The 142,736-nt window shown below is 39.9% G+C and overlaps 3 protein-coding genes and 1 long non-coding RNA gene across 4 annotated transcripts; 1 reads left to right on the plus strand and 3 right to left on the minus strand.

The window, feature by feature from the left end:
• The first annotated feature begins 3,400 nt into the window (after nt 1-3,400).
• On the plus strand, nt 3,401-19,417 carry LOC124270271. The gene is made up of 3 exons (XR_006896711.1): nt 3,401-3,508; nt 9,703-9,710; nt 19,407-19,417. It is a non-coding gene; the product is annotated as an uncharacterized LOC124270271 (long non-coding RNA).
• On the minus strand, nt 8,912-69,105 carry LOC124270268 (choline transporter-like protein 2). Its single transcript, XM_046705303.1, has 22 exons — nt 68,931-69,105; nt 54,795-54,843; nt 46,635-46,708; nt 39,338-39,416; nt 36,745-36,829; nt 34,747-34,878; nt 33,181-33,244; nt 32,380-32,515; nt 30,705-30,788; nt 25,737-25,849; nt 23,985-24,116; nt 22,533-22,725; nt 21,296-21,422; nt 20,035-20,087; nt 17,051-17,227; nt 15,818-15,946; nt 15,136-15,205; nt 14,548-14,621; nt 13,551-13,621; nt 12,965-13,053; nt 10,706-10,790; nt 8,912-9,278 (listed from the first exon to the last, which is right to left on the minus strand). The coding sequence occupies exons 1-22, from the start codon at nt 69,007-69,009 to the stop codon at nt 9,133-9,135; spliced, it is 2,241 nt and encodes a 746-aa protein (XP_046561259.1). The 5' UTR covers nt 69,010-69,105; the 3' UTR covers nt 8,912-9,132.
• A 7,088-nt stretch (nt 69,106-76,193) lies between these two features.
• LOC124270239 (uncharacterized protein C10orf62 homolog) lies at nt 76,194-76,685 on the minus strand. The gene has a single exon (XM_046705276.1). It carries the CDS (start codon nt 76,683-76,685, stop codon nt 76,194-76,196), a length of 492 nt encoding a protein of 163 aa, XP_046561232.1.
• A 45,296-nt stretch (nt 76,686-121,981) lies between these two features.
• LOC124270249 lies at nt 121,982-135,556 on the minus strand. The gene is made up of 7 exons (XM_046705286.1): nt 135,461-135,556; nt 133,695-133,731; nt 133,465-133,567; nt 125,603-125,715; nt 123,410-123,503; nt 122,656-122,774; nt 121,982-122,102 (listed from the first exon to the last, which is right to left on the minus strand). The coding sequence occupies exons 1-7, from the start codon at nt 135,515-135,517 to the stop codon at nt 122,098-122,100; spliced, it is 528 nt and encodes a 175-aa protein (XP_046561242.1). The 5' UTR covers nt 135,518-135,556; the 3' UTR covers nt 121,982-122,097.
• Between the last annotated feature and the right edge of the window lie 7,180 nt (nt 135,557-142,736).

The following is a 142,736-nucleotide window of genomic DNA, read 5'->3' on the forward strand; positions in this document are numbered from 1 at the left end:
CGAGCTTGCGAGGTCGATATTGTTTTTCTCAGGTCAATAAAAACCGATATCGACCTCTACAAGAGTCTATAATTGTTTTATTATATAATGAAAGAGAAACGGGTTTTAACATAAACTTTTAATGCACACACCGTGCCATCTATCCGAGTGATCTGATTGGCTGAAAAGCGGGGGAAGCCCTTCGTACGGGATTCCTTGTCTATTTTTAGTAACCCAAGTCAATATCGTAATTTATCAGAAAACTCAAGTCAATATCGTGTTTTGTAGTCAATCATGTGATGGTATTTTGACCAATCGTGGTACAGGAAAAAATACTACCTATATAATAATACAGCATAACAGGCCTTCCAGCATGACACAATGACATTACAGCATGACAAGACCTTCCAGCAAGAGAAAATGATATTACAGCATGACACGACATTCACGGGTCATGACATGATGACATTCCTGAATGACACAATGGCATTACAGCATGACACGATGACATTACAGCTTGACACGACCTTCCAGCATGACACAATGACATTCCAGCATGACACGATGACATTCCAGCATAAGAAAATGATATTACAGCATGACATGACCTTACAGCATGACACGACATTGTAGCATGAGACAATGACATTCAGCATGACATAATGACATTCCAGCATGACACGATGACATTCCAGCATGAGACAATGACATTACAGCATGACATGACATTCCTGCATGAGACAATGACATTACAGCATGAGACAATGACATTATACCATGACATCCAGCATGACACAACTGCATTCCGACATGACACAGTGGCATTCCAGCTTGTAAAACGGCATTCCTGCATGACACAACATTCCAACAGGACACGATGGCATTCCAGTGTGACACGACATTCCAGCATGACATAATGACATCCCAGCACAGGAGCTAAGAAAAATAACACAACATGAAACTAGACAAAGAATATTTTATTATAGAAATGTAATACTCAATATCATTCACATGGAATATAGATATGGTAACAAGATAATAACCAGTACAAACATCTAGAAAAAGTTAAAATATGATCATGTATATGTTACAAAGATCTCTAATGACAGGCAGCTTGAAGCAATACGCAGTTGACTAGTGTGTAAGCTATACTGGCTAACGAAGGTTTAATGAAATACCATCCTGCACATGTGGAACATGAGTCTATATGCTTTAGCTGGAAATTAATGAAAACATGCCAATTACAATTTCAGGAAAAAACCTGACACATCAATCCTATGTAACAGAAAAACAGATCCTTCAGGATAAAGACCCTTCAGCTAGTTACCAAGAACATGCTCAATGCACATCAAAAGATGTTAAGCACACCGAATTCACTACAGTAATAGTGAAGGATAGAATTATCGTTAACTTATTTTGAGTAGTATAAGACAGGAGGAGACATTTTCAGAATCAATTTCAACCTCTGTATTTTTCTTGAGACAAAATGGACATTAAACTATTAACTATTAAAGGAATCTCCAAAAGGGGAAAGAATATCTGTTTCAAGTTAATTTTGGTCTGGATTATTGTGGAAATCCCCCATTACTTAAGGAGACTGTCACGTCAATTGTGAATATTCTCTGATGTGCACACCTTCATATGTGAGCTTCAGGACAATGATAATTTCAATAATAAACAGTATATGAACAATAAACACTTAACTAAACAAAAATTATCAACACACGTACAGTGAAACCCTGTTAATGGGGATCCTGTTAATCTGGAATTGCTCTTCCGGGCACTTCTGTTATGAACATTCGCAAATGTACAATTTAAAATGTACAATGATCTGTACGGATCCAAGGAGAGTATGACAGGGTTACATTGTACCTGATGACGCTCACCATAACTGGACATAGACATAGTCATCGTAATCATTGCAACTGAATATATATGTATTGTAATAGGTTGCTTGAAACTAGGGGTATCACGATACGCACCTCAGTATCGATACACAAAATATGTTACTTATAGTATGATACATATCACGATACTTGCACTGTTTTATAACAGGGCTAGAAGATTTAGCATTTAGCAAAGCAAAGCTTGATTATTGCAAAATATTGTAAACAAACCTTATTGAAAATCGATTGAAAATTTAAACATGAATTAGAACAAGGATATGGTTTATTGTGTGTCAAATCTTTGGGAGAAATTTATAGATATATCAGTGAATCGTGACCCCCTTAGATCAAACTGAGTATTGCAGGCTATCACATGAAGCACCACTGACGTTAGAACTGGAACCGATCATGGGATTCCGCTGACAATAAGTGAAAACAACAATCAACTGCCATGTTAATAGCTGAAATGTTTAGTTAAAATATCAAAATTGAGCAAGAACTGATAATTAGTGATCAATGAGTTAGTTGTGCAGTTGTTTTGGCAAGATATCTTATGACTTATCAGAAATAAATATCTCACCAAAGCCAGATAATAATTAGTCTTGATAATATGTCAAAATATATTTCATAAGGGCAAAGGCAAAGTAGATGCAAAAGGTCTATAAATGGGTAACTGTAAATCATTAAGGACACCAGTGGTTCGCTAAAAGGGAACACCATGTGTTGTCAGACAGAAAATGTATAATTGTAATACAATATTTATGTTAACTGATTTTGGTGTGTTTATTATTCTGCTATATCTTCAAAAAGTCTGTTGTGAAGTTTTTCATAAGTGGTTCTTCATTTCACGTTCACGGAACAAAAAAAGTCACTTTAATGTTTCATGCATCAGCTGTAATAAATTAGTGTTTGAATCCAATAGATACCTACCCTCATATGAATTGAGTAAGTAATAATAATGATCATTATAACTAGTTCAATTTGCCAAATTACATACAACTGATTAATCATGATAATAGAATAAGGGGCAAGAGTGCAATTTTTAACTACAAACAGTGGATCCTGCCTCAACAAAGGGATGCAACTCTCTATGACTTGTGCTGCCTCAGAAACGAGCCACAAGCGACAAATTATATTGTGATATTTTTCTGCTTCTACATAACAATTTACAACTTGAACATAAACGTGATGAAAAGAGTATAATGAGATTTCTCTAAAAAAATCTGGCTATGAACAGAAGGACTAGTGTAAAATCCTATCAGTTCGTAACTAACTTAAGCCAGCACTCAAGTCTACACAATTACTGTGATTGGAGATTTGATATCTTTGTTCCCAAATCAAGTTGGAATGTTGTATAAAAATATATCTCATTTTAAAAATGTACTTTTTGACAAGTGTCATATCATCTCTTAAACCTACTAAAACAATTTCAATAGATCACAAACTATTTGCACGAAATAACCTACATCTAATACTAACAAAATTGAACAGACCCAACAGCGAGATAAGTGAACAAAAATCATTCATATTTAACGCTAATCACTGAATATTTAACGAAATGTTGAATTTGAGACATTTCACAAAAACATTACAAAATATGCATATTCCACACAAAGCCAACAGCATCAAAACACCTACTGACAGTGTTTTAACGTTCAGTCCAGGCCTGTGAGAAACACTGTACTCAAAAAAAAAAAAAAAAATTAAAAAAAAAAATACTGTACTCATCTCTCCTCCATCTTCTCTTTGTTTACCATATCTGCCGTATTAAATGCCCTGCTTGGTCTGCTCCAATAAGAGCCCCCAGGTCAAATTCAAGTAATCATTATAGCACAGGGTCTTGTAACGCTAGAAACTGCCATCAAGGTATGTACTGTCACTAACGGGGTCTATTCACTATATAAAAGGAAAGGGATGTAACACCCTGTGCATTATAGGCACTCACTACTAAGACTGAGAATTACATAATCAATATTTTCTTGTGGATATTCCAGACTCTTATAAAGAAAACAAAAGTGCAGGATAGGTATATAAATATCTTAGGAGTAATTCTGAAATAGTTTTAGTACAATCAACCTTTGAGCCAAGTTTGTTCCACTCTCAAAATAAGGTTCCAATTTGTCAATTTTCTAAGCACCAGCAGCCCTTATTAAAGCAGATATGGTACAACCTCCATATACAAATAACAAAATTAAATATGTATATAAAAGATTTTCTTCACTCCAATGTTGTAGTGTTTACAATCCACCGAAAAATAGGTTAAGTTTTTATAAAAGCTTTTTCTTCTATTTTGATAGATTCATCTCTTTAAAAAAATAATTTCACCCAGAAATAGCTTCCTTAAAACCACTTTGATCAAAGATGTCTTGTTATTGTATAAGCACTTATATTGCTTACAAAATTACAACAGACTACAGATCAAATTAAAAGACCCAGTTAAAACATCATTGAGAATTACTTTCTAAGCTACAAATTTGCCCAATACCGAAAAACTACAAGCACCACTAGAAACCGACTAGCCACGTACAATACACAGCTCTACTCTACACTATATAACAAATGATCATGGCACTTTCGAGTTAGTTTGTTAAAGAGTTATCTCTTAGTGCCAAGATCGTTCTGCGGAACAACAACCAGGGCAAGAAACGCACTACATTTATACATTTGGTGTAAATTAATTGCAATGTCGTTGCAAATTACAAATGTTGCATAATCATGGCATCAATAATCGCACTTGAATTTTTGCACAATACCTGAAATATTGCAATCAAAATAGAAGTAATCAAAACACATGGTCAGCAAAACAGTTATTATCAGACATGTTGAAATGAATTTAAATGTGTTCTGAAAACACCTATTAAAGGCATTGATACAGTCAAGGCAATTCAAAGGATTGTCATTGATCAAAGACCTATTACAAGGAACCTTATCCTTATGGCCTTTTGCAGGAGTGTTTTATTTAAGGTCTTTTGAACATTTTAGTTAAGAAACTTGTATACATCTTCACAACCAAGTCCCCACGTTATGTACACAGGTGCAGAAAAATTAAAGGTAAAACATGGGAGCGTGTTTTAATTTTGTTGAAAACATCACCAAACAATTCAGTTGTAGTGTTTTGATGTTCACAGGTGGGATATGCATCAAAATTGGGAGGTCTGTGGCCCCTTTAACTATCTACATATAGTATGTCCACATTAAACATTTAGTTACGACGATACTTCATCTAGCATGTCACTGAGCCAAACCATCTGATCCATTTGCTTGTTTGTCCGGACCGTGAAGATCTGCGTTAGGTCTTCAGCAACCCTTGCTTGTCGTAAGAGGTGACCAACAGGATCAGTCAGGCTCGCTGACTTGGTTGACACATGTCATCATACCCCAATTGCGTAGATCAATGCTTGTGTCAGTCACTGAGTTGTCTGGTCCATACTCACATAATTACAGACCGTTGCTATATAGCTGGAATATTGCTGAGTGCAGCGTTAAACATCAAACGAAAACGCCCAATTCTGCTTGCTCTTATCATTGAAGATAACATGACATATCTCTCACCTATATATCATACTATATCACCTTATCCCTCTACGATGACACGGTTTAACATGAATACCCCATTCTGATACTGTATAAACACATGCAAGGGCAAGACAATTGTTCAAAATTAAACAAACCTGTTGAAAGTAACACAAACATTCTTTCATCTGATTTTCAGACAGTTTTAAGCTACCATAATATGATTAGTTACTATTTGTTTCCAGCACACACTGACTATATTATCTAATGGCTTGACTTATGGTATGAAGCATGTTAACCATGTTATCCAGAGAAGCATTCAAACAAGTCCACAAAAGCATGTTTGCTGATCAAGCCATGCATGCTTTCTGGGAATAAACATGTTTAAACCGTATCTGTCAAATGTAGCTATTACAGAAGAGACGACGCTTCCACAGTGAGTGAGTGAGTACGGTTTTATGCTGCTTTTAGCAATATTCCAGCATTATCATGGCAGGGGACACTAGAAATGGGCTTCACACACTGTACCCATGAGAGGAAATGAACCTGGGTGGTCGGTGTGACAAGCGGACATTTTAACCACTGGGCAACCCCACCGCCCCCTCTTCCACAGACACTCATAGAGAGGCACCAGCTTGGTGCAGAGGATCCAAAAGTAAGTAATGGAGATCATCTTAAACACATCAGTCGGTGCTGAATGACAAAACCTGAAGATCAAAACTCTGGATTTGGGAGTAAAGAGAATGGATAAGGAGGATAAGGATAAGGATAAGGATACGCTGATCTGGGTTATACTGCACCCTCACATGACGAGAAAACACATTCTAACTGGTGTAACAGACATACCATCAATAATGGGCTTCACACATTCTAACTGGTGTAACAGACACACCATCAATAATGGGCTTCACACATTCTAACTGGTGTAACAGACATACATACCATCAATAATGGGCTTCACACATTCTAACTGGTGTAACAGACATACCATCAATAACGGGCTTCACACATTCTACCCATGTGGGGAATCGAACCCGAATCTGCAGCATGACAAGCAAACACTTTAACCACTGGGCTAATTTCAAACGAACCCAAAGCTGAAAAATCGTGAAAAGTTTTTTGTTTAAAAAAAGAAGGTATTTTCTGATAATCATTTGATTCAGGGGTATGTTAATATTTTATTAAAATCAAACACGTAAAACTTAATATTCAAAGCTCTTATTAGTTGGCAATGTTATTAGTGAAATGCAAATCACCTTCACAAAGACATGGCTTTAGTTACTGTGATAATGTTACATGGCAAATTTTTAAATCCAATTGGGCAATGTTTTGACATTTGCTTTAAACTTGAGGACGAGTACCGGCTTCTGATCAGGTGTAGACATGTCACCGTCATTTGTCGATGTGTTTGTTTACTTAATGACGATAAAATGTATGTGGTCCTATCAAACAACAATGTTGAATGTCAATCACACATCAACAGATGTCTTGAACAGTATTTGAAAAATATATTTATAAAGTAAACAGAAATTCTAATGCCTCATATTTTTACACATATAGATGAAAAACTTAAAAATCAATTGATTGAGCCCTACCATTCATACTTTCTAACAGACACAGCTTGGTTTGAAAGACATAGTTTTTATGTGTATAAGATAATAATTATAAGCAATTAGTATAGTGTTATGTTATCAAAACATTCATTAACACTTATATCTAATCATAAAATTGTTTCATAAAATTTCTTGAAATATCGAGAGAATAAAGACAATTAAATCAGAATATTTCGAGGTAATCATGTGTAAAATAACACGGACATACATGTTAACAATTATAATGAGATTAAAGTAGACATTTCTCAACCCTGCATTTTTTATAAGAAATATTTCATACACCGAAAAAGATTTGGAAGACAATTCCTTTCAATTGAAATATCTAAACTATGAAAACAAGTAAGAAAATATTATCAATAATGCTAAATTCAATCACAACCCTCATGAATACAAATTATATCAAATTATTAATTTATTGCTCTCAAAAAACAAAGTTGATTTTGAGAGAACAAAATAGAATATTAGGTACTCTCTTACTACTCTACTTCTTTCAACTTGTGCCAAACAAAGGAAGGTTAATTATTTTAATAAGAAAATGTACTGGTCTGGCATCTTGTATGCATCACCAAATTCTAGTCATTTTAAACTTAGTGTCATTTCAGTCATATCATACCAGCTATAAATACCTAGGCCTGGTAAACCAAGGCTTGATATTATGAGCCTCATGGCACATCATCTTGGTACAATTACACACGACACCTACAAAGATATGAAGTCCAACTGATCTAGTTTAACATATGTCAAATTTAGGATTACATTTTCTGAGTTGAAGTACAGATCCAAATACTGATTGGGTTGAGTCCTATCTGGAGACAGATGTACGAGATGATTTGTTAATTATCTGGCAACATGACATAAACAGGGCGAGGCTACATGTCAACGCAGACATGACAAATCCTGATTGGTTATACAGATCACCCTGTTTCACTGTTGGAACACATATTGATTGGTCGGGTGGTGGTAGAGTTAATCTGTCTAATGCGGGAGGAAACTGCTACTTGAAACAGGTCGAGTTCACATTTCTTAAAACTAATGAACACATGGTGATGACAAATCATAAAACAATCAGGGTGCATGTGAGATTTGGACAAATGATCATAAATTCCTGGCACACATAAGGGACATAACTCTGCATAGAGAACAGAAACCACACCCACTGGGAAAATCAGAGCCAGGAGACAGTAGCACACCTGAATATATTTTGACGATAGTGGATACATTATAACATGTGAGATTTGAACACATGATCATAGAATCCTGGCACACGTAAGGGACACAACTCTGTATAGAGAACAGAAATCTCATCCACTGGATAAGTCAGAGCCAGGAGACAGTAGCACACCTGAATATATTTTGACGATAGTGGATACATTATAACATGAAATGATAATTATCAGTACCAAAGATTCAGACGAGATACTAAAAAATGAATAATCTTTTGCTGTTGAAAGACATGTACATCATATTATATCCCCGAAGAGCAAGACAACTATTTTGACCCGAAACACACCGGGTTGTCGTCTCATTGTAGGAATCGAGGAAAAGGCACCTGTCCACTGACTCGCTAAATATTGCTTCCGCTCTACACTGGTCTGTCTGCACATCATATTCAGTTATCTCCAGGAGTCAGGGGGGCTAAGTTTGGTTTTATACCATTTTGAACAACATTTCAGTTATATGACTGCATGATGATGGAGAAAACGTCCAAAGTGGTGCCTGGTCCTGGATGTTTACCATCTCGGAATTAGTGATAGGGCAATTCAACAGTTGAATCCAAAGAAACAACCTTCCCCTTCTTGAAAAGTAATCAGAGAAAATATTGATTATACAGTAAGTCCTGATTTACTTAGATTAAGCCATGATGAAACAAAACCATATCACTTTTCAATTAAAACTAATGAATGATATGATCTGTCATCATTTGGAAGTCAATTGAGGAAAGTCTGTCCTGATACCCTGATATTCTGATTACACTTCTCTTAAATATAAGAAATGGGTTTTTTCATCATCATCAAAAGTCTTCCACCATCATAGCAAGCCACTTGGGGAAAATCTGTCCAAAACTTCTGATATTTCAGGACTATTCTAATTATACTTGAAAGATATGACATGGGTTTATTTCTTCAGAAATAACCATTTTATCATGTCCAGGAGCTTCCTCTTCCAATCTGACAAAGCCTATGGTCTACTTTGGCTTTTTTGTTGGTCTTCTTCAGGATCTTCTTCAGGCCAGTGCTCATGAAATACGGTTTGTCTGGTGAGCCATCGTTCCTCTCCAAGTCCTCCACTGAAACAATTCAAAGGGTGAGTGAGTTGTGTTTTACACCACTTTTAGCAATATTTCAGCAATATCACGGCGAAATGGGCATGACACATTGTACCCATATGAGGAATGGAACCTCTCGCGTGATGGGCAAACAGTTTATCATTAGGATACTCCACCCCCCACAGAAACAAGGAAGGTTACATCGTACAAAGTGGCGCAATATAGAGTGGAGGTTATGTAAGAAATCGATAACTGTCCTCGTAACTTTCCAATACTTTTCCAGTCCAAGTTCTTCAAAACCACAGACATGGAATTTACAACAAGAGCATTTATTCTGTGGTTCACATATTTCCATTTCCAAACATGAATACATCAAAATGCTCCGTGAAACACCATGGGGCACAATTTATCCTTCCACATCAAACTACCGCCTCCGTGGATATAGTGGTTAGAGTGTCCACCCGGAGAGCGGAAGGTCGCGGTTCGATCCCATACCAAAAGACGTTAAAATATGGTACTTGTTGGTCCCTGCCTGGCGCTCGGCATTAATGGGTACAACAAGGACTGGTCGGCTCGGAGTCAGTATAATGTGTCTGAGTGGGGTATTCATGCTTCACTGCGGCATGGTATCTCAGTTGGCTAGCACTATAAAACAAGCTGGGCTAGTACAAGCAGCTGCACATACACATACACACGCATGCACGTCGTCATATGAGCGAAATATTCTCAAGCACGCCGTTAAACACAATTTCACCTCACCTCACCTTCCACATTATCAAAAGACATTACCTCAACAAGAACAATGGACGGACTGCCTACAAGGAGAGTAACTCTGCACAGGTATCATTTTAAAGAATACCACTAAAACATTTCCAACAGTTACCAATACTATATGGTTTAGGAATCATATGTTGTAGGTTAGATGATTAGTAGGCATGTAGAATTAATACAAAGTTAGTGCAATTTTGAGTGAGTGATCGAGTTTAATTTTACGCCGCCTTTAGCAATGTTCCAGCAATATCACAGCGGGGGACACCACAAATGGGCTTCACACATTGTACCCATGTGGGAAATTGAACCCGGGTCTTCAGCGTGACAAGCAAACGCTTTAACCACAAGGCTACCACACGGCCCCTGTAATTTTGAAATGGCAAAGCGATTGCAAGACTTGTATTAAGGGCACAGTGAACTTCAAGGGAGAGTCACATTTTTAGTCACATCTGCAGTATTTCAGCCATATCGTGACAAACTTCAAGGGAATAGAATGAGATCAACTGTAACTTTCTCTCTTTCACAAATGTCATGATTAAACAATTTTAAATTCCCTTTCTTTTGGCACATAAGATGATCTGTTAAAATGTTGAAATAATTGATTCCAGATTTCCAAAAATTATGACAAGTTGTGGCCTGAACCAGCAAACACAAGATGTGACAAATATCTAACTTACAGAAACACAGGAACAGGGTGTCTACTGCCATGCTGTACACGTTGAAGAAAGACGTCGCAACCAGGAAGGTGCCGATCACTAGAATCTGCAAAAACAAAACAGTAACTGAATTCTTTGTCTAAAATACGAGAATATTTCCTCTGGGCTTGCTCAACGATATCACTGCTAGAAATGATGACAGTTTTACAACCACCTAAAAATCTAGACATTATGACAGTGTTATGCCTACCCCACAGCAGAGACACCATGATAGTGTTTTACCCATCCCAACAGCTAGACATTATGACAGTGTTATACGCATCCGGGCAACAGCTAGACATCATGACAGTGTTATACCCACCCCAAAAGCAAGATATTATGACAGTGTTATACCCACCCAACAGCTAGACATTATGACAGTGTTATGCCTACCCCACAGCAGAGACACCATGATAGTGTTTTACCCATCCCAACAGCAAGACATTATGACAGTGTTATACCCACCCAACAGCAAGACATTAAGACAGTGTTACACCACTCCCAACAGCAAGACATTAAGACAGTGTTATACCCACCCAACAGCAAGACATTATGACAGTGTTATACCACTCCCAACAGCAAGACTTATTAAGACAGTGTTATACCACTCCCAACAGCAAGACATTATGACAGTGTTATACCCACCCAACAGCAAGACATTATGACAGTGTTATACCACTCCCAACAGCAAGACATTATGACAGTGTTATACCCACCCAACAGCAAGACATTAAGACAGTGTTATACCACTCCCAACAGCAAGACATTAAGACAGTGTTATACCATCCCAACAGCAAGACATTAGGACAGTGTTATACCCACCCAACAGCAAGACATTAAGACAGTGTTACACCACTCCCAACAGCAAGACATTAAGACAGTGTTATACCCACCCAACAGCAAGACATTATGACAGTGTTATACCACTCCCAACAGCAAGACATTAAGACAGTGTTATACCACTCCCAACAGCAAGACATTATGACAGTGTTATACCCACCCAACAGCAAGACATTATGACAGTGTTATACCACTCCCAACAGCAAGACATTATGACAGTGTTATACCCACCCAACAGCAAGACATTATGACAGTGTTATATCTACCTCAACAGCAAGACATTATGACAGTGTTATACCACTCCCAACAGCAAGACATTAAGACAGTGTTATACCACTCCCAACAGCAAGACATTAAGACAGTGTTATACCCACCCAACAGCAAGACATTAGGACAGTGTTATATCTACCTCAACAGCAAGACATTAAGACAGTGTTATACCACTCCCAAAAGCAAGACATTAAAACAGTGTTATACCCACCCAACAGCAAGACATTATGACAGTGTTATACCCACCCAACAGCAAGACATTAAGACAGTGTTATACCACTCCCAACAGCAAGACATTAAGACAGTGTTATACCCACCAACAGACATTATGACAGTGTTATACCCTCCCAACAGAAGACATTATGACAGTGTTATACCCACCCAACAGCAAGACATTATGACAGTGTTATACCACCCCAACAGCAAGACATTATGACAGTGTTATGACCCCAACAGCAAGACATTAAGACAGTGTTATACCACTCCCAACACCAAGACATTATGACAGTTTATACCCACCCAACAGCAAGACATTATGACAGTGTTATACCCACCCAACAGCAAGACATTAAGACAGTGTTATACCACTCCCAACAGCAAGACATTATGACAGTGTTATACCCAAACAGCAAGACATTATGACAGTGTTATACCCCAACAGCAAGACATTAAGACAGTGTTATACCACCCAACAGCAAGACAGTAAGACAGTGTTAACCACTCCCAACAGCAAGACATTAAGACTCCCAGTGTTATTAAGACAGTGTTATGCCCACCCAACAGCAGACATTATGACAGTTTATATACCACTCCCAACAGCAAGACATTAAGACAGTGTTATACCACTCCCAACAGCAAGACATTATGACAGTGTTATACCCACCCAACAGCAAGACATTATGACAGTGTTATACCACTCCCAGCACCAAGACATTATGACAGTTTATACCCACCCAACAGCAAGACATTATGACAGTATTATACCACTCCCAACAGCAAGACATTATGACAGTATTATACCACTCCCAACACCAAGACATTATGACAGTATTATACCCACCCAACAGCAAGACATTATGACAGTGTTATACCACTCCCAACAGCAAGACATTAAGACAGTGTTATACCTACCACAACAGGCACAAGTGAGTAGTTGAGGTCGGGGACAAAGTTGGGGAGGATGCTGGTGTTGCCGTTGAACCAAAAGTATGCAGCAACTCCTGTGCAGAATAGAGAATATTTGTAACAGCAGTATTGGAAGAATATATTTAAGTTTACATTTGGAACACAGGTGAGAAATGACATTTTTCCACCTTGTGCACATGCATTGATATGGTTTGCTTCACAACTAATAGATATTTGACAGTTAATTTCAGAGGATTTACATTGACAAATCTGACAAGTTTATGGTGTGAAAACAGCCAAAATAAAAGTTTCCAAATGCTGAATCAAATGACAGTTTTATAAGCCCTCTCCTCTGAAAATTAAATCTGAAGGTAGATAAACAGGTCATGTAACCATTGACAATTACAAAATGCTTTATTCTTTCATCTATTTTTCTCATTTAAAGATAAATTTAAGCTTAACATTTTATTATTTGTTCTTCATATTTCAAAAACCTTTTATCTGGAAACAAACCGGAACATGAAATAATTCGATGTCTGAAAATGTTTAAGTGAATATAGTTAATTGTCAACCAAAACTGCTTTGTACTGACCAATTGCTCCAGTGACCATCAGCTTGCTGATAAACATGATGAAATCAGCCACTTTGTCCAGTACAAAAGTACTGAAAACACAACACATCACTGTTATAATCATGAAAACAATATTGGATTTAAAAGGCTAGACAACAATATATGAATCTTTATCAAATTTTATTTCATGAAGTTATCAATTTGAAAAGAACAATTTAAAGACAAAGTTTTCAGAGTGCATTGTGCACTTCTAGTGCTGGTTATCGCTCCAATTACTGTTGCATTATTGGTTGAAATCTCACAATTGATGATTGGTTCATTACCAACATGCAAACAATCAAAACAAATTGTTTAGCGACATTTTTCAGATTTTCCAATTCAAATTGGTATTGCAGATAAGTATAACATGATGCAACTTGTTACTTAAAGTGATGACGAAATTCCATGTACATAAACTTCCTGGTGTCTTCAAGAAATATTCAGTCATGACTGTGAGTTTTCTGAGAATAAAAAAAGTTTTCCGGCCCTGACAACTTCTAAGATATGTTCCATTGTCAAGTGTTTCAAAGACATAAACAGTAGTTCCAAAATCGTTTGTGTTCGATTATGAGAAAATGTGATCGATTGCTTGGTCATTTGGTCAGTGTGACCAATGTTTGATTATTTCAATTAATCGGAACACCACTAGCGCCAATATACAGATTGATAATCAGAGGTCCATAATCGATTGTTATCCACAACCATAATAACATGACAGAATCATTACACTGTGCAAATGAACCAGTTGCCAGTTAATACCACGATCAAGAATACTTCCTGCTGAGACATGTACACGAGTTGTACATCGCAGTTTTACAAGTCAGGAAACTGAAATATGCAGTTTGTATATGTTCCAGTCTGGGCCAGACAATCTATCACGGACACTGATGACCACAACTAGGATACGATGACACGCATCAACCATTTCAACAAGCCAGGGTTGCTGTGTCCATTACAGAAACTCTCAACTTCCACCTACCGCACAATGTTTCTCATGATCAAGAAAAATCCATCTTTTGCAGCAGAGCAGAAGTTTCTTCCATAGATGGCAGTCTACAAAGAGAAAGAATTTAATTTAATTGTATGTTTTGCTAGAAGAATTATGTGAAATTCTTTCTGCAGAGTTATCTCCCTTCTGTTCCACTATGTCAAGCTCCACACAGTGATAACCCATAAACAGAGCTCTCCACACTGCCACCAGTTACAGCTCCCCACTATGCAATGCTATCACAACAATGCAGTGAGTTTAACATGCAACAGACTGATCTTTGTGTTCACCAAAAAGTGATCGCTATCATGACAATTAATACTTTTCCCTTGAACAATTTTTTCTGTTTATGCCAATTAGTCCTATCCCAGTATCACTAAGAATGAGTGAGTGAGTTTAGTTTTACGCTGCTTTTAGCAATATTCCAGCAACATCACGGCAGGGAACACCAGAAATGGGCTTCACACATTGTACCCATGTGGGGAATCGAACCTGGCATGATGAGCGAATGCTTTAACCACTAGGCTCCCACACGGCCCTGTATCACTAAGATGTTGATGTCAATATGTAGACACGTACCATGATGTAGGCATTCTTGTTGATGAACTTGAGGATTTTCTCCAGGCACCAGAAACAGCAGCTTAAACACCTGTACAGAAAAAGAACAATGGACCTTTATGGTAAAATGTTCCATGACTTGGACTGTTGTTGCTTGGCACTAGGCAACTGTCCAGTAATACGATGGTGCACTGTATTCCAATCTGGTCCAGACAATCCAGTGAGTGAGTTGTGTTTTACGCCGCTGTTAGCAATATTCCAGCAATATGGTGGGGACACCAGAAATGGGCTTCACACAGTGTACCCATGTGGGGAAGTGAACCCGGGTCTTTGGCGTGACGAGTAAACACTTTCACCACTAGGCTACCCCACCGCCCCCAGACAATCCAGTGATTTCAATAATTAACATTGGGGATACAATGGCATGCATAAACCAAGTCCGCATGCCTGGAAACCTGTTCCCGTTAGTCACCCCTTACAACATGCATGAGTTGCTGCAGACCAATACTGTCCAATAGTGACCTGCGTCTTCTTGAGTCCCAACAATATTGGACTGTTAAGTGATCTCACCAAGAATTTAGTTTTTGATCAGTTAGTGAATGTTATTTTCATGGATATTTTGTCATTATATACAGGACAACCAAGCACAACATTGACTTATCTTTAAATTGTAGGAACTGAGTATATAACAACTGAGCCTTACTTGACAATGAATCTTGCCACCTTGTTCTCCGAGCCCTTCAGTTTCCGACTCAGGTATTCCAGTACAGACCGGATCAGCTGAACAACAGCGATGAGGACGGAACCAAATGCAAGTGTACCCAGGTGATACCTTGGAACAGAAACAGGAAGCGTCATTGATGTGGCTCCTTGTACAGTTTGTAGTTCCCACCCACCCACACAAATTAACATGGACACCCACCCAGACATATTTATCACAGACTCAGACAAATTCATAGAATAGAGTCCTGAAACAGGAAGTCCCTGTTTTATCATGTCTTTCCCCTTCATGCTTAGCACCACTGCGTCAGTGTTTGAAATGTGCAGCTGGTCCGGAGGTAATTGAAATTTGAAAGCATTCTAAAACCCCCAAGATTGTTTGGACCTGTTAATATTTGAGCAAAACAATTAACAAATATAATAAAGTTATAAAATGTTTATAAACTTTTTTAAATATCCCTTCAGAAAACGATATGAATGTCTGTCTTGCATATCAGCAGAATTCATATTTATGTTATTCATGAGATAAATTAAAAACCAAAAACTGACAAAAACTTCATTTATGCATTACGGAAAAATATATTTACACCCTTATCAGTGGCCGCTGAATTTCTTCATAATACTTATGCAATATATTTGTCTTTGACTGGCATTTAGAAGTGATACACATAAGGAAGAGAGTTTTTATGGATGTCGACTTCTTTATTATGAGGAACACAATGTTTCGGGTATATCCTTACTCCTTCATTCACCTGATGAAGGAGTAAGGATATACTCAGAAACATTGTGTTCCTCATAATAAACAAGTTGACATCCATAAAAACATATTTGTGTTGAGTATAAGAATATGCCATCTTTATACTGATATCGTTTTTACTGTTATGAAGTTATGAATATTGACAGGGCCAGCTGACACTTGCTAGGATCAGCAGAGTTACTGGTTCTGTGAAACAGTCGGCGGAAAAGTTATCTTCTTTTTTTCTAGCTTTCAATTGTTAGGGCTAGAGGATTTGAAAAGTTAATGTCCCGTAGAACAGTGGGCAGAAAAGTCAGTTTCTTACACTGCACAGGGTAACAACAAGTACCATACTTTAAACATCTTTCAGTAAGATGCAGCCTGGAACGGAACCAACCTTCGTCAATGCTATGTGAGTCCCACTACTTTCAAGACTGTATTCTGTCTAATGTAAGCTGACATAGTCCAAGACACACTCACCGTATCGCCCTGTAGAAGGAGGACGCAAGAGGGGCAGAAGGGATATCCTTGGATTTGTCAAAAGCCCAGTAGTAAGAAGCAAATGCTCCCGCCAAGGTCATCTGTCCCAGAGCGATGACGAAGTTCATCATCCAGAAGAACATGAAGAGCATGTAGAATTGCAGGTACACTGTGTATCTGAAGCAGAAGACATGGTGTCCACAAGATGGCAAGGAGGGAAGCCTGAACAAATTCAAGGTCTTTCACAGATATTTTATGGCACTTATAGTTTTGTTTGTTTGCATGTTTGTTGTTAAATGTCGGACTCTGAAATATTCCAGCTATATGGTGGCTGTCAGTTAATAATAGAGTCGGGACCAAACAATTCAGTGATCAACATTTGAGTATTGATCTACACAATTGGGATATGAAGACGTGTAACCGAGTCACCTGATCCCGTTAGTCGCCTCTTATGACAAGTAAGGGTTGCTGAACACCAATTTTAACCCAGATCTTCACTGCCCACTTTTAGTCAAATATGAAGCAAACAAATAGCACAAACATGATGTGAATATTCACAGGCATGCCGTAATATAAAGGGAAGTAACTCATCCTGCATTACAACTGCATTTGTTCAGTAGGACGCTCACAATTCAAGAATTCATCACGCAAATCAGTTACTAAGATGCAAAATTAGCTATAACTTTAAAATGCATGTAATGATACAGTAATAATGATTACATTAAAATGTTCGTATTTTGTCTATGGACATAAGGGGCGGTGGGGTAGCCTAGTGGTTAAAGTGTTGGCTCGTCATGCCGAAGACCCGGGTTCGATTCCCCACATGGGTACAATGTGTGAATCCCATTTCTGGTGTTCCCCGCCGTGATATTGCTGGAATATTGCTAAAAGCGGCATATAACCAAACTCGCTTACTCTATGGACATAAATAGTGAAAAGTATTATCTGTAGTTATGTTCAGTCATAACCAGTGATGAGGACAAGTGTAACTGGAGTGTGTGTTTGAGGTTAGTTTTACGCTGCTTTCAACAATATTCCAGCAATATTGTGATGGCCATCACGAATAGTTAGATATTATTCCTGCATATTAATTGCAAAATTCTTAGTTATAAAAGCTTGTAAATGATTAGGCATTATGACATATCCCTTAGGTATTTCCCATCTGTAATTTTGATAGTTTATGGCAGTGCAGAAATTATTATTATAATTATCGTGTAATTAGTTTTGCAGCTATATTCGAGTATTATTGGCAACCTCGTTTTCACGTAATTCAGTGTTTTGAAATGTGTTGTGGTAAGAAATCTAGCAAAAAATCGTAGCATATTGTTTTGAGCATTATAAGATATTGCCATTCGTAAGACATCATAAGCTAGTGCCATCACATTACTCTATTTGTTTAGAACAGTTGTACTTTGTAAGAGTCAATGTCAACAATGTCGCCCATCAGAACGGTTTTGTTTACCTTTTCAAGAGTTTTTGAATTGACTGTAACTTTTTGACATTTCCTCGCTCTAAGCGTCAAGTTAAGAAAACTAGCTATCAGATATGGATTAATCTTACCTTGTCCTTCGACAAACTGATCATAATCCCTTGACACTCGTTAATTATCCATTCTTTGGTGAATTTGTGATCAGGGCCGAACTACATGTTTTGGTGACGCCCGACATTTTAACTTTGTGACAGCCAGTCTATTTCGCAACGGGGTTACCGCTACTTTTGACTCAGATTAGTGTTTTGCATTGTAAAGTTTATGTAATCTTGTGAATTACGTACAGAGGAACCCAGAATTGTATTTGGTGATGTACCAGGTCATGTTTCAAAGCCGATGTTAATTCTGACAACGGGAACTATGTGATTCTCACTGTTGTATTCATACGCGATGTTCAGCATCATTATTTATGAACGTGTTTTTTCACAAATATGACTTCCAGTGCCACTGTCAAATTGTATAAGGGGCTGAGCCATGTTTTTAAACATCTTATGTGTGAGATAAACTCCAATTGCCTCCTGACATCTGTAATCTTCCTCTTTGAATTGTCCATCATAATTCCCAGCCGATGCTGCTTGTTGTTATTACGTCCCCTTAGCAGGCAGCAAGGACGTAGCAAGACGCAGAGCGACGCAATTGTTGATCTTATGATATTGGAAGGCATTTAATGAATTAATTAGCCATAATTAACCGGTTGGTAGAAATAGTCATTTTCCAACCTGATTACCTCCTGAGATATTTCAGTGGTGTCATGTTGTGAAAGTAGATTCTCCAAAGAATAAGGACGTAACGGGACGTAATATCTCGTAATTTGATTGGTCTAGAACTGACATGTGACCATTTTCTCACACCTATAAATACGGTGAGATCCATGTTGGGTCATTCTGACTTTGGCAGTCTACAGGTCAGTCTCAAACCAAGGGCAGATAACTCAGCCCAAAAGTTCCCCTTGTCCTTACATAAATATAATAGCTGATGCTATACATAGACTGCACTTTTTGTACACAGACACAAATTATTATCTTAGTAACTATCGAGTTATTGAGATTACCCAGATAATTAAGCCATCACTATATCTATATAACAGTAAAGTCATAGGTCATACTTATATTGCCCTAACACTGGTCCATGCACATAAACCTTAAGTTTGAGAGGGATCTACTTATTAAAAAGAGCATTGTGCTGAAGTACATTTATACCCATGAATAAAAAGCTATTTATTCATTGAAAAGAAGTGTTTGACTCTTCCTGAAAAGAAGACAGACAAGGTTTATTAGAAGTTTGAGTCCCGGCCGCCACAATATCACAGCGGGGGACACCAGAAATGGGAAATGGGCGTCACACACTGTACCCACCTGGGGAACCAAACCCGTGTTTGTTTGGCGTGGCAGGCGAACGCCCTAATTTAACGTGGAACTCCCTGAGGAACAAGATAGTAATCTGCTATGTCTAAAAAATCTACTGACACCTGAGTTGTGAACTAAACAGTACATACCTGTTCCCTCCGTACTTGACGAACTCGCACACCTTTGCTGCTGTGTCTTGAGTCTGTAAACAGACATGTTATCAGTAAACTTATATAGAGTTGAATCCACCACTAATATGCTCAAAGTGCTACACTCGTCAATGGAGCACGGTGCTCTCAAGTGCCATTATCAGCTCACTGGGGAATGATCAACCTGAACTGCCTTTAAGGTGCAGTTTACAGTCACATTAGAATCTCATCCTACCGGGTACCCATCAGCAGACAAAGCCACTTGCCAAAGGAGGCACCACATCACATTTGTTTCAATAAGAGGAAGAAACTGTTAGTGGTCAAGAATAGTCACTCATCCACCTGATTTCAACATCAACGGTGCTAAAACTGCCTGATTTCTGTATGTCCATTCCCAGAGAATGACCCTGCCACTCCATCTATTCACCTATTACAAACAGCGATAGAGTGCAGGGAACTAACAGGACTGGGGAACACTTTTAATCCATTGTTCTAACAGTATCTGCAAACCGCACATACTGAGTAATGTTTACATGAAATGAAATATATTAACACATGTAACACTGCCACTATCATAACACAATATTGAAATCTATTATTCCTCATTTAAAATTAGTTTCAGATACAATTTATTCCAGCCATTTGTCAAACTTCTTTGTATTATTGTCTATTTTAACTGAGTGACTGGTAGATTGGGAGGAAACGTGGGCAGCTAATGCTATTTCTTGTTTAGGTTTATCTCATACTTCACATTTATAGTTTGTCATCTCCTGTTCCTTCCCATGAACTTGCTGATGGGAAACGATGCAGTTTCTGATGGCATAATACACAAATAATCTCACACAATTTTCAAAAAAGGGTTGCTGTTTCTTTATTATCTGTAGAATTTTGGTAGTGTTTTCTTAATTTGTTTGTTTTGTGCTGCACACAGCTATATTCCAGCTATGACCACCCGTTCTAGCTAGTTGCCTCTTATGACAAGTATGGGTTACAGGCCCTGATCCACAAAACGTTCGTAGCGCTACGACATTCGTAAGTCTATGATAAACTATAGAGTTACGACAGGTCGTAACGTTACGAACGCTTTGTGGATCAAGACCCTAAAGACTAATTCTAACGATAGATAACGGGCCCAATTTTGGCAGCGAAGGCAAATGATTAGGACATCCATTTAACCAAACAATATTTGATATAATGCAAGTGTCCACACAAGCGAGGTTCTATGCAGATTTGGGCAGAATGGCAGACTACAATGTCTTACCCCTGGAGAACATGGTATTCTCTCCACGACTGACTGGACGACTTCATTGGATTTGACGGCAGTGTTGATTGTTTCATTGGTCGTCGTGTTGGTGTAGTACTCTGCCTCTCCTGTTGAAGCTAGGTAACTTGTGATGGTCAAGGTCAACATGGAGGAAGCACTGGTTGAGCGAGTAGAAGGTGAGGTGAGGTGAAATGGGGTTTAACGTCGACGTGCATGCGTGTGAGTGTGTGGCTGCTTGTACTAGCCCAGACTGAAGCTGGTTTTATAGTGCTAGCTCACTGAGATACCATACCCCAGTTAAGCATGAATAACCCTCTCACACACATTATACTGACTCCGAGCCGACCAGTTCTTGTTTTACCCATTAATGCCAAGCGCCAGGCAGGGAACAACAAGTACCATATTTTAACGACTTTTGGTATGACGCGGCCAGGGATCGATCCTGCGACCTTCCACGCGAGTAGAAGGTAAGCCAATGATCGAGTGGCTGGATGAGCAAGAAGTTGTGTGAACAGCTGAGTAAGTTGTGGAGAGAGTGGTTAGGTTATATGTGCTGGAAGTTGTTGAGTGACAAGAATGAGTGATTGAATGGGTGGTTGGTGGATTGTTGAGAGAGGAGTTTAACAAGGTGGATAGTTCTATGGATATCAAGCAAATGTTAGCATCTACACCAAAATGTTGCATATATCGTAGCAAGATTGAAGTTTATATCCATAGAACTATCCCCCTTGTTCATCACACCAATGTTTAAATTCCGATCAAAGAGAGAGTTGTATGTATGGTTGGTTGAGTAAATGGTTGAGTTGTGTGACGAGTTGAGTAGAGTGAGTGGCTGTGTGAGAAGTTGAGTGGTTGACTGAGGAATTCAAATCATGGGCTTTGTATGGAAGGAATGCCCAAAACAAAGCAGTTCTTTAACATTTACAACGTAAGCCCACAAGCATGGATATGCTGATGAAAAAGCTTTGAATATAAAATCAGCTATATTTCTGGAACACCAAAGGGATTCAAATCATCACAGCAAATTCAACATCAGGCAAAAGTTCCTAAAGGTAGGGCCCTGTTACACAAACAATCTTAGATCTACGAGAATCATAAGCTGATATTAAAGCATAACCTTTGTGGTCAACTAAGCTCTAAAATGCAACTAGGCCCTTATGAATACAATTCTAGCAGGAGACACACACATCCATCAAAAGATGGTCGTTACACATGAGGCCAAGGTGAAGGATACATGGCGGTGGATCCCCAGTAGATGACCACCAGCACTTGCAGGACGAATGGAACAATCGGCCATAACAGCGTGTAGGACATGGAGCCAATAGCTCTGCTGCCCTCCTTGATGAGTTGAATGGCGATACAGATACGGGGGATGAGGAAGAGCAGGACGATCACGAAGATGATCAGGAGGGTTGCCGACGTGCAGCCTGCGAACACAACACAATCACTCCACCGGTAAATATGACTGATGCACTTAGCCACTTCAGCAATTAGTGCAAAGTGAGAATCTAGTAAATCAGGTAAATTTAGCAAATCATACCCCACATGATAACACTAAAATGTGCTAACATGATATTAAAAGCAACACTGGAACAAGTCAAGTCCAAATTTTGGGCACAGTTCTTGCAAGAAATGACCCCTTTTCTAATCCCTATTCACAATTAATTCTCCATGTAATCACGCTAAAATGACACAAAAATGACTGAAACAGTTTTAAATCTCGTTTCACATTTACAATTCACAACAAGGCCAGACCAATTTTATTTCTTGTTTTACTGATCCGCCGGTCGCCTTTTTTCATGAATAAGAAAAAATAAATAAATTAATTTTCCCTGCTCAAAAAATAAATCCTAATGTTTTTATTGGCCAAAAATGTAAACTTACAAGAAAAAGTTTTTTTGATTGTTTTTGGCCCCATATACACATTATAAATTGCCAGAAGTAAAATTCTTTTAATATATAGAAGAAATATTACTTTGACACGTGATTTTATTTTTATTCTTTTTCCCTCCTGCCTTTAGGTTTTCTGAGGACAAAAGTCCGTAAAACAAGAAATAAAATTGGTCCGGCCTATACGAAACATATGAAAATACATGTATAGACATATATGTCACTAATCATGTTAAAAATGTATGTGGAATGACATACTGTTTGATGATCAGCAGTGTATCGTCATGTCGCCCCACTTATGTGTGATATTGTCACACAGACTAGGGATGGTTATCAGTTTTTGGCTTATTTCATACACTGTTATCAGTATAGATCATGGAGATCGCTAATCGTTAACTGAGTCTCATTCGATTATTGGTATATATCGGAGATGTAACTTTGAGCAAAAAAGCCAAAAATATCGAAAAGAAATGAATATATTTGACATCACTGGTGAGTTGTGACATGTATTTCCATGGATTATTAACAAAACGGCATCCTGAACATATGTTAGGAGCAGACCATAAATTAAGTCCTAAATTTGTATATTGTGTGAGAAAAATTCTATCACAAAAATTAATGTACAATATTATCGTTAACACAATTTCCATATTGATAATCATGAATATTTTTTCCTATTGATGATATTTCCGATTATTGATCATTTTATCCAGCTCTAATACAGACACCCCACCTAAAATATGGTATCACATAATGATAATTCCATCCCATATCTCATGGTGGCAGGGCAACTCACCAAAGGCCAGCCACGTCTCTTTGAGGGACAGGTAGTATCGGAAGTTGAAAGTGAAGGATAGGGGCAGGCCAAACTCTTTCTCCGTGTTCATGTCCTTCAACTTGTAGTACTGGTTGTAGCAGTAGTAAGTCCCTGAAACACAAGTCAATCATACACATGATGTCAAGTCCTGTGAAGATGTGGGTTAGAACAGGTCTTCAGCAACCCATTCAGCTTGTCACTTATATCTACAGACCGCCATCACTTAGCTGGAATATTGCCGTATGCAGCAATAAAATCAATCAAACCGACGAACGAACAACATGTCAACATGGTTGATAACAGAATCTCTATTTGAATAGACATACAGACTCATAAATGTCTCAGTTGTCTTATACCAATGAAGATCCAGGTTAGAACTGGTCTTCAGTAACCCATGCTTGTCGTGCGAGGTGACTAACAGGATCTGTGGTCAGGCTTGCTGACTTGCTTGACGTCATCGTATCCCAACTGCGCAGATTGATGCCCATGCAGTTCATCACTGGATTGCCTGGCCCAGACTTAATTATTTACAAACAGTCGTCATATAGCTGGAATATTGCTGAGAGCAGCATTAAAATGAATAAAACCAACAAACAACATAGCAATATAGTCGATAACACTATCTCCCTTTGAGTAGACATACAGACTTATAGCTGTCTCAGTTGTCTAGGTTCCACTACACTAAATCAGAATGCTCCCTGAGCGAGCACCGTTTGAAGAGATAGAGACATGTGACAGCTATGATTGGATGAAATAGTGTCAGATTTTTATGTTTTTTAAAAGCTCATCCATCCAGTAATTAAAACTGACCACAATTTTAAGTATTTAGTGCTGTCATTTTTAGCACCATGATTTATGCTTATTGTGTGTACAGATATTTTAAAGATGGTGAACTCGGGTTGATGTGTTCAGCTTCCTGTGCTGGGAAAATTAGCCAGATAAGTTAGCCGGAATTTGTGTTTTTATTGTGGTTTAAGGGCCGGAATGTACCCATGTGTATGTACATGGAATGGCTGTTGACAGCCTGGATGATTTTAAAAACAATATAACATTACTATAGAAGTCTATGGGAAAACATTTGGTGACCTCTAAGGAACTACAAATTGCTGTGCAGTTACTTCCCTTTGGTGCAGGGTTGCATCCCTTTCATTTCTGTTAGCACCACACCAATGCTTGTGGGTTTCATCAAGTGGCAAACATCTAAGACCTGAATTTGGGGCTTTCGTGATATACCGGGGTAACGTAAATTCTCTTCAAACCTGTGTAAAAACCCAACTGACTCACTTATTCACTTGGCAGGTCTAAAGTGAAAGTTGGAGAAGTCTTGACCCATCGTCATAGAGAACATGTGTCAAACTATAATACAAATTGGGAGAGACGAACTAGTGTTGGCAGAAGACCTTGAGTGAGTGAGTGAGTGAGTGAGTGAGTGAGTGAGTGAGTGAGTGTGAGTGAGTGAGTGAGTGAGTGAGTGAGTGAGTGAGTGAGTGAGTGAGTGAGTGAGTGAGTGAGTGAGTGAGTGAGTGAGTGAGTGTGAGTGAGGAGTGAGTGAGTGAGTGAGTGAGTGAGTGAGTTTTACCAGCAATATTCCAGCAATATCACGGCGAGTGACACCAGAAATGGTCCTCACACACTGTACTCATGTGTTCAACCCGGGTCTTTGGCATGACCAGCAAAATCTTTCACCACTAGGCTACCCCATCGTCCCAGATGGAAGGATGTGCTGCTTACCAAAGCTGAAGAGTCCGACAAAGAGAACAAGGGTGAACCAGACCATGACTCCCACCAGCCACCTCATCAGGATGATCCACACCAGGGATATCAACATGGCAACACACAGGCCCCTGTAACAAGGGTATCAACATGGCAATTAGCAGGAACATACATAGACTAACGCTCAGTCCCTGAATATATATAATTTTGATAGTAACATATAAACCCATTCAAATTGAAAAGAAGCCTCAGGGAGACCAGAGATTCAGAACCTAAGGGAATCTAGACTTGCTTCATGTAGGGCTTTAGCAGAGGGAAAATAATGTGGTTCAGGGACTGTGAGACAGACTACATTGAAGGGAGGGCTAGGCAGAGGGAAAATAATGTGGTTCAGGGACTGTGAGACAGACTACATCGCAGGGAGGGCTAGGCAGAGGGACTACATCGCAGGGAGGGCTAGGCAGAGGGAAAATAATGTGGTTCAGGGACTGTGAGACAGACCAGAACAGACACTGCAACAGACAGTGATCAACATCATGTGGTCTTGGGTGTCATGCTCACAGATGCATGTTGGCATGATACAGTTCTATTCACTGACCTCATAGTAGTGCAGTGGCTTAGGTCCGATTTTGAGGTTGATCGTTACATGCCGGACTAAAGCATGAAACTTTGCATAGTGCTGGGGAATATCATTGTAAAACATATTTTTGGGGGGTGCCCGATTTTTGGGGCACATTTTCCGAAAAATTCAAGATGGCGTCCAAGATGGCCGCCAAAAATCAAGGATTTCCAATGTTAACACTATATAACTTTCCCCCGCTGGTTTTATAGCAGAAAACCTTGCACGGTGCTTGGGAACATAATGATGAAACATATTTTTTGGATGTGCCCGGTTTTATGGGCCCATTTTCCAAAAAATCCAAGATGGCGTCCAAGATGGCCCCCTAAAAGCAAGGATTTCCAATTCTAGCACTATTGTGACTTTACCCACTGGATTAAAGCAGAAAACCTTACGCAGTGCTAGGAAACATCGTGATGAAGCATATTTTTTGGGTGTGCTCGAATGTTTGGGCCTATTTTCCCCAAATCCAAGATGGCCGCCAAAAATCAAAGAGTGCTGAAGTCCACCCAGAATGGTCGCCGACTATAAAAAATATTCATTTGTTGCAGTATGTGAGATATATTCGCCGTTCAAAGGGCTATTTTTAATACTTTCAAGAAATATAACAAACAGGATTTATCTTTAGTAGTAAAAGATATTATTCATCATCCAATTAATGAAAAAGTTATTGTTTTGATCAGTCACGTGACATCAATTTGTCAAACATCGATCTCTGTGATTCTGAAGTCTCCTTTAACAGTTCCTATTGTAGCCAAATTTTGAACAACTTCGTGAAGCTTCTGGCAGTGTCATCCACACCGGCAGCCATGGGTTGTTGTCCTTTGTCCAACCAAATAAATCTGGCTGTGATGCTTTCTTTCTGAGAAGTAAACAAGTAAGCCATATGCTGGCCTGGTACAAGCTCCTTTGTGTGTGCTGTAGCAGAGCATCCTGAGTTGGAGGAAGGTTCTGCATCAAACTTGATCTTGCGGCTTTGGCAGAACATCTCTTGTCGCAGTTCGTTGGCTATGTTCACTGATGTAGTTTTGTCAGACAAGATGCATGTGAATCGCTCAACTTATGAAAACACTTCTGAGTCTTTGTCCACAGGTTGGAATGGATGCTGTGCAGGAAAAGGAAATCTCTCAGTCACATCCTCATAGGATATCCATGTCTTCAAAGCAGTTGCCTTTTTCCACTAAACTGTGATGTTGTGTCAGAACCAGTGAATGCGTGGAAAAAGGGAAGCGCCACTCATCTTCGACAGCCAAGATCTTGGAATATTCTGTTTATGTGATAACATCTGACGTTTTTCCCGTTTTCTAATGACCCCCACAGCTGAACAGCAGACTTTAGTTCAACCAGTTTGGACAACAACATTTGTGTCGACAGTGCTAAACCATGATGTTTGTAGCACCTTTTTGCAAAGCATCTTTGACATGAAGGCAGATTCTGATATCCGCTTCTTCCTGATCAGTGCACTGCATATCCTCTTCACTTCCTACTGTAACCACTGACTCCACAGCTGTTATGAACACAACCTTTCATGGTTTGTAAGAGCTGCTAGCCACATCATCTGTTATGAATGCAAATAGTTCTTCTTTGTCCTTTGACTCTCTTAGAAAGGCAGCAAAGATCGCTGGTAGTCTAGTATGACGGGAAGCTTTTCTTCTACTGCCTTTCTTCGCTTTTCTCGTGTTGTCTCGAGCAAAGTCATACCCAGGTGATGCAAGACAATCTAAGAGCTCTGATTTGCAGTTTGGTAAATGAAGTTTTCCATGAATTGATATGGATGGTGGCCACGGGTGGTTTTCATGAGAAAAGAATTGGTTTTTATTAGGTTGACGTACCTGACAATCAATGAGCATCTGACTGAAGAGACTATAGCCATTTTTCAGGTCATTCGTTTGCTGTTTGATTTCGACTGAGGGTTTGTTTGTGGTGGCTTTAAAAAAGGTGATTTTTCTTAATGGGATCTGTCCTTTACAAACTTCTCATATTTGTCTTTTCCTGTCTTCTCCATTGATTTCATAGATGCTACGACAGCTTCACCAACACATTGATGATCATCAAGGGTCATCGGTTCAGGAGACTCTGCCAGGAAGGGATTCCCATCGAAGCAAGTTGTTGACTTGAGTCTTAAATGTCTGCTGTGTAGCAAAATCTTGTTCATTGCTTCAAGTATCCACCTTGTCATCTTGCTTCTCAAACTCTTGCAGAATTTTTGCTTGTTCTGGTCCAAATATCATCCATCTAGTGAAGGCAACATCCTCTATTAATGCAACTGCACCACCTGAGTGTTTTACAACTTTGCTGTTTTGCTCATGAGTTTGATCCAAAAGCATGGCAGCAAATGTGTTTGATAGTGCATAGTTGGTGTGATCAAGAGCAAAGAACCAAGGGACAAGCTGTTCCATTACCTGGATGTACAGAGACATGTTTCTTTCGCGATGGGACCTCACACAGATTGGTATCATTGTCTCCAGATGAAGAATCAAACCCCAGTATTTGAATGTTGGAATGTTTTCTGACATCCAATTTTTCCAGCCAGTCTTCAAATGATTGTTGAACATGCGATTCCAGTGAGAACATGTAAGCATCGCTTTGAAGACATGCTATTTGATACGGCAGCTATTTGATTAGCATGTCTTTGTAACATGAGACGCTGAAATGAAAGATTCAGTTCCACTTGGTCAATACCCGCTTCTGTTGGTGCTGAAGTCCATCCAGAATCTTCCAACAAGTCTCCAACCATTTTCCATAAGGCTATTTCAATGTGAAGACCTCCAAGCTTGATAGTGTACACATCTTCACCAAACACATTAGGCCATATCCATCGAACATATTTTGCTAGCGCAAAATGTGGTTGGGCTATATCCATGACTGGGAGTTGTCCTGGATTGCAATGTTCTGTGACTGTCTTGATAATAGACATGCCATGCCTAACCAGGGCAAGACTTGCGGCTTTGTCCTTAAAGAAGAGGAAGAAGAAAAACTTATTCCTGCTGCAACCTGTTCCTGGGATTGACGAGAAGCATGAAATGCACCAGGCAACTCATCCTTTCCAAATGTTCTTCAGCGAGAAGGCCAATGTAGTGCTTGATCCAAGATTCTTCTTAGCTTTGGTGATCTTGGTTTCGACTTGATTATGAGTTATAGGCACATTAACTCTCTCCACATTGCAGGCTACTGCAGGAACTATACAACGTCCTGGAAGTGTGGGTTTGGAAGAGCTTGAAATAATGTCTATTGAAATAGGTTTTTCGCTGGTACCATTATCAACAACATTATCAAATGTGGCTGCAAGTCTCAAAATCTATGCTCAAAGAAGTGCATTTGTAAATCTTCTCCACTTCTGTGCACATCGCTCTGTAACTTCAATGGGAAATGTTAAAGGAGACTTCAGAATCACAGAGATCGATGTTTGACAAATTGATGTCAAGTGACTGATCAAAACAGTAACTTTTTCATTAATTGGATGATGAATAATATGTTTTACTACTACACATAAATCCTGTTTGTTATATTTCTTGAAAGTATTAGAAATAGCCCTTTGAACGGCGAATATATCTCACATACTGCAACAAATGAATATTTTTTTATAGTCGGCGACCATTCTGGGTGGACTTCAGCACTCTTTGATTTTTGGCGGCCATCCTGGATTTGGGGAAAATAGGCCCAAACATTCGAGCACACCCAAAAAATATGCTTTATCACGATGTTCCCTAGCACTGCGCAAGGTTTTCTGCTTTAATACAGCGGGTAAAGTCACAATAGTGCTAGAATTGGAAATCCTTGCTTTTAGGGGGCCATCTTGGACGCCATCTTGGATTTTTTGGAAAATGGGCCCATAAAACCGGGCACACCCAAAAATATGTTTCATCATTATGTTCCCAAGCATTGTGCAAGGGTTTCTGCTATAATCCAGCGGGGGGAAAGTCATATAGTGTTAACATTGGAAATCCTTGATTTTTGACGGCCATCTTGGACGCCATCTTGAATTTTTCGGAAAATGTGCCCCCAAAATCGGGCACCCCCCCAAAATATGTTTTATCATGATATTCCCCAGCACTATGCAAAGTTTCATGCTTTAGTCCGCCAAGTATCTATTTTCACCCTAAGCCACTGCAGGTCCTCTGGGCAAAGGTTATTGGTATCATTCAAAAATAATTTCAATACTGTATTCTATGTACTTTTCTCTTCATATTACGAATATGTACCATGAAGAGTGCCCCTTTCCCCTCCAAAATCATAAAAGTTCTTGTTACAGGTATACATACGATAATTTTTGTCTTGAGCAAATTGGTGTTTACAACTCATAGCGATACTAGTTTATTGAGTGTGTTTCAGAGTTTCAGAACAGTTCTGATCAGATCAGTACTTACAACAAGATGAAATACCACGAAGACGACACATCCCTGAATATGAGCTCTCCATATTCCTTAAACTTGTAGAATTCTGCCAGAAACCTGAAAACAAACACAAAGTACACCATAATAGAACATGATGCAAACATCATCACTATCATCTAACACTCATCATCACCACCACCACTACCATCACTACCATCACCACCATCATCATCATCACCACCACTACCATCACCACCAACATCATCATCACCACCAACATCATCACCACCACCACCACCATCATCATCATCATCACCACCACCACCATCACCACCAACATCATCATCACCACCACCACCATCACCACCACCACCAACATCATCACCACCACCAACATCATCACCACCACTACCATCACCAGAATCATCATCATCACCATCACCATCATCATCATCACCATCACTACCATCACGACCAACATCATCATCACCACCAACATCATCATCATCATCACCACCACCACCATCATCATCACCACCACTACCAACATCATCATCATCACCACCACTACCATCACCACCAACATCATCATCATCACCACCACTACCATCACCACCACCACTACCATCACCACCACCACTACCATCACCACCAACATCATCATCACCACCACCATCATCATCATCATCACCACTACCATCATCATCATCACCACCACCATCATCATCACCACCACTACCATCATCACCACCACCGTCATCACCACCACCAACATCATCATCACCACCACCATCATCACCACTACCATCATCATCATCACCACCAACATCATCACCACCAACATCATCATCACCACCAACATCATCACCACCAACATCATCATCTACACCAACATCATCATCACCACCATCATCATCATCATCACCACCACCACACCAACATCATCATCTCCATCATCATCATCACCACCATCATCTCCACCATCACCATTACCATCATCACCATCATCATCACCACCATCATGATCATCATCACCACCATCATGATCATCATCATCACCACCATCACAATCATCATCACCACCACCATGATCATCATGATCATCAACATCATCATCATCACCACCACCACACCAACATCATCATCATCCATCATCATCATCATCACCACCATCATCTCCACCATCACCACTACCACCACCATCATCATCATCACCACCACCATGATCATGATCATCATCACCACTACCACCACCATCATCATCATCACCACCACCATGATCATCATCATCACCACCATCATATCCACCATCACCATCACCACCACCATCATCATCACCACCACCATGATCATCATCATCATCACCACCATCACCATCACCACCACCACCACCATCATCATCATCATCACCACCATCATCATCATCACCACCATCATCTCCACCATCACCACTACCACCACCATCATCATCATCACCACCACCATGATCATGATCATCATCACCACTACCACCACCATCATCATCATCACCACCACCATGATCATCATCATCACCACCATCATATCCACCATCCATCATATCCACCATCACCATCACCACGCACCATCATCATCACCACCACCATGATCATCATCATCATCACCACCATCACCATCACCACTACCACCACCATCATCATCATCACCACCACCATCACCATCATCTTACCTAGTCCCATTTCCAAGCATATTTCCTGTGACACTCTCATTCAGTGCGTTGACTACAGGGGTACCATCACTTGTGTTCAAGTTAGAACCCATGTCAAGAATGTCACTGAAAATACTCGGAACACAACGTCCAAGAACTGAAAGAAAACCAGGAAGCAAAATATAATACCTACGACCAGTTCAGTTCTTACTGATTCTTTTCACGACTCTGCTTATCAGAATATCAGTCTGTATACTGGTATAGTGACCTCAAAATAATAACATTTTGTCTCAAGACAGTTTACATGTAAGGTTTGATCTTCACAGCCACCTTGGCTGACAGAGAATTAACATCAACACATTCATTATAAAAACTACAGGTAGTTTAATATTTTTTCAAGCATTCTGTACATGCATAGTATTACACTTTCCTAATAAAGTACAATTGCTTGTACTTCTGAATCCAGTACATCTAGTACACATACTTTGTGTACCCCTCTGACAAGTGAAAGTTGCCACAGCTCCTATGGCCTAAATACATGGCCTAATGCCTTTTCGTAAGTGGTCAAATGTAAAAGATGTTGAAAACAACATGTACTAGAATTTGTACTTCACTGAGAATGTTTTTTACGCGATCAAGCTTTTATTTATTGTCTAGCATTACATAACATTGTTTTGAATTTTATTTTTGGTGGTAACCACTCTTTTGCAGTTTTTGCAAAATTGCAGTTTTTTTCATCTCTCTCCATTTTTAATATTTGTTAGCCATTCTTACAGATGGCAAGTCAGTAAACCATATTTGAAAACGCAATTGCTGTTGTACCTGGCGATGATGGTACGTAGTAAGCGGCACAATCCTCTTTCTTCACCAGCTCCGTCACGTCACCCTGGAAACATCACATACATAGGGGAGATAACTCAGATTAATAGTGTGCACTTGTGTTGGTTTGTTGTTTAACGTTGCACTCAGCAAGATTCCAGATATATGACGGCAATCTGTAAATAATCAAATCTGGACCAGACAATCCAGTGATCAACACTGCAGTGTTCACGAATGGTGTTTCAAAGTAACAGGAAACTGGGTCCTGTAAGTTTCAAATGTCTGTCTGACCCATTGAAACTTCACAGGGCCCATAGAATAAAATTAACACACATTTCAGATTTAACATTTCTTATAATTGGCATTGAAATTATTAACAAACATAAGATTTAGAAACAGCAAACAAGTGTCACATGTCACATATAACACCTTCAGTCAAGTCAATGTGAAATATACAGTCAAACACTGGGGCCGGCGGGTTGCAGACTTCTATCAGACCTTTGGCGAATCTGCCAGATTTGTCAGAGGGTCAGATGCTATTCGTGAACACTGCAAAAGCATGAGCATCGATCTACACAACTGGGACATGATGACATGTGTCAACCAAGTCAGCGAGCCTGACCACCCGATCCTGCTAGTTTCCCTTTACGACAAGCATGGCTTACTGAAGGCCAATTCTAACCCGGATCTTAACTGGTCTGTGCACTTGAATATGAAAGGATACCATCTGTATCTTGAAATAATGTGTGCTGCAATGATATCTGCATGGATACCAACATATACCTTTAATCAGTTTTGGATAAATGGGTATGGAATTGAAGGATTATAAATTGTTTTTATTTTTGTGATGTCTATAACTGCTATTGTTAGTGAAGTGTGGCTTCAATGAGAGCTGTTGATATTTGATACTGATAAGTTGCAATCAACGTATTGGCAGTCAGCAATATATAATTGCCATATATCAACAGCGCGATCTACCCTAATGTCAACCTAATTAGCCAGAGGCTGATATGTATTTATTAGACTACGACTTTTGATGTCAACTGACGCCACAATTGTCACAGCATATGCGTTTTCTGAGCATGTGGTGAACACGATGTATGAGTACTGCACAACTTTTAACAGCGAGTGAGTTTAGTTTTACGCTGCACTCAATAATATTGCAGCTATATGGCAGCGGTCTAAATAATGGAGTCTGGATAAGACAATCCAGTGATCAACAGCATGAACATCAATCTACACAAATGGGATACGATGACATGTGTCAACCAAGTCAGCGAGATTGACCACCCGATCCCGTTAGCCGCCTCTTACGACAAGCATGGGTTACTGAAGATCAATTCTAACCCGGACCTTCATGGGTATAACTTTTATCATCATGTCAACTGTGTTGGAAGAAAATGGATGGATATAGATTATACGTGTAACAAATTTCAGATGCTTTTCAAAGTCATCAATTTACAGAAGTTGACCACCGGAACGAAACCAGTGAACATGGTTACGACAAACCAAGGATGATAAGCAAACCAAACCAGGATTCAAACCCAGTATCAGCCGAGTTCCACTCACCCCGTCGGAAGCGTTAACGTTGTATTTGCAGATCATCCTGGCCCTCTCCATCTTGTTGATGCCATGAACCTTTTCCTTGGCCAAGGTTTGTAAGAACACGTAGCTGGAATTGGGACACAGTTCCACACACACCTGCAAGCAGATTCCCACATTAACTGAGGCACGAATAGGGGAAGTCATAACATGTTTACCATCTCGGCCCCAGGCAGAATAGTAACACAATAGCCTTGCTTGTTGTACAAGTGTCAAATGAGAATCATGTGGTCACAATATGGTGTATATTGCAGTGTTACAGAAACAAGGGAATCTTCACATATAGGGAAACTTCTGAATGAGTGAGTGTAGTTTTAAGCTGCTTTTAGCAATTTTCCAGCATTATCACATCAGGGGACACCAGAAATTGGTTTCACACATTGTACCCATGTGGGGAATTGAACCCGGTTTACTACTTTGGTGAGTTTTACACGTTCAACGAACGTGTTAATTCTTCAGGAACAGTTTTGGTTGTCTTATGTTTTTCAGGGACTAAAACCAAGACTGTGGACTTCAAACGTGGTAAAAAGTCACAACATATTGCTTAAGATTTAATTTTTTCCACAGCCAATATCTTACTCTTGTTAAGTTTGCCGAAACTGTTTATGTTGCTGAACTGTTTAATTGCTCTTCCAAGCCATCAGGTAAAAACAGGGCATCAATACGGCAGTAAGCCTTATCACTCTTTGATGGCCTGAAGACTTCTTACACAGAGTTAGTAACTCAGTCAGTCTAACTCATGGGTCCTCAATGTGGAGGGGGACAGATTATAGAGAATAAAACTGAGAAGCTTTTCACATTGGATGGATCATTTCAAGTGAAATTGAAAAGACATCATTTTTAGATGTAAATCGTAATTCAATCATTAAAACGTTACTTTTCAAAACACGAAAAGTGTTCTGAGCTGATTTGTACATTGGGTTATGTCCCGCACCTATCAATGACACGAGCATTATTTGTGTTGACAAAGGACAGCATATTGAAGTTCTTGTGAACTACCACACTTTAAATGTAGGGAACAATTGTAAAACCTTGCCTTTTTCATTTGCATTTCCTGTCCCTGTTAGGGTTATTTGAAAGCTTGAAGAGAATATAGCGAATGCTGACTGTTATTTATCATGTCACGATGACACTGTGTAAGTTCATACTGACATGATGAGTTGATTCTATATACAGAAGTGGCAGTAGTAGTGAGTGAGTGAGTGAGTTTAGTTTTACGCCGCACTCAGCAATATTCCAGCTATATGGTGGTGGTCTGTAAATAATCGAGTCTGAACCAGACAATCCAGTGATCAACAGCATAAGAATTAATCTACGTAATTGGGAAGCGATGACATGTGTCAACCAAGCCAGCGAGCCTGACCACCCGATCCCGTTAGTCGCCTCTTACGACAAGCATAGTAGTAGTAATAGTGGGTGGAGGAGTTGCAGGGGGACAAGTAATAGTAGTGGTAGTATCAGTAGTACTAGTAGTTGTAGTAGTAGTAGTTGCAGCAGCAGTAGTCATAGTTTAGACATTACCTAGTGGCAATTATTGTTGTGTAGTGGTATTAGTATTGGTAATGTCAGTTAAAAAACAGGAAATTAAAGAGTTCCTAGAATTCAAATATTGACTGCAACAAACCTCAAGCAAATTATTTAGAAGTAAACAGTTTTAATAGAGACCTGCGGGGTTTGCCCTGATGAAGAATTCTTGCTTTTTTTGAGGCAATCTGAATATAAATTATGGGTATGATTGACTATTAATTGCTTTGGAATCAATAACATTTTCTACAATAAATTCTATTTCTTTAAAAAACGAAGCACCCCCTCATGGCATGCATATGACTCCATTGAAGACAGAGAGGGAGTAAAGATGGCTCTTATAGTCATGAGCCAAGGTCAGTCCCTTGGACTTGGCCTTCAAAAAGTAGAAGTTCAGATTTACACAACTCTGTACACATATGATTCTGTACTGGAACCTACCTGTGGTGTTGGGCAGCCATTGATGATGTTGGGGCCCATCCTTGCACACTCGAGCAGGTCGAAGAAGAACAAATACGGTTTGTCCCTAAAAGCAAATTTGGAAACATCATTACTGGAGCATATGGTAATAGTATTCAAAACTCACACCATATAGTGCCTTAAATCTTCATCACATTTCACAAAGAAATTGAAGCACTTTGACAGTCGTAAGTCTATGTTAAACTACAGGATTTACGACAATCATAGTGTTAAGATTGTTTTGTGAAGCAAGGCAGGGAGTCCATAGAAATTACTGGAATAATTTACATACCTGATATCAGATAAAAACAAATATGACTTTCAAATGCTTACATATCAGCAATCACTACCAATCACCTACTTGGCCCTTGACACGACTCATGGTAAGGCCAGACCAATTTTATTTCTTGTTTTATGGATTTTTGTCCGCAGAAAACCTAAAGGCAGGAGGGGAAAAAAAATAAAAATAAAATCACCAAGGTAATATTTCTTCTAAATACTCAAATTATGGTACTTTTGGCAATTTCTGAAATGTATATGGGGCAAAAACAATCTAAAAACATTTTTTTGTGTATGTTTACATTTTTGGCCAATAAAAACATTACGATTTTATTTTTTGAGCGGGGAAAAAAAAATATACGACAGGCGGATCCGTAAAACAAGAAATAAAATTGGTCTGGCCTAATGACTAAACAAAACTTTTGCAAGATGTTAAAAATATGACATTTCTCAGATGTCCAACTGGTTTGATATGGTAACAGCAGTCAACTTAGACAAAGGATCCCAATTTACATATTTGGCTTAATAATCAAATCAGATATGTACCAAGAGCTATTTATGCATTGTTTTTTAATCCAGCTAGGCTAATAATGTAAGTAAAAGAATGTAACCCAAAACATGAGGCTTTGCCTTAACAGTTTGTGTTCTGCTTGATCATAGAGAGGGACACTAATCACGCTGAAGGGGTCGTTGTCGGCACGGATACTACAGAAATGTACCATAAACAAAGCAAAAATTTAGAAATGTACGAGGTACCCTTAACTTCGGACGAGGCCATATTCAGCAACCTAAAACTGAAATTTGACGTAGTTGTTCCCATTCAACTGATTGCAAGTGGTACTGTATATCACGAAATATTTGTTTCTGTGTTAGCTCGTTTCTAATATAATGCAATCAAATGCATCTAATACAACAGTATGACACTTCAGATCAAGTGTGAGTGAGTGAGTGACTTTAGTTTTACATTGCTTTTAGCAATATTCCAGCAATATCACAGCAGGGGACACCAGAAATGGGCTTCACACATTGTGCCCATGTGGGGAATCGAACCTGGGTCTTCAGCGTGACAAGCGAACGCTTTAACCACTAGGCTACCCCACTGCCCCTTCAGATCAAGAAAAAGGCACAATGCGGAATGGACTCGTCCTGGGTATGTTTCTGTATTCTGATTTTGGTTACTGCACATCTGTAGTGCCCGTGCTGACAACCCATTCGGAACTAAGGACTGCATGTCAACCAAAAAACTAAACCTGCTTATTTCAGGGCTCGATTTAAGCATTTAGAACTTGCACTGGTGCGACCTGAAACTGTTAAATGCGACCTCTTATGTGTATCAACTTGCACCCAGTGCATGTTGATATTTTGTGTTCCAAGAACACAGACTTCAGCTGGAAAACAGAATGATGAGGAACTGACTTGGGAAAGTGACTCTGATTATTGTAGGAACACAGGACTTGCTGTTCATGAAAGTTTGGGAAATAAGATAACTACAGATTTCTTTTGTTATAATACTGTTCTAAAGTGTCATAACCAAAACTCAAGCATTATATAAGATTTAATATTAAACGGTAGGTGCAACCTGTTTTTGTTTGGTGCAACAAGGTGATTGCCTTAGGTTGCACTGGATGCAAGTAGGCTTCATTTCCTTTAATCGACTCGTTATTTGCATGAGTTATCTTTAATTCCCTTCTTCAAAGACCGCCTCTGTGGTGTAGTGGTTAGAGCGTCCGCCCGGGAGAGCGGAAGGTCGCGGGTTCGATCCCCGACCGCGTCATACCAAAAGACGTTAAAACATGGTACTTGTTGGTCCCTGCCTGGCGCTCGGCAATAATGGGTACAACAAGGACTGGTCGGCTCGGAGTCAGAATAATGTGTCTGAGTGGGGTATTCATGCTTCACTGCGGCATGGTATCTCAGTGGGCTAGCACTATAAAACCAGCTTAAGTCTGGGTTAGTACAAGCAGCCGCACATACACAAACACACGCATGCACGTCGTCATATGAGCGAAATATTCTCAAGCACGATGTTAAACCCAATTTCACTTCACCTCACCCTTCTTTAAAAGAAATTGAAGAGATTCCTTTGCTGGATGTCAACAAAACAACATCTTGATTAATCTTTCTAACAGAACAACCAATTACTTGACTGAACATTGTATCATTTCTGATTTTTTTCTTAAAACAAGCCTCCCCAAAACCAGCACTGAAATGGCCACTCAATAACTTGCTCAAAGAACAGATAAAACTACAGTTATGTTCACAGAGATCAATAATCTTGTGTCTATTGTGTAATTACTTGAGTTCTCCAATGCCGCATATTTTTCCACTGGAGTCCGTTGGGTGGATCAGTCGCATAGGGTCGCCACGAGAATAGCCTGGGGGAGACAAGTGATAAATGTAATTAGCATGTGTGGTTGGTTGGCCTTTGTGGGGCATGATGCAGTGAGACACATATATGTAAAACAATTCTGGTGAGAATTGGAGACGAAAATGTCAATTATTCTGAAGTGTTAACTCAGAGGTTAATTTGTTAGTGTCAATGCTAACAGTCTTCAAGACTTGTTTCCACGATGCTGCTTATTCGGGAAACAGATGATGATTGGTATAAACCTGACAAACGTGGAACTGTGTTACAGGCCAATTCTTCCAACGGGGAAGTAATAGCCTATGCCAGTTCTTCACCAATATTGCACATTTTCCTATGTGAGGACTCACAACTAGTGTTGGGAATCGGAAACCAAATCCACTATCGATTATTGGAGGATTGTGGTGAACGATTATAGATTATAATAGAAATATATACATTTTTAATGTAATCACCAATTTTAAGGGGTTTTCCCCAGTTTTTTTCTTATTAATGTTTTTTTTATAACTAATGCTGCCATGCAATGAAATGTACGCATGCAAGAAAGACAGTGGAATTGTAACTAAACAATAAAAGTGGTTAAAATTTTACAATGTGTATAGCTTTACGCTGTTGAGTGCATGTTTGTTCGTGAATATTCGTAAAATTTGATGGTTAGTTTACTTCATTCAAGGGTGTTCTACGAAAACAACAAAATTCTGATTAATCGAAAATATGTTTTTTACAATCGATAATCATTTTTAATCCTTCTTTCGATAGATTTTTTGATTATTTTCGATCATCGGAACATCACTACTCACTGACTGACTGAGTATGGTTTTACGCCGCTTTTAGCAATATTCCAGCAACATCACGGCGGGGGACACCAGAAATGGGCTTCACACATTGTACCCATGTGGGGATTCAAACCCGGGGTCTTCGGTGTGACGAGCCAATGCTTTAACCTCACAACTCTCAACCCAGCCCCCTCCCCCGACAACACTTAGACAGTTGGTACCCATTTTGGGCACTATTGATGGGACCAGGCCCCTCATCAGAAAAACATCCAAAATGATCCCGGATTTAAAAATGACTTGTAAAAGAACGTCATAACCATGTGTGTTTCCCAATTATAAATACACTTAACAAAAAAAATAATCTATGAATAATCCTTGCATAATTCAGAATATACTTAGAATTATAATATATATCTATGGTATAGAAACACTTTTGCCACATGGTATCTATTTCCCTTTTACATAACCGTATCACTTTCTGAATATCAATGCACATGCTCTTATGACAATCAGCTGAGGGAGTACAGATAACCATACCCCTCACCCCTCACCAAACTTTTCTATGCATTCATGTAGACGATGGAAATTACTAATATTTGATAGCTTTCCTTAAACTTGCATATGTCTCTTTGGTAATAGTTTAAATTACATTTCTCGATTCTATAAATAATAATAATAAGTTGTCCTTATAATAGACTGTCTTCAAGTCTTTAGTTCTTGACAAAACCAGAAGGCAATTCCTGGGTTCTGTATTGGAGACCGCCATATAGCTGGAATATTGCTGAGTGCAGCGTAAAACTAAACTCACCCACTCAACTATATTGCATCCTCGATAATCTCCAGGGTATACGTTACGATAACTCTCCACTATACCCTGGATGCATCTACAGCTCAGCCCCATGATTTTATAACCTCCCTTTGCTGGCTCCGCATTCTCACAGTAGCCAATCAGATACAACCGCTTGCCAGTGTCAACAAAATTGCGGTCGCAGCCGCCAAAGTTTGTTCGCAGAGCGACTCAGATTTGGGGTGAAAACATACAGACAAATTGACAGGTCTGAAACCTTAAAAAAATATATGCAAGAACTCCTTCTTTCAGAGTATCTGCAAAGCTATAGTATTGTGTTGACAAGTTTAATCAGTTAGATAATTTAAAAAGCGAAAGTGAGTTGTGATTGGCAGCTGAACTTCCCAGCGTAGACACCTGACTGGATAAACAGCCAACCGAGGGAGCTAATAAAATCATCGGCTCAAGCCGTAGATGCATCCAGGGAATAGTGGAGAGGTATCGTAACATATACCCTGGAGATTATCGGGGATGACTATATTGGAGACTCTGCAATTTCCATCCAGTCTGAGGCACACAACCTGGCATGGTCTTCGACTTAGACAACTTCATCCAGAGCATATTATCACATCCATAGTATCAGCATGGACATCTCCAATCCAGGTCCCATCATCAGCTACGATGTTATGGACCTATTTACTAATGTACCTAGAGAAGAAGCGCTCCAAGCCTTACGCAACAAAATTGACAAACTTCCACAACCCCTCAATACCAGCCTCTCAACCGACTCCATCAGTCTCACACAGCCTGCATCAACTCCACTTATTTCACCTGGGGGGACGGGATCTTCGAACAAATTCATGGACTTCCCATGGGCTCCCCCTTATCCCCCCATCCTAACCGAAATTTACATGACGGACCTGGAAGATAAAGCACTAGATACTGCACCCTTCAAACCTACGTGTTGGTATCGCAAAATGGATGATACCTTTGTCATCCTCCAACCTCAGCAAGATCCCACTGAGCTTCTCACCCATCTCAACAACCAACATCCCCGCATCAAGTTTACCATGGAAACCGAGCAGAACCAGCAAGTACCTTTCCTTGACGTCCTTGTGTCCCGCACCTCCTGCAACCAACTCCAGACCACTGTATATAGAAAACCTACCCATACAGATCAGTACATCCACTACAACTCCAATCATCCACCTAAAGTTAAGACCGGCATCATCTCCACATTAACCAGAAGGGCCAAGAACATCTGTTCAAATAAACTACAAGATGAAATCGAACACCTCAAGAAAGACTTCGTAGAACTTAACCACTTTCCATCCTAAATAGTCAACAGAACCATTGCTGCAACCCTGTCACCTCCTACCAAAAGACCCAAACCAGATTCAGCCCCCATCAAGATATCCATCCTCTACATTGGCAAACCGTCACATCAAATCAGCCGTCTCCTAAAACAACAAGCTGGCATAGATACCACCTTCTCCGCGTCCTCCAGCCTTAACAACATTCTCCATGCCAATGGAAGAAAACCAGCACCGTCAAGAACAACAACCCAAAATGTGTCATCTACAAAATAAACTGTGATTGTGGGCAGACTAGCTACATAGACGAAACCGAAGCCATCCACATCAAACGCCAAAAGCCCACCATCAACCGAGAGCATGGATACTTCATTCCGTCCGCTTATGATGCACTCATCCACCAAGCCCAATCTACAGTATAAACTCTCTGCTGTATAAACATGTCATTATTATTTGTACATCATTGGCTTCTACGCCTGTCCTTTGTCTACTCTCTGGCTTCAGCAGCTTAATGCCTAGCCAATTATGTTAATTATGTTGTTTTCTTTGTTACATTGTTACATCCAGTATATATATATACTTCCCCCTTCTTCATGTTCCATAAATGCTTGACAACGGTACAAGAATCTGTATCGAAACATCACACTCACGAATAAAAAGAAGTTGTTATCCATAAAGTTTGTTCTATATTGTACTTCTCAAAAACTAAAATGCCACTCAAAGAAGTATCAGCATGGTCAGAAGATATCTTGGTTGCAACTAATCATGGCTGATCATCACTTATATATACTACAAACAAAAAGTATGGGAACCCCCTAAAATTTGATAGTCATATATAAACTGAAACGTGGTGAGGTCATTTACACTCTAAGGTAAATGCAACTTTGTGTGAGCTTAATAGGCACTTTAAACGACATGTTGGAACATGCAGTGAAGCAACTGATTCAATATTCGTTGAGTTTGAGTGAAATGGAACATTGTCAAAAAAAGCGAAAACAAGGGTGCTGAAACACACCAACACCATGTTTGATTCAAACGCCCAAACACAACACACCGAAAAAATTAATGTCTATTTTCCCATGGAGCAAGGGATACAACATGTCACCATCTATAAAGTGATCCCTACCTAAAGCTACCTCCAAAAAATATTCCCAATCTAAGCTAAATTGGGAACATTTCTTCATCTAAGAAGCGACCCCTACCTCTTAAGCTACCTCCAAGGAATGTTCCCAATCAACACTATATTATAACCTCATCTATGAAGCAATCACGATTGTAGCACCAGCACAACAACAATCTGTTCATTTGAAAATATACATTTTTGTCGTGACTTCTGTTGTGTCTATATGATGCTTGGTTGTGTAGAACTCCTGCATTATGTGACAGTGCCATCTAATGTGTTGAAAGCTGAAGGACCAAATTGGTGACCACAAAACAGCTTGTTGAATTTAAGAACAAAAATAAGAGAGGAAATCATCCTGAAGTCTACAGACATCTGAAAGTGGTCTGAAGAAGAAATAATAAGTAATCATGTTGACAAACTGACTCAGGCTATGAATAAAACATGCTGAAACCCAGGCAGAGGCCTGGTGAATCTGCTTCTTTCCATTCTTCAAGAGCTTTTTACTCATAAAGTTTGACTGCATTAATGTATAAGCTCTCAAACTCCATCCCAATACCCATCTCCCTGGACAGCGTACAGGTCTCATAACAATCTCCTCCTACCGGGTACCCACCATCTGCTAGGTGAACAGGTAAGGAGAGTAATCTTAAAGAGCTAACAGACCACATTCCACTTAAACTAACAGATCAGGCTCCACATACATGAACATACCACATTCCACTTAAACTAGCAGACCCGATTCCATATAAGCCAAAAGGTCAGATTTCTCTAACTGGCCACATAAAAGCTAATAGACCTGATTCCACAAAAGCCAACCAAGACACCAAGCCATGAATACAAACAAGGACATAATGAATGGTCTCTTACACCGAACCTCAAACATTATTCCGCATGAAATATACCTTTGATAATTCCAAAATACTTCTGTTTCAAAACAAATATGATGATAATCTCTTGGCTCCTTTCTGTTATATGTTTACATCAAATTATCAACAAAATATTTGTTGACAGTATCAGGGCAGTTGAATGGTGATGAGTCCTAGCCTAGCCAAATGGTGGTGTTTGGTCCATTTCTAACAAAGAAACATCTAGACATGTAAGACAGCTGGAATATAAGCATGAAATGAGATCCATTATTTAACACAATATCTATAATGATTCACCGAGGTGGACACTTCCATTACTGACACAGCATATTCTGTACAAAGACAACAATTTCAGGAACCAGACAGAATTGACAGCTGTTACACCAAGCATCGTGATCAACATGCATAAGATACAAAACCAAAAAAAACAAAGCTGTTGACAGGAAATAATTCTGGTAGGCTGCAATAAATAAATTCACAGATTTTCATCCCTGCAAGAAAACAGCTATCTTATTATTTAATTGTCTCTCAGTATGCAGAGTACTGACAAAGTACAAACTGTGTTCCCTTATTCCTTGTGTGAGGTAATACGCTTGACATTCAAAACTGCTTCCACGTCTACCCGTGAAGGTCCGGTCTAGAATTGATCTTCAGTAGCCTTGTGGTCCAAGCGTTCACTCATTACGCTGAAGACACGGTTTTCATTCCTCATGTGTGTACAATGTGTAAAGCCCATTTCTGGTGTCCCCCGCTGTGATATTACTGGAATATTGCTGGAAGCGACATAAAACTAAACTCACAGCATGTCACAAGAAATGGGAATCACACATGTACCCATGTGGGAATCGGACCCAGATCTATCTATGTGACAAGTGAACACTTTAAACACTAATTTACCTCATCGCCCTTCAAAACTGCTCTGCATGTTGATATGTTTGACATGAGAAGACATGCAGGTGAGATTCTGAGACAATATCTACACAGGCCTTTTAAACTCTCATGCTGTGAAATGATTTTGAATCAAGCCATTAGAGTGAGTGAGTTTAATTTTACGCCACACTCAACAATATTCCAGCTATATGGCGTCGGTCTGTCAATAATAGAGTCTGGACCAGACAATCCAGTGATCAACAGCATGAACACCGATCTATGCAATTGGGATGCGATGACATGTGTCAACCAGGCAAGCCATTAGATAGTTACTGTTTACGATGAATATGTTTGTCATGTTAACAGGTTAGCTACTGAGAAATATACATAAAAATGTGACCAACCTCACATTTTGGACAATTTAGGAAGATCTAAAAAATATATCTACTGTGGCCTATCTGGAATATTATCAACCAATCTCACTGGAAATCTGCCTCCAATGCAAATGACCACAGCTAATTAACTTTAATGTCCTGCCAGTATCTCAAGAGGAATGGACTGATTCCACCAGACTGGCTGCAAGTGGCCCAGAGTCACAGAGGGACTGATATATACGACCATGTACTCTTGTCTATTTCATCAGAGAGGTAATCCATTTCACATGAGTTAGGCGTGTTAATGTTGTCTCCAGATGATACAACTGTTCAGGAAAATTGATTTTCTGATTTCTGAGCATATTGTGTTATGTGTTATCAGAGAACTGCATAGAAACAGTTGGTCAGACGGCACAAGTGAGGTCAAGGTCACACTTGATGACATCTAGGGAGAGAAGAAATGACCGACTTGACGCGAAAAATCTGAGTCTATAGCTACTAACAAAGTTCTGTGAATCTGATCATCACAAGTCAATTTTTGTAGAAATTGAATCTGAATAAATGTTGCTGTGACTTCTCTTAGAAAATTTGGTGATAGAAAAATACATTACATAAAACACCCAGATAAGCTGTGTGCATTTAAGAAGTGTATCTTCAGCTCTGATATGATGTATATTTTGCACAAGAAACATTATTTCACGAAATTAATTCATCATGACCCAATTAATTTTGAGTAGTTTTCTTTCTTTTAGTTTTCAGGATCTGTTGTATCCACAGAGTGTTTAGTTTTACGCCGCACTCAGCAATTTTCCAGCTATATGGTGGCAGTCTGTAAATAAACGTGTCTGGACCAGACAATCCAGTGATCAACAGCATGAGCATTGATCTACGTAATGTTTCAACCAAGTCAGCGAGCCAAACCACCCTGTCCGTTAGTTGCCTCTTACGACAAACATTGGTTCTGAAGATCAACTGTAATCCGGATCTGCACTCAAAGCCAATATAACATAATTTCAAAAATAAAGAATGTAGCATCACTATTCATCATGATTTTTTGCAACCAAAGGCATTAGCTGTTGGTTATTGTCTGTCAAACCATGACCAGGAGTACATCCTTACCCAGTATGGAGACGACGATGCTACCAATGATGAAGAGGATGAAGAGGATGCAGCAGATGATGTCGGTACACGACCTGAAACACAAAGCAGGAGTAAGTGAGTTGGGGGAGTTTAGTGAGTGAGTGAACTGGCTTGAGTGAGCGAGTGAATTGGGTTGAGTGAGCGAGTGAGTGAGTGAGTGAGTTTAGTTTTACGCCGCTGCTTTTAGCAATGGGGGACACCAGAAATGGGCTTCACACATTGTACCCATGTGGGGAATCGAACCCGGACCTTCAGCGTGACGAGCGAACGTTTTAACCATTAGGCTACCCCACCGCCCTAGTGAGCGAGAGTGAATTGGGTTGAGTGAGTGAGTGAATGGGGTTGAGTGAGTGAGTGAGCTGAGTGAGTGGTCTTGACACTATGATGTACTTTTGACACTGTGTGAGACAATATCAACACTGCATGAATCATTACAACAGTGAAGTTTCTCATTATCCTGATTTAATTGTCCCTTTTCATATAGCTTTGATATGTTGAATGCAACAAACAACAAACAAAACAAGGATGAGTGAGTGAGTGAGTACCGTTACAGAGTATAGATGTCAGAAATAGGTCCAATCAAGAAGTTTTTACAGTACTAAGGATGTCAGTAATGTGTGTATGCTCTTTTGAGTCACATGCACATTGCTGTGTAATTATCAGGGTTATTGTTTAGGCATGTGGTAATCATGTAGATTTGTTTGTTTGTTCTTTTACACAGTAATCATCAATATTCCAGCTATATGGCGGCGGTCTGTTAATAATCGAGTCTGGTCCAGACAATCCAGTGATCAACAGCATGAGCATCGATCTACGCATTTGGGATACGATGACATCTGTCAACCAAGTCAGCAAGCCTGACCACCCGATCCTGTTAGTCAATTCTTACGACAAGCAAGGGTTACTGAAGGTTCATTCTAACCGGGGTCTTCACGGGTTGTAATAATGTAGAAAAAACAGCCCTTGAAAATCATAACAATGTCCTAATGCTGTCAATTTCTCACAAAATCTATCAGAGTATATTTTTCTTACCAGGTAGAATTGAACAAATTGTTGAAATGTCACATCCAATAGTCAAACTGAACACATCATTAGTGACAAACCCAGACACATACAAAAGTCTATGTATAAAAAACACCTTCGCTGACTCAGCACAATCCATATGCTTTCAATCTGAACTAAGCCTGTATATATATATATCACCCTAAACTGATTTTATTACATACAGAAAACCAAACCAAAACATCTACAGAAAATAAATTTAACTAGGCCGTGTCGATTATGAGATGGCTGCTCGCTGGAGGAATGTAATTCCTACACCATGTTAATTACAGTAACAGGATGTAATATCAACAGTAGTAGCAGGATTTCATCTGAGCTGAAGATCAGTGCACAGAACTGAGTGCTCCCTGCTTCACTGGACTGATAACCACTGGAGCAAGTGTAGACTTGGTCTGTCTCACAGTCCCTGGACCACATTAGTTTCCCTACTGCCAAGCCCTCTCTGCAGTGCTAAAGCCCTAAATGAAGCAAGATTTCCTCAGGTTCCTCTGAATCTCTGGTCTCCCTAGGGATCCTTTTCAATTTAAATGGGCTTGTTTGTTACTATCAAAATATATATTCAGAGACAAAGCGTTAGTGTAGTGTAGCCTTGCTCCAAGGCTGTACTGAATGTAAGCCCATGGATGTATACCATGAATGGATGTATTGAGCAAAACCTGCGAGTAAAATGACACAATACTGGAATATATTTCTCAGATAGTTTCAGACACTGCATCAGAATTCATCTCGTTATATTATCGGGTATGTTTTAACTAAATCACCAGTAGGGGAACGTGTGCACTGCACAGCTAATTGCTATTTCTGGCTCTGAAAACGAGACAATTACACATGGTAATCTTAATGCCTGCATATGAGACAATGCCTAGCAAAATCAAATTAGAACTGAACAGGTAAATAATCTTGTCTAGTGATGTTTAATTGCAAATTTGATGTCTTTACTGACAAAAGTAATCTTCTCTTGTTTGTTCACGAGAAGCGATATGTCATTTTCTTACCCCTGAAAAAAGGTTTGACGAAAGTGTAACCCATACATAAGCCGACCCCCTTCTACAGACTCCTCAAAATTCGGCTTATCTACGGTAATATATGGTAGTAATTCTATCCTGTAAAGAGGCAAGTTTATGGAAGAATATATGCAACTTCTGTTAGAGGGATATTTATATTTTTTCTTAGAAATTGTCATTTAAAATATTAATTATTACAAGAAACTCATGCAAGTCTACCTTGCTCCAAGGCTGTACTGAATGCTAAGCCCATGGATGTATAGTAATTTTATCCTTTAAAGAGGCAAGTCTAAATAAGCGTCAAGGATGCCAGTCTTTCATTGAGGCATGTCAATGTCTTGTACATCACACTGTGGACCCTGTCATGCTTGTAGCCAGGGTGTGTGTATTGCAACCATGCTGTTGTTCATTACGATAGGGACACAAGTGATGCATAAATACTGAACTTTTTCAGGCAGGGCAAGGAGTCAAGTTGTGGCTTCCTGTGTTGTGTTAGAAATGACTTAGATATAATCTAGATTGAGTTCCAACGGAACAAGAATCTGTATCGAAACGCCGCACTCATGATATAAAAGAAGTTGTTATCCACAAAGTTTGTTCAATATTATTATTTATTACCTTAGAGACTTGTGCAAGTCTACATCAAGTGTACCAAGAGGGTGGTCGCCTAAATCCAGACAGGTTTCTTAAACATGCTGAATATTCAAATCGCGTTTTCTTGAGATATTTTATCAAGGGGTTAGCAAACATTGCTTCAAAATAGACATGGCTAAGAGTCGACCTTGAAGTCTTGTTGTTCATGTTGTGTTTGTTTGTTTATTCATGTTGTTTGTTGTTGCTAGTTTATATTTCCTGAGTTTATATTTCATATCTAGTTTAATGATCTTTTAGTATGCCTGAGGTTAGGGATCGTTGATAATTTATGGCTGGGGGGGATGATGAGGATTTTTATGGAGAAGCATGTACAATGTGAATCACACCCCACCCCGACCCCCTAAAATGCATGTACAAAGTAAGTGACCCCCCTGTATGTCATGTACAAAATTGCTGACAAACCAAAAACTTGATATTCAATTCAAGCTTGTGTAAGTCCATTTTCCACCATCAAATAGCTGTATTATGCAAAAACATTGTATATATGATTTGAATATGCATACATCAGTATTCCAGAAACCAGTTATTAATATGTTAATATACATATTCATCCTGCATGCTAGCAGACCAAAATATATCAACCAGGAAACAAAACTCATAAACAAGCAAAAATAATTTTCAGTAAGTTAAAAAAACTTCCCTAAATTATGATAGCACAAAACTTATCAAAACTTGTAAATTATCAATTTCCTACCTTTCCCAACTTTTGACAAACCTAAAATCCCCACATGAAAACGGTGACCCCAGTTCCTTAAATCATGAGCCACACAATTCCTAATTCCTATATGTTTTGACTTACAATTTGTATTATATAATATGTTGTATGGGTACGGTGCTAATATCAGCTATAACAGCTTGTTCACCAATCACTATTCATTTATTGAATAAAAATGCTTAAATCAACATTTGACCAACCCTCCGCAAATCAAGACCCCACTTCCTTAAATCATGGCCCCCCACTTCCCTTATCATGGCCCCCCACTTCCCATGGCCCCCACTTCCCTTATCATGGCCCCCACTTCCCTTATCATGGCCCCCACTTCCCCCCACTTCCCCCTTATCATTATCATGGCCCCCTTCCCCTTCCCTTATCATGGCCCCCCACTTCCCTTATCATGCCCATTTCCTTCGGAACTCATGACCATCCTACCATTACAAATACAATCAACTGTAATCATCTGGTTATGAAATACATATGAATCACCTCTGTCCAGCATGAGAGTCCTTCAGACCCTGTGACAGTGTATAGCATCTCTTAATGTCCCCTGTCCTGTAGCTCTTCTAGGTTTTATGAGGTCATTGCTGGTAGGGAAGTACACACAAACATAACTTGCCTCCAGCAATATCCCTCAACTGGAACATCTCACACTCCAGACAAACACCACTGTGTACAGTACACCATGTTTTAACGAACATGCTCATAGCAAACTGATGGATATAGCAAACTGATGGATATGGCAAACTGATGGATATGGCAAACTGATGGATATGGCAAACTGATGGATATAGCAAACTGGTTTTTTTGTTTTTGCGTCCTGCCCACTTGCTGTCTGTTTTTTGTCAAGATGCCTGTAAAGAATGGTATGGTATGCTCGTCAAACTGGGGGCTGTGGGGCACCCAAGTGGTTAAAGCGTTCGCTCGTCATGCCAAACACCCTGGTTCGATTCCCCACAATGTGTGAAGCCCATTTCTGGTGTCCCCCATCATGATATTGCTGGAATATTGCTTAAAAGCAGCATAAAACCATACAATTACTCACTTACTGTAAAGAACTGCTGTTGTAGCAAACTAAAATTACCCAATCATCCCTTGTAACCATAGTTACATGCTCCATGAAGTAACATCATCACTTCCTTAGAATGCTCATTTCTTTTGTTTTGTTTTGTATTGTTTGTATAATGCCACACCTAGCAATATTCCAGCTGTTTGGCGACAGCCTGAAAATAATCCAGCCTGGACTAGACAGTGAATGAAGTAAATGACATAGATGAATGTTTTATCTCTGAATATAAATAATTTTGATTGTAACAAATGAAAGATATTGACAAGGAGCCCGCCCACTGAGCTCTGAAGCTGAAGCTGAAGATAATCCAGTCTTGCTTCATTTAGGACTTACAGAAAGGGCTAGGCTTAAGGGAAAATAAATGTGGCTCAGGGCCTATGAGACAGACTATGAATGATATTATGATCAACGATCTGTGTAATTGGAGGACCATGATTAATGATGTCACTCAGCCCGACCACTTGATAGATTCCAAACATTGCACACTGTAGCAAGTTATTTTGGTTTAACACAACCTTGAACAATATTCAGTTATATCAGAGTGTGTTGAGGTTTCAAACATAGAAGCCCTTAAGGTCATTTTAAGTTTCCATTACTGTAGATTGGTATGTACTGTGGCTGGGATATCTAGTTAAACATGTCTTTGAATCATGCTGTAAGAATGTTACTTGTCATTTACAACTGTCTCATCCTTCACAACAGTGTGGATACATCACAAACTCCTTGCATTTATTATCTCTAATTCAATGGGGTGGTGGGGTAGCCTAGTGGTTAAAGCGAGATACGCTGAAGATGACCTACATGGGTACAATATGTGAAGCCCATTTCTGGTGTCCCCCTGCTGTGATATTGCTGGAATATTGGTAAAAGCAGCGTAAAACTACACTCACTCACTCACTCTCATTTAAAGTTCACATTGATGACAACTATTCAAATCATTTGTTCAGAATAAAAAATAATAAATTTCATCCCCTGACTTGTTCTTCTCACTAAAAAAATACTCTTCAGTATGAAACTATTTATTAAGCAGAATAAGTGCACATAATTGATCAAGAGTATATTCTGATCATAATGAAAACATTTTTATATCAAGGTCACATGATCAATATAAACATTGAAATATTGTCTTAATACACGTGTTTCTTTAAAATACACCCTAGCTATGTTTTCCAACATACACCAACAAGCACCTTTGGTACATACTGCATGCCTACCTAAAAACCATGCCATGAAATAATATCTGGTATTATGTAATTAATATGATTATACATGACAGTTTTTCGCCAGCACCCAGTTTCTATGGATGAGGCTGGAGGTTAATGATGTGTTCCTATGGCAATGGTGTATTAATACACTGTATATCTCTACACGGCCCTTAAGCAGATGCTGTCGTCATTATGTAATACCACTTGGCAGAAAAGCAAAAACTGACTCAACAAGTGCGGATATCATCAGCTACGGAAATAGACATCTTCATGGCAGCATCCATGTTTACTGACAAGGTCAGGGGTTGATGCTCTGTTTGTTCACAGTAACACTTTCCTCCACTGTATTCTTGGTGTAAGGATTATCAAGGATTATTCTGAGAGATCCCAGGAGAAGTGGTGTCTGTATTGTGGTTAAAACATTTACATTATCTTTGTTAATTCTGTTCCATAATTGTTAATATTGTTTATTCTATTGATCATAATCACCATAGAAATGGGGATTTTCTTTGACTGCTTTTATGGAAACAATTTACTATCCTTTTAGATCACATGGCTTTTATCATCTTATATAGATTTTGTTCAATAATTGTTAACACATTTTACACTATTGATCATACTCATCATCACTGCAATGGTAATTTTCTTGGAAACAATTTTCCATTCCAATTTTACATTCTGTTCAATAATAGTTAAAATCTTTTACACAATTGATCATAATCATGAGTTAACTCAAACAATGTACCATCCTTTTAGATATAAATCATCTTTTAAAAACAAAATGAGGGAATTTTATTCCAAATTGTTAGTCTGAATTTTGAACCTGATTGTTGCATTCATGAACTGATGACTTAAACCGTCATACCTTTGTTTGCTTACCATGGGGCCTCATAATATCTGTCTCCATTCCTGATTTCAATGCTTACAGGGCATTTTTTGGTTCGTAAAACTCCAAGGAACTCATTTTGAGAAAAACATCAACAGCATTAAAAAATGTGGGCAATTGAATCTTAACTGTAGGAAATTGAAATGCATACACCTTTTATTTATCTACATTACCTTCCAGCTGAAATCCAGCGTCAACCACCACCTGACTAAGACTACAGACGTGTCACATATTTACATATTTACCTAACTCAAATACAATCATTTTTTACTTGCCAAATTAAAAATCTATGGCATTTCAAACACAACAGAGGAAGCCACAACTTGAATTCCCTGCCCTGCCTGAAAAAGTTCAATATTTATACATCACTTGTCCCCCATTGCAATGAACGACAGCATGTTTGCAATACACACTCCCTGGCAACAAGCAGGACAGGGTCAACAGTGTGATGTACAAGACATTGACATGCCACAATGATTGATAGTGAGTGATGTGCTTCAGTGAGGAATACAGCCCTTGGGCACTCATTTCCAGTGTAGGCATAGATGTGGTACATTTCTCTATATCTGGCTGTAAGATTCAGAAATAGGTGCTCGTTATCTCAAGGCGGGTAACTCTTCTGTTTGTATGGACAAATAGCTTCCTAACTTCTCAACATTTCTGCATTTATTATTGGAAATATGGAAACCATGGTAGCTGAGAGGGATAGATTGCTGATTTTGTGTGTTGGCATTAGGTGACTAATACTCAGTGTGGCTCATTTTAATTTGCATGTATATTCATATGAGAGCCTACAATTTTCAATATGGGATGATTATATTACAAATATATATTAATAAATATCATATAATAAAAATATCGTATAATAATAAATCAACAAACTGTCTGAATTTTGAGAAAGTTGAACCTCCCCACTACCTAACATCTGGGCAAACCATTAGTTGCTTCTGTCTATCAATTTTGGTTCATAAAAGATTGTTGGTTGGTTTGTTGTTTAACGCCGCACTCAGCAATATTCCTGCTATATGGCGGTTATCTAAAAATAATCAAATCTGGACCAGACAATCCAGTGATCAACAGCATGAGCATCGTTCTATGCAACTGTGATAGCAACCAAGTCAGCCAACCTGACCAACCCGATACAGCTAGTCGCCTCTTACGACAAGCATGGGTTACTGAAGACCAATTCTACGCCAGATCTTCACGGGTGTTGTGAACAGAATGAGCTTCACACTTTGTATTCATGTGAAGCACTGAACCAGACAAATGAACACATTAACCACCAAGTCCAAGATGTGTTTGTTTGTTGTTTAATGCCGCACTCAGCAATATTCCAGCTATCTGGACGGGGTCTGTAAATAATTGAGTCTGGACCAGACAATCCAGTGATCAACATTATAAGCATCTGAGCACTGACCTATGCAATTGGGATACGATTACATGTGTCAACCAAGTCAGCGAGCCTGACCACCCGATCCCGTTAGTTGAATTCCAACCTGGATCTTGACGGGTCTCCAAGGCGTGGGGAAATCAAGGTGACTCACCTGTTGTGTATTGGGCCCTTGAAGGTGGGGTCATACTGATTGGGCGTACCTGGAAACAGAACGACAGGTGAGAGACAGAATGTCGACAGACTGATAAATCGTCAATCTCAAATGGCCCACTGTACTAATTACACTTCTGTTGCACTGTACAAGCTTAATGATTTGCATTAATTATAAAAACGGTATATGATATATATTTATATATGGACCAAAATAGACCAACTCACCACACTTCTAAGCATCTTAGAAGTGTGTTGATAAATGACTAGCATTTTAAGATTGGTAATGTGATTCTACAATATTAACAGTACTGTTTTGAAGCCTGGGACCTCTATTTCAGCACCTGGGACCTCTACATCTAAGGGTTAGGAGTCCATGGGCTTATACAGGGATGCGGTTGTAAAAGCAATTTTAGCGCTAAGGTGACCGTAACTCCCATACCATAACACAGACTTAAGGTAGCTAAAGCACTAAGGTGACCGTAACTCCCATACCATAACACAGACTTAAGGTAGCTAAAGCACTAAGGTGACCGTAACTCCCATACCATAACACAGACTTAAGGTAGCTAAAGCACTAAGGTGACCGTAACTCCCATACCATAACACAGACTTAAGGTAGCTAAAGCACTAACCGTCTCCATACCATAACACAGACTTAAGGTAGCTAAAGCACTAAGGTGACCCGTAACTCCCATACCATAACACAGACTTAAGGTAGCTACTTATATCATAACACAGACTTAAGGTAGCTAAAGCACTAAGGTTGTTTTAGTACAAGGTGACCGTAACGCCCATACCATAACACAGACTTAAGGTAGCTAAAGCGCTACGGTTGTTTTGTACAACTGCACCCTGTTCCCCGGTAAAGATATCCAAACCAGGAACTGAACAGTTTGGCCTGATATTACGTAGCATGCCATATCACTGCTTTCCATGACCTGCACCAATCATCAGAGGTTAATTACATCATTAGCTGCAAGCCCTGACATTTATCGGCTGTGGTAACGAGTACATATAGCATAGGCCTGGATTGTTGATCATCTGTTGATCACCTCCATGTCAGCGTATTGTCTTGTATTGTATATAATCTGTATACACTGAATACATACATACATACATCAGTGGTATATACTTATAGCATAGGCCTGGATTGTTGATCATCTGTTGATCACCTCCATGTCAGCGTATTGTCTTGTATTGTATATAATCTGTATACACTGAATACATACATACATACATACATACATACATACATACATACATACATACATACATACATACATAGCATAGGCCTGGATTGTTGATCATCTGTTGATCACCTCCATGTCAGTGTATTGTGTTATATATAATCATACACTATACATACATACATATACTTGTATTGTATATAATCTGTATACACTGACATACATGTATTGTGTTATACATACATACATACATACATACATACATACATCAGTGGTATATACTTATAGCATAGGCCTGGATTGTTGATCATCTGTTGATCACCTGCATGTCAGTGTATTGTGTTGTATATAATCTGTATACACTGAATACATGTATACACCAAGGATGCATCCAACTTTTCACAAAAAATGGGCCAATTAGCCCAATGATTTCAGAACGTGAGTCAGCACATATCTGAACAAGGGCCAGTGTGTTTTACGGTTTTTAACAAGTTTATGACCTCACTATCTGAGTATTCCAGAAGAAGCAGCTAATCATGTGACTATTAAGGCAGTAACAATTCACACGCATATTCGGTAAATAAAACCATAGCCCTTCATGAATTCAATTCGTTATTCGTGGTCACCAGAACCGAACATTAACAAATATTTACGATTTTTTTAAGGGAGCATGTTTGACTTGAACCCTGATGTCCTTCTCCAAAGTGAGATATGCAAGGATTAAGTATGTACTAGCATTGCAGTAGCGCAAGTCATGTTAGTCTGCCAAGGCCACGCACGGTACTGTCGACTAGAAGTATTCTGAGTGTCATGAGATCACTGGTTATTGCTGTGACAAATCAAAACTGTCAACATGGGCGTTCCATATTGTATATCAATCACTTAACAATAATATTGTATTCGTGAATAATTATTCGTATTCATTACCCAATATTCATCATACGTATCATATTCGCCACATAGTGTATTCGTTTAAGCCCTAGTGACTATGCTCACAAATTCCAAGAAAGCAATCTGTATATTTAACTGTGATAAAAGATACCTCTTAATGGGATATTACGACGATTTAAGTGTTGATAGTTTTTGTTCAAGATACAAGTTACAGTATATGATTTACATGGTCATTATTTAAACATTGCTCATACTGATATTTTGGGTTAAATCATATTTCAATTATATCAGGTCAACAAATTGGACCAATTCAACTTTATTAGTGTGAAATTTGGCGCACTGACTTTTCAATCTGTGGAAGTAATGAGACAACTGCGTGTTCCCCGCAATCCCACAGCCTAATTATACATCCCTGATACACTGTATAAGTTGAATATTAAGCCGCGTGCCACTAAACGATCATAGCACTACCAATGTCATACTGGTTTAAAGCCTGTCAAGATATGCGAGTTGCAGTGTTCAGTGTTCAAAGATCTTAGCTTGTAGAACGGGGCCCTGTAGCAGTGCATGCTTGCATGAGGACCTTTATCAACTGTATAGTGTATATAGGTCATGTAATCAATATACACAAATATTCTCTATATAAACCAGTACAGTACACCATCTGCATACATCCTGCATAAATCAGCCAGAATAGTAAATTTCTGAAAATCAATATTCATACTAGAATGATTTTTTAAAGCTAATCATTATATATTTAGTTTGTTGTTTACTTAAACTTCTTAAAGCTGCAATCAGCAACGACACAGCCTGCGGATTGCAAGTTGCAACCTGTTGATTATCTAACGGCCAGAGTTGCGGGGAACGGACAAAATCCCACCTGGACAAAATCCCATAGGACAAAATTTCCTTGGACAAAATCCCACACCAAAATAGCCAACATAGGATGGGTACATAACAATTGTTGGGTTTGTGTGTTGTTTAATGCAGCATTCAGAATAACGGTTACATCAGCAGGAAACAGTTGTTTTAATTCGTTAATGTGTTACAGTGTACTTGTAATACAGTATTAAAATGACATCACTTGAAAAGTCTTGCTAAATATAGGGCCTTCTTGAGGCAAATCACTGGTCACTAAATTAGGGCCTTTTAAAGGCTCTCAGTGGCTGTCACTGTACACTGAAATATACGACACTCACGGACATGACTGAATCAACACCTATTTCCTGTTATTGACACTGCATGAACAGTGAATCCTGACTGAGTCACTGCACATCAAGATACATGTTACATGTTTTCATTCAGTATACATGTGCGATGGGTGCCTTTAAAACAAACTTAGTGTTATGTAAGGCTGGCTAAAAAGATCGATAAAAGTAAATATCATTGATGAAAAGAATTATTAACTATTATCGATATGAAAACTGTGGCATCGATAATATCTTACAAAAATGTTTGTGATGGAATATAGTTTTAGTCTACTCACACTGTGACAACACACAAAATTCTGTCTTTATTCATGGGTTGCTTCTAAATTATGTTGAGGACATTGTTTTGCTAGTCATCCATGCATAAACATCATCAGTCACCGCTCATCAGTGAAATATGTTGATTTCTTTCAATTTGAAAGTATTTTGGCTCAAAATTACTTCTCTGATATTTTTTGATAATGGATCAATATTTAGTTAACAATTATTGATCTCTATAATCTAAATCGATATCCAGCCTTAGTGTTAAGAATGAATGAATGAGTATGTTTTATATATGCTGCTTTTAGCAATATTCCAGCAATATCATGCTGGGGACAACACAAATGGGCTTCACATGTTGTACCCATGTTGGGAATCGAACCAGGGTCTTCAATATAACGTGCAAATACTTTCACCACAGGGTTACCCCATTGCCCCCTTAGAGCTTAATAATGACAGTCATAAGTCTGTTAAAGTAAGGGAATTATGGTTACCTTCGCATTAATATCACTTTGTACAAAATACTACAATAGCACCCTGGGTACAGAAATGACTTCTTAAAGATTTGGTGTTATTATGTCCATTATGAGATCATCATCAAATGGCATAATATCCACTACTATTAGGGTAATGGTTGGTTTTATCGGTTTGTTGTTGAACGCAGCACTCAGCAATATTACAGCTATGTGGCTGCGATCTGTAAATAATCGAGTCAAACAATCCAGTGATCAACAGCACGAGCATCGATCTACCCAATTGGGATATGATGATATGTGTCAACCAAGTCAGCGGGCCAGACCACCCAATACCAATACTGCATCCTCAAACGTCAAGCATGGGTTGCTGAAGATCAGTTCATGAAAAGCAACAGGTAACCATACTGACCTCATATATATACTAACTGATATATCAACAGAACAATTATTGACATCTCAGCCCATTTATATGCAGAGACGTCATAACAGCAGGCATCAATTTTACATCAATATTGATATCACTGACAATATGGACAAAGCTCAATAGAAAATAAGAACCATCAATATTGACATATGTCACCATTGAGCCAGAGCAAAGTGCAAAGGTCTAAGGATCATATTCCCATCAATCTTCAATATTCAACATTTAGAACAATTTCTGCATATTTTAACATACATCTTAACTGAATTAAGCTTGTTCAAGGTGCTGTTCCGAGTTTCACAGAGCCACACCAGTAGAGTAGAACACTGGTCTGTCATCTAGTGAGAGGGGCGGTAGGGTAGCCTAGTGGTTAAAGTGTTAACCGCTCGTCGTACCGAAGACCCAGGTTCGATTCCCCACATGGGTACAATGTCTGAAGCCCATTTCTGGTGTCCCAAGCCGTGATGTTGCTAAAAGCGGAGTGAGTGAGTGAGTAAGTGTGTGAGTGAGCCAGCGAGCAGCAATATTTTAGAGCGTGAGTGAGCGAGCTGGATTTATGCCTCTTATTGCAATATTTCAGCAAGATCACGAGGGGTGCACATCGGCAATGGCTTCACATATTATACCCATGTGGTGAATCGAACTTAGGTCTAAGGTAATATCCGAATGCTTTAACAACTAGGCTACCCTCCCAATATTCATCTGTCTGAAGACCGGTGCAACTAGGTGAAGCTGGTCACACATGTTACAATGAATGAATAACTGTCTCCTCTTAAAAGTCAGAAAGTCACTGTTAACCCTCATGAAACTGATCCTTTTATCACGGTGTTGATTTTACATACAGTCTAAACTTTAGCCTCACATGACCTCAAATGACCAGGATCTTTGGCCTTTTGTTTGGCCATTCTGTGCATCTGTTTCATATCTATTGACCCTGATGCAGGTTTATTTTAATGAGGGACACCTGTCCAAAGATGGCAGCCCATGGCTACACAAACAATTCCAACTTGAAAAGTTGTGCTCGCATTTGTACATCTTACTTCATTCCAACTTAGAAGTACTGATTTATCAGTCAACATTCTTACGCATTTGATCTGTATGGTATACTTAAAATCCATATTTTTCCAACCATATTTTGTGTTTTTTTATTTAAATAATTCATCGGAACTGCAGGAAAACATTGGAGTAAACATCATCATTATTTAAGTAAACATCCGAGTACACACATATTTCAATCTGCATATGTACGCATTGATTCCCAACAGAAAAAAGTATGGACATCAGAATGATCAATAAAATGGAAGCATGTACGCAAGATTTGTTTTAAAAATTCTTTTAATAGGTTAGTAGGAGTGAGTGAGTATGGAACATTGATATTTAGCAATATTCTATATCTATTCAATATCAGGGCATTGGACACCAGAAATGGACTTCACACTGTGACACATCGTACCCAAGTGGGAAATTAAACCGGGTTTTCAACGTGATCAGCGAACCCTTTACCCACTAGGACACCCCATCCACCCACCCCACCCACTAATTCTGTGGGCTGTGATGTCAGCCTATTTCACTGCTTCACACACCCCAAATTTGTTTAACATGACAGGAAATCACTGTGAGCACAATCTTGAAACAATTCACCATCTGCAATTCTACACACCTGTTACTACATCCCTCATAGCTAATAGCCATGCAATATTATATTCGTCATGTTCATAAATCTGTACAATTATTGATAGGGATTTGTGAACAAGTCCTATCTCACCTTACTGTAACTGAGTGTTTTAACTTCATAAAACAGCAATATTCATTGATTTCTTGAGTCTGTAGCTTCGATTNGACTAGTGAGTGAGTGTTGATTTAGACAAATTTATCAATATTCCAGGAATATCATGACATGGGGACACTAGAAATGGGCTTCACACACTGTACCCATGTGGGGAATCGAACCTTTGGCATGACGAGACAACGCTTCGGCCTCTGAGCTAACCCACTGCAAGCAAAGACTACCATCACTCGATTTTTACTTTACGTATTCAGGGTTTTACACAGACTTTTAAAAATGGGAGTCATGGTGACTCACAATATTTATTTTTGGGAGTCATTTTCAATATTTGGGAGTCATGAAAAGTTTAATATTTCTTTGTGTTAATCATTCTCAGTATGTAACTGTGTATGTCACACCACCAAATGAAACTACAGCATTGTTCAATTCAAACAGCCAGGATTACTGTCTCCTCTGAGTTCTCTGCAACAATCTGACAATATCATTTTTTGCTTATGAAATCGATTTTATTGAACTGAGTTGTGAGGGTCACCCATAAAACTTGCTCAAGCTTGACTCGTATGATAATATTTTGAGAATCGTTTACAAAATTGTTGCATCGAATACACAGGAATAAAGCGTCATGTAAAACCCTGCGTATTCAGCATGACTGAGCTGTCTTGGGTCAGCAGACATGCATTTCAAAAACAAAAGTTTGAGTCTGTGATCTTAAAAGATTTTACTAAATATTGGATGATGTCTTGTTTGTAAAATTTCAGATTACCTGAACTGGGGGCTATTGATTTCTGGACAGGAAGAAAAAATCCACCATATATCACAATAAAGGGCGGGATATGACAAGGGTAGAAAGAAACATATTGATGCTTTGCAATTCATTACACATGTTACCAGATGCATTCACATGCTGTGAATGACACATAATTTCACCATCTGCATGTGTTGGACAATCCTCGATAATCTCCAGGGTATATATTCCAATAAATCTCCACAAGTACCCTGGATGCATCTATGGCTCGGCACGATAATTTTATTACCTCCCTTTGCTGGCTCCAAATTCTCACAGTAGCATCAACTTAGCCGCCGTTACAACCGAGCTTGCCAGTGTCAACAATAATAGCGGTCTCAGCCACAAAGGTTTGTTCGCAGTGCGACTCAGAATTTGGTGAAATCGTATAAATTGACAGGTCTGAAACTTTAAAAATATATATGCAAAACTCCTTACCTCTTTCAGAGTACCTCTGCAACAATTGTGTTGCCAAGTGTAATCGGTTAGATAATTTAAGAAGCGAAAATGAGTTCGCCTGACACCTGATTGGATAAAAAGCCAGCCAAGGGAGGTAATAAAATCATGGGACCGAGCTGATGCAGATGCATCCAGGGTATAGTCGAGATTTATCGCAACATACTCCCTGGAGATTATTGAGGATGGTTTGGGACATGACATAAAAAAATTGAAGGCCAAAAATTCCACAGATACTGATTTTTACTGGTTTTCTGGGTATTTCCATTTTATCAGAACTTGTCTTTGATTCTTAAAAATTGCAAATAAAAAACTGAGCCTGGATGCAGAATATGACAAGATTCACTGGACAAGATTCACCGATTCATATGGGCCTTTCTTCTACAGCCACACACTGCACCTGAGTAAATACGTTCCCTGGCAGACTGGCGATTCTGAGTATCTGAACCATTCACCTCTACCTGTGTACATCTGTAAGCCATTATCACTGAACTTACACTAACTTTCAACCTCGCTGCCTATAGCCCCTGGGCTTACTCTAGAAAACTACCTTCCATTACAAATATCACCGCCTGATGGGGTTTAATTTTTTATATAACACGACAGCATGGTATTTTGTTCAACTATTGTTTATAACTTTCTGAATAACATTGAATCCACGAACATTATTAATAAAGACAATATTTAGATATGTTGTTTATTAGATTTACATTGGTTCAGTAATCTATCAGTTTCACAATGTTGACCTGTTTTACAGACTTCCTGCTGTAAGTTTCAATTTACTGTTACATAACATGTGTTACGCAAATTTATGATAAGCTACCTAAGCTTGATGTAAATCGATTTGAAATATTTAATTTTCACATGAAACACGGAAATAATGAAAAATACAACTCATCTTTTCTGAAAATTTTATTAAGGTCATGTACTTACTCTGTCTACATCTGGCTTGTATGTGTTACTTCCCCACGCTTTCCTGACATATGATGGCTTAATATAAAAAGTGGAATTTGGGGCACTGGCTTTTGATATACATCATAGAAATTGAATATCCTTAACCAGAGGCCCAGATAAGCTGCGTAACCGGGTAAAATACGCATATAAAATTTCCAGTTACGCATTGAAAAATAATTGTTGTGTACCAATTACGCATTGAAAATGATAGATACACAAAAACCTTTAATACAAATGCGTACGGAATATATGTATAAAAATCGCTTGCGTAATGAAAAAGACATTGATTGCTATCAAGTTGTACTGTTAGTATAGGACAAGTGTTGTACTGTCAGTATAGGATGAGTGATTTTTTATGAAATCATTTCCATAATATTTAAGTTGGTTTTGATTTAATATGACATAAGGCAGAACATACCTGCTTAGTAAACTCACTCAATGACATAATACTTAGGTGAGTAAAATGACTGAAATACGCACATATTTGAAAAGCAGTGGGTAACGAAAAGTGAAATACCCACTCAACATTCATAATACCCACTCCCAAAAAATACAGTGGGTACAGTACCCACATGAGCTAAATCTTATCTGGAGCTCTGCTTAACTAAATATCAATTGATTATCAATAAACATCGGAGAAGTAACTTTGAAAAACAATGCAAAGAAGGTGGAAATGATTGATTGATTGATTGATGTCTAACGCCGCATTCAGTAATATCCCAGTTAGGCCCAAAAAAATAAATGTTGTGGTTCCGATTTCCTACATTTCAGAACTAGGGTAGGTATTTAGGTGTTTGGGGTTTTTTTGCAAAATATTTTTACATTACTCATGTGTCAGAAAATAAATTTAATTTATTATGTGGTGAGTAAAATTGTTAGGCTCAGCAGGTATATTTAGGGTCGGTCGGGAAATCAGAACCAAAAGCTTTTTTTTTTAGGCCTTATATGGAAGGAGTCTGTAAATAATCGAGTAAGGATCAGACAATCCAGTGATCAACAGTGTGAGCATCAATCTACACAATTGGGATACGATGACATGTGTCAAACAAGTCAGCAAGCCTGTCCACCCAATCCCATTAGTCGCCTCTTAAGACAAGCTTGGGTTGCTGATGATAAATTCAAACCCGGGTCTTCACAAGCCACTTGTGAGGAGTGACACATTTATAAATGGACTACTAACATAAATAGTATTCTGAACAAAATTTAGAGGTAGCTCATAAAAACTCGTTTGTATTGTGTGCATAAATTAAAACTATATGTGATCACTAAAGTGTATGTAAACTATTACTGATGACACAATTTTCATATCTATAATCACAATAATTTTTCTCATCATCAATATTTCTGATTATTGATCATGTTTAACTTCATGAAGTTTGACAAGAAAACCAGTGAGTAATATTTTGAGCAAAATCCCATGCCTTTTGTGCAAAGTGACACATAGTCAACTCACAGAGCCTCAACAAACAATTGACTGCCTCTGTGGTGTAGTGGTTAGAGCCTCCGCCTGGAGAGCGGAAGGTTGCGGGTTCGATCCCAGTCCGCGTCATACCAAAAGACATTAAAACATGGTACTTGTTGGTCCCTGCCTGGCGCTCGGCATTAATGGGTACAACAAGGACTGGTCGGCTCGGAGTCAGTATAATGCGGCATGGTATCTCAGTGGGCTAGCACTATAAAACCAGCTTAAGTTTGGGCTAGCACAAGCAGCCCCAAATACACATACACACGCATGCACGTCGTCATATGAGCTAAATATTCTCAAGCACGACGTTAAACCCAATTTCACCTCACCTTCAATTCACTCAGTATCTTCTTCATTGTTAACATACACATGTATCGCTATGCTAGTGAAAAACTCTAGAACACATCATTAAACTCCACTCCAACGTGAAGTAGTTGTTTTCTATTATCTGTAATATTATCAAAATACCCATTACTGAGTTAAATTACAAAGGACCCATAGATTTACTAGCTCACATTTTCTTGAAAAAGAAATTTAAGCAGACCATTTCAGATCAAAAAATGCTTTTCTTAAAAATGCTACCCCAAAAGTGTGTAGCTCTGCTTCATCTTATACTACCTGCCATCTTCAGAAATTATTTTCAACACTACAATTGTGAGAAAATTACACAGCATCTGGCACACAAAAGTGCTTTTCAAATTATTTGTTGCACTAATTGTTTTTAGAATTAGTAAACCAGTTAAACCCACTTCAACCTAACTGAATAGAAAAGAATAGAAATTTATTCTTCCATGTGCTCCATTTTTTAGGGTCAGTTAATCTAAGTGAACAGAAAAGATTCATCTTCGTTAATCTGGTATATCTAGAATATTATCAATCTGGTATATCTAGAATATTATTACTGCACCCTGTGCCCACAGAGGTTACATCATGCTCTATTAACAAGGCTTCAGTCAGCATACTCACATGACTATGTAGTGCATGAATGTATTGATCACAAACGGCAGAGTGTATCACGTAAGCTAAAGTTGGTATATAGTGAAATGTAGTGAAAACAGGTGTACTGTTGCCTTGAACATTATTGAGCTTATACAGGGATGTGTGAGAGTGGCTGTTTGTTCTGGTTTCATAGTCAGTGTTCACGAATAGCGTCTGACCCTCTGACAAATCCGGCAGATTTGCCAACGGTCCAACAGAAGTCTACAACCCGCCGGCCCAAGTGTCTGACTGTGCATTTCACAATGACTTTGACTGAAGTTGTTTTATGTGACATGTGACACCTGTTTGCTGTTTATAAATCTTATGTTTGTTAATAATTTCAATGTCAATTATAAGAAATATTAAATCTGAAATGTGTGTTTAATTTTATTCCATGGGTCTTGTGCATTTTCAGTGGGTCAGACAGACATCTGAAACTTACAGGACCCAATGTCCTGTGACTTTGAAACACCATTCGTGAACACTGCATAGTACAAGCCAACTGAGCTGTTTAACACTGACACCTGGGTCAACATCTAGTCTCTGAAACATATTTTACAGAAAAAGACAGTTCAATAAATATAATCATGAAATATAATGAAAAGGAGTCCAGAGACTTTCTTCACTTTCAGCCTGAAACAGCGGTAATCTAGCATTGCTACATAGTCTACATTTGCATGGGCTTTCTAGGATATATTTGTTTTGGGGTCTGGATGATAGACAAACTGACATCATTTTCCTGAGGAAAGAATGTCTAGAAACTGGCTTTGATAATGATATAGACTAGTGGACACTCTTGCCTTAAGAAAGATGCCAGTCAAAATGCCAAAAGGTCACAGATGCTGACCATTGGTGCCTTATCTGGTAGCTAGCTGTTATTGATACAAACAGAACCAATCTTCCTTGGAAGTTGGAATTCAAACAGTGCCCATGTTGTTCATATCTGTAAACACTGACTTGATAATGATACCCAGATTTTGATTAAAGATTTATAATCCAGACAATCCAGTGATCAACAGCATGAGCATAAATCTACACAGTTGGGATACTATGACATGTGTCCACGAAGTCAGTGAGCCTGACCACCCGATCCCGTTAGTCGCCTCTTACGACAGCCTAGAAAAAATAAATGACGTGTAATCTTGTGCAAGTTCCTTATAATTTGCGTTGGCGATAGTTTGTTCTCAGCGATACTTTGTCTCCAGACAGTTTTTAAAATGTGAGTGAGTTTAGCTTTATGCTGCTTTTAGCAATATTCCAGCTATATCACTGGTGGTGGTGGGTGGTCCTGTGCATTCAGATGAGGTCACAATCAGTCTAAGTAAACTTAGGCTCAGTATTATTCGTTACACTACTATAATGAGTCTAACAAAACCTAGTAGAAGGTCGCATCAGCTAACCTTTGGGACTAACCAATCAGAACACAGCTTACCAAATCGCGAAAGTTAACATTCACACATACCGTTTGAATCTTTATCCAAAAAACTCGAACGAGTCTGAATGCTATTTTCCGCCCGACGATCGCTTCCAAGTGATACACGCAATGAGTAAACAGTCGCTGAAAATAGCGTTTTTGTCAACATTCAAGGATGTTATCTTGCAAGCAAATAGTAACTATGTCATTAGAAACCCATCAGCATATATACTGCAGGTCAAATAGCTGTGTTTTATGCAGATTTTTGTTTGTTGATAGATCAGTGTCAGTGACCTGGGAAGAGAAAATCCAAAAAACATTTTGTAAGTCCCGCCGAACCCTAACAAGAAGTCGTTGTCTGATTGGTTAAATCCGCTTGGCCATCATGTTTGATTGGACGGTCATAGGTCACTCAAAGGTTAGCTGACGCGACCTTCTACTAGGTTTTGTTAGACTCAGTATACCAGTGTAATGAATAATACTGAGCCTAAGTTTACTTAGACTGAGGTCACAATCAGTTGAAGTTAAGCATTGTCAGTTTAAGCAACGTTGTGCTCGGACAGTCCTTGGATGGGTGACAGTGTTTGGCAGTTAAACTCCAGAGAGTTTCTAGGACTTCAGTCCTGCCCCACAACGAAGCACATGTGAAACATATGGTCTCACCTTAGGCAAGTGAGTTTGTTCAAAACTGCCTCTGTTCACCCAGCAGAAAATGTGTACCCGGTGAACATGGTGAAATAAGTTGTGAGACTATTAACCTTCTTAGGCGCTAGAAGTTCTAGCGCCTAACCATGCTAACAGGCAGCTTGGGTTATCCGGTGTAATAATGATCAGACTGTGCGCTTTCAGCAGGATATCTAGCCTGGAAAAGGCGCGTTATCAATATTCTCATTTTTATTATTATGATGACGGGGGACACCAGAAAGGGCTGCACACAATGTACCCATGTGGGGAATCGAACCTGGGTCTCCTCCCCATGATGGATGAACGCTTTAACCTCTTGGCTACCCCACCACCCCAAAACGATATGAACGTCCTTTTATTGTTATTTCATTATCATATGTACATGTATCTTGTATATAGACTGGTGAAACCCATCACTCCCCCATATGCTTGAAAACGGTATAAGAATCTATACCGAAATGTCGCCATTGTTAAATAAACAAGTTGAACATCCATAAAGTTTTGCTATCCCGAATCTTGAATTAAAATATCAGATGTGAACAAACATATATAAGGAGGCAAAATTCAGCAGTAACACTACAATATATATTAATATAAATAATACATTGATAAATACACAAAATAATGACACAGAAGCAATTTCCTTCCAAGATCTACATATATTAACCTTATCTCCAGGGAGTGATTACTGCTCTCCACATCTACAAAATTACTGTAGTTCAAATTTAAATAAAGTAAAACTGTTAAAAGAACCGATGCTATAGTCTTATATACCTTGTAGTATTTCTTAAAATTTGTAATATGCAAAAAACAAAGTAGAATTTTTATCATTTTCTCCTGAAAGTTGAGCAGACGACAAACAACAAATGCATGATATTTTCAGCATCTCATGCACACGTTCACTCATTGTGTCGTGATTTCGTTTTGAAAAGGACATGCCCTATTTTTAAGCTTCTTTCAAATTTAATTTGTCTTGGTGGACATGATTCACATAGCAAATGCGCGCAGTCTTAAAAGGTCAAGCTGATGCACTATGTCAAGGGGTTCCCCTTCAGCTCAAACCGAAGCGACATCAAGGCTACTTGACCACACCTATTTTGTTTGCCATTTTGCATTAACGGGAATATTGCCTCCTTGTTTACAGAACCTGTTTGGGGATGAAAACTCACCGTACTCCTTTGAATCCACCATTTCAATCTCTTCATCTGCGGGCTCCCCTTCATCCTCTTTATTTCCACAACAACCCATTATTTCAAATTTCCCTCACTGAAGTCGATAAGGTATCTCACGTAAGTGTGCACAATCTAGTGTCTTTGATCAGCAGCTGATATCGCGCCGCTTCCTTGTTTACAAAACTACCCCCTCTAGCGGCAGGCTTTACGCACATTTGCATGGGGGAAAGAAGGCTTTTGAAGCACCCATAAAATCTAACTTCAGTGTCGATATAAACCATTTTGCTTCCGAATCTCACTTTACACTTGTGAGTTTAGCTTTACACCGCTTTTAGCAATATTCCTGCAATATCACGGTGGGGGACACCAGAAATGGCCTGCACACGATGTACCCATGTGGGGAAGTGAACCCGGGTCTTCGGCGTGATGGGCGAACGCTTTAACCACTAGACTGCCCCATCGCCCCTAACACTTGTCTAATATTGTCAGTACCAGGCGCTACCCGGAATGTCTTGTATTATATGTAATTTTAACCTTAAAATATCAGTGAAAAAACAAACAAACAATTTTCATGATCAAATAGATTGACATGTCACACCTGTGAATTAGAGTTCTTCATCAGACAGAGTTGCGACCCTTGGGCACACCAGGAACATATGATTGTGGGTTCGAATGTTTTAGGTTTGCCAGCACCACAGGCTACAGCAGCTCGTAGGTTTCACCAAAAATGCTACTCGTCTGAAAACAGCACCAGTTGAGGCTCTTCCATCCTCGGTAATCTCCTACTACGTCTGAATTAATCAGCACTACAGTGGAGATGAGGTGGAGATTACTCTTCCATCCTTTATAGATAGTAGTAATTACTACAACTAGGGAGATATAGCTAGTAGTGGAGATTACTACAACTACTAGTGGAGATTTATAGCTAGTAGTGGAGATTACTACAACTACTAGTGGAGATTTATAGCTAGTAGTGGAGATTACTACAACTACTAGTGGAGGTTTATAGCTAGTAGTGGAGATTACTACAACTACTAGTGGAGATTTATAGCTAGTAGTGGAGATTACTACAACTACTAGTGGAGATTTATAGCTACTAGTGGAGATTAGTGGAGATTATAGCTAGTGGAGATTACTACAACTACTAGTGGAGTGGATTTATAGCTTAGTGGAGATTACTACAACTACTAGTGGAGAGGAGATTACTTATAGCTTATAGCCAGTAGTGGAGATTACTACAACTACTAGTGGAGATTTATAGCTAGTAGTGGAGATTACTACAACTACTAGTGGAGGTTTATAGCTAGTAGTGAAGATTACTACAACTATAGAGGAGATTTATAGCTAGTAGTGGAGATTACTACAACTTCTAGTGGAGATTTATAGCTAGTAGTGGAGATTACTACAACTACTAGTGGAGATTTATAGCTAGTAGTGGAGATTACTACAACTACTAGTGGAGATTTATAGTTAGTAGTGGAGATTACTACAACTACTAGTGGAGATTTATAGCTAGTAGTGGAGATTACTACAACTACTAGTGGAGATTTATAGCTAGTAATGGAGATTAATAATATTCAGGGTTTAAATAAACCCATTGCCCGACGCCCGGTTCGAGTGGAATTCTCCGGTCGGTCAAGTAAATATCTGCATTAAACTTTACCGTGGTACAGTAGTGCCAGACTACTGAAATGTTTTGATACTAAAGTATTTTGATGATGAAATAAATATGCAGTTGCTGCCAATTGATAAAGATTTTTTGCAAAAGAAACCAAATTGTTAATTGTGGTGAAGTGAAATTAATATTTGGTGAAATGGATTTTTGGTCACGTGAAGTTTACTGGACCTGTGTCCAGTGGAGTTTTGAAAAAAATTCAACCCCTGATTATCGAGAATGGGGCTCTCCTCCCTGTAAAGAAACTTAACTAGCAGGGGCGGTGGAATAGCCCAGTGGTTAAAACGTTCGCTCGACACGCCGAAGACTGGGTTTGAATCCCCACATGGGCACAATGTGTGAAGCCCGTTTCTGGTGTCCACCGCCGTGATATTGCTGGAATATTGCTAAAAGCGGCGTAAAACCATATTCGCTCACTCACTTAACTAGATCGAGATATCTTAAGCGACGTTCCCATGTGGAGTCTTACATCGCCATCTCATCATCGAAACATCGCGCCATGCAACTAGGGTGTCCCCCGCCGTGATATTGCTGGAATATTGCTGGAATATTGCTAAAAACATGCAACAAACAAGAAGTAGTTATCAATGAAGTTGTGCTTCATTACTGGCTCAGCAAGTTTTTGAGTGTCGACGAAACAAATATGCATGTGGACATTAAACGTGTTTTCTAAGACGCTTCGCTAAAAGATCAAAGGCGCGGACAGTACTGTATTATACTATACATGGTGGTAGAGCGAACTGTATTTCTTTCCTAAGATGCCAAATTTAATACTTTCTAAGGATAATTACGATTAATTTAAGGCAGAAAACGGTGACCTAAATTAAGAATCCTCGCACAGGGCTAACTGACGCGCTGTTCTATTGATGTGTCTGCCCCCAACGTTAAGATGAACGTTACCAGAAAAAAACAAATGATAACAGTTTGATGACGGTGTACGTTCGGATTAAATATCTTCTCTGAATTATTTTAATTACATGTGTCATTAACGTAAACCATATGGGGCAATATGAACGTCGCATTTCTACTATCAACCTAAGTTTAGATCAGTACATCCAGATGAAGCTGAGTAGTCAAGCGACATTCCACGATTGCATTGTGGGAATGTAAACATTGCGAACGTTACCGTGTCACTGAAAACTTGTCAGCCGAATTAAGACATTTTAACCGTCGTAAAACATAAACGTAATGTTTCCACCAGTGATGTTAGCTGCGTGAAGCAACTGCAAACCAAGAAACGGGATGCAACGGAGTAGTTTACTGTAGGAGGCCTTACGAGTCGATGACAACTGACATGCATCGTGACGTCGCTTACGTTGTGACGTAATGCAAAAATGGTTCGATTACGAAGGGGCAGACTAGAATGGCGCAGCCAATACATTGTGACGTAATGCAAAAAGTGCACATTATCGTCTGATAAAGTTCTGTCGGCGCCTTTGATCTTTCACCGAAGCATCTTAGGGCCTGTTCGATTATTGCGAAACTGGTTTAGCTTTTTGAAACTGGTTTCTCTTGTTATTAACCAGTGTCTAGTTTCGGATACATGGTTTCAAAGTGAAACTTTTTTCTAGTTTTATAAACGAGTGGATGGTTTCATCATCTGGTTTCAAAATGGATACCCCAAAAAATGTCTCAGCTACTGTATATGTGGAACGAACTGCATGACAGCATGTGTTTTTCATTTTATCAGTGAATTAACAAATAATAAAGAGATGAAAATATTTGCGTATATGTAATTATACTGTTACAAGTAATTATATATATATATACAAGTTACATAAAATAATCATGTTCAACAGACTGGGGTTTTAAATAATATTTTCCTAGTTCTCAGTTGATTTTTAATCATTATTTTGGTTCCCAAAACTGCTGCTCTATTTTGCCACCAAGATCAGCTGAACTTGGCGCTTCGTTTCCGCCATCTGTTTGTTGTGAGAGAGCGCGAAACTGAACTGCGAAACCTGCCTCGGAGATGGTTTCGAAGTTTCAGAACCCAGTTTTAGGTTTCGACATAATCGAGTGCATGGTTTTCCCGAAACCAAAACCGGTTTAGCTTAATCGAATAGGCCCTTAGAACAGGCGATAAACACACTTTTTAGCATTACGTCATACTCTATTGACGTCACTACGCCGTTCTCGTCTGCCCCCTCGTTATCAACTGTACCCATGGAGCCGAGTAACGATGCATGTCAGTTGTCATCGCCTCATATCGCCTACACCTCATATCGCCTACACTTCATATCACCTACACCTCATTTCGCCTTCACCCTTATCAAAACAAATTTAGGGTTGACTGCACATCACGTAAATGCTGTTATACCTTTAGAAAAGTAGACTGTTCCACTAATGAGGTATACCTCCGCTAATCCTAGAGACAACAGTCTCTATGTAGGTCGTCATCTGCCAGGGTCACAGGGGGTCGGCAGGACAGCAGACAGCAAACCAGGTCTACCTTGCCACGCAGACTCACACTCAGGTCCGCAGGTCCTACGTTGATGAGGTCGCACCACAGAAGGTCTCTCGTCTCTATATATAGTCCCCTGTTTTCTATCTTACTCATACTTGCTTGACAACGATACAAGAATCTGTATCGAAACGTCGCATCTACCGAATAAAGAAGTTGTTTATCCATAAAGTTTGTCTGTAGATTACTCTCAAACTTCTAAACAATGCCACTCACAGAAGTTATCCGCAGTCTACATGGAGACGTGGCAATCCACACCATAAACTTACATCCCTAGAGGACTACAAATCCGTTCACCCATCCAGTCTGCAGCAGCGAAAACCATCCTCCATCAAGCCTCCAAATGACTCCTGACAGAACGTATCAGACATCATCGGAAGATGATGGCCACCACCATCGCCTCCATCCATGGTCACCAGTCAGCCCTTAGTGCCAGCCTCGACCCAGAGTTACACACCTAATTAAGAACTGCCCAAACCACCGCAAACAACAAACTCCACGCCTCTACTAAGACATTAAGAAGTTCCAGCAACTCACCGCTCACAAGAGAAGAGGAAACCCTGCCCCACCAATAAAACTGTAGTGAACCTAAGCAAGAAACAGCTCACCCCACAACAAACCAGTGTCCTTGCCAAAGGGCTCAAATTTGCCCCGAAGCCACCCAAGATCAACGTAGATCTGTTCATCACGAACATTGAGAAGGGGCTTCAGCAACTGGCCCCTGGGGGCAAAGTTGACTACCTCCGCCACCAGATCAGCAACATCCTCCAGAAGACACAACCTCAAAAACCCAACCTCACCAAATCCGACAGACTGGCCATCAAGTAACTCAAGCAAGATCCAGATATCATCATTGTCCCAGCTGACAAGGGTAGGGCCACCGTGATGTTAGACCAGCCCCACTTCCACTCCATGGTGGAAAACATGCTGCAAGACACAACCACCCATAAGAAGATCCTGAAGGACCCCACCAATAAACTTCACCGACAGCACAAGGCCTGCCTCAAGACACTCCGTGATAACTATGAACTATCTGTGGACTTACATCGAAAACTTTCAATATCTCATCCCTAAAGTCCGTATGCCAGAGCAACAGTGAAAATCCACAAGAACCCAGTCAAAACTCGCCTCCTGATCTGTTCCTGTGATACTGTTTTCTATGATACTGCTCAACAGCTCGCCCGAGTGCCTGCCCCATTAGGTAAACCTGCTAAATCATTCATTTTGGACTCTTCTGAATTTTGAAAGAAACTCTGTGAAATATCTGACCCTGGCCCCATTATCAGTTATGATGTTGTGGACATGTTCACTAACGTACCACGAGAAGAAGCCCTCCTTGCCCTGCGACAACGACTCGACAACCTTGAACAACCCCCTAGATATCAACCTCAGCATCGACTCCATAATCAGCCTAACCTCTGCCTGCATTGATACAACCTACTTCACCTGGGGTGAAGATCTCTACGACTAAATACATGGACTGCCCATGGGCTCCCCACTATCACCTATTCTCAGTGACATATACTTGACAGACCTCGAAGAGAGAGCCCTCCTGACTTCACCTGTCAAACCCATGTGCTGGCACCGCAAGGTTGACGACACGTCAACGTTTTCCCACATATATGGTGTATTAAAGTACCTTTTCCCCTGAACTATTATAACGTAAAAGCACTCGGATGCTGGCGTCCTTGTACTTTAACTATAATAGTTTACGGCGGCGTCGTCCAATTCTTTCATATGAACGTTGAAGCCTTGTAATATGGCTTAACACTGCACAAATAATGCCTAAAGCTAAAAAAGTAGAACTAGTATTCTTTGTATCAATGGTTGGTTGGTATTATACATCAGGTATGGTTAAAACATCCGCTCATCACGCTGTAGATCCGGGTTCGATTCCCTACATGGGTACAATGTGTGAAGCACATGAGTGGTATCCCCCGCTTTGCTGTTGCTGGAATATATCTAAAAGAGGCATAAAACCATACTCACTCCTCCACCCCACCCATGAAGGTCCGGGTTAGAATAGAATATTGATCTTCAGTAACCCATGCTTGTCGTAAGAGGCGACTAACGGGATCGGGTGGTCAGGCTCGCTGACTTGGTTGACACATGTCATCGGTTCCCAATTGCGCAGATCGATGCTCATGCTTTTGATCACTGGATTGTCTGGTCCAGACTCGATTATTTACAGACCGCCGCCATATAACAGGAATATTGCTGAGTGCGGCGTAAAACTAAACTCACTCACTCCTCCACTCAAACCAAGCACAACAGCAGACAAGCGCCTGTAAAATCACCATTATTCCGTTACAGAAGTTACAGAACCAGAAAAAATTCCACATATCAATCGACGAAACTCCCAATATCAAGAGTCGTTATCAACAAACAATATTCCCAATAAAACTGGGAAGCAGCTAGATAGCTATTTAAGTACACGTGCAACAACAACATTGACTAGACAACAATGGTGGTTATTTTGTTGTTAAACGCCGCACTCAGCAATATTCCCGCTATATGGCGACGGTCTGTAAATAATCGACCAGACAATCCAGTGATCAACAGCATGAGCATCAGTCTACGCGCAGCTGGGATACGATGACATGTGTCAACCAGGTCAGCGAGCCTGACACTCGATCCCGTTAGTCGCCAGTTACGAAGTTAGTAAGAAGATAATGCTAAACGTCGTGCCCCTCATAGTACAGAAGCTGAGATCGATACAATGTCACCCTTCGTGTGTATCACCTTTAGATTGGGCTGGTGGGATAGCCTAGGGGTTAAAGCGTTCATTCGTCACCCCGAAGACCCGGGTTTGAGTCCCCACATGGGTACATAGTGTGAAACCAAATTCTGGTGTCTCCCGCCGTGATATTGCTGGAACATTGCTAAAAGCGGCGTAAAACTAAATTCACTCACATCGTTTGAACTGACTGGAGACAAAGTATTGCTGAGAATATATTATCGCCAACGAAATTTATAAATATGTTGCACGAGATTATACCTCGTACCCACTCACTCACTTCACTCAAAGCCTTTACAGTTATCAAAACTTGACAAAGTTATTATAAACGTGCGTGAGCTGCATTGTATATATTTGTTTCAAGTGCTGCGTACAGTAAGATGATTAATTTCGTGGCGGTGGCCTAGCGTGCGCTAGCGTATTGCCGTAATTCGTGGGAAGCTCAATGTAGCGTGATATCATGACAGGTCGATGTCCCGGCTGGTGCTGTTCATGGCTGCTCATGGTCCGATGTCCCGGCTGGTGCTGTTCATGGCTGCTCATGGTCCGATGTCCCGGCTGGTGCTGTTCATGGCTGCTCATGGTCCGATGTCCCGGCTGGTGCTGTTCATGGCTGCTCATGGTCCGATGTCCCGGCTGGTGCTGTTCATGGCTGCTCATGGTCCGATGTCCCGGCTGGTGCTGTTCATGGCTGCTCATGGTCCGATGTCCCGGCTGGTGCTGTTCATGGCTGCTCATGGTCCGATGTCCCGGCTGGTGCTGTTCATGGCTGCTCATGGTCCGATGTCCCGGCTGGAGCTGTTCATGGCTGCTCATGGTCCGATGTCCCGGCTGGTGCTGTTCATGGCTGCTCATGTCCCGGCTGGTGCTGTTCATGGCTGCTCATGGTCCGATGTCCCGGCTGGTGCTGTTCATGGCTGCTCATGGTCCGATGTCCCGGCTGGTGCTGTTCATGGCTGCTCATGGTCCGATGTCCCGGCTGGTGCTGTTCATGGCTGCTCATGGTCCGATGTCCCGGCTGATGTTCATGGCTGCTCATGGTCCGATGTCCCGGCTGGAGCTGTTCATGGCTGCTCATGGTCCGATGTCCCGGCTGGTGCTGTTCATGGCTGCTCATGGTCCGATGTCCCGGCTGGTGCTGTTCATGGCTGCTCATGGTCCGATGTCCCGGCTGGTGCTGTTCATGGCTGCTCATGGTCCGATGTCCCGGCTGGTGCTGTTCATGGCTGCTCATGGTCCAATGTCCCGGCTGGTGCTGTTCATGGCTGCTCATGGTCCAAGCCTCCAATTCCATCCTGACAATGCGACACCACACACAGCTGTTTTTGAAACTAAATTAAAATATATTTATCAGCAAACATGGATCTCAACAATTGAAACCTCATCCAAAGCAACCACTTATAACATTTTCAAAAATCCATCTCTCAACTTTGAACCATACCTAAATTTTCTGCATTACAATAACTTGTTACAATTCCGAACTTCAAATCATTTTCTTCCAATAGAGACAGGTAGATGGCGACGAATCCCAGTAAATGATAGAAAGTGTACTATGTGTAACCTAAATTATATTGGTGACGAATTTCATTATTTATTTATATGTCCCAAATTAGAATTAGAAAGAGAAAAATATATCCAGAAATATTATTATATTAGACTAAATATGTATAAAATGTATATCCTATTTAACACCAAGAAACTAGGAACTTTAAGAAAACTCTAATTTTTTGTAAAATAATTATGGCTTTATTTAAGAAATAATTTCAATAACTTAATATGTAACTAGCTCGATGTACATTGCACCTATCATGCCGTTTGTATATACTTTTTATGTTGTATAAATATAAATATTATTTATGTACCTCTTATGCTGCAGTTTGCAGCCTGAGTGAATAAAAGTTCAGTTCAGACACTAAATACCCTGCAAAATGTCATGGCCATGGAGATAACCTTACCTCAATCCCATCGAACACGCGAGGGGTGCTGATGGGAGAGACCTTCATGCCTTGAGACGTCAACCCCAGAATGTTCAAGAGCTGGGCGCCATACAGCAAGGGCCAAGGTTGCCTAGCTAATATGCTGTGTTCACGGGTGTAAGGCAGTTAAGTGTTAGACAACGTTGCCTTGCTCTTGTGAATGCGGGGGTGGGGCATACACAGTACTAGTGGTGGTCCGATTAATTGAAATAATCGAAGATTGGTCGCAGTGACTAAACGACCAAGCAATCGATCATGATTTCTCATAATCGAACACAAACAATTCTGGAACACTTGTTTTCATCAACAATATTTTTCACAAGGTTGGTTTTATCTATTACATTTCATAAGCACTACAAGCTTGTTCCAAGTCGTGATTGAATTCATCTTAAAGACACCAAGAAATTTATGTTCCTAACATACTAGTCATCCTTTAAAGATGTGAAATTTTGCCCAAAACACCCCAAAAATAACTACATGTTTTTTCCTTATTTTTGTGTGCATTTACAAATTTCATAAATGACGCTAACCAAATATTTGCGATGATTGATCGGTGGTAATGAACCAATCATCAATTATGAGATTTTAACCAAGTCTCAACACTATACAGTACTGAACAAGCTCCAATTCATTATTGCAAGTCCATGTGAAGTAAATGTTTTCCCTGTTGGAGAAGTCCTCAACAATGGATATATATTCCGTTGTTTGGTGCAGTCTTTTTGACCTTTGGCCTAACACAGACACAGTAAAAGTCGGCCAAGATATCAACGACCTCGTATGTGCAAGTTCAAATCTGGTATGTGGCCCAAATATTGATTCCGACCAGAATGCAATACCTCAATGGAGTATTGTCTTCCTAAGTACATGGAGTGTTTCTTTAACATATGTGATGCCTCTGTGTATGTATACACAAAGAACTTAGTAAGCACCCCCTGACATATCTCACGATTGCATGGGCCCCGATCTTAACTCTTTGGAGCATATCTGGGACATGATTGGTCGTCGTGTGCAACAAAGAGATCCTCCTGAACAGAACCTGGCCCAATTGAAAGCTGCTTTACACGAGGAATGGCGTAGACTGCCAGGATCAGGACGCTGACAGGGGGTATGAGGAGGAGAGTGCTGACTGTCATACAGTCACATGGAGGTTACACTCGGTATTGACCTTGAATCGTGTAAGACACGCAAAATGACATTTTGAATGTTCACATTCACCAATAAATTCAACATTAAACATTCCAGGGCCATACTTCTACAGACATGGTTTGTATGAAATGAGTGGTTTAGTTGTTTGTTTTTTGTTTATTAAGTGAGCAATTATCATCATTAAATCAACATGGATTCCAATCATTCTGTCGTTTTTCATCAGTCAAAAGATCGTACGGTTCAGAAAAACTCATGTTATTCCATCGTGGTCACCAAGAGAAGTTTTATGTACGTGTTGAAAACCTATCACTGCAAAAATACAGGGGGTGCTTAATTAAGTTCTTTGTGTATATTTCCTATACCTTTGAATCTTTAGTCGTTTACCTTGCTTAGCCCGGTTACACAGTGAACGAAGCATCTGGCAAATCTCCACAAATGAGCTACTGTTTACATAATTCATGATCTAAACATAATTCATGATTTTTCTACTTCGACCAGGCTTCTTCGAACTTAGGAAACTATAAGTCATTTGAGAAGATCAAGAGATGGATGCTGCGCGATGTATAAGACGGATGTAAACGGAGAAATTTCGAAGAAAGTTGCTGTACAAATACAGTAATATAACTATCGGAGATATTTAAAATGTTCCCTCAATACGATAACGGTTAAGATCACCAGTGAGATTATTGTGAAAGATGGTAATATATAAGTACTTGTCCTACATTCCTATGTTATATAATTGTTAGAGACACGGGACATCATCGTTACAGGTGGGACAGACACTTTCTTCTATAGGTATATGGGGGTTCTCTCTTACACATATACACATGTATTCCCATTATTGAGAAAGGTAGCGACGCAAGCTCTCCATCACACATATAACTGTATATATGCCCAATGGTTAGTGGAAGCGTTAAAGCAACTTATTCAGCCACATATTTTCGGCCGACAGTATCATCTTTAGTACTAGTGCCAGGCCTACCATCAGTGTTTAAACTCCCAAAATTCCAAGCCAGACAGCCGGACTGGTAACTTAAAAAACTTACCAGTCCGGATACAAACTTGCCTGTCCGGTTTTCAACAATGAAAAAATAATCAGGTTTCTGAATACTTTACTGTTTGTAGGCATCGCAATGAACAACATAGCACTATAACAGGCAATGCACCGAGTTTAAGTATACTCAAAGTACATGTGTTGTGATTGGTTATTGTAAATGAACTGTCCAATCATAAATAGTTTAACAATTATCATAATATCTTAAACACCTCAAACTGACGAGAACCTGCATGATATTATGAAATATTTACTGTTAGGGGTAAAAACATCTACCAGACCACCGGACAGGTTACTTTTGAAATTTGACCGTCCGAGATGAAAATAGACTGTTCCAGACGGTTGGACAGGCGGGAATTTTAAACGCTGCTATCATCGTATATTTATAACTTTCTTTATCTCTCATAATCAAAGGTGAAACAGCATAGGGTTGCCTCGGTAAAAATAATTTGACATTCGATTCATTGTCCTATTATTTAAACTACCACAAGAATATTTAAATTACACACGCTTGTTGATTACCTGGCTGTTCTACCAGCAAGTGGTCCCCCTCGTAAAACATAGCGAAAAGTGACAACAAAATAATGATATTTTGTTACACAGCTTTTGTATTCGGGTTTCCAAAATTATGAGACAAATCATCAGAGTTGGTCTGTCGATTTCATGTGACTGTGCAAAATTGGGTTTTGTTGCAGTTATTAGATTTTGTGTTCGTGAGGAATTCATCGGTCTCAAATGAAATCAAACGGACCGAAGGCGAGCCATCATCCACTACTGTCAACATGTATATGGTGTGTATGTATATGGTGTGTATGTAAATAGTGTGTATGTATATGGCGTGTATGTATATGGTGTGTATGTATATGGCGTGTATGTATATGGCGTGTATGTATATGGTGTGTATGTATATGGTGTGTATGTATATGGTGTGTATGTATATGGTGCGTATGTATATGGCGTGTATGTATATAGTGTGTATGTATATGGTGTGTATGTATATGGTGTGTATGTATATGGTGTGTATGTATATGGTGTGTATGTATATGGTGTGTATGTATATGGTGTGTATGTATATAGTGTGTATGTATATGGTGTGTATGTATATGGTGTGTATGTATATGGCGTGTATGTATATGGCGTGTATGTATATGGTGTGTATGCATATGGTGTTTATGTATATGGCGTGTATGTATATGGTGTGTGTATATGGCGTGTATGTATATGGTGTGTATGTATATGGCGTGTATGTATATGGTGTGTATGTATATGGTGTGTATGTATATGGTGTGTATGGTGTATGTATATGGTGTGTATATGGTGTGTATGTATATGGCGTGTATGTATATGGTGTGTATGTATATGGTGTGTATGTATATGGCGTGTATGTATATGGCGTGTATGTATATGGCGTGTATGTATATGGTGTGTATGTATATGGTGTGTATGTATATGGCGTGTATGTATATGGCGTGTATGTATATGGCGTGTATGTATATGGCGTGTATGTATATGGTGTTTATGTATATGGTGTGTATGCATATGGCGTGTATGCATATGGCGTGTATGTATATGGTGTGTATGTATATGGTGTGTATGTTTATGGCGTGTATGTATATGTGTGTATGTATATGGTGTGTATGTATATGGCGTGTATGTATATGGCGTGCATGTATATGGCGTGTATGTATATGGCGTGTATGTATATGGTGTGTGTATATGGCGTGTATGTATATGGTGTGTATGTATATGGCGTGTATGTATATAGTGTGTATGTATATGGTGTATATGTATATGGTGTGTATGTATATGGTGTGTATGTATATGGTGTGTATGTATATGTATTACGATTTCAATATTTTCCGCTCAAAATCTAATTTTGATGCATCTAACTCGTCTGCCAACGACTATACCAACATCTGTGCGTGTATTAAATAGCTGATAGTAATATGTAACTTGACAATTCCCTCTGTGAGGTACGACGTATGCAGAAACCAGTTGGCATTGACGAGATACGTTGTGTTGTCTGTAATATAAGTGGGAATGACCTACAATCAAGAGATGTGACTGACTATGCATATATTCATTAACAATTCTCCCAGGTTTATGAATATGTTGGGTCAAAATTGCTCTTCAGCAAACCCATGTTGTCGTGAGAGGAACTAATGTGATCGGGTTTGTTTGATGCATGCCATCGTACCCCACTTGCGAAGATCGATGTTCATAGTGTCATGGCCATGTAATGTGTAAGTCTTTTGTGTATATCATCAGATATTACTAAAACTGAGGCATGCATATGAGACAAGCAAAATGTTCATATACTGGACAAAATAAGTTAGGGATATTGGTATTTTAATGATGGATATGTCATCAGTGTGTCAATGACTGAATAGATCATTATTCATAATTTCAAAATTTTTATATATCCCAAACTATTTTTGTCCAGTATATTACGCTTGTTTAGCAATCCAGTTCCTTTCATTGGAAATATGTAATATGTTTAAATCAAATGTTCATATATACTCTCCCAAAAAAGAAACGCATCATGAAAATAGCAATTTCATGTAGAAATGAATTAAAACGTGATTAATTTTACAAAAGGTTTTGCTCTGTTTATGAGTCCTATGGTGTTTATGTTTTGAAACATCACAACAAAACGCACCATTCGTAAAATACCCGTATTTAACAGCATGATTTTCAATTTCGGAGTGTAGTGTCACAGAATACACAATTCACATGCAATATACGTGAAAGTTGGGGATCAGATAGTCTCAGTGATGGGTATAAAAATTTGATCGCTGTCTGTCGATTATTCACTGTATTTGGAATATTGTTGACGAACGCAAAATGCCACGTCTAAGTGAAGCCAACCGTCATATCGCCATTGGTTTGCTTGAAGCTGGCCAGTCTCAACGTGCAGTTGCCCGACGCATGAATGTTCACCAAAGCACCATTTCACGGCTCTGGGAGAGATATCGCCAGCAGAATGCGGTAGCAAATGCCCCTCGTAGTGGGTGACCTCGAGCGACCACTGCGGCGCAGGATCGCTACATCCGGGTACACCACCTGCGTCATTAAACAGCTACGGTGACCAATACCGCTCGACAAATATCAGGATTGAGGAGGCTTTCTGCACAGGCCGTCAGTAACAGGTTGAGAGAGACTGGTTTACGTGCCAGAAGACCTTATTTTGGCCCTGTGCTTCGACAACAACATCGTCGACATCGAGTGCAATGGTGCACCAACGTTCAGGCCTGGAACCTACCGAATTGGCGTAGAATCTTGTTCAGTGATGAATCACGATTTCTATTGGAAGGACGCGATGGAAGAACGCGGGTGTACAGACGTCGACGTGAACGTTTCGCCGACGCTTGCGTTCCACAGGTGGACAGATTCGGCCGGGAAAGTGTTATGATGTGGGGAGCGATCGCCTGCCGTAGGAGAAGTGATTTGGTGATGATCCAGGGCAACCTGGCAGCTTAACGGTACTGTGACGAAATCCTACGCCCACACCTCCTTCCAATCATTGATCCCCAGAGGGAGTTGTTTCAACAGGAGAATGCCAGGCCCCACACACACTAGAGACTTCCTCCAGTACCACAACATCAATGGGCTCCCCTGGTCCTCAAGATTACCGGACTTACACCTGATCGAACATCTGTGGGATGCCCTGGACAGACGGGTGCCGTAACCCTCAGCCCCAGACACTCCAGCAACTCGCACAGGCACTGCAGGCAGAGTGGGCTGCGATTGGGCAACACGAGATTCTGAGACTTATTCGTTCGGTGCCGAGGCGATGCCGTGCAGTTCTGGATGCCCAAGGTGGTCACACGAGGTATTGACTTCAGCGCCACCACACGTCTCCATGTGACACTCAAACTGACTTTCCTCGAGTTGGTGCCAAAGACGGATAAGTCTGCATTCCCAGTGTACAATTTCGCTATATTTCATTAACTCATAAAGCCTACAAGCTGTTTCAAAATAAACATAAAAATACAGTTGAAATTCCTAGATGCGTTTCTTTTTTGGGAGAGTATATATATAGGAATATCGATGAGGTGTCCATAAAAGTAGGCATTTAAAGAAATACATTTCTGTCGTAATAGGTCTTCATAAAATTTTCGTCAGTGATAAAGTTGCAAATATGTTTAGAATAAATCTTCCCCGCAGGCACTTAGATGTTCCTCGCTGATGTACTTTGCCCACCTGAATGAGCTGTGACTGTTTACATACTCTAACGTGTTACCGATCGCCTGCAAATGTACCAATAGTTAATTTTCCTTACTTTTCCAATGTTTTTCTTTTGGTGTGATCGTAATTATTTATGGCATAAACTAAAAAAAAATATATGGGGGGGGGGGGGAGTTGACGGGTCCCATCCGAGATTCGAACCCACACCCTCAGAGTCAGACATCTAATCGCCAGCACACAAAGTCAGCCGTCTAACCCGCTCAGCCGTCGCTTTATATTTTACTGCTAATGAAATAGCTACATCTGCTTGTCGCACATTGAGTGTAATCATATGTCAATTGAAACCTGCTGATGGTTTAGCATATAAGGCTTTTAATACCATTTATGAAAACTTAGTACAACGCATTTTGTTTAATGGTGTTGTGGCAATCTGGGGAAACTAAACATTTTAGCCGTATCAACGCTGTTAAAAACCGAGCTTGTCGTGTCTTTCTTTCTGTTGGTAATAAAACTACAAACCTCGCGGTTCTAGGCGGTCTTCACCTCTAACAAAGCAATTTGAAATCGTTTGGACGTAGTCTGCATTTAGTTGAACATGCAAATGGTTCCGCAGCTTTAGAACACCCTGGTATAATAATGTTTATAATATCATACATACTTTGTCAATTTGAAGAGTTTATCACTATCCACAGACCAACAAATATGGGTGATCATATGGATTGACCATGTCGGTAAACTTTTATCTTCGGACTTTGTCAAGTTTGAAGAGTCGCAGCTCTTATTTCACTATCTTGAAATTGAGTTGGGAAGATTTGCACCTAGAATTCCAACAAAAAATGGCTGCATCACTCATGGAAGTTGACCAGATTTACGTAACGGAAACATTTCGTAACCAGTTTTCTTCTATGACAAGTACTATCTTACCTTCAAAAATACTTTAATTTCATTGGTCAATGACGTTTTAACAACTGAATTTTTTTTCCGTTACAACTGGAAAAAATATTACCCGCTGCTATAACAACACCTATTTGCCGAACTCTGCATTTTAAGCAGGGGCGCATACACCTTTTTAGAGGGGTGGGGAGAAAGGGGAGGGCACACTTCATTTTCAAAATTTATAAACTTTCAGGACAAAAGGCGCACCCCTGCACACACAATACACACCCACCCCCCACCCTCTGCGCCGCCTATGTTAAGCCCCATACAGTGACACCAGCTTCAGTCGACGTAAATTCTAACAGAATTGCGGATGCAAGCGATGCAGAGAGAGCTTGTATGTAAACATCCGTTACCCGGCGTTCATCTGTCAACTAAAATGGCGACAAATAAACTCTTCGCCTCGCATTCCAATGAAAAAATCCTCGAATGTTCAAAAGTGATTCCAGATAATACGAAGAAATCAAACTACTCATCGGCAAAGATCTTGAAGGAAACTTGAAAAAGAAAAGGCTCAAAATCCTAATTGTGAGGATGTCGAGGCAGTCGCGTTATCAGAGATGCTCTCACATTATTACATGGATATTCGGACACAAGCTGGAGCCCAGTACAACACCTCGACCCTGGAGTGTTTAAAGCACCGTTTAAACATGTGTCTGAAATCACTCAAAAAATTCCATATTATAATCAAGGACACAAGATTTAGTGACGCTAACGAGTCTTTCAAGACGCCAGTGCTGGAACTGAAAGGTGTTGGTATGGGTGAAACAGAATGCAAGCAAGTTATTTTATAATCTTACAGAGAGAAACTGTATTCCTTAATTCATATGAACACTAACACTCCCTATGGCCTCTCAAACAACGTATCATGGGACCCTCTGTTCTCGCGTTATTTAATGTTGTCGCTATCAGGATTGTGAACTCCTACTGACATTTGACATTTAGATACATTTCCGGTTGACTGATGTTTAATTTTCATATCTGTCGCAAATAATCACAATCGCAACTCGTTAAATCGCGGACAATTGCCTCGTTTGACTCGGAAATTGAAGCAACTCTCTATCATCGTGGTATTCCTATTTTCATACGATGGCACGCGGTACAAGCAAATGACACTGTCAAACGTTTACTTAAGACAAGTAACAAATCAAAATAATGTTGATATTCAAAAATATTTAGGAGTTTCATTAAAACAACTAAAACTAAAGTATTCATTTGGATACAAGGTAATAATAAAGTAACGAAAATAATGTTTTGCCGCCTTAAAACGTACCATACAATTTGCTGCCCTGTGCACTTTACTTCCTGTTATATACAATATGACATAAGATTCTCACCGTTGGTATTGAACACATGGAAAAAATGAAGAAATCTACCTTCGAGATCATGACTGATCATGAAACTGGACGGTGAACTACCAAGAATCACCGTGACGACAATTATAGGAATCCTTGTGGTGTCATGATGCAGCAGCCTGGCTCACCCTTTTGGTGGTGTCATGATGCAGCAGCCTGGCTCACCCTTTTGGTGGTGTCATGATGCAGCAGCCTGGCTCACCCTTTTGGTGGTGTCATGATGCAGCAGCCTGGCTCACCCTTTTGGTGGTGTCATGATGCAGCAGCCTGGCTCACCCTTTTGGTGGTGTCATGATGCAGCAGCCTGGCTCACCCTTTTGGTGGTGTCATGATGCAGCAGCCTGGCTCACCCTTTTGGTGGTGTCATGATGCAGCAGCCTGGCTCACCCTTTGGTGGTGTCATGATGCAGCAGCCTGGCTCACCCTTTTGGTGGTGTCATGATGCAGCAGTCTGGCTCACCCTTTTGGTGGTGTCATGATGCAGCAGCCTGGCTCACCCTTTTGGTGGTGTCATGATGCAGCAGCCTGGCTCACCCTTGTGTCCTGTGACATCCAGTGCTGCCTACATCAGTGAGCTTCATCCTGACAGCGATAGACTGTGGCAATATCCAAGAGAGAGATTCTGTAAAACCGATGATGTGTGGTACTGTCTCAAACCCATCGAGAAAAACAGTCTGACGTCTTTCATGAAGAATATGAGTAACGTTGTGGGCTTTCCCAGGTATACGCTAACCACTGCATCAGGGCGACCGGGACGACTATACTCACTCGGGACAAGTTTGCAAGTCAGTCGTTAGTTCGCTTGATGTTTCTCATCGTTTCTCTAACCGAGAAAAATGCTGTCAAAGCCGTCACAAACCGATAACTCAGGGTATTCTCCAGGAAGACAACCAGCTTGTTTTCATAGAGGATCTGGATCTAAACGAGTCGCTCTGCGACTTTTCAGTACAAAATCAAGGCAATGTGAAAATGAACCACACGTCATCTGTGTTCCAGAATTGCATCATCCAGAACGTTAACGTCATAGTACGAAATTGAACACTGTAAGTCACATAGTTCGGCAAATAGCTGTTTGTGTCAGCTGACCGATCAGCTGATCTTTGTTATTGTTGTTGTTTTCTCTTGTGAATACTGAAAACATCAGGAATGTCCGAATGTTTTGACTGAACGGGGTTTTCATATAAGTCAGTGTTACTATTAGTTGAGTTTTTAAAACTGATACTTCTGCATATCAACTTGTATGTCTTGTGGTTATAATATCAATACATATTTTATAAACGTTCTATGTTGCTGTTGCTTATGAAGCGAAGAATGCGAGAAAATTTAACTCAATGCTTTATTATTTAATACACATCTCTGATATACAACCACACTTCACTTAGTTCAATACATCTACAGTATATACTTCCCCCCGTTGTCGCTGACAATTCAAATCTCAGAGTTTGGCAAATTTCCCAACCTGTCGGTAAGGAAAATATCGCGGGTTCTAATTTCAAAAACATGAATACAAGTGAAACATGGAAGTAAGACATATACGTTGTATGCTTGTTGTATACCTTGTTAAAGCGGTCGCTCGTCGCCTCGAAGGCCCGGGTTCGATTCTCCACATAATTACAATGCGTGGAGCCCGTTTCTGGTGTCCCCGCTGTGTTGTTGCTGTAATATTGCTAAAAGTGGCGTAAACCGTACTCACTCACTCACTTAACTATCAAGATATCTTTAGCGACGTTTCCATGTGGAATCTTACACCGTTTCTGATTAAAAGGGATACATCGAAACGTCGCTCCATGCAACAAGGATACCGCATGTGAAGCCCATTATCTGGTGTAGCCCGCCTTGATGTTGCTGGAATATTGCTAAAAGCGGCGAAAACTATCAAGATATCTTTACCTACGTTTCCAGGTACTTCCTAGTCTATCTCACAGTCCCTGAACCATATTATTTTCCCAACAGCCTAGCTCTCCTTGAAATGCTTAAAGCCCTAAATGAAGCAAGTCGATCTAGATTAACCCAGGTTCTGAATCCCTGGTCACCTGGGGCCTCCTTTTCAATTTGAATAAGTTTATTCGTTACAATCAAAATCATATATATTCAGAGACTTAGCGTCAGTCTATATACAGTCTTTCATCGTCATCTGGCTAAAGATGATTCATCTAAACGTTGCTCCATGCAACAAAGGTACAGCATGTGAAACCCATTATCTGGTGTCCCCCGCCGTGATATTGCTTGAAAATTGCTAAAAGTGGCGTAAACCATACTCACTCACTCAATTAACTATCAAGATATCTTTAGCGACGTTTCCATGTGGAATCTTACACCGTCATCTGATTAAAAGGGAAACGTCGCTCCATGCAACAAGGATACAGCATGGGAAGCCCATTATCTGGTGTAGCCCGCCTTCATGTTGCTGGAATATTGCTAAAAGCGACATAAAACAAACCTCAGTCAGTCACTTCTCTGTCAAGATATTCATGTTGAGTCTTACACCCTCATCTGATTAAAAGGGATTCATCATACTCACGCAACCATATGCACAAGCACATTCCTGTCCGGTGATAAGTTACAGAGGATCTATTCCATGCATTCCAGGGGATGTCTAATTGTCGCGATTACACCAGTAATGGTTTCACACTATTTCCTGTGTCACCATGTCAAGCCTTCATAATGTCCCGTTTCCGATCGTTAGTGTATATTCGTAAGGTCACTTTCGATGACTGCCATTCATTGCCACAATGAAGCCGGGAGCAGTACTGTTATTCAGTGTTCTTCTAACAGTTAATTCAGCTCAGCGGTATGAAGAGCTGCAGAGCAAATACACTGAAGAGATGAACAAGGTTGGTATTCTCACAGAGAAGCTGGACTCCGTCACGCAGAGCCTAAAGAGATATGAGAAGATAGATCGTGCGCAGCTGTGACAATGCTGAAGTGTGGACAAGAAGATGCAGCTTTCTGGAGGTGACAATGCTGAAGTGAAGTCAGGACAAGAAGATGCAGACACACATCACGAAGAAACAGACAGCGTTCTTGAGAATACTCAACTTTCTGGAGGTGACAAAGCTGAAGCGAAGTCAGGACAAGAAGATGCAGACACACATCACGAAGAAACAGACATCGTTCTTGAGAATACTCAACTTTCTGGAGGTGACAATGGAGGGGGGAATAAGAATCCATTATCATTCAGGTTTGAAGAAGACCTTCAGGTAACCTTTATTGAAGCGGAACCAGATCAAGATGGTCTATTTTACTTCGTCCAGTATTCTGCACCAGCTAAAGCAGTTGTCAGAGCAGAGGCTGGACTTGATGGAGCATTAGACAACGTTGAAAACAGTTTTGCTAGTGGGCATGGCAACATCTCTGTTCATTCTGATGCAAATCTGATGTTAACATTATTTCTACCAAATAGGGAACAAATGCTTACTAGGATGTACGCGATAGTGAATTCTGTTAATGAATCCGGACACGTTGATGTTCCCCCTTTTAGTCTTACTGCTTTGCCAAGCGAGGAAGCAGTATTTGAGAAAGGTTCTTCTGTTAACGTCACAGTGCGTTATGGATACGAAGAAGCTTATCTGGTTGCAGGACAATATACCTTTTACACCGTTAACAGCACCGCGCCCAATACTATAAAGGCTTACGTTGCCCGAAGTAAACCTACGTCAGTAATTGTGGCTGAGAGACACACGATGGGAAACTCAATCGTTCTGACATTATAATAACTATCAATAGTGATAGTAATAATTGTGAAGGAATCTTACGCTTGCGACTGGAGCTCCAGCCAATAATGGCCTCTTCATTCGAGCTATACCTTATCAAGGACATAGAAATTCCTGTGAGAATGGCAGACCATACTGTGCCATTTCCCGATGGGTTTTTAGGATTTTATGCTGAGGGTTTTCAAACGCTTTCCAGTCGGATGGTCTGGCGTGTTTAGACCATGGCAGTTGTACTGGTTCAATGGTTTTGGTCGGCAACGACCCTGAAAATGTAACAATAAGGAGAAAGGGGGAGGGACAAAAGACAGCAGCCAATCACGTGTCGGTGATGAATAAAAATCCATGTACACTGTGAGAGTGGTGTTCCGTCTGGTCAGGGCTTTGCTGGCAGACAGAGGGATGTATGTTTTACAAGGAACAAGTAGGTCTGGTACAGTCATTGAGAAAGACCTGCTAATAGAAGTCAGGGGGCGATTTTTCGTTTCGAAAAAACATTCAGGTGTGAAGACTAGTACGTCAGAAACGCTTGTGGTCGGCTGCACGGTCCAAGGGTACCCTCCACCTGAGATTGGATTCTATGACAGGCCTTTGGGTGATGAGGAACGCCAACGGTTTGTGGAAGGACAAGGAGTGTCAATTGAAGGTTATAAGAGTATTGATACCTCCTATTCGGAGCTAACCATACGCGGACCTCATGAGGAGGTCAAGAATATTTACTGTCAGCCGGAAACGGATGTCTATTCGGAGGATGTTCTCATTTATGATGCTGATGTTGACATGGAAGACTGACCTGAACATTAAAGTTTGAATCATAATGGGTGATTTTTGGATTGGTTTGACTTGTGTTCTGCGCAATACTCTGTGCTCTTCACGCAAACCCCAAGTTTGAATCATAATGGGTGATTTTTGGATTGGTTTGACTTGTGTTCTGCGCAATACTCTGTGCTCTTCACGCAAACCCCAAGTTTGAATCATAATGGGTGATTTTTGGATTGGTTTGACTTGTGTTCTGCGCAATACTCTGTGCTCTTCACGCAAACCCCAAGTTTGAATCATAAATGGTGAATTTTGATTGGTTTGACTTGTGTTCTGCGCAATACTCTGTGCTCTTCACGCAAACCCCAAGTTTGAATCATAATGGGTGATTTTTGGATTGGTTTGACTTGTGTTCTGCGCAATACTCTGTGCTCTTCACGCAAACCCCAAGTTTGAATCATAATGGGTGATTTTTGGATTGGTTTGACTTGTGTTCTGCGCAATACTCTGTGCTCTTCACGCAAACCCCAAGTTTGAATCATAAATGGATGATTTTTGATTGGTTTGACTTGTGTTCTGCGCAATACTCTGTGCTCTTCACGCAAACCCCAAGTTTGAATCATAAATGGTGAATTTTGGATTGGTTTGACTTGTGTTCTGCGCAATACTCTGTGCTCTTCACGCAAACCCCAAGTTTGAATCATAAATGGTGAATTTTGGACTGGTTTGACTTGTGTTCTGAGCAAAACTCGATGCTCTTCGCGCAGTGACACCAGCATGTGAATGCAAGAATGAGACCATGTACATGTTTAGTGAGTGAGTGTGGTTTTACGCCGCTTTTAGCAATATTCCAGCAATATCCCGGTGGGGGACACCAGAAATGGGCTTCACACATTGTACCCATGTAGGTAATCAACGCTTTAACCACTAGGCTACCCCATCGCCCCATGTAAATCTTTAAGTGACGAGGGATGATAAAACTACATATGGATGAACAACTTCTTTATTACGATTATTTAATAAGAAAATTTGTTCATCTATTAGTTGCTTCATCAGAAGTTGCTTCATCAAACATTCAAGTGATAGAGTGAGTGAGTTTAGTTTTACGTCGCACTCAGCAATATTCCAGATATATGGTGGCAGTCTGTAAAAAATCAGGTCTAGACAAGGCAATCCAGTGATCAAAAGCATGAACATCGATCTACGCAACTGGGATACAATGACATGTGTCAACCAAGTCAGCGAGCCTAACCACCCGATCCCGTTAGTTGCCTCTTACGACAAGCATGGGTTTCTGAAGATCAATATTCTAACCCGGATCTTCACGGATGATAGCTCTGGACATACATAAAGGTAACTATAGTTGTGCAGCACACAGAACAGAGCATGAAGCACACAACACAAAGCACATAGCACACTGCACTCACCACACAACACGCAGCACACTGCAAACAGCACACACCACAAAGCACACAACACAAAGCACACTGCACACAGCACAAAGCACACAACGCACAACATTAAGCACACTGCACACCACAAAGCACACTGCACACAGTACATAACATAAAGGACACAGCACACAACACACATCACAAAGCACACAACACAACATAAAGCACACTGCACACAGCACACAACACAAAACAAACTGCACACAACACACATGACAAAGCACACTGCACACAACACAAAGCACACAACACACAGGACGCAGCATGCAGAACACAGCACGCAGTATGCAGCACAGAGCACACTCCACGCATTCACACACAACATACTGTACGCAGCACACTGCACACAGCATGAAGCACGCAGCACATAACACAAAGCACACATCACACTGGACGCAGCACACAGCACAGAGCATTCAGCACGCGGCACACAGCACAGAGCATGCAGCAAACAGCACACAACACACTGCACACAACACGCAGCACACAACACGCAGCAAACAAAACACAACACGCAGCACACAACACACAAAACACGGCACACAAACACACAACAGCACCTAACACACAAGACAGCACAAAACATACAACTCACAACACACAGCATGAAGTACGAAGCACGCAGCACGCAGCACATAGTGCTGCCATAATTTTCATGTTTCGAAATGCGTTTTACTATACGCGCTGTTAGATTGGTTTCCCACGATAATGGCGTACTATACAGGTACGAGTCTTCTTGTAGGTCACGGAAAGAGGCGAGTAGTTACGAATGACATCAAAGTTCGACACACCGGTGCATTATAAATTGTGTTTGAAAGAATACACAAGTTGAATAGATAACGTTTGTTTAAATGACGCAGAGTAGATAACTATTCTTTTGTGTGACCGTCTTTAAGTGGGTGTCGTTTGTCAGTATTTCAATGTATCAGCGTAGTGTAGGCGGAAAACCTGTTATTGGATATGAGTGAGTGAGTGAGTGAGTGAGTATGGTTTTACGCAATATTCCAGCAATATCACGGCAGGGGATACCAGAAAAAATGGGCTTCACACAGTGTACCCATGTGGGGAATCGAACCCTGACCTTCGGCTTGACGAGTGAACGCTTTAACCACTAGGCTACCCCACCGCCCCATATTGGATTTAAACAAACTGTGGAATGATTGGGTTAAAATCTAAACTCAACTCTGCACAGCTAACTGCGGCGCCAAATATGCCCTGGCCACCCGTAGCACTCAGCTGGTAATAACATATTTCAGGGATGGCTGGTATTGTGTTTGTTTGTTGTTTACCGACACACTCAGCAATATTCCTTTTACATGGCGGCGGTCTGTAAATAATTCATTCTGGACCACATCATCCAGTGATTGACCTCATGTGATTGACATCTACGCAATTGGGATACGATGACATGTGTCAACCAAGTCAGCAAGCCTGACCACTCAATCCCGTTAGTTGCCTCTTACGACAAACATGGGTTACTGGAGATCAATTCTAACCCGGATCTTCACGGGTGATAGATCTTGGCATACATAAAGGTAAGAATAGTTTATATTATAACCCTACAGATACTAAACAATACCTTCATTTTTCATCTTGCCATCCGAGTCATATAAAGAGAAGCAGTTCCTATAATTAAGCAAGACGTATCTGCATGATTGTGTCACAAATACCGACAAGGAACATACGACTTGCAGAACTAAAATCATATCTACAGTTCCGTGGATACCCAGTTCTTCTTGTGGAAGATGGAATTAGGAAAGCAATAAACACAGACAGAAGGACACTGTTGAAAGTTCGTGATAAACAAATAAATAACACTGTCAATCTGGCCTATGTATCAACACAGAATCCCAAGAATCCGGAACTTTTTCATATCATAAGACAAAATGTTCTAATTTTAAATGCTGATATTAAAACGAATCGAATTATGGCTAATGTAACAATGATAAAGAGTAAACCCAGAGCGTCTGAAGGGTTGTGCACCCACGGAGAACCCAGGCACTCTCCTGATCTGCGCCAAGAGATCAGGAGGTACCAAGCCAAGCGCACCGAGAAGACACTGTACTTGGGATGCAAGCGAGACATTTCAAAGGCGAGGTCCGTATATTTGCCACGTTTTTATTGAATGTTGTTAATCGCATTGCTGTCAAAAGGGACAGAATATTCAATGATATAAATAACTTGCTCCGTTTTATATAATTGTTTATAATTTATTACTTATATAATGTATAAAAGCTATCTTCTTTTAAGCCCCGAATCTTTTTCGCAGGATAATCGAGACTATTTATTGCCTGGCTTTGACGTTATATAATTAAATCAAGAATGGGCTTCACACATTGTAGCCAGTTGAGAAATCAAACCTAGCCTTCGGTGTGACGAGCTAACGCTTTAAATACAAGGACACTCAGTGTCCTCATTACATTTCTTGGATGCGGGTAACAAATATACCATTTATTTCCAAAACGTCACCTTTGTGCTTCAGCGAACAGCGGCAATTTTAACTTTTTCCTTTGTTTTAGAAGCGTTTGAAGAAATATTCGCAAATCAAAATAGACGTACAAGTAAGCGGAAAAGCATGGGGTATCATCACTATAAAAAGACAAAGGTTGTGTTTGATTGTGTCATTCGTGTTTGCCTGGAAAAGAGGAAATATTCAAGCCACGACTGAATGCCGCCAATCGAAACATCGCCACTGGCCGCTTTGAAGCTGGGGAGTCGCAGTTTGTAGTTGCCCGACATTTCAACGTTCATCAGAGCACCATATCTCACCTTTGGGATCGTTTCCTGCAGACCAAATCCGCCTAAGAAGCGGCCGTCCAAGAGTTACTACCCAAGCCCAGGACCGCTACATCCCGGTTGCTCACTTGCGTCATCGTCTTGCCACAGCCATCCAGCCTGCACAACGCATCCCTTGTTTGAGAAGAATTTCCGACCAAACTGTCAGGAATCGATTGCGTGAAGTGGGCATTCGACCAAGAAGGCCAGTTAGCGTCAGGACTGCACGTTATTAACGGTATATCGCAATACGCCTTTCAAACGATACGTATTACAATTTATTACCCACGTGGTCAACGTATGGGTAGTTGCATACTAATCCTGTACGTCACACGAGTGTCGTATCGCGTTGACCACACTCCGGCACAGCGATGACTTAACATAACATCACTGCCACAGGCTAATTTGCATATCACGTGACCGGACTTTTCTCTTGTTTGTAATCAAACGCGCATAATAAGAAGAGACTGGACTCACGAAAGCTTTTCGGCGCTCTCTTCATAATGTTTTACATTGTTACATATATATTCTTCCACAACTGCGACAGTTAGGTCTATGACAGTACATATTTAGATATCAAACTGGCTGCATCGTTTGCTCTCCGTCGGCTTCTATGACAGCACGTGGAGCCGTACAACCTATGTAAACAAAGGATCGCTACGCAAATCGAAATAGTGTTACATGTTTTTGGATATTTTCTCAGTGAAACTAAACCATTCTATTAGAGATGTTTAGTTAGATGTGTAGACTCGTCAAAAATAAAAGAGTGAAAGAAATCTGTACATTATATTGAATGGACATTGCAAGATGTGACGAATCGTCACATTTTTCTGGCCTGTGGCAGAGATACTATGCTGGCTTGCCGCATGGAACTCTGGGTAGGAGAGTGCGCGTTGACCTGTGTCGTAACGACTTGACCTGAGATTATAACGATTTGATTGGATAACCGATGACCTCTCAACTAGGTCACATTCTGACGTAACTATTTTTTTCATTCTTAACAAACATTTGAATTCATTCATTCTACAACTTAAATGCATTGTGGGAATGTAAACATTGCGAACGTTGCCGTGTCGCTGTTTAATTGTGAGTCGACTTGAGACATTATATCCGTCGAAAAAACATAAACGCAATGTTTCCACCAGTGATGTTAGCCGAATGAAGCAACTGCAAACCAAGAAACGGGGTGCTACGGATTAGTTTACTGTAGGAGGCTGTACGAGGCGATGACAACTGACATGCATCGTGACGTCGGTTACCAAGGCAGTGATGTCATTACAGTGTGACGTCCTGCAAATATTGTACTACAGTACAAAACTCTTCCGCAATCTCTTTATGAAACCGGTTTCGGTTTGAAACCAAAAAAATACCAAAAATACGCTATTTTGTCAATTTAATGCATGTAAGAAGTAGATAATAAATAAAATACCACACTCGGTCTCATTACATACGAATTATACGAAACGAGTGTCCTTCCTATGTTATCTGACTTCGCTTTCGCGAGTAGTAGCAGTGATATGGTGACATTTCCGTCGTTTAAACATCACAAGAATAGAATACTTGATAGTTAGTGGTAATGCAGTATAGCAAATTGAATGAGGAATTTAGGTTGACCATGAATCGTTCACCATCAGAAAATGAAATCGTTCACCATGACCAAGCCTGGGCTCTTAAATCGTTCACTAACAGTTTCATGGTGTTGGTCGTCCGAGGATGAAAGCGCGAAAACGGCACAACACGAAGCATTTAAATTTGGCACAAACATAGTTCGATAATTACTCTAAATGTTGGTGTATTTTGTTTTTCGTTTATACAGCAATGATACCTTAAAGGTCACATGCAACCAAAAAATCAAACATAATTAAAACACAATTATCACTTATTCATGACATATAATATACATTGTTGGTTATGAAAAAACATATAAACAAAATTATAAGCGTACAATCGCAAATCAAAAGTGCAATATTGTGTACTTCGGTTTACTTCCCAAGAAACGAAGCAGCCGGGATACCGAACCCAGTCAGAGCGGGTGGGTGTGCACTCAAGTGTAACGGCTGGTTCATTTGCAGATGCCCTCACGGCTATTCTGTGTGTATATATAGAGATGTTGGGTTTTGTAAATACATGCTCATTTTTTGTGTATAACATTTTGCAATCAACAGACATCATAACATGCCATGTGTTCAAGTATCACACCTACCTGTCTGTGTAATTACATAATGTGACAGAGACCAAACTCGGGCCATAAATCAATGCATTTTGTTTATGGTGTATAGCCTGATTGGTGTTAAGTTCAAATTGCATGTGGTCAGTGATAGCAGCTGTGTATTGAATATTGTCATTAGCAGACAGGCAGGCAGACACACAGGTGTCAATAAAACAAGACATTGAGTTTTGTCTGTGACAACGACATATCTATATCACAGTTAGAAATTCTGTCAACGCTAAATAATGACATTGAGAAAGTGACTCGGTAAGAAGAACGTGTGATGAAATAGACAAATGAAATTATATAAACAGTTTATTTACTGTCATAACATATAAAAAGCTCGCGCCTGTGAGATATCAACAAAACATTAGAAAAATAGCTCACACCAAAGCCTTCACCGAGTATTCACCCGACAACCCACTTCCAAGCTGCGCGAACCTATTTCACTGCGCACGTGCTATGAGCGCAGCCCAGCTGTTGAAACCCGTTTTCCCCAGAAAAGTCGGGGGAAAATTAGTGAAACGTTTGAACTCCGATTTCGCGCGTTTTTTTTCATCGCGTTATTTTTCAACTTTATAAGTTGAATTTGCATTTTTGACGATTTGTTTCGGTAAGTCCATACCGAAAGGTATCAGAATCTGCAAAGTTGTGTTTTACGTTGCATGTGACCCTTAAACTTTGATATATCCATGCATCTTTACGGAAACTAGACAATGTTTCACAGGCTCATGGGCTTGTATGATGCCGGAATGGAAAGATATTTGATGGAATTAGGCACATGTGTCTTCTATTTTACAGCATGAATTTTGGGGACAGTGTGGCCTATAGAAATATAGATAATGACAATTTTTTCATAAATAAAACCTGCCCACCTCTCGCGTGATAAATCGTTCGCTTCTTGCTATGAAATATTTCCTGCCGTTCACACACCCCAAGCGATAAAGCGAGAAAGCGATAGAGCGAGAAAGCGATATTACCCACAATTCAGTGCTGTCTGCGCATGATCGACTACAAACGGGAGCTCAGTCGCCATCGTAATTTCTGGATAGTATTAAATGGTTTTCAGTAATGTTCTTGCCCACGGATGGCGTTGTATGACTTTTAGACGTTTAGAGAATATCTAATAGAGATGTAGACTTTCCTTTGACAAGCAATTTGTACGTATGCAATAATCATATCGTGAAATAACGGAAACGTTCATTTTGTGGTGTGACTTAAGGAATTACATATTTTATGACATGACTAGATTCGAATTGTCTTAACCAACTTAATCACACCAACCAATTGAATTATTTCTTTGGTGGGCATTTTAGAAGTTGAGTTGATGAAGAATAATGACAATTATTATGGATATACAACTTCTTTTATTCTGTGGTGGCGACGTTTCGACATAGATTCTAATGTCGTTGTCAAGCTAGTGATACATGAGTAACAAATTGAGAGAATATATACATGAGTTGTTATTACAGTAGATAGGGAATGAGTTGTTTATACATTAAATGAGGTTGATGGACAACGCTTGTAGAAGAGATTGAGTAAGTTGATTGGAAGCCAGAAGGGTGATATACAAGGACTGAGTTAGAATTTATAGATAGGTGGATGTATATACAAAAGATGGGTTTGATGTACGTAGTTGAACTGAAACAGATAATGTACACAAGAAATATTATTGATTACTTTATCAAGTGATGGTAGGCATTGGGAATGTACTATCCTTCATCTCTGTTGAGAGCGGATCGTATCTTCTTGATGTGTACTGCTTCCAAAAGTTTACGAATTTTGTAGTCTGACTGGTTCTTTTCTATGGTTTTCTTTGAATTATGATATTGTGTGACAAATGGGTCGGAAGTGCCAGATGAAAGGGAGGGACCTATGACAAATAAGGCATTGTGACGAGTATCTTTTCATGGTGATTTCCACCATGAGTGGCCAGCACTAAGACAATCAACCACATCCAAACCATCATCCTAAAATACTGAGTGAGTGTGTGAATTGAAATATATGTCGCCTAAGAGCAATACCATTCCACAGTCAATGGTGTAATCTAAGCAAATAAAAGGATGCAGTCAAACGTTCGTCTAATCAAAGCTGAAAATAGTACGCAGTTAAACGCTGGCCTAGCCATATATAGTGAACTTCTTTGGATGGCATTTAGAAGTTGGTGTGCTGAACTACGGGGAAAGTTATATGGATATACAACTCCTTTATTATAATGTAAGCGACATTTTGGTCCGCCAATTTCAAACCCGTTCTGCCATCAAAATATCTATCAAAACCCATCTTTTCCCCCACGTTTTCTTCTAACAAAATTTAGAAAATAGACATGTTATACCAGACTCTTATACCACTATTGGTGGTCTATTGAGAATAAAAGTAAAGTAATGGGCTACAGCTGGACCTGGTCGCATAGGTTTTGATAAGCTGATTGGTGACGCGTGTATACAATTAACCTTTCGTAACATTTTCGTTTCCAGAGGAGGACTTAAACACCAACCACTAAACTACTAAAGCACCAAATCTACCTTTTTCCAAATTCATGCCCCACGCCATGGCCTTTATTAAACTCCTATTCCAAATTACAGTAACCATGGCACTTATACAGTGGAACTGCAACAGTCTCCGAGCGCATGGGCATGAGCTCAAGGCACTCATCGCCCACAACAAAATTTCCCCGACATTATAGCTCTGCAAGAAACCAGACTATCACCAAAAACGCCTTCAAAATACCAGGCTACAATTTCATTCGGAAAGATAGACCTCGGCCACATATAATTACCCAGGCCCCTGGCGGGGTGGGGGTGGGGGTGGTGGGCATTTACATCGCAGAGAAGTTAAATTATACCATTTTGCAAATTCCCGTAACCAATCTAGAAGTCCTGGCTATCAACACTAAACTAAACAACAAAGAAATCACAATTATTAACGTTTACAGAAGCCCTACTATCAAAATCACCCCCCAAGATTTGGCAATACTGTTTAAATTCATAGCTCCCAGTACCATTTTACTCGGAGACTTTAACGCACATCACCCACTGTGGGGCACAAGACCCCACACTGATATTAACGGAACCCGCCTCGCCGACTGGCTAGACCAACATTCCCTAACTTCCTTAAATGACAATCAACCCACCCGTTACCCCCTCTCCCACCTCCAAACACCCACAGCCATAGACATCACATTCACCACCCCCAACCTAACACAAGCTTGTATCTGGGAGGTACACACCGACACCTGGGGCAGCGACCACTGCCCCATCAAAATCACCATTACCTCATGCTCACACATTCCCACCCATGCAACCACCACTCCCCCACCCACACCCACAGAAACCAGATACAACATTAACAAAGCAGACTGGGAAAAATTCAAAACATTATGCAAGCAAGTAAATACCTCAGCCATCTACAGCCCCGACATAAACACATTTAACAGCAATCTTACAAACATAATTCTAAATATCACAGACAAATGCATCCCTACTTTTCGGCCCAACCCCGCACAAAAAACAGTCCCGTGGTGGAGCCATGAAATTATAAACGCCAGAAAGGCTAGAAAAAAGGCCCTAAATCAATCAAAAAGGGACCGCTCAAAATTACATTTAGCTAAACAACTACGTAACAAAACTAAACAAATTATCAAGGCAGCAAAAATCACCCATTGGAGAAATTTCTGTTCTACCCTCAGGCAATCTCATCGAAGGCCCCGGACCTTGTGGAATAAATTTAAAGCCATAAAGGGCATTTCCAAAAAAACCATTTCACCTAACTGTCCGGACCAACCCACAAACAAAGACAAAGCAAATGCATTTGCTGCCCACTTCTCGGCTACAAGCAGCTCCACCAACTACCCACCCACCTTCCAAAACACTATTAAAACCACCCCCACACCCCACACCTCCCCCACACAGACAAACCCATAAATAAAATAATCAACATACATGAACTCAAATCTGCACTCAAAACAAAAACAATCAGCCTCAGCCCCAGGTCCAGATACCATCACATACACAATACTAAATAAACTACCTCCCAACATGCTTAACCTCACACTCACCCTCTTCAACCATATCTGGACCACAGGAACTATCCCCAACAGCTGGAAAACAGCCAGAGTGGTACCAATCCTCAAACCAGGGAAACCCAAGAACGAGCCTGATTCATACCGCCCCATCTCACTTACCTCCCACCTCTGTAAAACCCTTGAAACAATTATAAACAACAGGCTCAAACACCTTATTTTAACCAACAACTTACTTAAGGAGGACCAGAGCGGCTTTACTCCAAATCGACAAACTTTAGACCACATTCTACATTTAGAACAAGATGTTAAAGTAGCACAAGCACAGAAACAATACACTATGGCCATTTTTATTGACTTCAGCAAGGCATTCGACATGGTTTGGCATAACGGCCTTCTACAAAAACTTCAAAAACATGCCATTCACGGTCGAATACTAAATTTCATTCACTCTTTTCTAAACGAGAGACAAATAACAATCAAATCTCACAACACCATCTCGGACCCATACCCTCTAGAAAATGGAACCCCCCAGGGGAGCATATTATCCCCAACTTTATTCAACTTTATGATTAATGACATTTTTCCAGATAAATGGCCTGAAATCACTACAGCCAAATTCGCAGACGATATTTCATTTTGGACTTCCTCAACCTCAGTTAAACAGGCATCACTCAAAATTCAAAAAATGCTAAATTCCATTCAAAATTGGGCCCCAAAATGGGGGTTCCACATCAACGTTAAAAACCGTGGGCATATTATTCAAACGACAGCATATGCAAAATTATACCCCCAAACTACACTTAAACAACCAAGAAATTGAATTAAAAAAAGAAGCGAAATTTCTAGGAGTAACTTTCGACCACCACATGACATGGACACCCCACATTAATAACTTGGTCAATTCATGTCAAAAAGATCTTAACTTAATGCGAGCCATCAGCGGCACAAATTGGGGTGCCGACAAACATACCCTCATTAATATATACAAAACTCTCATATTATCGAGATTGGACTACGCCGCACCGGTTCTCCACTACCTCCCTCCCATAATCTTCAAAACTTAATTCCATCCAATTTAAAGCCCTTAAACTAGCCCTCGGCGCGAGGAGTGGTACCTCTCTTAACACACTACTTCTTCTCACAGGCACCTCTTCAATCACACAAAGAATAAACCAAACCACACTCACTTACTGGGCTGGGGCCCAACACAACCCCATATTTAAATTAATCACAAACAAATATAAAAACATTAAAAAATCTACACTTAAAAAATTCAAATCAAACCCACTTAAAGCATCATGCCTTACCCACCTATACAGTCTGCTACATGCACAACAGCTAATCACCTTACAACACACACCTCCCATTACAAGCTACATTCACGACAAACCCCCACCCATCACAGACATGTCCCTTGACACAATCCTCAAACAACTACCTAAAACACCCGTCAAACCACCATAACTAATATCACAAACAACTACTTAAATACAAACTACCCCAATCACACACACATATATACAGATGCATCAGTCAGCACTAACAAACCCACAGGCCTAGGCATACACGTTCAACAAACCCCTCCCATCACAACAAATTTTCACTACACCAACTACACCACAATAAACACTGCCGAACTCACTGCCATTCTCACTGCACTACACCTAATACCCTCCCTTCCCCAAACAAACTTCCTTATACTATCCGATTCACTCAATTCTATCAAACAACTTCACAACATGCATTCTAAATCGCGCCCAGACCTCATACACAATATAATAATCCAAACAGACTCACTCACACGCTCAAACAAAAATATCACATTCACATGGATACCCAGCCACTCAAACATCACAGGAAATGACACCGCCGATACAGCAGCCAAACTCGCCACATCCCATATATCACCAAACCTCAACTTCCACACATCCAAATCAGAAATAAAAAACTCATTAAAACAAACATATCAAATACCAACTTTCAACACAACATCAGCACAAACAAATCAACCTGGGTCACATCCATTATTAAATCCCCAATAAGAAAAATTCCCACATATTCAAACATCAAAAACATTGACACGGCAATAACCAGACTAATCACAGGCATCACTAACTTAAACTACACACTCTATAAACAAAACAGACATCCAGACGGATTATGCACACACTGCAACACTCAGGAAGACATAAACCACATATTCACACACTGCCAGCTGCAACAAACAAACAAACATTAAGCAATTACACAACAACATTCCCACGAAATACCACAATAACATACACCTCCTTCTCAACCCCCACAACCCACCCATTATATTCCATGCCATAGCCACCTTCCTTGAAAACTCTAACTTACTCCAAAAAATTTAGAACCTCCCAAACAAACCCTCTCATTACCACTCACTTCTAGCTTATATATTTAGATCAGGCGTCAAAATTCAATTTACCCATACTATCACTCTATCACCAGCACGTGCCTACACATTTAGACCTGGGAGTCAATTTCATTCATCTATAGTGCTCTAAACCCGCTGCGAGGTCCGCGCCCATCCCCTAGCCAATCACAGTCCACTAAAACGTAAACAAAGCAGCCCAACCCCTCTAACGCAAGGTCAATGCCATCCACCCAAGCCAGCTTACCTGCAATCTTTACCGACAGCCACGGCCCCTTACCCACAGCCTTCTTCGCTCCCTTACCCCCAATCCCAACCCCCCACCAACTTAACCCATTTTTCTTTCCTTATTAAATCCCCTTATATAAATCATGCAGCTTACCTGCATTCCTATACATGCCCCACTATGCTATACTTCCTTATCATCTCCTCCCCACCCACCCCCACCCCCACCACCATAGGCCCAACATTTTCACCATTACTATTTAGTTATAACTCTATCTCTTACCACTAATAAATTCAAGTGTATTGCTTTTTCTTTTTCTCTCCCTTTCCCTTCATAATATCGGCTTTTTATTTATTTTTTCTCATGTTTTTAAAGTTTTTCACTTCAAAATCCCACTTAGGTTAATGCCCCATCATTTATATTTTTTTGGGTACGGTGGTTTACTCCTTATTTTAAACCTATTTATTATTATCCTACCAACCACCTACCCCGTCGGCGACATTGGCTACAGCTAAAAGCCGACGTTAAACCCCAAATCATCATCTCACAATGTCAAGGCCACACACCGCACGTTTCACAACCAATAAGTCACAATATACTTTACATTACTTACTTAGTTGAACTTATACGCAATCAAGTTCCCAACCCTCTTACGTCCAACTTCTCAACTCCCCATCTAAACTAAATTATTTTCAATATACAGGTGTTTTATGATATAGTGCTTTATTCCCCAAGTAATAATTATATTACGTTTTTGTTAAACACCTATCACGTCGGTCGATGACTTGTGGCACTGTCTCAAGTAGATAGCTGGGATATGGGGACAGACAGACATATAAGTATGTAGACAAGCCATTCTTGTAGAAGTATGGAAGACGATGGCACATACATTTAGAACAATACCTTTTTCACATAAAAGTAGAAATATGTATGTGTGAAATAGGCACACATAAAAAGACCAGATGAAAGGCACAGGGTGTATAAAAATTCCATCACTGAAACAATAAAGCCCGACGGGGAGTTCATTTGGTTGGTTTGTTGTTTAACACCGCACTGGAACACGATGTTACGGAGTATATTCTTATCCTTCATCAGGTGAATGAAGAGACTAGAAACTAGGAAACAGAAAGCTAAAGACGTACATTTGAAACAACAGTGATTAGATAACAAGGGAAGCCAGTACTTAATTAGCGCTAAATTGGTAGGGTGGATGGACAAATGGAAGCCAGGGATTGTTAATCCCGGCATGAATAATGAGATAACAATGGTGGCATTTAACAAGGGAAATGACAATAAAGAATTGTAAGCCAGGAATTAATCCAGGTCTAATTAGTGATGTAACAATAAATTAAATGATTGGTATCCTTTTTACAGACTTTTTAAGAGCACTCATATATTTCAACGAAAACACACTCGGTTTCTGGAGTTATTGTTAGATTATTGTTTGGACAAGTTAAAGGATTAATTAGAAAAGTACCACAGAATTTGAAAGCATGTTCATGTTGTTTCTATACGACTAAACCAAATGAAAATAAAGCCTCCTGTTGGATTAAATCATACGCAGGTTAGACGTCATGTGCAGACAGGGCAGAATTATGTGAAATATCGCCGCTTTCTCGCTCTATCGCTTTCTCGCTCTATCGCTTTCTCGCCTCTATCGCTTCTCACCCTATCGCTTTCTCGCTCTATCGCTTTCGCCTTGGTATATCGCTTTTCTCGCGTATGGTATCGCTTTTTCGCTTTGCTCTCGCTTTCTCGTCTTGGTATATCGCTTTCTCGCTCTTATCGCTTTCTCGCGTAATCGCTTTCTCTCGCCTATCGCTTTCTCTCGTCTCGCTTCTCGCTCTATCGCTTTCTCGCCCTCGCTTTCGCGTTATCGCTTTCGTCTATCGCTCGCGCTTATCGCTTTCTCGTCTCGCGTTATCGCTTTCTCGTCTCGCGTTATCGCTTTCTCGTCTCGTGCTATCGCTTTCTCGTCTCGTGTTATCGCTTTTTCGTCTCGTGATATCGCTTTCTCGTCTCGTGATATCGCTTTCTCGCTTTCTCGCCTCCGAATTTTAAGGCGAGAAAGCGATGGCCCTAATCAGCCACCATATAATGGTGTGGGTTTGATTTCGTGGTTCTGTCTTGGCTATTACAACCGATGGTGTTTCCTGAGCTAGTTAATTTTGATGACGTTACGTACACTACAGGGTTATATAAATGGTGCCGTTATGATGTCGTTGGTGCCGGCCACTGCGTGAATGCTCATTAGGAGGCGATGTGTCGTTACTGGTGCAGTTACAATTACAGACCCCCTCCGCTCAACCCCTTCCATCAACAAAAACAAATACAAACGAGCAGTGATACGCATTGAATCTCTTTTTCTTTACTTACAATCAGCAGAATCTCTTAACTTTCTTATTTAATTACAAATTAACAGAAATTTGCGTTTAATTCCAACAAAATCAATAAAAGATCTTCCTTGTGACTCTTGTCCATCAGTTACTTGTCTGACGGTCTCTGGTTTGTCGCAGGTTCTGTTTAATGCCTCACCCGGCAATATCCCAGCTATATGACGGCGTTCTGCAAATATTCGTGTCTGGACCAGGTAATCCTGTGATTAACATCATGAGCATCGATCTACGCAACTGGGAAAGGATGACATGTGTCAACCAAGTGAGCAAACCTGACCAGCTGATCCCGTTAGTCACCTCTTACTAAAGTACTGTCGGAAATGCTAGAAAAATGCTTTTTGACTGATATTTCAAATTCAGAGGTATTACAGTTACTTAAATAACAAATATCACTTTAAGAAACATCTACCTAATGTAGACCGAGGGAATAAATTTTGAGACATGCCCTAAAATGCGTTTTTACTGATGAAAATACCAAAAACTTAGAAAAATAAGGGGGTAGTGGGACGTTATTTGATACAAACATTAACTGCCTGTGTTACGTCATCAGCATGCGCGGTATCGACAGGTGAAATTGACACGTGAGCACATAATGCTCGGGCGAGGGTCATCTCACAGATGTTTTCTTCAAAATGTTGAATATGTGTACGTATAGTATACGCATTGGTTATGTAAGGGATCATTTGTGTATGTGTGTGTGTTGTGAAATAAACATACGAATTACCGTAAATTGGAAAGAATCCTATCACTTGTGTTATTCAGATCGATTGATTGTAGAAATGTGCAACGTTTTAATAAATGTTTGGCATGTCAACAGCATATTTCATTGCAAAAATATGGATGTAATTCGGTCAGTTTAATCTAGTTGTGAACATTGGCCAAAAGATTTAACGAAGTCACTGGTGTAGCTTCTTTAGAATATATATATTCTTTCTTCTCCTAAAGTTTGTAGACCGTCCGTCTAAGTACTTTGTCAAAGTTGTCAAGGATGGTTTTACGTCCTGGTTTTGCTTTTGAGACGGTCCCTGTCTCGTCTGATTTGTTTACAATATTGTAAACTTGTTGGTAAGACATACCAACAGCTCTACAAGTTCTGTATTAAACCATTTCCATACTAATGAAAGGTTTACTTCCTGTCTTTTTCAAGCAATAAACAACTTATAAACCTTTGCAACAATCGCCTGCAAATAGTTGGCCATAGGTGGACGATGTGATAAAGATGTGCATGCATGACGGGAAACATATTTATCAAGACTCTAACATTTATATTAATATTTCTTCAATAAAGAAACGATTACGACAAGTTGTGTTATGCATAGGCAGGAAAATGTGCGCGTTGTTGAGCCTCTTTGGGGCATGGCCTGCCTACCCTTAATACGATGTGATCACTAATTTAAAAAAATAATATAATTCATTTATATATTTTGGACATAGATGTGTGACTACATTGAACATTGGATATTTCATAATTTGTGATCACGACTATTTTCATTCTTTCATACCGGGACATCGTCATTTGAGCGAAATATTCTCAAGCACGACGTTAAACTCAATTTCACCTCACCTCATTCCGGGACGAAACACCTTCATGTCTGATTCGGGGCACTGAGGTAGCCTTGTGGTAAAAGTGTTTCATCGTCACACCGAAGACCCAGGTTCTATTCCCCATATGGGTACAACGCGTGAAGCCCATTCCTGGTAACCCCGCCATGATATTGCTGTAATAGCGTTTAAAGCAGCGTAAAGCCATATATTGCTGTAATAGCGTTCAAAGCAGCGTACTCACTCACTCACTCACTCACCCACTCTTGTGTGATACGACTATACGATAGAATTGAACTTCAGTAACCTATGGTTGTCGTAAGAGGCGACTAACGGGATCGGGTGGTCAGGCTCGCTGACTTGGTTGACATGCCATCGTATGCCAGCTGTGTAGGTCAATGCTCATGCTGTTGATCACTGGATTGTTTCGTCCAGACACGATTAATTACAGACGGCCACCAAATAGCTGGACTGTTGCTGAGTGCGGCGTAAAACTAAACTCAATCACCCATTCTTGTGTGATACGAAAACAGTGGTGACGAATGTCGTGATATACAAAAATACATTCGTCACCACTCGCACCTTTTCTGTAACCTGCAAAAGCGATTCGGCTTTTTTCTGGAATATCCCAAACTGGTCCAGGATCTCTGAAAATACCTTCAGCCCTAGCTCAGCCACTGACAGTCTGTACCATCTTTTTGGGGAACCAACTATAAACAGGCGTTCTGGTGTTGGTGGTAGGGGCTTTGGGATATTTGTTCGGTCTCACATTCAAACACGAAAGTATGTTTTGTCGGGCGTTTTCGAAAATGAAATTTGCTTGTACAGCAACCACCTTTTGTCAGCTCAACCAGTAGGTCTATTTAACAAAGCTTTGTATGTAAACTCCTATTTTTAACCCGAGAAATAATACAGTTACACAATTAAAACTTATGACACACAGAAGGCTTTCCTCGTGGCTGTTAAAAATATAAGACGAACTGTCCAAAATAATGTCAAACCCGCTATCTAAATATTTTTTCAAGTTCCACGAACCGTTTACATAAACAAATGTCAAATCACTTGAAACGTTGTATATTTCACGCAGGAGTTGCCCCGACTTTGTCACGTGGTGTCATAGTGGTGTGACGAATTAAGCCAATCGCAGCTCACTTCCTGTGCACGAGTTTTACGTGCGCGTTACTTCCAGAGGGAGGCAGACGACACATTTATTTGGAAAATGAAAACAGGTGAGAATTCATTACAATTAATTCATTTTTTCGACTCTAGACATAAATTTATGATGTTTTAACTATTTTCCCAAAACGATGATAGTTATTTTGAAAATGTATGCTCAGACGGGCTAGATTTCTGACGCACGGTCTAAATTTACAGCTACCCAGTCCGATGATCTGGTAAAAAATTTAGATGTTCCATACATCTGAGTAAATTCACAATACATTGTACATATCTTGGTGTCTGGTCTGGTTAAATCCATTTCGGGCTGGTAACATTTTGAAATTACCAGCCCTGATGTCTGGCTGGGATTTTGGCTTATTTCATACACTGCAAATGCATATAAGAACTATCGGAAATATACTGGACAAAATAAGTTAGGGACATTGGTATTTTTATGATTGATATTTTATCAGTGTGTCAATGAATAAATAGATCATTATTCATAATTTCAAAATTTACATATATCCCTAACTATTTTTTCTGTCCAGTATAGAAAAAAAAAAAACTGTTTTCGCATTTATATCTACGATTAATGTTGTTAACAAGTGAAAATTTGAAATATCTGTTAAACAAAGTTCGGCCTTACTACAGTCTCGGTGGTAGGGACATAGGAAACGTAGAAAAAAGACTTTACTGAGGAGAGATTAGTGCAGAAATGAGCAATGCAGTTTTTCTTTAAGTCCAAAGCGACTTATTTGGAACAGACCATGACTTTATGCAAATTAGCGTGCGATGATATATTATTACAAAGGACACTTTTTAAATGCCCATTTAAAAATTGAACTTAGCTTCATTATAAACGATAGCTAATAAAAATATGATAACTTTAATACTGAAACTATTAAGAATGTAGCTACCATGGAGTCTCACTATCACTATAAAAAGAAACATGGGTGAGGTGGGGTTGGGTCGTCTCAAATGGTGACAGGACATGTGTCACTGACGGTGGTTGGTGTCGGGCTGGGGGATAGAGATATCAGCTGAATAAGATCATCCTTTAGGGGAATTAAACTGGGGAAGCAAACGGCATGTCATAAGACTCATAACAATCGACAAATAATATCCAGTCCTGTCGATCATCGGCTGGTCATGCCACCTATATATTTTGAGACAATTAATACGATGGCAGATTTAAGCTTTTCTATGGGTATCATACTCTTTTACATATGTCAACATAAACTGTATGAAAGAAAGACACGTGATATGTTAGTAGATGAGACATATTCAACACACATGAGAAAGCATAAAATATCTTTCAGATATTGTGCCTGCAGGCAGCATATGCTTTTCATCCCAGTAGAGTCGACGGGCTGTCGTCATACCTGGCTGAACAACCTAATAGCCATCTATAGTCTGATCTATTGTTTTCAGCAGCTATTCGTATTTCTTTTTAGTTTTGCCCGATTTTACGAGTAAACATGCTTTTCTGGATATCCTATCACGCATCCCACTGAACGCCCAGTTAGGCCGATGTTGGGTATTTAGACATATGCTATAGTTGCAATTGTGTAAATTTGAGGTGAAAGAGTTCCTTCCGTTCCGGTTATCTCCCATTTGACAGACACTGAACTAGGATGTTAATTAGTGTTACACCTACGGGTATAATGGAACAGTCCACTGTCTAGTGTGTAGAGCAGGGTGAGCCTGAAACAGGTTCGTTACTGAGACGTTTGATTGTAGGTAAATAGAACTTTGTTGTGTTTAAATGATAAAAGATTTCTCTTCTCAAAATTGTTTTTACTATGAATTACTATCGAATATACTATGCTGTTGATCACTGGATTGTCTGGTCCAGAATCGATTATTTACAGACCACCGCCATATAGCTGGAATATTGCTGAGTGCGGCGTAAAACTAAACTTGTTGTTTTAAAACTAAATAGCGCGATAAGTATCGCTGTGCCGTGCCTAATAAGAGCTGACATCGAATTAAACTGTACAGCTGCTTATGTTCTGTCTTATTTGGCTTAGCTCTGTAAGGATAAAGTCTCTCAGGAAGAATTCTTTACGTCTAGCAATGCTTCTGAAATAAAAGTTACTGCAAAGATTAATGCTTTAATATTCCTACGATGAGACATGACACCCACTCTTGATCCGCCTTTGTACAGTATTCATTCATGCAATGTATTAAAATAAACACTCTGTATAGGCAAGATACTTTGGGTTTTCTTTGAGCGGGTTTCAATCTTGTTTGACATCGGTATACGAATCTATACTGAAACGTCGCATCATAATAAAATATAGAACTTGTCATTAAGTACCTTGTATTTGTTGTTTCCGTCAACTTCTAAAATGGTAATAAAACAGATGTATACTATCTGTCATAAATAGAAACAGTCTGTCGACAGGGGCGTAGCTACCATTATAAAAAAAGACAGAGCTTACACATGATTTTTGTATTTCATATTCTTGTTTTTTAATTCTTGCCCAAAATACCAACAAAGACGTTATCAATAAAAAAATAAAATGGTAAAAAAATCATATCGTCTACAATATTCTTGATAACAAAGCATTACCAATACAGTCACCATGTACAATAAACATGTTATTCTTCATATCATATTACCCGTGAAGATCTGGGGTAGAATAGGTCTTCAGCAACCCATGCTTGCCAAAAAAGGCTACTAACGGATCGGATCGGTGGTCAGGCTCGCTGACTTGGTTGACACATGACATCGGTTCCTAATTGCGTAGATTGGTGCCCCTGCTTGTTGATCACTGGCTTGTCTGGTCCGGACTCGATTATTTACAGACCGCTGCCATATTGCTGGAATATTGCAGAGTGCGGCGTAAAACTAAACTCACTCACTTACTCTTCATATCATATGCAATGCTGAATAACCACCCATTCCCATTGACATTGAGAGGGTTAAATTTGTTGTCTTTTCCAGGCAAAAGAAGAGAAAATGTTGTTCATTTTAGGTTAATTGATATTCAGGCTTCAGTGAAGTCCTCTGCATCATTTGACATATTACACTAAATGACCAGTGTTGAATAGACATAATTTGTCTTTGTTTATTTTTCATTTGTTTATCATTTCATATAGAAAATAACCCAAATACTCGATGCATGGTATTGTATCAATGCAGTAAACATGCATTAAACTTTGTCAAAACATATTTGGATATGAGGAAGTCACATTTCAATCAAATGATTATTCTGTTTGAAGTAATGGTAGACTACTCTAAGTTCTCCTTCTTATGATTTCAAAATATTGATAAGATAACAACATTTTGAAGTTTCTGAAATCACCAAACGTCAAACAATGACACTTCAGGCCCTGATTTCACGAAACAAACTTAAATTTTTACTCAAATTTCAAACTGAGTTTGACAATTTGAAACAACTGAAATTTTAACTCGGCTGCATGTTGTAAATTACAAAGCCCAAACAACTTAAGTATTCTATTCACCAACTCAAATTGTCTACAATGTTTGAGTTTAATATCGATTTCAGTTCATTCTGGGAAACCAGTTTTCTCAAATTGGAGTAAAAACTCTTTAACTTAAGTCAAAACTCAGACTTAAGTTTGTTTTGAGAAATCGGGGCTAGGTGTCATAAGAAAATGAAAGTTGGGCAAGCCCTCAATACTATCTAAATATAAAGCTTTGCGATCTATCGGGCTTCCATGAAAAAATTGGCTTGCTACGCACCTGGTCGACAGCATACACATCATATATGTCTGGATATATTTCATCCCGATCCCAGCCCAAACCAACAGCATTTGTATTAAATTTTGATGAGGACCTGGCTGTTTAACCTCCGAGTATCGGAAGGTTATCAGGCCTAGCTTTAGGTTATGTAGCTATTGCCTAGCTTTAGGTTATCTGGCTATTGTCAGCTTTAGGGTATCTAGCTATTGCCCAGCTTCAGTGTATCTGGCTATGGCCCAGCTTTAGGTTATGTAGCTATTGCCCAGCTTTAGGTTATGTAGCTATTGCCTAACTTTAGGTTATCTGGCTATTGCCTAACTTTGGGTTATGTAGCTGTGTCTTTAGGTTATCTGGCTATGGCCCAGCTTTAGGTTATCTCACTGTGGCCAGGCTTCAGATTACCTAGCTACTGCCTAGCTTTAGGTCGTCAAACAGATATTATGGATTCTGATGTCTTTTTCTGGTTGACACATCATTTGATGTCATTATTTCAGCTTATGTACCTTAGATTTTGTCATGATGCCATTTTTGTAGCTGACATCTCCTTGTAAGGTCATGGTGTCATGTTACAGTTAATATTCATTCTTTCGTCCAATTGTTTTATGTTGCAGACTATTATTGGTATGCTGACACTCTTTTCTGATATAACATTGATTGAAGATATTTCTAAATTCGTGTACCTGTGCAGCAAAATCGGCACAACTGGAGGCACAGACGAGGACATCAAGGCCAGGATTAGAAAAGCCCAATATGCTTTTATCACACTAAGACTTATCTGGAAAAGCACTGTCCTATCCCTGAAAACCTTCAGTTCTAATGTTCGTTCTGTCCTGCTTTATGGGTTGGAAACATGGAGAGTAACCAAGATCAGCTCCATCAAAATACATTCTTTCATCAACAAGTGTCTCCGACAGATCCTCCGCCCCAAGTGGTTCGATAAACCTTGACTTGTGGGAAGCAGCAAACCAAGACCCAGTCCATGTTCAGATCAAGGGACAATAGTGGTGTTGGATTGGACATATGCGAAGGAAGCACAAAACAAATATCACCAGACAAGCGCTTAACTGGAACCCAAAAGGCAAGAGGAAAAGAGGACGTCCAAAACAGACATGGAGACAAAGCTTGGACAAGGAACTACTCAAGGAGTAAGGAGGATCAAGTCAAGTAAGTCAACATTCATGAGTGAGTTTAGTTATATGCTGCTTTCAGCAGTATTCCAGCAATATCACTGTGGGGGACACCAGAAAATGGGCTTCACAAATTATACCTCTGAGGGGAATTGAACCCAGGTCTTTGGCATGATGGGTGAACGCCTTAACCACAAGGCTTACCCCACTGAACATTCATGAACCATTATTTCCTTTATGATATGGTTGATCAAGTTAGTTTCCCTTCACATGCTGTCGCTGAATTTGATTTGGTACAAACATAATTGTTCTCCCTCACATACAACTGGTACTAATGTCATTGACCTAGCTGCCACATGATTGGTTGTTGCATGATGTGTTGATAGTTGACATACCATGGTTATTGGCTGTGTCATTGTCTCGTTATTCCATCTGACATACCTTTCCATGGGTCATAATACCGCTATTCAAACTGGTAAACTATCTGTCATCATGTCATTCTTCAGTTAATAATGGAATTGTACTGTCGTGGTGTCATTGATGGTCCTGGCATTTCCACCGACATACCTGTGGTTCTGTGTTGGACATTGGATGTTATCCTTGAAGCTGAGACACCGTTGGGTCTGTTATGCTATCATTGGTTTGCTGATGTGCCATTGTTTCTGTCATGGGACGCGACTGTTTCAAACCTTACACAACTGGTTCTCTCATGATATAACCGTTCCAGCTGATATGGTACCAGTTCTGCTATGATATCGTTTATCGTACATCACTGATTTTATGGTTATATAACTTCTTGTTAGCTCTGGCTGAGATACCATTTTTTTCTCCTTTCATGATTCCACAAAGTTCCCCATGATGTCACTTGGTTGACACGTCATTGTATCCCAACTGCTTTCATGACGGCAGTGTATACCTATGTCTCTTGCAGTGTTCTCTCCAACAGGCCATGGTTCTTCCTGACATATCATCAGTTCCCAGTTGTGTAGATCGATGCTCATGCTGTTGATCACTGGATTGTTTGGTCTGGACTTAAGTATTAACAGACCGCCGCCATATAGTTGGAATATTGCTGAGTGCGGCCTAAAACTAAACTCTCTCACTTTTCCTAACATATTGAGATACAGTTTGTTTCTGTCATGGGATATCATCGTTGTAGTTAACACACCATTGGTTCTGTCATCGATCCATTTTATATACTGTCAGTTAGTGGTCGAATAGTTCATGGCTGGAGGTATATGCATATCATAGTATTACAACCCCGATTTGCATTTACAGTAGCCAACAAAATATTGGGTATGTGATGGTGTCATCATTGTAGCTGATATACTATTAGTTCTGTCGTTGTAGTATTGTTGCAGCTTATATGCCATTAGTTGACATGTCATGCTGCAGCTTTAAATACTGTTGGTTAAGTCACAATATGGGCCTTCTGTCTGATATACTATTCCTACCTATTATAACACTGTGATACTGTTTTTTTATCTGTTCACATAGCATAAAGTCTGTGGCAGTGTTCTCTCTGGTAGAATTATTTTCGGCATTTGGTCTGAAGTTGGCACTTTTCGATATATATTCGACATTTCATTCACTAATCATTATCACTCTGCCATATGTACATGTTATGGCATTCACTAGAACTATCACTCTGTCATATGTGAATGTTATGGCATACACTAGAATTGTCACTCTGCCATATGTAAATGTTATGGCATTTCACTAGAATTACCCTCACATATATGTAGCGATAGCATTCACTAGAACTATCACTCTGCCATATGTAAATGTTCTTGCATTTACTAGAATTATCACTCTGCCATATGTAAACGTTATGGCATACAGAAGAATTATCACTCTGCCATATATGTAGTTATAGCATACACTAGAATTATCACACTGCCATATGTAAATGTTATGGCGGTCACTAGAATTGTCACCCTACCATATATGTAGTGATAATATACACTAGAATTATCACACTGCCATATGTATATGTTATGGCGGTCACTAGAATTGTCACCCTACCATATATGTAGTGATAGCATACACTAGAATTATCACACTGCCATATGTTAATGTTATGGCGGTCACTAGAAATGTCACCCTACCATATATGTAGTGATAGCATTCACTAGAATTATTAATCTGCCATATATGTAGTTATAGCATGCACTAGAATTATCACTCTCCATTTGTAGATGTTATGGCATGCACTAGAATTATCACTCTGCCATATATGTTGTTATAGCATGCACCAGAAATATCACACTACCACTCTGCCATATGTAAATGTTATGGCATACACTAGAATTGTCACTCTGCCATATGTAAATGTTAATGGATACACTAGAATTATCACTCTGCCATGTATATAGTTTTAGCATGCACTAGTATTATCACTCTGCCATATGTAAATGTTATGGCAGTCACTAGAATTGTCACCCTACCATATATGTAGTGATAGCATTCACTAGAATTCTCACTCTGCTATATGTAAATGTTCTGGCATTCACTGAAATTATCACTCTGCAGTGTGTACATATTATGGCATGCACTAGAATTATCACTCTGCCATATATATAGTTATAGCATGCACTATAATTATCACTCTGCCATATGTAAATGTTATGGTATGCAGTAAAATTATCACTCTGCCATTATATAGTTATAGCATGCACTAGAATTATCACTCTGCCATATGTAAATATTATGGCATGCATTAGAGAGATCTCTCTGCCATATATGTTGTTATAGCATGCACTAGAATTATCACTCTGCAATATGTAAATGTTATGGCATTCACTAGAATTATCACTGTGCCGTATGTAAATGTTATGGCATGCACTATATATATCACTCTGTCATATATGTAGTTATAGCATTCACTAGATTTATCGCTCTGCCATATGTAAATGTTATGGTATACAGTGGAGTTATCACTCTGCCTTATATGTAGTTATAGCATTCACTAGAATTGTCACTCTGCCATCACAGCAAAAATAACAAGGTTTCCAGATTTCCGGAAACCTACATGAAACTGGGTAATGCCAGAATCATGTATGTTTCCGTGAGCGGAAACTATGATTTTTTGTTTCCGGCAGTTTCCATAAAGCAACTGGAAACCATCATTGATGGTTTCTACTAGTGAGAACTTGAATGAAACGATCGTAGAAAACTAAATTTGACTCCATATGCATATATCCAGAAACCTACATTAACCTACGTTAAACTGCCTACGCAGAGGCCCAGATAACTTGCGTATCCGGGTAAAATACGCATAGAATTACGCATTGAAAAATAATTTTGTTGCGTACCAATTACGCATTTAAAATATTAGATACGCAGAAAGTTTAAAACTAATGCGTACGGAATATATTTATAAAAATTGCTTGCGTAATGAAAAAGACATCGATTGCTATCAAATTGTACTGTTAGTATAGGACAAGTGTTGTACTGTCAGTATAGGATGAGTGATTTTTTATGAAATCATTTCCATTATATACTCTCCCAAAAAAGGAACAGGTTGAGAGAGGCTGGTTTACGTGCCAGAAGACCTTATTTTTGCCCTGTGCTTCGACAACAACATCGTCGACATCGAGTTCAATGGTGCACCAACGTTCAGGCCTGGAACCTACCGAATTGGCGTAGAATCTGGTTCAGTGATGAATCACGATTTCTATTGGAACGACGCGATGGAAGAATGCGGGTGTACAGACGTCGACGTGAACGTTTCGCCGACGCTTGCGTTCCCCAGGTGGTCAGATTCGGTCTGGGCAGTGTTATGATGTGGGGAGCGATCACCTGCCGTAGGAGAAGTGATTTGGTGATGATCCAGGGCAACCTGACAGCTCAACGGTACAGTGACGAAATCCTACGCCTACACCTCCTTCCAATCATTGATCGCCAGAGGGAGTTGTTTCAATAGGACAATGCCAGGCCCCACACAGCACCTCACACTAGAGACTTCCTCCAGAACCACAACATCAATGTGCTCCCTGGCCCTCAAGATCACCGGACTTAAACCCGATCGAACATCTGTGGGATGCCCTGGACAGACGGGTGCGACGCCATAACCATCAGCCCCAGACACTTCAGCAACTCGCACAGGCACTACAGGCAGAGCGGGCTGCGATTGGGCAACACGAGATTCTGAAACTTATTCGTTCGGTGCCGAGGCGATGCCGTGCAGTTCTGGATGCCCACGGTGGTCACACGAGTTATTGACTTCAGCGCCACCACACGTCTCCATGTGACACTCAAACTGACTTTCCTCGAGTTGGTGCTAAAGACGGATAAGCCTGCATTCCCAGTGTGCAATTTCGCTATATTTCATTGACTCAAAAAGCCTACAAGATGTTTCAAAATATACATAAAAATACAGTTGAAATTCCTATATGCGAATCTTTTTTGGGAGAGTATATTTAAGTTGGTTTTGATTAGGTATGACATAAGGCTGAACATACCTGCTTAGTAAAATTACTCAATGGCATATACTTAGGTGAGTAAAATGACTGAAATACGCACATATTTGAAAGCAGTGGGTAACGGAAAATGAAATACCCACTCAACATTCATAATACCCAATCCAAAAAAATACAGTGGGTACAGTACCCACATGAGCTAAATCTTATTTGGAGCTCTGACTGGTATGGTACGGCATATCATATGGTATGGCATATGGTACGGTATGACATGATATGGTATGGCTAATGGTACGGTATGATATATGATATGCTATGATATGGCATATGGTATGGTACGGCATATGATATGGTATGGTATGGCATATGATATGGCATGGTATGACATATGGTATGGCATATGATATTGTGTGACATATGTGATATGGTTTTATGCATATGGTATGGTATGACATATGATATGGTATGGTATATGGCATTGTACATGGTATATGTATATGGTACGGGCATATGATATGGTATGGCATATGATATGGTATGGTAGTGTAGGGTATGACATGATATGGTATGGCATATGATATCGTGTGACATATGGTATGGTAGTGCATATGGTATGGTAAGACATTGCATATGGTATGGTACGACATATGATATGGTATGGCATATGGTATGGTATGGTATGACATATGATATGGTATGGCATTGCATATTGTATGGGAAAATGGTACGGCATAGCATATGTTATGGGATATGATATGGTACGTTATGGCATATGATATGATATGGCATGGAATGGTATGGCATATCGTATGATATGGTAGATGTATATATGGTATATGGTATGGCATGGCACATGATATAGTATGGCATATCATATGGTATGATATGGTATGGCAATGGTATGGTAAAGGTCAGGTATGACATGTGATATGGTATGGTATATATTATGGTAGATAGATGGTATGGTATGGCATATGATATTGTATATGTTATCTGGTATGGTATGGTATGGACGCATGTATGGTATTTTGTTTTTTTATTAGGTTAGTGAAGGGACCCTTAGCAGATTGAAAGAACTGCAAGAAATCAGGTGAGGTCCTTATAAAATCAGACAAATCTTCATCGAAAATGGTGGTTAAACATTTGAAGACCAATCCCCCTTCTCAGTATGAAGTGGGGGAGATTGTCCTTGTTCGTAATCTAGGCAAGGACAAAGGAGTAACCAGGGGTGGGCAGAAGATCACCTCTCCAAAAGCTGTTGAGGGCGAGATTTTGCAAGTAGACAACAAGCACCACAAATACAAGGTGCGGATTGGGAAAAAAGTGTCATGGCGATCTGTTTGCCAAATTACAGCATTAACAAGGGAAAAGGAAGGAGAAAAGAGAAGGCAAAGTAGACATACAGGTACAGTCTGTTAAGGTCATATGTTCAAGGACTGCTAATGTACGTGTCACCATATGCTTTAAACATGTTATTAAGTAATTAGCACATAAATACAATAGGTTGCTCACTTTAAAAATAACCTCAATGCTCCAGAAATTAATTTTGCTGACATTTCAGCATTTCACAAACTTTTTGTTTACTTTAATATGTACATAGATGCTCAGTCATTCTGACCAAATATGCTTTTTGGACTATATAGGATAATCTGTTATGTTAACTGGAAGCATACAGTTACTACAATCCTTGTTTGAGTTTCCACATGTATGTTATCACTTACATAAATACATATGTGTGAGTTACAAATGTTTGCAGCATCAGCATTACTTCAGCCACATGGTGACGAGACTAAGTTAACACATACACAAAATCACACTCATATACCAATATTAACATCACAATATTATATATTTACAATTTAGAACACTGGCTATCAGTTTCCTTCAAGTACCTTATTATTAGATGACAGCTCACACCGGTAAACAGAATGAACTTACATTATTTGATGCGTGTCTGAACACAGGTAAAGGAAGCAAATCCAACATTTACCACTATAAGTTGCAAGCAAGAGAGGAAGGAAAATCTGAAGAATGTTTGTTTGCCCATGTGCTTCCGTCTAATTACCAGTTCTGAAATTTGGCATATATTTTCAGATATCTATATGAATGTCATGGCACTACAAAAACAAATGATGACCCCAACAGCACTATCCTATGACCATCTTCTCCAGAAATTAGAAGACTTGGCAAGGGGAAGGGGCCGTGTTGTAAAACACCACTCAGGTGGGGGAAACTGCATGTTTCTGTCCCTGAGTGACCAGATCTATCATGTCTTTAACTTGGAAATGAATGCTCTGGAGGTGAGGGAGAACATTGTGAAGCATCTAAGGACACACCCAAATACAGTAAGCCCGCATGGAAACTTGTTTCTGTTGAAAACAAATAAGATTATTACATCATTATATACACAATGGTTTTGTATGACATGTTACTTTACCTTGAAAGTAAGTTTAGTTTAACATCATGATAATGTCATGTTATGACCTGGGGACACTAGACATGGGCTTCACCCATTTACCAATGATAATAACAGAATCTAGATTTGAGGCTTGTAGATATGAATGCTTTAAACACTATGCTGCCCAACTACACTATAGTATTAAACCGACTCAATTACAACATTAACAAGCTTTTTCCTCTGAACTGTGCACTGACTAAAGTTATTCTGCCTGATATGTAAGATATTCTATGTATGGAGTTAAATTTCATCTAATGTACAATATATTTTGATTCAGTTCCAGAAAGTAGCAATATTCATCTTACAGAAACTAGGCAGGTTTCAAAGGCATTCTTTGAGAAAGAGGTAAGTGTTAAATAAGAATATATTTATATTATATTTATATTATAATGTTTTAGCATATGAAAGAAACTGACAGTAAGTGAGTCTCACATTGTCCACAGTTTAGATGGTGCATTTCAACAGAGAGTTCATTATTATTTCTCTAGGAGGACAATCTTGCCACATATCTACAGAATCTGATTCAGGGAAACTTCAGGTAAGAAAATGTAATGTAATCTGTGTAGCCTGTTCCTATATCCTTGTTCCATGTGTTTTCTGCATTGATGTGTAGTTAAACCTACTAACTACTAACACTGCACACAGCACTCAACACACTGCACGCAACACACAGCACATAACACACAGCACACTACACGCATCACACAACACGCAGCACCCAACACACAAGACACAGCACCCAAGACACAGCACACTGCACACAGCATATAACACAACACACAGCACTCAACATACAGCACACAACACGCAGCACACAACACGCAGCAGACAACACGCAGCACACTCCCCACTGCCCACAGCACACAGCACGCAGGAGAACATACAACACACTGCACACTGCACACAGCACACAACACACTACACGCAGCACATAGCACACTATATCCCGTGTGCAAAACAGCTATAGTCATTCCCATCGTAAAGATGTTTCAGTGTTGAAAGTTGCTGCTCCCTTTAGCTGAAGGTTTATGTTTAAATCGTGTAGGTCCGTTAGTCGCCCCTGAATACAAGCATGGGGTGCTGAAGACCAGTTCTAACCCGGATGTTTACGGGTCTGATTATTTTAAGAGACAACATGATGGATTGCATGAACTTTGAAAAACTTTATTCCAATGACTTTGCCCAGAAATCGAGTGTCGTTTCAGCGTACACCAGTGCAATCATTTTCGAACGTACTGGTGGGAGTCTGGGACATCGGAAAAGATGTTTATTCTGAAATCAAATAAACGGATTTTAAAGAAATTGTCCTGAAGATATCTCATTGTGTTGTGATGCACTATTTTCACGTGGACATAACAAAGCGCACAATTTTGATGTTTACGTCATTGTTGGGGTCACAATACAGTGATTGTTAGCTCATAAAACACGCTGTAGCTTACTGTAGCTTACATCATACACAGTAAACCACGGTTTGCTGAAAATTTGTAGATGGAATCATTCATTGAGAATCTGATGAAATGTGTTATAAGCCCATTTTTGGTGTTCCCCGTCCTGCTATTGCTTTACTATTGCTAAAGCGGCGTAAAACTAAGCTCGCTCACTCACTCACTACGAGGGGCGGTGGGGTAGCCTAATGGTTAAAGCGTCCGCTCGTCACATTGAAGACCCGGGTTCGAGTTCCCACATGGGTACAATATGTGAAGCCTATTTCTGGTGTCCCCCGCCGTGATATTGCTGGAATATTGCTAAAGCGACGTAAAACTAAGCTCGCTCACTCACTCACTCACTACGGCATTTAAGGGTGTTCCATTAAAAGAGTGCTCACTGCTGTTTGCGCACGCCTGGGAGAGTCTCCATTCGGCGTCGTGCATGATGTAAAGTTGCCTTATCCATGGACAGGAATCATCATATATGTTCAGACAGTTCTTGTAGGTCATCGCATTGCTGGAGAGAAAAACATCGCATTAAACATCGAATCCATTAAAGTGATCACATAGGTTTGTGAAAAGTCCTTTAATTCTGGAGTCTGTCTTGAAAAGGCCGTCAAAATATGAAGAAAATGCCTTCATAAGACCAGATTTATTAATATTGACGAAAATCCCATTTAGGGTTTTATAGAAAATCACGTCTACAAATTTTGGAAACAGCAAAAAACAATGACATCTCTACTTCGAAGTAAACGAATTAGTTTAATAGCCAGTAGCTGAAGGCAAACATCGAATTTGTCGACAGAACAGAACTTTTATTACGCTCAGACCGGGATACTTGGGTGCTTCTGCATAAGAGGTACAAATATACCGTTATGAGGACACAGGATGGCGATATGGTTTACAAGGAAGATTGTACAGTGTTACATGACGGTATTACAGAACATATATAGTTCTTTTAAAATACTAGGGCGGTGGGGTAGCCCAGTCAATACAGCGTTCGCCCGTCACGCCGAAGGCCCGGGGTTCGATTCCCCATATAAGTACAATGTGCGAAGAACATTCCTGGTGACCCCTCCGTTATATTGTCGGAATGTTGCTAAAGCTGCGTAAAACTAAACTCACAAAAAAATAATGTATTTGGTTAATTACCTGCAATCATCACTTCCAGCCTGGCCAAAGTTCCCAGTATACATATTCATGAAGTCTGTCGCACAAGGGAAGGCAACGGTGCAGGCTTTCCATGCTGGTAATAGAGGCAAATATATCACAAGAGATGTAAATCCTAACTCATCAATTCTCTAACAAGGTGCCTTTGTATAAAACAACCTTAGCGCTAAGACTATCGTAGTCCGTGCTAATGTATGGCAAAGATACAGGTTAGAACTGGTCTTCAGCAACCCATGCTTGTCGTAAGAGGCGACTAACGGGATCGGGTGGTCAGGCTCGCTGACTTGGTTGACACATGTCATCGTTTCCCATTTGCGTAGATCGATGCTCATGCTGTTGAATCCTGGTTTGCCTGGTCCAGACTCGATTATTTACATACCGCCGCCATATAGCTGAAATACTGCTGAGTTCGGCGTTAAATAACAAGCAGCCAGCTAATGTTTAGCAATTACGGCATCAAATACGTGTCGAAATCTAATGTACAGTACAACCAGAAATTATTGAGAATTTAAAGATTGTAATTTTTTTATTTTTTCACTCATTACTCACGTGTTAAATGTGAATATTAGCAGAACATAACTCCAGATTCAAAGACAGGTGAACAGTTAGTATTTTGTCAAGTCACCATAGGCAGCAATGCAGGCTTCAATGTGGCGGGGCATACTACTGATCAAAGAAGTTAGAAAGTCGTGGTCCATGCTGTCCCAATATCGGACCAACTCTTCTTTCATTACAGCAATATTTGTCAGATTTTTCTTATTGACACTTTCCTTCATAAGTCCCCAAACATTTTCTATTGGATTTAGGTCAGGGCTATATTTTGGGTCCGAAACCAGGCCTGTGAATGCTTTAAACGATGTTTTGAGTCGTTGTCCTGCTGGAAAATCCAAAAGTTTCCATAGAACACGTGAGCAGATGGAAGTAAATGTCCCTCGAGAATATCTGTGTACCGCTCATTGTTCATATTCCCTTCAAATACACAGAGGGGCGTTGCCCCTAACACAGATATGCTACCCCACACGTTAAATTTCGGACTGTACTTTGGGCGCTGATACAAAGGTTTTTCAGTTTGTTTGGTCCAGAATTTCAGTGTATTAGGAAACAGACAGATAGAACTTTCATCTGAGAAAATCACATTGTCCCAGTTAAAATTTCTATGCTGTAAGCACCAATTCAACCTTCGCTCCTTTTGTTCAGGTTTCATGATCGGTGATGGAATTCCTCGACTTTTCTGCCGACCCATTGCATGCAGCTCAGTTCTAATTGTCTCCTTACAGACAACCACATTTCCTCTATCAATCATATCCAGCCTTAAGTTTTCTAAACTCCTACGTTTGTTTTTAGAAACAAGAATACCAAGCCGCCTCCTGTCACCGACAGTCAATTTTCTGGGCCTACCTGCGCCTGACTGGTGCTCAATGCCATATCCATTTGCAATATTTTTCAAAACACGATAAACATTGGACAAAGTGATGCCTGTTCTACTTGAAATCACTTTAGCTGATCTGATGTCCTTGTTATAATACTCTAAAATCAACTTCCTCTTCTCTAAATCATCCATACTGAGGATCACTAAAAATGTCGTCTGCTAGCAAGTAAACAAAGTGGGATAACTCTTCACAAACTCATGAAAAGGATTAACGGAGTTGTCTCTCTTGAATGAAACCAAGCACTTGATAGCTGGTCATGGTTGTTTAATACTAAAAATTCAATTAAACATATTCCTAAAATTCTCAATATTTTCTGGTCATACTATATATATCGTGGTTATATATGTCATCCATTGCTCTCTGAACCAAAAATCACAGCCTGCTAATTCCTTTATGGCATATTCCTTCGCTCAGAAAACAGTTCATCAGATTATTGAAAAAATAACTGAACCTGTAATGATAACAATAACGAATGTGAATTATTTGATTATATCACTGTGTTATCACTGATATATCACAGATATGTCGCTTTCGAATCAATCAACCCGCACTGAAAGGTTTCACTTCTGGTTATCTAATTTGCATATCTAATTTGCATAATTATCAATTGCGATAGAAAATACATGTTTTTATTTCATAAGGTTAGGTCACTTAAATGCTAAATGCATTCAAATAATCAGGCACTACCGGAATGCATATAAAAATCAACCAGCACCGACACCATTAAGAAGCGAAGTGTACGTACGATAATTGCAAAGATAATATTTCCCACGCCTCAGCCAGTAAACGGATAAGGAATTGACTGCAGGACACAGGTCAACAACTGCATCTAAGCAGTCGATGTAGCTAGAGAAGTAACTGTAACAGAAAGAGAGTGAGTGAGTGAGTTTAGTTTTACGCCACACTCAGCAATATTCCAGCTATATGGCGGCGGTCTGTAAATAATCGAGTCTGGACCAGACAATCCAGTGATTAACAGCATCAGCATCGATCTGCGCAATTAGGAACCGATGACATGTGCCAACCAAGTCAGCGAGCCTGACCGCCTGATCCCGTTAGTCGCCTCTTACGACAAGCATGGGTTACTGCCAATATTCACAGAAAGAAGCATAAATGAATTGTTTCGTCTTCTCGAAGCGTGGTTGCTGGATGTTTGCCAATAGTCCATCAAAAATATACAATCTCTGAGTATGTTCTTACGCCGCTTTAAGCGATATTTCTGATACATCACGGCGGGGGATACCTTATACTGGCTTGACAGGCTGTACTCGTGTTGGAGAATCGAACCTGGTTTTACTCTTAATGTGTTATAACCACTATGCTAACCATTATCTGTGATCCTTTAAGTGATGTCTGTCGCGCGTCACATTATTACAGTTGCTACGGTATAGGGGCGGTGGGGTAGTCTAGTGGTTAAAGCGTTGGCTCGTCACGCCGAAGACCCAGGTTCGAATCCCCACATGGGTACAACGTGTGAAGCCCATTTCTGGTGTCCCCCGCCGTGATGTAACTGGAATATTGCGAAAAGCAATGTAAAGCCAAACTCAGTCAGTCAGTCAGTGCTACGGTATACTTTAAACAGCGCTGAGTGTTAAACAGTGCAGGCTGTGCCCTTAAACAGTGCTGGGTGTGACGTTAAACAGTGCTGAGTGTGCAGGTACACAGTGCTGGGTGTGCCGTTATACAGTGCTAGGTTTGACGTCATACAGTGCTGGGTGTGACGTCATACAGTGCTGGGTGTGTCGTGTGACGTTATACAGTGCTGGGTGTGCTCGTTATACAGTGCTGGGTGTGACGTTATACAGTGCTGGGTGTGACGTCATACAGTGCTGGGTGTGACGTCATACATTGCTGGGTGTGCCGTCATACAGTGCTGGGTGTGACGTCATACAGTGCTGGGTGTGACGTCATACAGTGCTGGGTGTGACGTGTGACGTTATACAGTGCTGGGTGTGCCGTCATACAGTGCTGGGTGTGCCGTCATTCAGTGCTGGGTGTGACGTCATACAGTGCTGGGTGTGACGTCATACAGTGCTGGGTGTGACGTCATACAGTGCTGGGTGTGACGTGTGACGTTATACAGTGCTGGGTGTGCCGTTATACAGTGCTGGGTGTGACGTCATACATTGCTGGGTGTGCCGTCATACATTGCTTGGTTTGCCGTTATACAGTGCTGGGTGTGCCGTTATACAGTGCTAGGTTTGCCGTCATACAGTGCTGGGTGTGCCGATATACAGTGCTAGGTGTGACGTTATACAGTGCTAGGTGTGCCGATATACAGTGCTGGGTGTGACGTGTGACGTTATACAGTGCTAGGTTTGCCGTTATACAGTGGTGGGTGTGCCGTTACACAGTGCTCGGTGTGCCGTTGTACAGTGCTGGGTGTGACGTGTGACGTTATACAGTGCTCGGTGTGACGTTATACAGTGGTGGGTGTGCCGTTACACAGTGCTGGGTGTGACGTGTGACGTTACACAGTGCTGGGTGTGCCGTTACACAGTGCTCGGTGTGCCGTTGTACAGTGCTGGGTGTGACGTGTGACGTTATACAGCGCTCGGTGTGACGTTATACAGTGGTGGGTGTGCCGTTACACAGTGCTGGGTGTGCCGTTACACAGTGCTGGGTGTGACGTTATACAGTGCTGGGTGTGCCGTTACACAGTGCTGGGTGTGCCGTTATACAGTGCTGGGTGTGACGTTATACAGTGCTGGGTGTGACGTCATACAGTGCTAGGTTTGACGTGTGACGTTATACAGTGCTTGGTGTGCCGTTATACAGTGCTGGGTGTGCCGTTATACAGTGCTGGGTGTGCCGATATACAGTGCTGGGTGTGCCGTTATACAGTGCTGGGTGTGACGTTATACTTTTAACCCCTTGATGCCGAGGTTTTTTTCAGGCGCACATTTTCATACGGTTTGAAAAGTGAACGTTGTGCGAGATTTACGCTCACGTCGTCCTGGATCTACGTACGGCTATAAAATTACACAGAAATGTAGAATATTAAATTTCCTATCCGTTGGTATAAATGTAAGTGCAACTACCTCGGCGGTTTGAGAAATAGACACTGCTAAATGTTGTCCAAATTTTTGTTATGCATTAAAAAACAGTAAATTTCTCCGCTTTTTATCGCGCACGGATAAAAGCACTGTGCTACGAATTTTTTATTTTCGCATCTTTACGGAAAGTGTGAGCGAAGAAAATACAGCCTGATATCTGAACGACATAAGTGTATATGAAATGGATTTATGTGCTTATGCATAACATTATACGCTCAACATTAAAAATGACTCGCAATAAATGTCAAAAATGGATTTTCTTCTACGACGTCAAACGACGACAGAGAGGTCATACACGTATAATGATAAGGGGGCATAACTCCGTTATGCTTAACACTAGGTCAATGTAACTCAGATCACATGGAGAGTATTTTTTGTGGATACGGACGCTATATTTTCGTTATTTTTTGTTCACGGTGAACTAAACTATTTCAATTCAAAGTTCTCCAATGTGAGCAGATACGCTTTGGTAGTTTCACAATTTATAAGAAAAGATGACAACGTACTACATGTGAAAGCACGTAATAGCGATTTGGATGGCCCTATCCGATATATAAGTTAGTTCTTAGATTCCCATATTCTCCTGTTTGTGTAGATGTATTTTGACTAGTTTTGCATCGTTATTACCAGAATACTAGCCATATCTTCAAATGTAATGAAATTGCTGAAAATAATACAACATTTTAGTTGACGTCATTGCTTGTTTTATGCATATTGCGACGTCGGAAAAAGACGACATTGGTATGCTGATTAGTATATATCTCACTTAATTTCCATTAATTGTGTGAAAGGTCTCGGCTCCTTTGTCAGAATTAACACTCTTTAGACAAAACATAAAATGACTGTTTTTTCCATTTTAAATAGTGTCCTGAATATATCAACAATTAGACAGTTTGACTGTGTATCTTATCATGAGCAACACGCGCACCTGTTTGGCATCAATTTAACGTAAATGAAAAATAACATTTTACAACACCTGAATATTTTGTTTAGGATAGGAATTTTATTTATTTATGATTATGTAGCTATTTCTCTTCATACGTATGCAATGGAAGATGCAAAAAAGATAGCTTTTTATATATGGAACTAGTACGTACTATATATTAGGATATGGATGTAAGATTTGTCCAAATTAAGACATGGCATGCTTTATACATTTTTAAACAATTTTCGTATAAATATAGTTAGAGTTTGATATCCTGTCATCACAATATTTTTAAATCGAATATGAATTGATTATATTATCGAAAACAATGATAGTGAATCATAAAACGTTTCCGACAAACGCGCACCTGGCCAATCAATTTACATCATTGTTTTCTCTATAAAACGACACAAAAATGTGCAATGAACAAGACAATTCCTTTAAATGTGTTTGCATATACATTTCATAACATACATAAATCATTTTCATTAAATATTATCAGTTTTACTTATAAGGTTTAATCAAATCGCCGTTCATTAACCTGTTCATGTGAAACTGCAATATTAGCATTGAATATTGTACATCATAGGAACTAAAGTAATTGCAGTTATGGCTACGTTTGATCTTCTAACACTTGTGTAAAGGTTTAGAATATGGTGTACTGCACTAAATGTGTCAATTTCTTATGTAAATATTATTCAAACAATCAAAAACTTTCAAAGAATAAAACACCGTAAGCCCTATATGCACGTATGATATGATATTGGACAAGGCTAAATGTAGATACTGAGGTCAGTTTCATGAAAAAGTATCTGAACTATCCGCAAAATATACATCATAATACTGACAGTGTAATCGGAAGGATTGGGCGATTGTGTTTACTCTTGTTCAACCGACCTTCACCTCAAAGAAATTGCCTAATATGTACAACAATGTTGACGTATGACATCACTACCGATGACCTATTTCTTACAAAATGGCGGCTTTGCTGACAAGGATACACAGGATTTTGCGAGGACCCTTCCATTGATTCAGGGATCGTTTGTACATAAATATGACATGTAAGTAATCAGAATGATTCTGACTAACTGTGTATTGTTATATGTTTCTATCGTTTTCACTGTAAGTAAGAGAAGAAGCCAGAAATGCTGATAATTACAGTTGTCGTTCTGCGTGATTTTGCGTAAGTCATGGCGTTACGCTGAACGGAAACTTTGACAATTTCTTATGAATTATCAAATCATTGCATTGTATCTATTTATAATTTCCTATTTCTTACTACGATACTCTTTCCATGCATATTCAAAAGGTATTGAGCCATTGCAAGCTATGAATAGACGGATGAATGTTGGAAAATTTCAGAAAATGCTACGCAGTGTAAAATCGGAATTTGTCTTTGTTTACATTTCGAACCAGCACAGTCTTTCAAGCACAGCGTTCGTTTTCACACCCAATATGTTTCGTCTCATTTTATCTAGACAGTTGGTATTGGTGACACAGACCAGTTGCAATGGGATTCTAAAATGTATGGGGAATTCAGTGATGCATTTTTCGAAGCTGAATATGAAATATACGTGATGTAATAGGCGTCTCAATACCGGCCTTTGCGAAACGTGATTTTGTGAACACTATCCAATATGGCGGAAAGCGCTCTACGGCGTTCGTGTAAGTGCATTTTCGAAAACATCCCAACCGATTATAGATTCATCGGCAACGTTTCAGAATTATAATTAGCGATTTCATGTAAAACTGATATCAGTGATCACGAATATGTTATTCTTTAAATTCAGTACTCCCAGGAATTATCCGATTTTCACATTTCAAAACATACAGCAAATAACGCTGTGAATCGCGATTTCGTACTGTGTCAAAAATGGCGACATTTTCGATGAAGCCTATTTTGGAAGGTCATTTTCAGCACTTGAGCTTTGTCTAAAATAATAGTGGATGGTATCAAGAAACAGGAAATTTCCCGCAGAATTCGAAACTGTGAAGTGCATTTGTGTGCGTGGGATATTTTGATTTTTATTGGACTTGACATTAAGGGTTGATGGCGAAGGACATATATGTCCCTGTGATACAGTGCTAGGTTTGCCGTTATACAGAGCTGAGTGTGACGTTAAACAGTGCTGGGTGTGACGTTATACAGTGCTGAGTGTGACGTTATACAGTGCTGGGTGTGACGTCATATAGTGCTAGGTTTGCCGTTATACAGTGCTGGGTGTGTTGTTATACAGTGCTGGGTGTGACGTTGAACAGTGCTGAGTGTGACGTTATACAGTGCTGGGTGTGACGTTATACATTGCTGGGTGTGACGTTGAACAGTGCTGAGTGTGACGTTATACAGTGCTGGTTGTGACGTTATACATTGCTGGGTGTGACGTTATGCAGTGCTGGGTGTGACGTTATACAGTGCTGGGTTTGACGTTATACAGTGCTGAGTGTGACGTCATATAGTGCTAGGTTTGCCGTTATACAGTGCTGGGTGTGTTGTTATACAGTGCTGGGTGTGACGTTATACAGTGCTGAGTGTGACGTTATACAGTGCTAGGTTTGCCGTTATACAGTGCTGAGTGTGACGTCATATAGTGCTAGGTTTGCCGTTATACAGTGCTGGGTGTGACGTTGAACAGTGCTGAGTGTGACGTTATACAGTGCTGGGTGTGACGTTATACATTGCTGGGTGTGACGTTATACAGTGCTGGGTGTGACGTTGAACAGTGCTGAGTGTGACGTTATACAGTGGTGGGTGTGACGTTATACATTGCTGGGTGTGACGTTATACAGTGCTGGGTGTGACGTTATACAGTGCTGGGTTTGCCGTTGTACAGTGCTGGGTGTGACGTTATACAGTGCTGGGTGTGACGTTATACAGTGCTGGGTGTGACGTTATACAGTGCTAGGTTTGCCGTTATACAGTGCTGAGTGTGACGTCATATAGTGCTAGGTTTGCCGTTATACAGTGCTGGGTGTGTTGTTATACAGTGCTGGGTGTGACGTTGAACAGTGCTGAGTGTGACGTTATACAGTGCTGGGTGTGACGTTATACAGTGCTGGGTGTGACGTTATACAGTGCTAGGTTTGCCGTTATACAGTGCTGAGTGTGACGTCATATAGTGCTAGGTTTGCCGTTATACAGTGCTGGGTGTGTTGTTATACAGTGCTGGGTGTGACGTTGAACAGTGCTGAGTGTGACGTTATACAGTGCTAGGTTTGCCGTTATACAGTGCTAGGTTTGCCGTTATACAGTGCTGGGTGTGTTGTTATACAGTGCTGGGTGTGACGTTATACAGTGCTGAGTGTGACGTTATACAGTGCTAGGTTTGCCGTTATACAGTGCTTAGTGTGACGTCATATAGTGCTAGGTTTGCCGTTATACAGTGCTGGGTGTGACGTTGAACAGTGCTGAGTGTGACGTTATACAGTGCTGGGTGTGACGTTATACATTGCTGGGTGTGACGTTATACAGTGCTGGGTGTGACGTTGAACAGTGCTGAGTGTGACGTTATACAGTGCTGGGTGTGACGTTATACATTGCTGGGTGTGACGTTATACAGTGCTGGGTGTGACGTTATACAGTGCTGGGTTTGCCGTTGTACAGTGCTGGGTGTGACGTTATACAGTGCTGAGTGTGACGTTATACAGTGCTGGGTGTGACGTTATACAGTGCTGGGTGTGACGTTATACAGTGCTAGGTTTGCCGTTATACAGTGCTGAGTGTGACGTCATATAGTGCTAGGTTTGCCGTTATACAGTGCTGGGTGTGTTGTTATACAGTGCTGGGTGTGACGTTGAACAGTGCTGAGTGTGACGTTATACAGTGCTGGGTGTGACGTTATACAGTGCTAGGTTTGCCGTTATACAGTGCTGAGTGTGACGTCATATAGTGCTAGGTTTGCCGTTATACAGTGCTGGGTGTGTTGTTATACAGTGCTGGGTGTGACGTTGAACAGTGCTGAGTGTGACGTTATACAGTGCTAGGTTTGCCGTTATACAGTGCTAGGTTTGCCGTTATACAGTGCTGGGTGTGACGTTATACAGTGCTGAGTGTGACGTTAAACAGTGCTGAGTGTGACGTTATACAGTGCTGGGTGTGACGTCATATAGTGCTAGGTTTGCCGTTATACAGTGCTGGGTGTGTTGTTATACAGTGCTTGGTGTGACGTTGAACAGTGCTGAGTGTGACGTTATACAGTGCTAGGTTTGCCGTTATACAGTGCTAGGTTTGCCGTTATACAGTGCTGGGTGTGACGTTATACAGTGCTGAGTGTGACGTTAAACAGTGCTGAGTGTGACGTTATACAGTGCTGGGTGTGACGTCATATAGTGCTAGGTTTGCCGTTATACAGTGCTGGGTGTGTTGTTATACAGTGCTGGGTGTGACGTTGAACAGTGCTGAGTGTGACGTTATACAGTGCTGGGTGTGACGTTATACATTGCTGGGTGTGTTGTTATACAGTGCTGAGTGTGACGTTTAACAGTGCTGAGTGTGACGTTAAACAGTGCTGGGTGTGTTGTTATACAGTGCTGAGTGTGTCCTTTAAGAATATACGAAATTGGGGTATAAATAGTCACTTTTACCTCAGTTCAAGTTTCATTATATTTGTGATTTTTTCTTTAACTTACCCACACTCCTGATCCGCAGTAGAAGTCGAATTGTCAACGAATAAGGCCGCAAAGGTCTCCCCGCACTGGACAGCCGTTTGGCAGGAATCACTTGAGTCGGAAGCTTCAGGTAGACATCAGAAAACAATGATTAGGATTAGCACAATTTGGACGATTCAAAGTTTAAAATGATGGAGCCTTTCAATATTTATGTTTATTAAATAAAATTAATAAAAGTTTAGTTTACAAACCTGCTTCCCGCCTCAGTCTGTTCATACTTCTTCCCAACTGTCACAAAGAACAAAGAGGTAACTCTTAATAACACTTGGAGTACACAATTGCAATTTCGTTGCTAAACAACAAGAAATATATGCCGATACAGATTGACATATTATTTAATATGAATGCTTAACTTTTGGAACTACAAATAAACTATGTGACTCTTATGAACACCTTGACTCCATTATCGTATGAGTGAGTGAGTCTGGTTCTGCGCCGCTTTTAACAATATCCCAGTAATATCCCAGAAATGGGCTTCACACATTGTATCCATGTGGGGAATCGAACCCGGGTCCTTGGCGTGACGAGCAAACGCTTTAACCACTAGGCTACCCAACCACCCCTGATTGTCGTACGAACAATTGTAAATTGTGGTATTAACTTATAAAAACAGAAGCGACAAAACCCCTTATTCGTCCATAAGATATATCTGCTAAAAGCAGAGTCGATTGTACAATTGTGACTTTATCATGAGTGTATACTTGTTTCATCAGTGTTACAGCTGTACGATGTTGTTTGAAAACTAATCGAGTCTGGACCAGGAAATCCAGTGATTGTCGCCATGTGATACGATGACAGAGCATGTGTTTATGAATCACTGTGAAATAGTGATGATACCTGAGGCGTGTTCAGAACCGCGAGCGCCCGCGCCGGCCCTGAACGGACGCGAGCGCTTGGTTACAATAAACCATTCGTGACCAACTCGTGTTGTTCCGGGACAAGCCGAATAGCTTCTGTATCATATTCTTAAGGGTGAAATACTGGAAATATTGGTGAAAATAAAAATGGTATTGTCATTTTCACTGAGTAGAATATCACTTTTGCCTTGAACTACGAAACGCGAACTACGAAATCGATGTCTAGATCATTTATAAACAATGATCAAAATATAATACATAGAATATTTCGTTAATGTTGTCAGTGGTTACGCAACTCGTGAACATATCAACGTTTTCAGACCACTCGATGACATATACATGTTATTTGACATTAACAAAATATCCTCCATGTCTTTTGGAGGTTACGGAAAAGGGGCGAGTGGTGACGAATGACATTAAACATGATCGCCATCTTGGTTCGCTTGGCGAGGCAGCTGTGAGAATGGTTCGCGTGCGCGCGCGGGCGCTCGAGAGGGCACTGGCGTTCAGGATCGAGCGCTCGCTAGCGTTCGCGGGCACTCGCGGTTCTGAACACGCCTCAGGTGTTCGAGCAAAGGTGAACGTATCCTGCCCCATTGGTGGCACCCGTCACTACAAAGACTAGTCAATTGTTCACCTGAAATAATTCAGGAACGTATGGTACAAGTCAAAATTGGGAATTGCATCGGACATCATTCTTATTTTTGTCACTGATGCATCAAATTTCGAAATATCCTTCACATTTCTACCATAAAACATTTTATCGATAACTTTATCCAACACATAAGTCATAATTCAATGTATATGTGACGGTGTTGGGGTAGCCCGATGGTTAAAGCGTTCGCTCGTCACGCCGAACACCGGGTTCGATTCTCCATATTGGTAGAATATGTGAAGCCCATTTCTTGAGTCACCCAGTCGTGATATTGTTGGAATGTTGCTAAAAGTGGTGTAAAGGCTCACTCATTCACTCTGTGTGACGCAACACCGTTCATTTTTAACCCAAGTGGGCACTGTCGTTCGATAACGAATGGCGTCCAAAAACCTACGACACAGAAAGTGAAAAACAGAAATATATGTAATATATTTAATGTACCTACCTCGGGCATCGCCCAAGCCTGGGTTATCACCGCGATGAGGATGGCAGTTTTCAGCATGACGAATTCTACAAGTCAAGTGTTCATGTCAACCTTACGTCGGTGTATCTTATATAGCAATGTAAAACGCTGACAACACATTAATAATTTAAAAACTTTAACTTCAATGTTAAACAAAACACTCTTTTATATAATCAATAATTTTATTCTGCATTAAAGTGGCATCGTCTAAAATGTCAGCAGCGATGTATCTGAACAAATACTAACTGCACTGAATGTGAGTCCTGCTGGTTGTGTACAGGTAAGTCGGAGAAATGATCAACATCACATCTGGATCAGACAGGCACGACTCGGGCATCTGTATACACGTTTGTTTGTCGAAAATAATCATCTGTACACACTACTCTAATAATATCAATCCACTGGGCGGGGCTTCACACAAACACTGTCGTTAAATATACAGAACGCTGAACATGCCATGACCTTTTTTCGTTTTTGTTTACAGGCACAATGTCATACATTTTCGACAATATTTTGGTTTATGTACTATCAACCAAAAAAAAAAGAAATGTATAGGCGTTTGTATTTTTAAAAATCTATTAATTACCTATTGTGTTCAAACAATCGTCAAAATATGTAACAAGAGTGTTGAAAACATGATTTTACACAATTGCACAAGTAAAAAATCGACTAAACCTGAAAATGTTCATTTAGATGAGATTTCTTACAAGGCTAAAGAAGGGCATCGCCACAACGCAACAGAAATCACCTTAAAGTTGAAATTGTGCAGCAAAGAGCATGCACTGTCTGGCTATAAAAATCCAGATTACTTTCGGTAATCGGCATTCGTTTTGAAGGAATTTCAAAGTCAAATCACAACGCCACGTCTTCACACTGCGATACGGAACATCGCCACTGAAAAAATGCACGCTGGAGATTCTTCTGTTGCCAGGCGTCTGAATGTTAGTCTGAGCACGATATCACGGCTTGCAGCTCGTTACAACCAAACAGGTATAACAAATACCGTCCAGGCAGACCTCGAGTAACCACTGCAGCCCAAGATCGGTACATCCGGGTACTACATTTGTGTGATCGTACTGCAACGGGTAAGAGCACAGCAGCCAGGGTGCCTGGACTTCGGAGGATATCCGGTCAAACTTTATAATGTACGGAACAGGTTGAGAGAGATTGGACTGAGAGCCAGGAGACCCGACGTCGGGACCGTGCTACGTCGTCACCATCTCTCCCAGCGTCTCCGTTATCTAAAACTATCCACTTTGTTGTATAGACATTTCCTTCTTCTAAACTGATGTAAAAATTCCAGACTTGCTTATTTACAGACCGCCACGATATAGCTGGAATACTGTTAAAGGAGGCTTTAACAACCAAGCAACCATTTAATTTGTAGAGTGGTGGGTTCATAACAAATCTATTTTTCAGGTCCATTGCTGTTAGAGTGAGTGAGTGAGTGAGTTTAGTTTTCCGCCGCACTTTGCAATATTCCAGCTATATGGCGAAGGTCTGTAAATAATCGAGTCTGGACCAGACAATCCAGTGATCAACAGCATGAGCATCGATCTGCGCAATTGGGAACCGATGACATGTGTCACCCTAGTCTGCGAGCCTGACTACCTGATCCCGTTAGTCGCCTCCTACAAGCATAGTCGCCTTTTGTGGCAAGCATGGGTTGCTGAAGACCTATTCTACCCCGGATCTTCACGGGTCTGCTGTTAGAGTGAGTGAATCGGGTTTACGCTGCATTTAGCCATATTCTAGCAATATCACAGCGGGGGAACACCAGAAATCGGCTTCACACATTGAACCCATGTGGGGAATCGAACCTGGAACTTCAGTGAGACGAGCAAACGCTTTAACCATCAGGTCATTGAGACCCAAGATAAGACACCGTTGTTCAAAGTTAAACCCTTTTTGCTGTATCTAAGGGTATCCATGGCACTGCTGACGATTTGAAGAACATTAAAAGATTACGTTCTGGTGCGCTGTTGATTGGGTGGGACAAACGGTAACAATCAACCAACCTTTTGAACACCGAAATTTTTTTGGCATTCCAGTCACCGTCACGGGCCACAAGACACTTAACACGAGCAAGGGAATCGTCAGAAATCGTGATTGATTGCTGGCTGACAAGTCGGAACTAGATATCGTCTCCGAGATGAAAGATCAAGGTGTACTCTGTGTCAAACGTGATCTACATGACAGAACTAGAAGACAAGGCCCTCCTCACCTCACCCGTCACACCAATATGCTGTTTCCGGAAAGTAGACGACACAGAAAGACCCCACCACCTTGCTTCAACGAGACCACAAAACCCTCCTGTAAGAACTTAGGGACAAAACAGGATAGGTTCGATTCTACACAAGCAGCTTACAGTTCCCCATCCTAGACCACCCTACGTCCGAGCCACCATCAAGGTCCACAAAGACCCCATCAAAGCCCGTTTCCTTGTCTGTTCCAGAAACACGGTCCATTACAATACCACCAAGCATCTCGACAGCCTTCTCGCCCCTCTAGGTAAATTAGCTAAATTCTTTATTTCGGACTCCAACGAATTCTGCAACAAGATCAGCACCATCACCCATCCAGGCAAAATAATGAGTTATGATGTGGTTGATCTATTCACCAATGTACCAAGAGACGAAGCCCTAGCCATCATTAGAAGAAAAGTTGAAGACATCCGCGCTAAACCTAAACACCCATCTCACAGTAGCAAGCATCATCCGCCTCATCCATTTCTGTATAAATTCAACATATTTCACCCGGTCTGATAAAATCTACCAACAAACCCATGGTCTACCTATGGGATCACCTCTCTCCCCCCATCATCACCGAGATCTACATGACAGAACCCGAAGACAAGACCCTCCTCACCTTACCCGCCACACCAATATGCTGGTTCTAGAAAGAAGACGACACTTTTGTCATAAGTATGCGACGTCCAAGTATAAAGACAACAAACTCCAACAACTGTCTACAGGAAACCAACCCGCACAGACCAATATCTTCACTTCTCATCTAATCACCCACTGTAAGTCAAAAGAGGTATAATCGCCACTCTAGCCAGAAGAGCAAAGAACATCAGCTTCACAACCCAAGGCCTTGAAGTCGAATTAGAACACCTTCGCCATGTCTTCATAAACCGTAATCAGTACCCAGATAATCTAGTCAACAGAACCATCAAGACCACCCTCAACCCAAAACACAAACCACCACGTCTACAATCATCCCCGTTCATCACCAGTATACCATATGTCGATACAACCAGCCATCATATCCGCAGATAACTAAAGAAGCAAGCCAACATAGATGCTGTGTTCCAGAGAGGAACATCAATTCAGCATATCCTAAAAGCCAACAGTAAACAAGCAACAAGCAACAAAGAAGACCCTTCAGGCGTTGTCTACTACATTCAATGCAAATGTGGAGACTCGTACATATTAACCCAAATACCGTTCATGTATATATTTCTCCTTGTGCATATGTTGTGTATCATTTGCTTGATAACGGTGTTAGGATCTACACAGAAACGTCGCAGCCACTGCAGTAAAGACTTTGTCTATCCATAAAAAGTGTTCCTCTTCTCAAACTTGCTCGACGATTCATCTTTGACTGGCAGTTACTATGCGATGTATTTATAAGGAAGCTTTATCAGGTGGCATTGACTGGAACCTGAGGGGGGTGGGGGTGACCGGCAATGCAGTTAATGCAATAATATTTGCTTTTTAAAATTAATGGTAATTATTTCAAAATAATTAAATTGAATTTTTTTCACACAAATCAGTATTGTGATTTTCAGGAATACATTGAATACTGAACATTTATAAAAAGAAATAAAGTTTTGACATACCATCAAAGTGCACTTCGGGCCTCAAATGACCCACTTGGTGGGATAAGGGTTAAAGGTGAAGATCCTCCGTTTTGCATCTCTTGTGATGAAAGAATCACGGTCAAACATGTCCTGCTAGATTTTGTTGATTTTCCGATCGCAAGGGATAAGTATTTCAATGTAAAAACGATGAAGGATCTTTTAATTATGTACACGCTCATTTATTCATTCAGTTTTGATAAATTGTTTCATTTTTATATGTATTGTAATTAGTATATGAATTTGAATTTGTGACGATGTTTAACTAACTTTGACTGTCAGTGGCATTACCTTCAAAGGGTATTGAAGTCAAGTAAAATGATTGTCCCCCTGAGAAGGTATGTAGGTCCCATTTCATTCAAAGTTGTTTTTCATATTACGCTTTTTAATCGTAGAATATGTGCTCTTTTAATGTTGGGCTAAACTGTAAATTGATACAATCGCCAACGACCCTGTTATATCTCTGTTATTGATTGCCCTTACTTTAATTGTCACTGTCGAATATGTTGGTGTAAGTTCCAGACCAGTGAGTTCAGAGTTGAACGCTGATAAGAATTCGTTCAGATGTGTATCAAATCAGCTCTCCGCATGCAGACAAGAATCAAATAAGGCCATAAGAGGCCCTGAATCGGCTTCTTCGCAAAAGTTAGTTTGGAAATAAAGATACATTGGGTTTTCTGTGTTAATTCACCATTACCATTACCATTTCCATAATACATAAAATATATTCTTACGACAGGTATAACATCCCATTTTTGCTAAAAGTTGCATGTCGCCAGCGACGGTGTATATATTTGTTGCGTCAAAAATAACACTAGTGATCGTAAATGTTATCTTTTCATGCATCATGTGGAAGATATCATGCTGAATTTTACTGTGAGGTAGTCATTTAACCTAATATTTGAGGGTATTAGTCAATTTGTAATGAAAATCCACTGTCGCCAATTCTTTTGAATTTTACGTTATGCTCCAAAAGAAAGAAAACAGCATCAAAAGAGAAAAAATATTCATCCAGTAACTTTAAGAAAGTAATCGCTCATTCTTTATTGAAGACAATGAACATGAAATCCATTTGTTGTAACAACTTGTTAAACTATAAATATGTTGGGAAGATACAATGAACATATACAGTATAGATAAGGGTGTATTTTACGTTACGACGTTATAAGACCTTAAACATAACCTGAGCACCTCTATATGATCATCTGGTAAGGAGTATGCAACCTAGTTCCTTTTCCCGTCTCCTATATTCGCAATACATCTTTATCATTTGTTTAACTTGCGTGGCTCATAATAATGACTGATGTATTTTACGTTACGTATTCTACGTTACGGTATTTTACGTTACAGTTCCATATATGGCTATTTATCATCACATAATTTGCATACAAATTTGATGGCGACATGAAAATATGTTGCGTCATTCATGCTGATTTCAATGTGCGTGCTGCTCATGATCTGAATCTCTGACGGGTTAAATCATCGGTATGTAAGTACTGAACGTTCAGCCTTATCATTCTTGTATATGTGTACAAGTCAAACTGTTAAACGTTTATCAATGCGCGTAATGAAGATATTCTAATGAGATGTATCATGTATAATCATGCTCGGAATTGAATAAAATACTGAAATTACCACATGGCTTTCGTAACGTAAAATACAGTTGCGTAACGTAAACTACAATTAGATTCTACTGGCGTTAAATAAACATAAATGCGTATATATCCAACGTTTGTTGCTAAACGTTTGTTAAAGATATGTAAATAATTTCTTTGTATTTGTGGTGTTCTGAAAATGACAAAAACTACAGCCGTTATGTTTGACAGTATTTTACGTTACGGTTCTATTAAATGTTTATTACCTTACAGTGATACATTTGATAACCACTATGGAGCAAATAAATATATTTCCAGGTCGCATACCTCCTTGATGTTGTCTATAAATATGGAAATGCCAGTGTAAGGCATTCAATATTACTTTAGATGAACTAGAGAACCTATTTCGAAATTCTTGTTTGAAGTTTCACCAATTGTCAATATAAGGATCAAATTCTATATAACATCTAATTACTCTTTTGATTTATTTGTGTTGAAATTAACTTTTTAGTTTGTTAAAGGATTTTAGCAAACAATTAAAACAAGTTGTACTATAGTTTTACATATATCTAACATTAAATTATTTTGTGTGACGTAAAATACACTAGAAAATACCCCCACTGCTAGTAACTGCCGTTTATTAACAAACCATAAGACATTGTATCCTATCATTCTGTACATAGGTCAAGTAAATAATACTTGTCGTTGTCATATCGAAGAAATTGTGTTCAGATAAAAAATATTCCCGATTTCCATGATCACAAAGTTACCCTGTCGGTGGTATAAGTCACAAGCACAGGCAAGTCAACAGGTGCCCTGTCGGTGGGACCAGTCACAAACCCATGCACAGGCAAGTCAACTGTTGCCCTGAAAAACTTACCAGTCCATTTGCGAATTGCACTGGACATATGATATGGTCATAATTGAGGAATCGACTCTGCTTTTAGCCGAGAATTCTTATGGATGTGGAAAGGGTGTTGTCGCTTCTATGTTTTGGAAATTCAGATGTGGAAATGTCATCCACACGTCTCACATAAAACCTTTGGAAAACTTTTCTGAGGCCATGTAATCTTTGTAGAACAACTTCTGAGCAAGTGACACCAGTGGATATGCCTTGTTCATGACTGATGGCCGTGTTTTTGTTTGGCACCAAAGAAACACTGCATGAGCACAACGGAATATCTTGTAGCAAGTACGGTTTGGTGGGGGTTCATTGTTGGCATAGGAGTGATTCTCACATGATTGTAAACCTGACCTTGTGGCGATCAGACAAAATCTGAATGGACATCGGTACATCACGGATATCCTAGACAGGGTTGTTGTCCCACATGTCGATGACCATCCTCTGAACACAAGGCCAGTCTTCACGGACGACAATGCTGGGTTAAGTCGTGCACGTGCGTTGGTGATTACGTCAAGACGCGGTAACAAGTCTACCTTGGCCAGACAGGAGTCTCAATCCCATAGAGCATGTTTGGGACATTATTGGTCGCAAAATACGCCAGAGAGATCCTCCAGTGCAAAATCTCGATGAATTGGAACAATCAATAGTGGAACACAATACCTCAACGAAACATTTAACATCTGATACAGTCAATGAAAATATTGTTTTAGGGTTGTTGGGGCAACATTAGTTATTACTGTGTTTCAATTCGCCCGACCAAATGTAATTTGGCCGCCGACCCGAAAATGAAAAAATGTTTTTCATTATTTCCGCCCAGACGAACTCAGGACCTCCCGACGACTAATTTTAAATGCTTTCTTTGTCAGTGCTGGGAGAAAGGATGTAGATAGAGGACAA

The sequence above is a fragment of the Haliotis rubra genome, unplaced genomic scaffold, assembly GCF_003918875.1.
Source record: "Haliotis rubra isolate DU_JTF1 unplaced genomic scaffold, ASM391887v1 Scf150, whole genome shotgun sequence".
Taxonomy (NCBI): Eukaryota; Metazoa; Mollusca; class Gastropoda; order Lepetellida; family Haliotidae; genus Haliotis; species Haliotis rubra.

What these genes read in the sequence shown, in the direction of transcription:
- LOC124270239 (XM_046705276.1), bottom strand. Translation starts at nt 76,685, where the DNA reads ATGAACAGCACCAGCCGGGACATGAGCAGCCATGAACAGCACCAGCCG.
- LOC124270249 (XM_046705286.1), bottom strand. Translation starts at nt 135,517, where the DNA reads ATGCTGAAAACTGCCATCCTCATCGCGGTGATAACCCAGGCTTGGGCG. An exon ending in AGGCTTGGGCGATGCCCGAG is followed by an intron (nt 133,732 to 135,460) that starts GTAGGTACATTA and finishes TCTTTGTGACAG; the next exon opens with TTGGGAAGAAGTATGAACAG. An exon ending in GCTGGAAGTGATGATTGCAG is followed by an intron (nt 122,775 to 123,409) that starts GTAATTAACCAA and finishes TTTTCTCTCCAG; the next exon opens with CAATGCGATGACCTACAAGA.
- LOC124270268 (XM_046705303.1), bottom strand. Translation starts at nt 69,009, where the DNA reads ATGGGTTGTTGTGGAAATAAAGAGGATGAAGGGGAGCCCGCAGATGAA. An exon ending in TCCTTCTACAGGGCGATACG is followed by an intron (nt 15,947 to 17,050) that starts GTGAGTGTGTCT and finishes TTCTGTTCCAAG; the next exon opens with GTATCACCTGGGTACACTTG. An exon ending in CACCCTGTTCCTGTGTTTCT is followed by an intron (nt 9,279 to 10,705) that starts GTAAGTTAGATA and finishes GAATTGTTTCAG; the next exon opens with TGGAGGACTTGGAGAGGAAC.